Here is a 121,950-nt window from a genome sequence, read left to right as displayed (position 1 = left end):
CAATATTTTACTTTCGTACTCATAGATATCTTAATATTATTTTTAAAATATTAAAAATAAGATATTAAATATAATTAATTATAAGGGATAATATATAATTAGTATTTTGATCATATTTATTTTGTAAATTATTTTTAAAATATAGTTATTTAAAGGATAATTTTCAAAAAAATAATTTTATTTTTTACAAAAAATCTTAATTTTCAAAAAAATAAAATAATAAAAATAATCCTCAAGTAATCGCTCCGTGGTAAAATGACGATCTTGGCCCCCTTTTTTGGTATATGTTTCATTATAATTTTCTCTTTTGAATATAATAATTTAACCTATTTAATCCACAAAAAAATCATAATTTAAGTTTCAGCTTGAAAACCATTTGGTTCTTCTATTTTTAATTATTTTATAATATTTACTAAAATAACAAACATAACTAGAGGGCATAGAAGTCATTTCGCTTAATCTTTCATACCCATTAGGACACTTACCGCAGTCGTACTTCCACTGTCGCTAACTCAGGCAGCTGCTTCTTCCTCACCTTCTCCACAGTAAACAATGGAGCCAACCTGCCTCGAAAGAGTCGAAACAATAATGGTTGTCATTACCGAGCATCTAATATAAGATACGATCCGCCTCGACACACACCGCCACCCTCGTATCTCCAAGCTTCCTCCTTTAAAGCCCCGAACGATCGATGCGTACTGTTCTATCGATGACACGCTTCCTTCTCCCCCTCACTCTGGTCTTTCTTGATCTCGTGGCAGCACTAGCAGTGGCTCGCCCGACGCCGGCGGAGTCGAGAGTCGCCGCCCTGGAGCTCGGCGGGCCTCGCGAGGCCGACGCACCTTGCTATGGCGTGGCCAGGGCACCCGAGAGCACGTCGCGCCACTCGATGCATCGCCACCGGTCGTCGGACACGTCGGTGGCGGGGTGATCCTTGGAGGGCTCGCCGCCGCCATCTTCGCGCCCGTCTTCGCGTACATCCGGGTCACCAGGAAGAGGAGCTCCGAGAGCAAAGTGTGATCTTGTTCTGCTCTGCTCTTCGTTTTCCCTGGGATCTCAACGGAGGCATGCATGCTCATGTAATATTTTGATGTACAGAAAATAGCGTAGAGAGAGAGAGAGAGAGAGAGAGAGAGAGAGATAGATAGATCTTCCATTAAACTATATATTTCCTTCCTATTTGATCTGAATAGATCTGAAGATCTTCCTATTAGATCTTCCATTAAACTATAGATCTTCCATTAAACTATATATTTCCTTCCTGTTTCCTTCCATTAAACTATATATTTTGATCTGAATGCTTACAAGAACTTAGTGTTTACATCACTCTATTTAATGGGTAATGGATCTCCCTGTGTTTTCTTGTCATGGAATTCCTTTGGGGGCTTATTTAATTATCTTTTTTCAAAGAAAAATATTTCAGGGATATAATTTCTGTGATAACAAGAAATTCTCAAAGATTTCAAGATATCTTTTTACCAGTAATTTAAGATACCAATACACTAGACTGAAAATAAATCATGACAATTATGAGCAATATAAAATAGGGTTAGCTAGATATCTTGTTGAACACACACAACAACAACTATTATTCTCAGTATATATCTTCTACTGACCATAGACCTGAAAAATAAATATATTGCATTCTTTGAACTAAAGAAGTGTGCATTAATTGTGGTCACATGAGAGAGGCCACCAACAAGCAGAAACAAGTTGTTAATGCCAATAAGTGGAAGAAGATAAGAGTGGCTATCAATTGAGCCATGAAAAGTACAGAAACAGCAGAAAGGTTTGGATGTAAAATTATTTGGCAATCTTTTTACCTCTAACACAACAAAAACAATGGAATGAATGTACATGATGAACTAATCAAAGCATTGGGACCCATGCAGCACTGCTGCAGTAGTCACAAGAAGCATAAGAAAGTCAAGTGTCTCTTTCTTTTATGAGCAGTGCTTTTGAGACCCACAAACACAGAACAAAAAGAAAAAAAAGCCACCCAAGAAATATTGCTGTGGGATTGATGGGGAATTTAGAATTAGGGTCATCAGGATTCCTTTGGCACAAAGCATTTCCAACATTTTATTCAATGCTTTCATGCTAAGGCAAAAAGAGGAAGAGAAAGTAGACTGAAAGGAAGAAAAATGCAAAGCATCTTCAATTCTTTTTCCTTGATTTTGCTTTTGGAATCCTTTCTTTGTCTACCGTAAACCTGGTTCAGTTAGAACACTTTGAACAAGAAGCACTTGCAAAGTCAAAAGGTGAAATTAACACCAAAAAAATGTCTTGAGCTATGTTTTCTTTGTTTACCATCAAAATAAACATTTTTTTCAAAATTAACTTGAAGCAAGCATCATGGAGATACATTAGCAGGACACACAGATATACGTTAAAATACTAAGATTTGGTGAGGACTTTTCTACAGACTTAAATCACTAAAACCACCAAGAACAAGAAGAAAAATCTTTATTAAACTAATATTTGAGTACTTGAATCCTACTTTCATGGGGAAAAAAATAGATTGTATTAATTATTTTGATGTGAGGAGATGCAGGGGATCCATTTGAAGCCTATCTGAAAATATTCAACAGAAAACAAATTACAGTCATCTACAGAGTACAACAAAAAGCAATTCAAACTCAATACGACATCAGAATTCAAACACAGCCAAGTTTGGACAATTTAATTGCAGAAAATGTTTCACTTGGATGAAACCCACAGCCACAACTCATGTCACACAACTCAGATAAGTAAATAGCATCATATTATAGCACTCTTCAATTCACAAAGTCAGTATTTGCAATTGAATACAGTATATTTTGGAATCAACAAACAAATCAGAAAGAATTAAACTGAAATCTGTAGATCAAAGCAACAAACAAGAAGGAGATCCAACTATCGAAGAAGAGTCCAATCTTCTTGGTAAAGGAAATCAAGGACTGACATTGAGTTGCAGCAGAGGTACAGGATTTAACAGCAGAGTTATCATTAGACAATGAATCCCCAAATCAACTATATTCAAAACCAAAATTGGAAGACCAAATCAAGATGAAGACCTGTTTCATCTAGAAATGACTCTCTTCCACCATTTAGAATCCATGCAACCCAGCAGAGAAAAAAGAGACTATATTACTTCAGCACAAATTCAAAATCAAGATTGCATCTTTAAGACTTCTCCGATCTCCGTCCCAATTCTCTCTTTCCCTTCTATGGCCAAGTGGTAGCAACTACGACAGCTGCTATTGGCCTCTCATCTGATTTTAATTACTCAACAAGCAAGCTCTTTAAACAGAGAAGATGAAATCACTCAAACAATAAATAGGTTATGAGGCAAGAGAAAAAGCACTACTAGAACAGAAACAGCAATCCTGTTATCATTTACAATCGACCCGGAAGACAGGAACAGAGACTATATGTTCACCTCAAGACCTTCATCAAAAACCCATCTTTAGTGGTTGGTCACCACCTCTGGGGCCGGAAAGCCCTTCCCCTTCCTCGCCCGTGCTGCAGTCCGGTGGGGACTCGAAGAGGGAGAGGGAGAGCTGCTTGTGGGCGAGGCCGATGTCGAAGAGGATGACGCCCGAGGAGGGGTCGGAGACGAGGATCTCGCGAACGGGGAGCCAGAGGAAGAGCTCCTCCTGGGAGACGCCGACCAGGGCGCGGAGGCCGCCGTAGGTGAGATTGGCCCGGACCACGCTGTCGAAGAGGACCATTCCATCGAACCGGGCATAGCAGGGGCGGCCGAGCCGGACCTCGAGCTGGCCGGACGGCCGATCCAGGGTGTAGGAATCGACCTCCCGGGGGAGGAGCCCCCCGGGCAGGCCGTAAGCGCGGAGGAGGTCGTGGATGGAACTGGCGGCAGAAGACGACGTGAAGGAGGAGGCAGCGGCGACGGCCCCGAAGGGGAGGAGGAGCGCCGCAAGCCCTAGAAACCCTAGAAGAAGGGAATTGGCCATGGTAGAGAGAGGGGCGAATGATTTGTGTGCGCGCAAGGGCGAAGAAAAGAGCGACCTTTTTCACTGTTTCTACTACTTTCCACAGAAACCAAAGCTTTTATTCCCATTTCTAATTTCGTTTTTAAAGAAAAAAAGGAAATTATAAATTGGAGAAACCGAAACCCCTTTTATTTCTAACAAAAGGAAATTAGTAATTAGAAATTAGAAATCTTCATTAAAAAAAATACTCAGATTATAATACAAATAATTTTATGAAATCTCAAAATCTAAAATAAAATCGATAATTAAGATCAGAAGGAATTTAAACTAATTAGAATTAGGTTATTATAATTAAATATTTCACATGAATAATACGTGACTCTTTTTTAGAGACATTATGATGCATTCAAAGCGAAGCCCATGAAATTTCTAATTGAACTTAATTATGAATTAATGCTTGTTTAGTTAAACTTAACCAACTAATTTGGTCTTTCACATGAGGAATATATTGTTATGATGTTTCCCCTTTTACAATAATAAGCACGTATTTATGACATAAGATTTTATAATAACAATATTTTAATTAAGATTGGTGGGAATTTATACTAATTAAATTACTTATACGAATCAAAGGCTTAATTTAATATGGCTTAATAAAAGTAGAATTATAGCATCTCTCATGCAATAAATGAACACATACTGCATTAATTGTTCTGATGATTTGAACTCATGTGTTGGAATTGGACTTGGGAGCGTCGTCTGCAGAGTCACGATTTTGGAGTGGGGAAGGAACACAAAACGGATGTGGCAGCAGCCACGTCTGTGCTTGTTGTCATCAGTTTGTCTGCCTCGAAAGCTCGGAGCAAACGTAACCCTAAACTCAAGCCTAGTCATCCCCCTTCCATCTCACTCATCAGCCTTTGTCGTGCTCAAAAAATATCTTAGCTTTGAGAATTTCTCATAAAGTATCTAAATTTAAAAAAATATATTATAAAATATTATTTTTAAAATGATCATTTTATTCTTGACTCATCGTAATCTCTACCTTACATCATTGTCGTTGAAGAAGAGGCGAGAGTCGTTGTCATCGCTCATGGTCATGCATTAAGGACTTGCTGTACATAATTTTCATCATTATCACCTGAAGCTCTCGTGGGATGACTTATTGTTACTACTCGTAACCTTAAATATGAGCTTGGTCGTTGCTTTCCATCTCACTCATAGCTCTTATTTGCATGGGTAAGTCTGATGGGGTCGGTAGGGTTTGCAGACATGATGATTATCATATACCCTCCTTCCTTGCACTGAGTGTCACGAGTGAACACAATAATAATAATATAAAATTATTATTTATAAAAAAAAATTAAGTTTTTTTAAATTCAGTTCTATCCTAACATCAAAAACAACTTTTTTACCATCATAAATATTTTACTTCAAAAAACAAAAAGAGTTTATTTGAGAAAGAGAAGTGTTAAATGACCTCCACTCATTAAGCATTTTTCTACCATTAATATTGTTAAATGAAGGAAATATTCCATTACCCACACACTGCTCTTTGTTGCTACAAAATATATCTCATATAATTCACTCATGAAGAACAAATAATTCACTCACTCACCAAATTACTCCTTTAGATTCCCATATAAATGAATGCCACTATTTGTTGGTGTGATTTTCTTTTCTCGATAACATATTCAAAAGCGAAGCCAATAATTCCAATATCATAACATAAAGCTCTCATTAATTAGACTAAATTAATTACTGATTACACTATTTTCCATAATTTCCATTATTTTGATCATACAATCGAAACTTTGAGATTCGTGTAATCAAATGAACCCAACCGAACGGTGCATTCTTCATGTCCATCTAAAGGAATTTACATCCGCCGAATCTTCTCTTTCTACTTCTTGTTTTGCGATGGTTGAAACGGATGAGCTCTCTTCCAACGTTCTGCCGTTGGTGCGCACGGAGGATTGCGATGGCGGAGTAAGGAGGCCTTCGTCCTCCGGGCTTTGCACATGGCGCCGATGAGGGGCCTAAAGTTCAGAGTTTTGTTGGGTCCCAAATGTGGGATGGAATAAACTCCTCGGAGGTGATTCTGTCTCGCGACGTGCACTATTTGCTCTCCTCTGGGAAGCTGCAAGAGAAAACCGTCTTCCGGCTGCTGGAGTTCAAGTGGACGGTCCAGTGAGTCTTCAATTTTTCGATTGCAATCTATTAATTTCTCGAGTCTCCTTAATCCTCTAAAAAAGGATTGAGATGGGAGGTAGATTAGGTCATGAATTATCGATGGTTGATTCCCTTTGGTCATCTTTGATAGGGCCTACCGAATTAGGTTAGAACTATGCAATTTCATTGATGTAGGATCAAGACTAACATGTTCTTGAGATGAAACAATGTTGTAACTTTGATATGGTCACCAATGTGCCGCTGAGGAAGCAACACTGTCCAGTTATCTGTTCCTGTAAGGATGTGAAGTATTGTTTTCTAGTATTTTTGGTGTAGTAAAATGTGTGTAATCGATGACAAGTTTTTAATTTCTCTCAGAATTTTAGTTGCTTTTGATGTTGATGCTATCTATTGCCAATTACATGTATGGATTGCTTTACTTTGTGTAAATTTTCAATGATTGTTTGTTAAATCCTCTTCTTGCTGCAATTTTTACTTTTATTTGTTGCGGTATGCTCTAAACTTTTCTTCATCGGCAGTAGGGCTATAATCTCGCAAGATATTGAGATCCTAGATGAAATTTTTTATTTTTCCGACTTCACACTCCCGAGCACTTTGAGCTGTCATCTTGATGATTCTACACCCATAGAACCATCTCAAGAAACTTAAGATGAACGCACTGCAAATATCTATTCGTTCTCTTATACTACTGTTGTGGCTGAGTCATTTATCACAGGAGAGAAACATTCTCTAAATGCTAGTAATGTAGATGAACATGAACATGAAGAACTTGATAATGGATTTTTAGCTGGTTCAATAAGACCTGATGCAGAGAATTATGGCCTTTCCTCTGGAGTGCTATGGGACATACTAAATGGGAAGCATCATGCCTTGCCTGTTCTTCAAGTTTGTGATTGCTTCATAGATTATTAGGGAAACCAAATGCTGGTGCTCAGCGACGGAGATCATAAAGAGTTAGTACTGCTTGTTCCTCAGTCGAAGCATCTCATCCTGAAAAGGGTGACATTGTTCAGGTACTTGAATACTTCTGTTTGAATGTATGTTCCATCAGCAAGTTTCTGAACATCCTATGCTCTGCTTATTTTGGATTTCATATTATACACTGTATTTTTTGGTTTTGGAAATTTATATTGTTGATTTCATCAAATTAATTTTTGTCGGTAGGAAGGGATGACCTGAGGGTATAATCACTTTCAATGATTGCATTATCTACTTGAGGTTACTGATGAAGAATTAGAAAGACAAACTAGACAAGTGAACAGTTTAGGATACACTAACACCAGAGTTAACAAAAAAAGGAAAAAAAAAGGATAGAAGAGCATAAATCATAAAATTACTATCATTTTCTTGCATAAATAGTTGTTGCTTGAAAGTGTTTTTTTTTCCTACCTTGTTTCATCAATAAGTAATACAAATATATGCTTTGTAGACCTAAATAATTTGATAAAGAACTCTATGGTTAAGCAAGGGATGTTATATTCTTAGAAGAAAGATAAATCCATTAGTGAAATATGGAAGTTGTAATACAAACAACATAAAATTAGTACAGATTATGTATGAAAACAACTTGACTAGCAGAATTTTTTATGGCCATGTCATGATATATGGAAAAACTAAACTAGTCGTGGTAGAATTTATTTACCAGATGAGAATTTTATTGTGATACTTCTCAAAGTTGCAAATGACTAGTTGCTTGATAATTTTTGACAAACTCTACTTCTATTTTAAGGCCTTGCAGATCTGTTATCTGTATCACAGAAAATTCAAGAAAGACTTGGAAAACAGTACTTCATAAATTTAATTGATAATGTTTCAGAGTTCTGGAATGTAAATACAGAATTGATTTGGTTGATTATATTACAGAATTCTATCTAAAATTTATACCATTAATTTGATTGATTGTGACAGAGTCATTGAGTGCTCTAAATAAACCATTCAAGCAAGAGTCTTGGATCAATGTTCCTGTCTTCCATAGTTACTGTCACTTCTGCTTCTAGTTTGGTTTTCCTAATTATATTCACTTTCTTTGTTGCAGGTATACTATCATAATCGGAATGGATTTTATAGGTTACATTGCAGAAATCATGAACCTGAAACCCTTAATTGAGGATGCAATGGATAACCCAATTCCTTCAGAGGAGCTTCTCCATATGCACCCTTATTCTTCTTATCTTGGTGATCAACTCAATGTATCTTGTCCAATGCCCAGCACTGCCGACTACTTCTCGATAACACCATCTTATCCGCTTCAATCGAGCAATGCTTATGCAGATTTAACGTATCCCAATTATCCTTTATATGATAGCCATCAGCCACATCCATGGCATTTGTATCCACAGACGGAAGCAAACAGAGATTATGTCTTAGGGATGGCTCAACAGATAGAGCAGCTTCATTTTGAGCTGCAGAACTGAGGTCAGAGCTGCACTCGATCTGTGACAGCCATAAATTATAGATGGTACATGTTGATCGAAGATGAAAGAAGACATGACTAACCTTGAAGACCAGGTCTGATTCTTTTTTTTGTTCTTTTAGCTTAGCTGAAGTTTCAGAATTATGTTTCATCTTTTCCTCATTAGTTTCTTTTTCTTTTGATTTGCTCTCTTTCAGGTTTAGTTGTTACAGAAGGAAGTCGACGAAAAACTTACATCGGTCAAATAGGCCGTGAAGAATATATCAGAGAATTGAAAATAGAGAATTTTTTGAAAATTTGGCACCGAAAATGTACTCTCGCATCGCAAACTGTCTTATCACACTGATTTTTATTTTTTATTTTTTTAGGATATATTATCAGGCAATTGTTGTGAACTTGGATGTATCAAAACCGTTTCAGAATTTCATTTACCATGATCAAGGGTACTAAATTTACTTTGTAGAATATTTCATTTACATGAAAATTGAATTTTGAAGAACATGATAAAGAAAAAAGAAACACTTTGATCTCTGAATAATCAATGGAAAAGTATTTCGAAGAATATTTTCCATACTGAAATGATGGATCTGATTGACTGAGCTCTAATTTTGAGTCCCATTGGGGAGGAAATCATAGTAATAGTAGATTGGATTGCCATCAAAATGTTTGCATCAGTTGTTCACCTCTGCTGGTGATAAGATGACGTTTTGAATCGAAATCTCACAGATTGATCATCATATGCATTGAAAAAGTCAACAAAAATTGCTTTGACCGACCAAAAAACACGGCCTGGGAAAACAAGATTCTATCTCTCATCAACCTATCTGTGTCCGTGTCTCTGACATCTTCTTATTCAACTCCCACTTCATTCATTCTTTGACTTCGAACTAAGTTGACCGCCAAAGTCAACCCCGCTCCAAAACCAGCATTATTTTGGAGATCCGAATGACTGTTCTCTCCGGTGTGCATCAATTCCTCAGCATCTATCATGAAGCTTCATGCGGAAGTCTTATCGTCCCCATCGCGTTCCCTATGCCGGGGGCAGCTTTGAAGTTTCACGCTGGCTTTTGACTCTGTCACCACTGCTTACCTAGTCAAAAGCTTGTGCATTAAGGCATCGGTCCGAAACCTACTTACTTGGATCGGCTTAACCGAGAAGAAACTGTTGAAACAACAGTCTCATTTTATGTTCCTATTAAAACATCTAAAAACATAAAATAAAAGTAGCTCAGTGGAAAATAATATATTGTGTTTCCAGCAGAATCATCAGAGTATTTTCCTTTCGTCCTTTTTGACCGGAGTGGACATTTGTCAGGGTTGACGGTGACGTGTTCCATCCTTCGTTCTTCCCGCCAACGAAAGCGTATGGTTTCAGATACCACCAAAGCGTCAGTTCCACATCGACTCATGCGTCATGACTCACGTCACGGATAACTGGGACCCTTTGGTGGGCCCAACCAGATTCTTACAGTTGCTTGGCGCACAAGGTGGAGACACGCCCGGGTTGGTGGGTCGGTGCGATCGGAGGACGCGCGCCCAATTCCGCACCCGCACTTCTCTTTCTTTTTTGGGGAGATCGGACACGCGTCGTCATCTCACGAAATGGATTGGCCAATCCGACGGCATCGGCATCACGCCATCGTTCTCCTCCCCCGTCGCGCCCTGTCTTCGTCTATCTCTGTCTTATCCCAGCTCATTCCGTGTCTGAACTCGGCTGTCATCCGCTCTCGGTGGCCTCAGCTTCCTCGAAGGTATCCAATCCATAACTAAGCTCCTATATTTAATGCTCCCACCCCCACCAAATCTCCATACGCCATCGACCCCCACCTCGTCTTCCTCTTCTTCTCTGCCCTACGGTGTGCTTTCGATCGATCGATCGAATCCATCTCCCATGGCGGCGCGGCGGCAACCAGTGGAGTTCGAGGACTTCCTCCCCCTCATGGTGGAGAAGCTGGGCGAGGAAGGCCTCATGGAGGAGCTCTCCAACGGCTTTCGCCTACTCATGGACCCTCGCCGGGGGCTCATCACCTTCGACAGCCTCAAGCGCAACGCCGCGCTGCTGGGCCTGGGCGCCCTGGGGGACGACGACCTCCGCGCCATGCTGCGCGAGGGCGACTCCGACGGCGATGGCGCGCTCAGCCAGTGGGAGTTCTGCGTCCTCATGGTCCGCCTCAGCCCCGACCTGATGGACCACCATGCCTTCGCCGCTTGATTCATGAGCTAGTTCTCACTATTCGATTTGTCTCCCTCTTCCTCTTCCTCCTCATGTTGATGTTCATATGATAATGGAATCGGAAATTGACATTTATTTATACGGTAAAAGAAGCTCCTTAAGATCTCGGTGAATTATCCTGAGCCTTGAATCCTGGTGAAGGTAGAGAAGTGCTCGAGCAATCCCCTTGATTATGCTGAATCGCCTGCCCCAGTCAAGCTTTGTCTTCTGTGTTGGATCTGTCAAGAATGATCGACAGAGTGAGCCATCTTAAGGAACAGACCAAAGAGGAACAAGTCCAAGCTTTTGTTGGGCATGTACTCATAATAGACCAGGAGCTTCTCTTCGCCATGGATGCAGCAGCCAAGTTCCTGTGCTGTAGCTTGGTGATCAGAACGACCTGTCTTGAACTCCATTACTACACCTTGCCTGGATCTTCCACTAACAAGTCTTTTGACAGCAATTTCTTGTCCCCCAGGAAGCTTACCCTGAGAACATGATGCTGTCTTAGTAACAAGCAACACATCTGATGAACAGTTTCTTTCATTAACTGATCAGGGTGTTACATTAGATCATACAAAGGCGAGCACGAAATCTAATCAGAAACAGGACAATGAACAGACACAAATAATGATTAGATACCAATCATGATCTTCATGCATGTGTTTGTTTTAGATAGGGTGAAAACAACTGTTACCATTTGCGTGTGATTCATATTAAACAATCGAAACATGCAAATCAAGTTTGATGTTTAAGATATTTCTATGGATTCAGGTCTCATGCTTCACCTTGTAATCTATGCCAAGCCCTCCTTTTCCAAGCTTATTTGAATCAGAGAAGCTGTTGGTGGCAAACAGTATGTCCTCAGGCTTCATCAATGGAAGTTCCAAACCTTGATCAGACTCCCCAGCTTCCACAAATCCTTTCGAGCCAGCCATGTTCTTCTACTCACAGTCTCCACTCCGATGCTTAAATCTACCTAAGCAGGTAATCGAGATAGTTAGATTGTTCCTTCGTCGTATCTTTATAAATCAATCTTAATTTTATCCGTAGAACTAATCGAAATGTTACATCCCTTGGATCCTCAAAAACATAACTTATTATATCGATTGAATCTTCATCCATGTCAACAATCTTCGTAAGACAATAACTTGCTAGTATTTTCGGAAGAGGCAATTCTCCTTCATACGTCCTATTCGAATATTTGATGATTTGATCTAATCTTTTTCCTTCAAAAAAAAAAAAAACTACAGTAGAACAAGAAAACTCATGTATTAATCTTGAGGCTCAACATGTTTTTGGATTTTACACCCTCCACTTCATTCATCATATGGCAACACCTCTACTTCTATGTAACAGCAAACATCTTAACGGCGATATAATTGGATTACAATTCAAGCACTGAGCAGCTGCATCTTCCCAGCATCACAAGAACAGCTCACAACTGGAAGATCACCCTGAGAGGATATCCGCTTGCTGTCATCCATGGATGAAATGGATGTCGTGGGGCTTCTCCCTGCAAAGAATGCAACCTGCTTCGGCTCGGGAAGATTAATGTCACCATTGAGCACTGCGACAACGACTGACATGGTTGGCCTATCTACTGGTAGTTCTTGCACACATAGAAGTCCCAGTTTGATGCATCTCATCACTTCCTCTTGGCTCCATGAGTCTCCTAATGATGGATCTATCAACTCCACCACTCTGTTCTCCTTCCATAATGTCCAAGCCTGCACTCTCCAGTGCAGTTCGATCACATAAATTTCAATGATCAACAAGTAAAACTAGAAGAAGAGAAGAATTGCATATGTCCTTACATATCCTAGAAGGTTCAGAGCTAGATCTTCATCAAGGAAGTAGTTGTTCCTCTTGCCACTGACCACCTCCAAAAGCAGGACACCAAAACTGAAAACATCAGATTTCTCGGAAATTTGCCCTTCCATTGCGTACTCCGGGGACATGTAGCCACTGCATTCATGTAACACCCCTTTAGTCAAGAACTCAAGTCGGAGATGTGATAGATTGGAATTAAGAATTTTGGGCATATTAGAACCGACATAATATCGAGCCGGAATAGGAATCAATGGAACTAGAGTCACATAGAGACATACTAGGCTAATCTTACTTAAACTGATTTATAAAGGCTTGATCTAGGCATAAGTATTTTGGATCGTAACATCAGTTTCAATCATGACAATTAAACTGTTTTCGGCACACGATCAATTGGTGTTCTTTGCTTCACATGGTTGTAATCAAGAATGGTTTTGCAGACTTACATTGTTCCAACTACTCTATCAGTTCTTGCTAGAATCTGGTCATCATGGAGTATGCGTGCCATGCCGAAATCTGATATCTTGGGGTTAAAATTCTGGTCCAGCAGAACGTTGCTTGCTTTCAGGTCTCGATGCATAATCTTCAATCTACAATCTCGGTGCAGGTAGAGCAATCCTCGGGCAATCCCTTCGATGATATTGAAACGCTTGGTCCAGTCTAAAAGCCTGCTCTTGGATGCATCTACGTAACATGTCGATCAGTATCTAAAGATTAGTTTCCTACGGATGCAAATGCTCATCGATCAAGCATTTCTAGTCATCAAATTGAGGTAGTATTATGTGTTGCCCCTCGACAAATCAACTGACCGAAGAGGAAGGCATCCAAGCTTTTGTTGGGCATGAACTCGTAGATGAGAAGCTTTTCATCTCCATGAACGCAGCATCCCAAAAGCCTAACCAAGTTCCTGTGTTGGAGTTTTGATATCAGCTCCACCTCATTCTTGAACTCCCTCGAGCCCTGCCCAGACTTCTTGGACAGCCTCTTCACTGCTATCTCTTGGCCATCGTGGAGCTTCCCCTGGTCAGCCATGGCACCCCTTGTGTCATGATCAAGCTCAAATCGAGTTATCATCGAGAAAAGAGGAATTACCTTGTAGACTGGACCGTACCCTCCTTCTCCGAGTTTGTTTTCATTGCTGAAGATCCCTGTCGCTGCCAAAATTGTGTTCAGATCATATAAAGCGGAGACTAGTCCTTCTCCAGACACTATCTCGTTCTCAAGCGAAACCGAAGGTGAAGGAAGATCTAGTGGTGTTGGCACACCATCGATGCTTGCTTCTTCAGCTCTTCTTCTTGCTGTCACAGAACAAATCAGTCTGATATCAACAAGGAAAGGTCTCTTGCGTGACCTTGCAAAGTGGCAGTGTAGATGGAGTTACCTATTCGTTTCTTCAAGAACTTGATCAACAAGTATGTGCAGAGGGACATCTCGTTGAATTCCTAGCAGAGGCTGAAGAAGATATGCCTCTCACTCGATTTGTCCTCCTCCAACCAAGACGATCCTTATAAACACTCGAACAATTACAGTCTTTTTCTGTTTGCAGTCAATATGGATGGCTGTAAAATACTGCCATGAACGGAATGACTTTGGCATAAGAAAGGCATTTGATGACCCATCAGCAGCTTCAAACTTGTAGACTACGATATTGACAATGCTGCATCCATCACTGTCTCCCAATGAGATGAGATCTGTTTGTGAGTAACGAAGAAAGAGCCTGAATGAATGATAACGTCGAGAGGTAGAAGAGTAGAGACTTTGACCTCCGTGACATTAATTTGCGCGTGTCGTGGACGAAGAAAATTCAAGTCAACTTCATGGTTCTGGCAATTTCCATGCAACCAAGGAATCAAACAAAATCGTGTGGAACAACCCCGCACCAAACACTGCCCCGAATAGGATGTGTGCCAAAAGAAGAAGGAGATCTTTGGGTGTATGGCACTCTGCTAGGGATGTTGCAGCAACAGCCTGGTGTCTCTCCTACCTCGAGGAGGTAACATGAACCTGAAGCGTCTTCATCCTCCTCATCCACTTAGGAGTTGCAACAGACAAGTTCTCCACACTCCATCTGCACCAATCATACATGATAACAAGTTGTTTGTTTCTTGCTAGAATTACTCTGCAATCAATGCAATGTTGTTCGTCATACGAGCAAATGGATAGAACTAGATAGAGTCAGATCCTGCTTAGCCATTCGTGAAATGTTCAACTTGCTGCTATCGAGCATTCCCATCCATGTGGATCGATTCCGTGGGCTTTTCTCCTTGCCAATATATGTTCATGGCTCACATAGGAATCGATTCCATGCCACCGGATTCATTCACAGGTGAATCTCAACCAAGGTTTTGAAGAAGTCAACATAGACCTGTAATAATGCCTATCGAAGACCATCGCACAGTCACGGAGAGAAGTTCTCTGAAATCGCAGACAACCACACACAACACAAACTAAAAATGCTCCTTCTTTTCTCTTCCCTGATGAAGACCACGTGATTTATGATGAGATTAGGGTGAGGCAGGTACTGATGCAGATGGAACACCCCGGCGGAAGACATACCTCCTCAGCGCCGTCGCCGTCGCCGTCGCCGTCGCCGTCATCTTTATTCTGAGCCATCCACAGCCAGGTATTCTTCCCAGTCCAGGTTCAAAGCCGTGCCTTCACCCTCCTCCTCAGCCCTCCGTCCGTCCCATTCATCTCTTTGTACTCACTCCGGACGCCCATGCTTTCGTGTCACAACAAGAGCTCATCGCCATCGCCATCGTCGCCGTACTTCCGACGCCACATCTTTCCCCACGCGCCCTCCGATTACGATCGGACGGCGGAGGGAACCGAGGAGGGCGAACCGACACGTGTGACAGGATCGGATCTTCGGAGGATCGCATCTTCGATTCGTGGCTGGAGAAAGGCGTCCGTGCCTCGGCAAATATCCGCCGTCCGTTTCTGTGGGATACAAAAGGCAATTCTGTGGGCTGAAACAGGCGGCTTTGGAGATGGCCGGTAAGCGGTAAGCGCCCGCGTCGGCGGAGCGCACCTGATCCCCCAAGTCTGAACAGGAGCGGACCCCGCATGGTGACTCAGATGTCTCCACGTGGAGCAGCGAACAAAGGACCCAAGGGACGGTCAGGCATAGGAGGCGCGGTCCTGAATCACGTGGGCAGGGGCGAAGGCGGGCGCCACGCTGATGCGCCCTGATTCGTGCGTGAAGTAATAGCCGAAGGATGACGGCCGTGATCGGTTCCCGGTGGAGTTTAAATGACGAAGTTACCCCGGTGCGTGTTCCATTGTGAATCAGGTCACCACCGGCCATGGCGATGAATCGAGTTCCAAGATCTAATTTATAGTGGTAGGGGTGTCGAGAGCGGCCGCAAGTAAGTCTACGACGGTGAGCGGATCTCCAAGGCGATAAAATAAAGTGACACGTAAAGTATTTATCAGTAATTTCTGTTCTTTTTTGACTCACTGAAATAATAAGACCGGCAGAAGGAAGCGGAGGAGAAAGAACCGAGGAAGAGGAGAAACGAATTGAAGGCGCAGGTGGGACCGAGAGGAGATCTATCGAGAAGGGGAGGGATGGGGGTGAAGCAGTGCGAGCTGTGCGATCGGCCGGCGAGGATGCTGTGTGAGTCGGACCAGGCGAGCCTGTGCTGGGAGTGCGATGCCAGGGTCCACGGCGCCAATTTCCTGGTGGCACGCCACACCAGATGCCTCCTCTGCCGGAGCTGCCAGTCGCCCACGCCATGGCGGGCGGAAGGTGCCAGACTGGGCCCCACCGTCACCGTCTGCGAGCGGTGTGCCGCTGCCGATGGCGCGGAGGACGGCGACGGAGGCCAGGGGAAAGGATGCGGCGTTGACGACGAGGGGGGAGAGGGGAAAGAGGAAGAACGGGAGGTGGATGAGGACGATGACGAAGAGGACGATGGAGAGGAGGATACGGACGCGGACGCGGACGAGGACGAGGGGGACGACGACGACGACGAGGGGGAGAACCAGGTGGTGCCGTGGTCGATGACGCCGCCCCCTGTGGCCAGCTCGTCGAGCGGCGAGGAGTCGGGTCGGATGGGGAATGGCGGTGGCTTCTTGAAGCGGATGCGGGAGAATGTCGATCTCGGCGTCTCACAGGTAAATCAGTCGTCTTCCACCTCTCTCTACGATTTAGACAACATGATTCAAGAACATCCATTCCTCAATATCTAAATCTGTGATCTGCATCATGTCTAATTTCGTCCACTATTTGGCCTTCAATTCAGACAAAAGTTTGATCCTTTCCCCATCTTAATCGATAGCCTTGAAGAAAGATACTAAATTCTCTCGATTAAATTGTGTCTTCTAGCTTCAAACCTACGAAAAAAGAGCAAGTTTTTTGAATTTTGATTGGCAAAAACTGCAATCTTCCCATAAAATTTCCGCTTTTAAAGAGCAAATATGAATCTGAACCCTAAATCTGCTGCTGATATCGAGTCACCCATCCCGAATCTTCCATCATGTCACATCATTTGCACAAAAGGGAAGAATAATGCACGAATGGATGACAGGAGGCGACCTATCGCGCATTGACCCCCGCGGCGGCAAACGACGAGGCCACCTCCTTCGGTTCCGCCTCCCGGTCCTCCAATGACCGCAAGAGACCTGCCCTTCTCCGCCCCAGCACCGCCGAGCCATCGGTCTCATGAGTCCGCCTCCTGTCTTCCTCCGATCCAAGTGAGTTCAGCACCTTGTAGTGATCAAAGTCTCATCATTTACATCCTTGAATTCTGTTCTTAGGACTAATTATTCCCAAAATCCCATCATTTTGGAGACGCAAATCGACACGAGGATCGAGAAGATTAGACTGCAGTGTGCAGCTAGCTAACTACAGAGTGTTATGATGAGCTAACTCAAAAGACTAGTCATGGTAGACACCTTATAGATCGATCCTCTCTAGGTTTGAACTCGGCAGATCTCAGGGGGTTGCAGAACTTAATCACTGAAGTGCTATTTTTCTTCTGGTTCACTGGATTTCAGCAGTTATATCACAGATCATACATGTTGTTGGATTCATTTCTATCAAAACAGTATGATGCATCAGGAGTTCTTCCTTGATTTCTACCATAACAAGTATAACAAGTTTCAGTAAGATTTATCAGCTATGAACATCACCACAGTGAGCAGCTGCGTGCTATCAGGGAATACACATGCAGACGAGTACTGCGAAGGATGCTGCAGGTGCTGCTTCATCAGTGAAGAAACAGCTCTAATATGCTGGTCCTTGTTAGAATAACAAGCTACAGAAGTTGGCTTGGCCAGTGGTTACTGTCCCTCTTCATCTTGGAGAGGTTCCATGACTGAAACTTTGAGTTGTTTCAGGTATCTGACATGAGTAATTCAACCTAGGTAGAGGATCACTGCTACTTCTACTTCCAAAAAAGAGTCAGATAACCCAAATTTTGTGCCAACAATAAGATAGCAACCACAGCTCTGACAGTCTCACAAATTCAAAGGAGATAAACAATGCGTAGCCCATGATTCTCTCGACATTGGCCAGTGAGAAGAACTCTTGAAATCAGAGCTTAATTTCTCCTTCCTGCAATATCCTTTAAGTAGAGTCATGAATTTTCCATGTGTTTGTGTGTGAAGGGAGAGTGATGATATTATATAATCCAAGACAAGGGACATGAGCCTGCCTACACGCTGAGAAGAAAGAAATGCCTGTTACAAATAGAGATTTCTTGCAGATCTAGAAAACAATGTTCTTTTCTCTATTTGAAGAATGATTTTGTCCTTGAAGATATCAGATATGAACTCTGAGATCAACAAGCAAGTTTAGTTTGGTCATCAGTGACAAGTTGGAGCACTCTCTACATCCTTGAACAGTCCAGCACTAGACCAATTCCCCATAAGCTTATTGGTCAAACACTTTATGGGGGATATCTTCACAATAGTTGCTGAATGTCAATTTCCAGACACAGGAAGCTCTCTTTTCCTTGTATCTAATCTTTGAAGAAAAGGCCCATCTTATCTTCTCTACCAGCCTAAACTACTGATGATTGCAACTGCTCTATCAGATGCTTGTGTGATAAATCCAAACCGGCCAATTTGTCTTGAAGCAGCCATCGCTCTCTAAGAAAACCCTGTTTTCTTTGATTTCACTATCCGGCTTACAAATGAGAATGATATTGCTGACAGAAACTTGGACTTCTTTTCCATGAATGAATGAGTTGCTTCATTCCTTCTGCTGGAGAATGATCTGTGTATGGTTGGAAGACTCTCTCTTTTACCCATAAGGAAAATTCACATCTCACTTAGTTAAAAACCATGTCTCTTATTATCTTTCTTACTCTTAATCTGTCATGTTTTATTCTGATGTGAAGATTAATGAATTCAGAAGGGGAAGAAAAAAAGAACTGTCGCCTTGGATCATTTTCTTTTTGTGATATTTCAGATCATTTTCATTGATAAGCAGCAATTTTTTTAACCATTACTGGTGGAATGATGAACTCTAGAAGCTGAAAACTGTTCTCTCTATTCTCTAGTAAATGTCCAACTCTATAAATCTATATATAAATTCCATGTGAAAATGAAGTAAGGTTACTCAAATGTGACATCAATATGATGGGAATCTGACGTTATTGTACTTTGCATTGTTTGGCAGTGCTCACCTAACGTGGAAATGTTTGATTATGAATCTTAATCATCAGATGATATGATGAAATTGGAAACAAGATTAGAAATTGTTTCTTAATTTCTCACTTTTTATGCTTATATTATAAGAATTAATACTGACGTGCCAGTAAAATACAAGTAATACGAGTAATGCTTTTGGGCGGCAAACCCCATACCTCGTGGTTGGACCACTCAGGTTGACTTTTGTCGACGACAGGCGTTTTACCTCCACCATCTGGTAAACGCGATCTTATCACTTCCCAAAGTCAACGGTTTTATATTTATTATTATTATTATTATTCTTATTATTATTTAGGCCGATGACTATCCACTAGAGGTGGGATGCCTATCACTGGAGTCCGGTCACCGTCGGTGAAGGAACTCAAAACCAAACCCATCAATTCTTGAGCCAAATGTAATTGAAAATAATATATTTATCCCTACAAAATTTATTATAAATCTTATGTCCCTCCAAAAAGTAAATGAATGTCTTCAAAAATAAATTCCTCTCCTTCACATCCTTCATCAACCACCATTAATTATAATTATTTAGTATATCCTACAATCATAATATATTTACCGGGTACTAAAATAACTAGGACTTATATAAAAGGTGACATGGTGAACAAAGATTAATTATACATGAATTTCTTTAGGTTTTGCAAGGAAGATATATAAATATAGACTGAAAAATATGAAAAATATCAATTTTGAAGATATATATATATATATATTTGCCTAACTAAATAAATATTAAGAATAAAGAAAAAAGAAAAAAGAAAGATGAGTGGCAAACTTAATTGGGAGTGAACGGATGAGAGAGAGAGAGAGAGAGAGAGAGAGAGAATCCAAAACCATTCCAACGAAGCCACCATCCAACCCACTCTCCTTTCTTAAATGCACTTTAATTCCATCCTTCTTCCCTATCCCACCTTCTCTCTCTCTCTCTCTCTCTCTCTGGACGCCTACGGCTCACAGCTCAAAAGAAGCCCCACGCGGTTTGCAAAGCAGAGGCTTTAGCCTAGCCGGAGTGCTCGCTTGTTAAGCGTACCTCCCGGTGACGCCACACCTCTTCCCTCATCCGGGACCTTCGTCGTTGACCCAGGAGTCGCTGCTCCATGAAGTGAGGCCAGTTGCGTCGGCGCTTTGGGAAGAGCTCGCGATGGCGATCGCCGACGGCAAGGAGGATGGGAAGGGGTGGGGAATCTTCCGGCTGCGCTTCTTTGGCGGTGGGGGAGGAGGCGGAGGTGGTGCTGGCTCGTCCTCCTCGAACTCATCGTCGACGCTTAGCTTGACGCACCACCGCCACTCCCGCTCGTCGGGGCGGAGCCAGATGGGGCAGGTGTATCGAGGAGCCGCTGCGGCGCCGGCGGCAAGGCGCAACCCCGGTGCGAGCTCGATCTCCTCGGTGGCCTGGTCGTTGCTGCCAACCAGGCGCCGCTTACGGCTGGATCCGACCTCCAAGCTCTACTTCCCTTGTGAGTTCTTGTCCCGATGGTTCATTCCGAGTCCTTAAAGGTCAGATCTTTCGTTCTCCCGTTTGGATTTTGGTTGTACTTTGTGAAAGGAGTCATCTTTTTTCTCTTTAGCGGGACTCAAAAGCCTTTTGGGGGTGCGTAGGGGTTAAGTTTCTTCGTTTGATTCGTGCCCTACTTTCTCGTAAAAGGAACTTCGTTCGCTGACGACTGTTTGAATTGGGGCAAAAAGGGTGTTAAATTGGATGATTAACTTCAACTTCTAGTAGACTGTACTCGGTGCTGCTTGCCTTTACCTTTCCCATCCACCCTCCAAAAACAACTCTGAGGATGATTTGATGCGAGTTATTAGACGTAATTTAATCTACATTAATTTTGGGTGTCCTTCTGTGAATTTTAGTATGTTCTAGAAATATCTTTGCTATTGTTGATGGATTATTATCTTCAGTTCATGACATAGTTACCAGCAAATCTAGGGTATCAATTTTTTTATTTCAATACCATTTTGCTAGTTAAGAAATTTATGTCATGTTCTCGTCGTTTGCATCAATGAACTTCTCATATTCAGTAGGATACATAACAGCTTCTTGATATCAGGGTAACTGTTTTCAGATTAAATCTTCTTACCCTATTTTCTTTAGTTTTGGTTGTTTCTGTAATGATTCAGATTTTTAGGTCTAATTTCTGATGTTCAACTTTCTCTCTCCAGAAACTGTATGCTTGATAGAAGGTTCTTTAGTGTCTTCAATTAGAGGATTGCTAGTATAATTAACCACTATCAACATTTTCATCACTTTGGATTAGTCTATGCAGCTTTTTCTTCTTGTTTATGTCGTGTTTTTAAACAAGTGTTAATTGATTTTGAAATCTGTCCAATGGAGCAAACTCTTCTGAATGATCTATTAATCTGGCCACTAAATTTGCTAAAATCTTGTGAGATTCAAGTTAGTTTCTGCTACTACTTGGAGATTTTTCGAGAAGCAGTTTTTCTTTGTGACAAATATCGAGGTATTCTGGAATTAACCATATGATTTATATGGTTTTCTTTTTATTTTTGTTGAAGATGAACCTGGAAAACAGGTTCGAAGTGCAGTCAGGATAAAGAACACCAGCAAATCACATGTGGCATTTAAGGTGTGTTTTATGTTCCGTCTTATTATCTTTACTCATTTTCTGACTTCTTACTAATAATAGACAGCGATCAGCACAATGTCTTTTGATCATTTAGTATCATGTTTCTGTTCGAATTATCAGCTGAAGTTATAATGGTGTTGTTTTTTCTTTTTTCTGTATTCTTATTAACATTTTATTTTCGTGGGTAAATTTTGATTATCACGGTGGCTTTAGTTTCAAACAACTGCACCAAAGAGCTGTTTCATGCGTCCTCCTGGAGGGATTCTTTCCCCAGGGGAGAGTATCATTGCAACTGGTAAACCTTTTTTCCCTCATGCCGGATTTGACTGAATTTTGATAAGAGTATGAAATAATTGGCTCATGCTGCATAAAGTTATGACTCTCATAAACTTCCATATTTGGGTGGCAGTTTTCAAGTTTGTCGAGCAGCCAGAGAATAATGAGAGGCCACTGGATCAAAAGAGCAACGTTAAGTTTAAGATCGTTAGTCTGAAGGTGAATGGGCCTGTGGAATATGTACCAGAGCTAGTAAGTCTGTCCATTCCTTTCTTCCAACCTGATTGGAATTGTTTCTTCCTTTTTTCCAAAGCATGTTTGAAATACTTGATTTGAACCAACTTAAATTGAATAATTCAGCTAATTTCAACTGCATACAGCTCGATCCATTTAAAGTCTACAAACACAGATTGATTGGTATGGCCTCAAATTTGCAGTCATATTTGCATTTAAGTAAAAAGCAGTCCAGAAATTTTATAATAAGTATATGATTCTATGACATTGAGAGATCTAAGTTGCTATCTTTACAAATGTATTCACTATTTTAATTGTCTACTAATCTCCATTGGTGCGTGTCCTTTGTAGCCATCTACTTTGACATGCATTGTCACAACTTCAGCATTTGGAGTCTGGCAAGATTGACTTATTTAGAATTTGAAAAAAGAGGTAACTGGAAAAATAAATTAATGAAAATGCAGTGTAGAACAATTATTATAAGGTCATGTTTACTTACACATATATGATTAAAACACGGTACTAAATTACTCATCCGAAAGATCATGAATTGTTCAAGAATTTTCCAAAAAATTCAAACAATGTTGAGTATTCTAGAAGTATTATGCTCTAGGACATGTTTAATGGTGCCTTCTGCGATTGATAAACATGTAATAAGCATCTTTGCTTGCTTCTTTGTTTGTTTATTTAATATGAAACTACATCCACTTTAAGAGTACAACATTTTTTTGGTCAAAATGACATCTGAATTAATCACTGAGACATATTTATTGAACAGTTTGATGAACAGAAGGATCATGTTTCAGTAGAGCAAATTCTGCGGGTAGTTTTCTTGGACCCTGATCGACCTTGCTCTGTAAGTGGAAGTGACAGACATTTTTCATACCTCTCATTTACAATGATTACATTTACTCGTCGAGTAGTAAACTACATGTGCATCGTGATATTTTTTTTGAAGCAAATGGAGAAGTTGAAGAGGCAGCTCGCCGAAGCTGAGGCGGCAGTTGAGGCACGTAAGAAGCCTCCAGAAGACACGGGTCCTCGTATTGTTGGAGAAGGACTGGTTATAGATGAATGGGTATACTTAGTTTTCCCGGTATTTGGTTTCTGATGCATTTTTCTTCTCGTGTAAGAATGTTTTCCTTCTGACGTCCTTTTCTTTTAAATTTTCAGAAGGAAAGAAGGGAAAGGTATCTTGCACGGCAGCAGGTTGAAGGGGTGGATTCAGTGTAAAGTGTGGTTGCTTTTAGTATCTCCATAATTATGGTATCTTTTTCTATTCGAATTGTATGATATATTTGTGTAAGAAGAAATAGCATGTCATGGGGCTGCCTGTAATTTTCAGGACCATGAGGGAGTTTATCTAAAAGTTCAAGTGGCAGAGATTATGGTAGTATTGTGCTTGGATTAGGATTATGTCTTTGTATATAGTGGCGTTCTGTTTGTCGAGAAATAAAAATGTTTTCAGCGGAAAAGGCCCAAGAGCTTGCTGTTATCTGCATCTAGATTCCCGATATTGCCGTGACTTGAAATTATGTTTGGCATCATTAATGTGGATCTTGTCATGGCAAGGGACCAGTTCCTTCTAGTCAATGTTGCTGCTTGTTAACTTCCAAGTGTCGAAAGTAGTAGATGGAAAAAGTGGTGGTGATGTTTCAGTTGCTTGTCTGTCTTCATGTTGTTCCAGCATAAAACTGCTCCATGTTCTAGTTGTTCTCAGTCGCTTCATGTTGTGTATAGCACTAGTAGTATCAGCTACTTATGGTTGATGTATCGAGTCTGTGTTCCTGTGCTTCATTTATATATGTTTGTTCTTTGAACAAGTTTGTTTTAGTCGAAAGCTCATATTTGAAATGTCCAATATTTGCATGCAGTAAATAATTACTTTCTTGTATGGTTCTATATCAGTCTGTGCTCGGATCAGTTTACATATATCTCATTGCTCTTTTTTGTATAAATAATTTGGATTTTGTCCTTTTATTTTCATCCTATTCTTGTATAATTCATCTGTATGTATGATATTATTTTTCTATCTAATGAGGCCATCATCCATAAATAATCAGGAATCAAAATGTAGAACCCAATCAGTCTGCAATGAACACAGAGTCAATGTTTGATTCGGATCGATTTGTCGTCCGGTTTATAATTTTTCCGGTCCGATGATCCGATTCGATCTGGATCTGATGGTCGGTTCATATCGCTATGATTGCGCTCCATTTGGGTGACAGTTGGCTGTCGTGCGCTGCAAACAGTCTTAGTTTGGGCCCCGCTGGGAGCCATTCATCAGAGCTGGCAAATCTGTACGCACGTGCATGAGGACTCACGGGCACGTGCTCCAGACCTCCAACACAAGCCGTTTCATTAAACCGGACCAAATCGAACCGGTCGTAACACTTTGATTTCGGTTTACGTACGACGGCTTCCCATATTATTAATATTATGCGCATTATTATATCGTTAAATCACATCGGAGCGTCGTCAGTGGGGCCGTTCGTCATCCGATGGTCACCATTCCACCAACCCTCCCAACGTCTCTCTTGCCCTCTCCCCAACGGTCGAAAACCTCCCTCTCTTAAACCCCCAATTCCAATTCCCATCTCCAACCAACTCGCCATCTTTCTTCTCCTTCTCCTGTTCCCCCCTTTGGCTTCGCTTGATCGTGAACAGGGAAGAAGCGATCTCCTCTTCCTCTTCCTCAGTAAGATGGGTCTCCCCACGCTTTCAGACTCCATGGCCTCCCCGAACCTCCAGATCTGGAACAACGCCGCCTTCGACGATGGCTCTGCGTCGAAGGCGACGTCGTCCCATCCTCCTACTGCCCGATCGGTCTCCACCAATCCCTGCGGATCATCGCTCGACCTCGATCCCTCCAAGGAGAACCGGAGCCCGGACTCCGCCAAGCCTCTCGCGGCGCACAAGAAGCCGGCGGCGAGAGTGGCATTCAGGGAGGACGACAAGAGCATCGACGAAGAGATCGAGAAGATCGAGGGGGAGATCGCGGGGCTGCAGTCGAGGCTGGAGGCGCTTCGTGTCAAGAAGGCGGAGAATAGCTCGACGGCGGCCGAGGCCGTCGGGCGGATGCGCGGGAGGATCGTGCCCGCTAAGTTCATGGACCTGAAACAGGGAACTCCGCCCATGCCCGCGTCGAAGAGAATGGAGCCGTCTCCGGTGGCGAGCGCCGGGCTTCGTCGCAGAGGGTTGAGCCTGGGACCGTTGGAGATCCTGGCCACCCCCGCGAAGTCTCTCGACCCGAAACGGACCGCAGCGAAAAATCTCTGGCCCTCGGCCTTGAAGAATAAGACCCAAGAGTCTCCGGCGCCAAGTGCGAAGGTCGATCGTCGAGGCCTCAGTCTCGGACCATTGGAGATCCACGAGAGTTTCACACTGGATCAACCGCATAAGGCTAGTGGAACCCCTCTTAGATCGGTTCAGAGTTGCAAGAAACCGAGCTCTCAGAAGCTCCAAGACAGCAAAGAAGTGAAAGGGGCGACAAAAGAAAGGGGGAAGAGCTTGAGCCCTAAACCTCGGCCACCGGCCACAGCAGCCAAAAAGACGGCATCCGATGCGAAGAAGGCGGCAGGGACTCCAGCCACAGTCAGGCTCCGGCAGAGGAGTGTCAGTCTTGGGCCTGCCGAGATAGCCAGCAACGCCCGCTCTTGTAGGCCGAACAATCCCCACCAAGACGGGGAGAAAACCACGAAGACGGATAAGCTACCGAGACACGGTTCGAGCATGAGCCCTAAATCTCGACAGCCATCAACCACGGCAGCTAAGAAGCCAGCAAAGGAGGACCAGACTTTGGGCGGTGTGAGACCCAAAGCGCTCTTCCAGGAGAACAGCAGCACAAGTTCTTGTAAAAGGCCATCAAAGACTGCTAAAGTGAGAGTTGTCCCCAGCCGTTATAGTTTGGCGAGCACTCGGACCGTCGGTGATGAGCCCGGATGCAAGCGCCGCAAGTGGTCATTGCCTGAATTAGGCAAGGAGAAGACTAGAGGTCCGCGGAGAAGATCGTCTGGGCCTGCACTTGACTGTAAGAGAAGCCAAGGATCAGATCTATCAGAGGATCAAGTGATGATGGATTCAAAGATCCCGGATAATTTGGATGCAGAGGTGAGCTGCCCATCATTGGTTCAAGAATCCCCTCCATCCGTCATGAAGATCGCTGAGACACTACCAAAGATAAAAACTTTGAGATGCAACACCGAGAGCCCTCGTGATTCTGGATGCGTAAAGAGAGCCGTTGAACTGGTTGGGAGGAAGTCATATTTTGCTGTGGCAGAGGGCGAGGAACTGAGTTCGCCTTGCGAGGCACTGAACTTTCACGAGCATATGTAGTGCAGGTACGATCATCATCTTTCGGCTTGTAAAAGATATAATCGGTAAGTCCTTTCGGAATAAGTCTTAGTCTTCCTCTCTGCTGACGGTTTCAGCTTGTAAAAGATCATTTTCAAGCTGTCATTTGTCTGTTCACGCCCTAAGACACAAGTCATATATGAATTGTAGTGTCTGCCACTTCATGTATATCAAAGTATAGTTTCGGGAACTTGCATTTTGTGAATTCTGAACTTTCTTTCGTTCCACATTTGCATAGAAACTAGATATGAATTGAGACTTGTATGTTGCAATGGTGCAAAAGAATTAGAATGTTGATTTCTTGCATGAAGCAAGCAAATAATCTGTTAGTTATTGAAAACAAAGGACAAGTAACTTGTCCTTTTCCTTTTGTTTCCACTTGATGGTTTTAGTTGTTTTGCTTGTTTCAGTGACTGTGACTTGTATGTTGCAATGGAGCATAGAATTAGATTGTTGCTTTCTTGCATTAAGCAAACAGTTCCATTTAGAATAATCTGTTGGTTTATTGAAACAGAGGACAATCTACTTCTCCTTTTCCTTTGGTTTCCAGTTGATGGTTTCAGTTGTTTTGCTTTGTGAAGTAAATGCTCTGTGACTACTTACTAAAATTGGATTGGTAGTTGCTTGGTTACAGTTGATGTGTTAGCTAAGAAATACTTTGACAATATGATGTCAATAAGTAAAGTTGGAGGGAGAACAAACATTTGGCTTGCAAATGAACTGCATTTCTCTTCCACTCCAAAATAAGCAACTTGTTAGATGTCTTTGAATACATAGCAAATAGTGATGAGTTTTTTTGACTGATGAGAAGATCATCCATCTAGAGAACTAATAGGTCCAAGAGCCACCTTCTTGATCTAAATTAGATGGTCCTGAGACATTGTAGAGAGATCCTCCTATCCACCAAGAAAAGCATCACCACCACCTCATCCAACCATAACAACATATGACAGCCGTACAAAACAAATTCCTATCGGATCCTCTTGCCTGCAGCCACATCTTCCTTCTGTTCCTGTCAGCATCTTCAGAAAAGATAGCTATCATCGGACACCGGCCTCTTCTTCAAGCACCAAAAGCCTTTGTCCTTCGATGATTACGAGACTCGCACAACATATTTGTTTTGCTTGGCAGAGAGTGTTAGCCATCCATGATGGAGAGAGCAGGGCGGTGATCGGTGTGACAGACATGCTGCAGAGGCTGCAGCAGGATGCACTCCGCTTGGCTGGGAAGGCGCTCGACCTCTTCGATATCACTGAGGCTACCGAGATAGCTCGCTTTATCAAGAAGGTACATGTCATTTTACATTGGATGCAGATTCCAGATTGTAACAATAAAATCTCAATTATTTCAGCTTAGTTATATTTTTTTTTGTCGTTATTAAGATATATATAATTATATTCTTAGTTAAATTTAAATTAGTTTTTTTTTTATTTTTAATATATTTTTTTATTTTTTTATTACATTAATAGTAATTATCTCACTTTTTTAATGACAATATCTCTATATCTTCATAGCACATGTTTTAACCATAAAAATGATAATTATGTTATTGTCATATGAAAAACTTTAATTTCAGAAATTAAACTCAAATAATAATAAATTAAATTTATGATATGTATCTTATTCGGATAGCCTTTCTTTTATCTATAATATATCATCTTCGTCGATCTTAACGCTATAGTAATGTCAATTTATAAAAAGAATTAAATTTATTTTTTCTCACTTTATATTCTTTATATGATTACTATCGATGACGAATTAGAAACAAATGAAATATGAATTCTACTATAATTGAAATTTCTTTCATAACCATAATCAAAATTCAATTATATCTATAATATATCTTATTTAATTAGATAAGATCATATATTATAATATTCTCTCACTTGCTCATTAATTGGTAAGATATAAAAAAAATAAAAGTAAAAAAATAAATTAAAATTTTATTTAAAGATAATTTTATTTAATTAGATTCTAAAATTTAAAAATATTTTAAACATACATATAAATTTTACAAAATAAACCAATAAATTTAATAAACCTAATATCATATTTAGTTTGACTAACAATATAAGTCATAATAGTTATATATCATTAATATCATATTTCTTTTTATGTATTATAACATTATTAACCCTTCCTAATATAGTCCAAAATTACTAAGACAAATCGAGGTAATTTATAAAATCAATATATGAAAATAGCATCATTTTACACTGATATATTTTCATATATGTGAGTATATAATCCTTCCTCCCTTCTAGATATTTTATTATTTTATTTATAATATTTTAATATTTCATTCTTAGATATGTCTAATATATACTTAATATCTACTCTAGTATAGGCTTGAGCATATAATAAACTTCTAATTATGCATATATAATAAATATTTTTTTTATTTATTTTTTTCAAGTTATTTTAAAAATATTTATTTTGACTTAATTTTTCTTTACTTTTCTCATTTACTAAATAAAGTTATATACTAAATTTATTTAAGACTCGATCAATATATTTTTTTTTGAGATAATCTTAACAATCTTTAAGATCTATCCCTAAAATCTCAATATTAATAACATAACATGCTTCACTCATATCAATCTTTGAGAAATTTCTTTGTCTCATATAATAAACTAATATTACTACTAATAAATAAAATATTACCTATACATAGACCAATATAATAACATTACTCTTACTTATCTTCATATATAAATACCAATCAATAGTATTTATTTTTAATATAAAGGAAGTAATGATATTATAAAACTTTATATACTAGAAGCTTGTTTAAGTTCATAAATTGATTTTCTAAATTTATATATAAAATTTTTTTATTTCTTTTATTTCTTTATGAATTGTTTAGGTTAAACTATATATATTAGATTGCCATTCAAAATATCATTTTCACATCCATATAACGTAATTCAAAATCATAATGAGCTACTAATATTATGATAGATTTTTAACAAGTTCATTTAAAAAATTTAAAAATATATCTCATATGCATTCTTTATAAGTAAAATCTTTGACCATAAGTCACTATTATATTATTTCATATTATTTTTTAAGTCATGTTTATATAATAGACCCTTTTATATTAATTGGATAATTTGATGAGTTGTAAGATACTGTTTTAGTTTATTGATTTCAACTATTCTTTTATTGTATTGTACCATTTTTTAAAATTACTACCTTTTATAACTTATAAAATAATGAGAGATCCTTTTGATTTCTATATCATAATATAATTGTTGTAGATATATCATATAAAAATTAGAAACAATAGATCTTTTTTTTTTAAAAAAAAATTCTCAAAACTATTGGTTATGATTATTCTACAAGATTATTAGCAATGACACTAATATTCTTGTGAAATAGTATTGCTATCCTTAGATATACAATCTTAAACTATAAAAATTATTTGAAATAAATTCTCTTTTGGGTTTATCTAAATCTCTTAATTATATGAGCCATTGTAAATATTATTTTTCTTGATATCATTCAAGACTAATTCCTTAGTATAATTTTATAAGTTATTAGTCTAAGTTATTTTGATTGCTATAAGACCAATACAATAATAAAAAATATAATTTAAAATATATTATTAATAATAAAATATTTATTGAAATTCACATCTCATAAACCTACCATCCTAAGCCATTTTAGTAGCTATAAGTTAGATAAAACTTAGGGATATCAGTTGTAAATAATATTTACCAAAATTTTTAATTTAATATATGTCGAAACAATTCAATAATAACCACCATAATAATTATTGAATATTAATCATAGAAAGAAAAACTTATATGATAACTATAATCATGATGATAAACTTCATATGAAAAATAAATATTATTCTATAATTTCAAACATAAGCATGTGAATAACTAAACAAATATCAAAGAATAATAATTAAAATTTTATTTATCACATGTAAAATTTTAAAAATATATAATACAAAAATAAAAAATATATATATTTTTTATACTTTTTTTAATAATTCTTATGAAACTCTTAAATCAGTCAACCCTATTTAATTGAGTAAGCATAAAATTAGGCTATCCAAATTGGGCTTATAGATTTGGATCAACCATTCGCCTAATTAAACTTGTCAAAATTAAAATTGATTAAAATCAAATTTTGATTTTCCTTGAATTTGATCAAACTTGATTGATTAAATCTAAATCTAGTTAAGTAATCAAAATACATTCATGATCAAGTTTGATTAATATATTTGATTAAAATAAATTACATTAGTTAATTTTATAATTGAGGATATAAATTAGAAAATTTTAATTATTAGAGAGTAAAAATTGTAATTTTGTTTAGGATCTATAATGCAAATATCAGATTGTAGAAGGGTATAAATGAAAAACTGAATTAAAGGATACATATTGGAATTATCTAATGTCTTAGAGATAAAAATGTCCTTTAAAGAAAAACCCTAATTCGTTGTTGTAGTCGTCACTCTAATGTCTTGTCGACGGTGAATGGGCCATCTATCGTCTACACGTCACTTGTGATGGTGACTGTTTGCATGCAGTTGACTGGCAATGTCATTGTCTCCGCGTCATGTTATCGCACTCCCCCATGATTGTGTATCGACTAATGACCACATTATCACTGCGACACCTAACGATGCTTACAAGTCTGCTATGCATGTAGGGTACCATTGCCTTTAGTATCCAATCGATGCCAACCATAACCAACAAACGTGATAGCGGCCCTACTGTAGTTGTTGCACGCAAGTGGCAATCGCTATAGTCGTCTCACGATTGGATTAGCGACTACCGGAGGCCATTACCCTCAATAATACTATTATTGATAGGAAACTGTCAATAACAGTCCATTGATCAAACACGAGGAATCTCATATCGCCCATAAGTATGCGATAGTACATACTAGATAGAAAGTAGATTGATAACATAAATAAATCATACTAGTATCATAAATCAAAATCGGATAATACCTTTTCGCAAGCAAAAGATGATAATAAATAGATCTAAATAAAAAATAGATCTAAAATACTTTTATGATATAAAATATTTGATTTCAAAACATCGTTTTGATACCAATTATAAGCATAAAAATATAATATGCTACTGTTATTAAAAAACTGTAATATCAAAAATTAAAATCAAATGACGATATATCATGTTTAGATATGTACCTTTCGATACTATATAAAAAGTCTTTATTTGATCTGTAGGTGTATCGACATCAGATCCGAAAGCTATAACAATGTTGATCTATAAAGAGAACGAGACTTGCTTTCTTTCTCTTTCTATCCTTCACAGGACCATTATGAGAAATGATCTATAATCTTTCTGGTTTTGTTGATTTAACCCTAGGAGGTACTGTCGTTTTATAGGCGAGAACAGAGGATATAAAATGAATTATTAGGAAAGTCTCTCATATCAAAATCATCTCTTAATGAATTCTACTATAATTTGACTTCTTTATGGTGATCAATAATTGTAACATATCTATAATATATCTTAACTAATTAAATAAAATCAATTATCGAACACATGTTTCTATCATCCTAAATTATTCTTTCTTATTTTATGTTCTATCAAAACTATCCCTAATTGCAACTCAATACATCCATTTGAACATAGTAATCTTAGCGATATAAATATATATATATATATATATATATATATATATATATATATAATTTTTAAATTATTTAATATTTAAATCCATAAAATATTACTAGACAACCGTCTTATAAAATTAATAAGGACATTTTTTTTTTCTTCCAATCGAGATAATGTAACCTCTTTAATCTTGCAGGAGTTTGATGGGTCATATAGAGCAAGGTGGCAATATATGGTGGGAACTCACTTTGGTTCTTTTGCGACATGCCACAATGGCTACTTCATCTACTTAAGCATAGGAAGCCTGGCCATAGTTCTCCTCAGGGGTGCACCAGATGCTGAGGTTGACAAAAGCCATTTCATTTCCTTGGAGTCGGTCAGGGCTTCATGTACTTGTCTCTGTATACATAGTGCAGGTGGTAGATGATCTTATTCAGAACTATCATGAACAAAGTCTGAGTAATGGAACCTTTCCTAGTCTCATCTTGTTGTGGCTTGTGAAAGAGAAGTGTTAGGCCATTTATCTAATTGCATAGAGACTCCTGTTGTATAGTAATAGTGTTCTTTGAAAGCAGCAATGATGTTTGGCAAGAATACAGCAAAATTATCCTCAGCAGCATCTCTCCAACACACAACACTAAATGTACTCAAATCTTAAAAGAGCTTTATTGATTATGATTCAGTGAAAAGGAGGTGATCAATGTGTAAGTAACAATAAGGTAAAATAGCTCATGGAATGATGAAGCATGAGTTACCAAAAATCCAACACAAACTTTGTTTACAACAAGCAGTGTGCAAGGTTTGTTGCTGAGCTCTATATGCGGCTCGAGTCCCTCCCAAATATGAATCGCCTCGTCCAGTCGGATATTACCAGTGCCCTTGTGCGCCAGCTGACTTGCTTGCTGTACATGGATTCAAATAAATAAGCGAACAAGGTTGTACCAAGATTTATGTGGCATTTGATCTTGTACTAATGTAAGATGAAGACTCGACTACAAGAGGAAAATTAGTAGATCATGGACAGATTTCGAGGAGAGGTAAAAGAAAAAAAATGTTACCTTGCATATATTGAGTACCATAGCCATTGGGTACTATGTCCAATAGAGATCCAATCTCCTGGGAGTTGTGCGGCTGTTTGTTCTCCGCCCAAAGGAGCAAATTGCCCAAAATGCTTATATCTTCAAGAAAAGGATAAGTTTGATCAAAAGAGCCGCAGAGCAGATGAGAGTTCCACATGTACATTAAAACTAACAGGTTTCTGTATTCCCAAGTCCTTTTTTATAAATAATTTCCTGTGTTAACTACCAGCTGCTAAACTCGTTGCACCCTATATTCTGCAGTTACCTAAAGGGAAGAAAGCGATGACGGCCCATTTTTGTTATCCGCTGTGGACCTTCTGGTTTCTCTTCAGAATCCTTCATTCTGTTAAAACATCTAGCAAGATAGTGCCCTTGTTGTGCAGCAACCTGGTTTGGCAATGTACCATAACAAGCAGAACTGTATACGCCAATCTGATGATAGATAGTCGGCACCATGTAATTAAGTTTTTGTATAAAGAACTACCTGAGCTGTTGCAGGAAGATTTTTGACCAGCGAATCCACATTAGCAAGAGCATTTTTGAACTCTTCTATGTTAAGTTCTAAAGCTTCCTTCTTAACATCACCTTTTGAAGCCTTTATCAAATCAACTATGTCGCTCATTTGCTTGTTTTTCAGATAGAGTTCAACTTGAGGATACCTTATGCAAATATCTTCTAGAACATCTTGGATCTCTTTCACAGTTAAAGTTCCTGAATTATCCTTGTCCGCAAATCTAAAGATTTCCATGATATCTTCCTGTAAGAATATTAAGATGAAGTATGTTAGCAGACTACACATGACCTTCAGGTCCTTACATGACATAACCACTGATTAGTTATTCTCTATTCAACATATTATACATGACCTGCAGGTCCTTACATTTCTTCTTGATGAACACCTATGACCACTTAATTGCAAAGGTTGTTTTGAAGTTCAAATAAGCTACCAAATAAGAACTGCTGGAAAAACTTCTGTAAGCCACAAAGGGGAATCTCTAGGAATCAAAATCTAAAATCATCAGTTAAACTTCTCTTTTAAGATAATCATCAGTTGTAGACTATTATAACTGATGGTCAAAATGGTCACCAAAAGTAAAAGATAGCTGCTTTTTTATGGCAACATGTATATAGAGTTATGGATCACACATGTTGTTCAGCTGCATGTAACATGTCCCTTTAATAAGGTGTATAACAGTCAAGAGACTCTTACCTTTTATTCTTAGAATTCAATTTGCAGTAGATGAACCAATCAATATTACTGTCAGTACGACCAAACAAATAGAATTAAGCTTGTTATAATGTGGACATTTCATAAGCATGTGTTCAATTGGATAAAAATGATTTATCAAAATCACAATTATTCAGACATATCAAGACTTGAATCTACCGGGTGAAAGAAGCGCAGCACGAAAACCTGAAGGGAGTTGGCAAACATTAAATGAGAAAAGAAGAGTGTGCCTGATAAAGTTAGCTTCTGGAAAACAGAAAATAATATGACTTTCACCAGGTATGATGGTATACATTTTAAAATGAAGAGTAAAAAGAGCACATATAAGGGAAGCAGAAGCTGCTAATCCATAATGCATGTACACAAGTGTATGAGCACCTGTGGGTGTTCATGCGTATCATGTAATTCAAAAATACATCCAAAAGTGCTGCTTCTCTAAGGAGAAACTAGTAAGACCAATAACAAAAGAGCACATACCATGACTTTTCTTTGGCTCATTGTAGCACAGTCACCGATAGCACAAACATTTTCACACTCACGGACTCTCAGCCATTCATCAGTAGCTAATGCACGCCTATTACCCTGTGGACATCAACAAAGAATTTACAGAAATATCAAGACTGGACAACAGTATTCTATATCTCTGAATGAGACATTCTAAAACAATTTTGATCACAAGAAGCAACTAACCTGACCAATTTGTTTCATGAAATCCAATATGACAGGACGAGTTCCAATACCAGTTGACCAAACAGCCATTCCATATGGTACAGAACTCTCTCCATGCAATGCGTTCTCCATAGTAATTGTTTTATCAGACACCTTCACAACCTTAAATCCTGTTTTTAGTTCAATTCCATCTCTTTGAAACTTCTCTTCAGCAAATTTACTGATCCTTTTGTCAAACCTGTGCATGATGTGACAATGCAAATCATAATCACAGAGGCAGTACAAGTAGGAAATTGGAAAGTACGTAACATGCCTTATGCTTAACTTGGAAATATATGAAATTAGCCCAACTAGAAGTCTAGAACTACAGTTAAAAGACATAATGTATTCGATATCAAGAGGTGTCTAGTTACTAAAATTTCCTGGCACCAAAGAAGTCAAGGATTTATTTACAAACAGATGTAAGATTAATGATTTACAACTCTGCGGGACCTTAGTGCTTCTGAACTTAGATTAATGTATAATTTACTGAGATGAAATATCACTATCTAATGACCGTTAAGCTCTCCTTACATGGTCAAGATGTGCTCTCCATGTTCAACGACTGTTATCTTCACTAGGTCCTGAATGGTCGGGTATAACTTAGCCAAATCTTCAGAGACAAAGTCATGCAACTCTGCTGCAAATTCAACACCAGTTGGACCACCACCAACAACAACAAAATGAAGAGTTCTCTTCTTCTCTTCTTCATCGAGGTCTGGAAGAGTGGCCCTTTCAAAACAGTCCATCACACTTCTACGAATCTTTTGAGCATCCTCAACTTCCTGCAAAATGTAGAACTCCAACATGACTCACATCTTTGTATGGAACCTCAATGATTGCAAAAACCTACCTTCAAGAAATGACAATGTTCCACCACACCAGGGGTGTTGAATGTATTTGCCCTTGCTCCAACCGCTATCACCAAGTAGTCGTAATCAACAAGAAATTCACCATTTCCCTCCAAATTTGTTCCGATATCGCTCCTGCAGTATACCTTCTTGTTCTCTGGATCGATCTTGAAGCACTCAGCTTCCCAGAATTTAATTTCTCCACCTTTCTGCAAAATCATCATCCAAAAAAAAATCTGAGAGTGATTATGTTGATTATTACATATAGAACATATCCAGTAATATGAAATGAAAGCAAGCAAATTAATGTTCAGTGCAATAAAGAAAAAAAAAAAACTATAATTCCACTCCCATATTTGATTCAATTGTATCATAATTCATACCATATTTACCAGAATTTTATGAGATTATGAAGTTCAAGCATGGAAAATTGTAGTGCATCAAAACCTGTTCTGCTTTATCCTTTCCAAAAAGGATCAAGCAATTTTTCCCTAGATCTTTCTACGGTATATGACATTTTAATATCCACATTCCTCCCCTACAAATTATAAGATTTGAGTATCAACATCCACTTAATTATTCCTTTTTTTGGAAGACGAGCCCTTTTAGACAACAGGGAAAACAAGTACTAGAAGAGCCACGCATATATCACCGGATACCTAAGAAAAGGAGAAACTTCTTGAAACGAATGCTTCGGAGATCATTCATCAAGGCAGTGTGTCACCACAGCTTCAGAATAAAGAAGACGAACAATTGGTTCCACCGAAAGGTTGTCTACCTTTGTTATGATCTTGCGTATCGGTTCGACGATGCTGCGGGGTTCCACCGTTCCGCATGTCACGCTCGGCAGCAAAGGCGTGAATGCAAAGTAGTTCCGAGGCGATATCACTTGCACATCGTACGAGGAGCTATCAATATTCTTCACGAAAGTAGTGCCAGCCCAGCCAGTTCCAAGCACCACCACCTTCTTCTTGGGAGCAACGCCCGGCGACTCGGCAGCAGCTTCTGCTCTTGCGTCAGCATACGCTACGAGACCCCCACCACTGCAAATTACCGAGCTTAAGCGCACAAAAGGAGGGCTAAATCAAGCTGCAGTATCTCTATGTACTCGATCGAACTATGTGGGGAGCTTCCATCAGACCAAGAAAGAAGCAGATCGGAAGCCAAGATCTGAAAGACCCCCGTTTCCGGGATCGGGGAGGAAGAAGGGACCTGGCGGCGAAGACGAGGACGAGCTTGGAGAAGGTGGGGCGGTGGCGGTAGGCGCGGGCGGCGCCGTCGAGGAAGAAGGCGGCGAATCGCATCCTCCAGCGAGGCGAGAAAGAGTTAGGGAAGGAGATCCCAAGAGGAGGGGAAACGTTGAGAGCAGAGAAGGCGGTCTTCGGTCGTGCTTTCCTGTCTTTAACCATCCCGTTTCTGGCACAAGCGACATGCCATTGTCGGTACATGTCGCCTTTTGATGCAATAACAATTAATTACAGGGGCTTTCTTGCATATATTCCATGAGTGCGGTACCACTCGTGGCACAAATCGGGATACGAAAACAGTGGCATCGCAATCTATGCTTCACTCCAATGCTCTTTGTTCTTGCGTGCAACTTCTTTGAGATGAAGAGTATAGGTTGATTGTGATGGCAGGTAGCTCGTGACGTATGTGACTGAGGGTGAAGACAGATTCATTGGGTAGTCGAATTAGTATATAATTATCTTTCACAAGATTTGATGTTTATTATGAGATAAGATGATTTAACCATAACTATCAAGTTAATTAACCTTCCATCATGTTGTTCCTCTTTATGGTTCTCATTATTGTCCTTTCCTTGACTTTAGTCGCTCGCTACATTTTCGTTTTCATTATTATTCTCGCAAGTCACTCGCTACCCACCTCCTCATCTCTGGTCTGCTCTCTTCGTCCAGGTAGAAAGGGAACCGACACCGAAGGAGAGGGAGACATCAAAGAACGTCCAATAAAATAAGAGATAAATAGGAGATCCATTACGGTTTTTACAGAGAGATCGCCCACAGACCTGGGAATTTTGATCAGGTCCCTCACAACATTCCTATTTAGACGATTCCCAAGTATACTTCTAATACAGAAATATGAAGCTTCTCAAAAGGGTATTGCCCAAAACAGCCCCTCGGCTGATGACAGAGATCTCATCATACAACTTGTAGTCAATATGATACTACCAATATTTAATGCACTGTATTAAATTAACAATATTAGGTTATTCACCTAATAGAAGAAGCATCTGTGCACTCGAAACTCTTAAAGAAGGCAACGTTAAATCAATCGTGAGCTTGATTTAATCGCCTTGGAGCATTCACAATTCCACCTACAGAGGAAGAAGACTATGGCATGCTGTTTGGATGTCGCTATCACCTATCCGCTTCGATTTAGTCACAAGTATAAGAGGTAGAAATATGATCGAACTGGATAAAGTTCGAGGGAATCTGAACCACCAAAACTTGTACATGTCCCTGAGAGAAAAAATTGCATTTCAGCTTCTGAGATTATAATTTAAGTTGTAAAAAAGTAAATTAATTCAGATGGCAATTATTAGTGTAAAAATGTCATTACTCCAATGGGGAAAATAACAACAAATAAAAAAGTATCAAGCAAACCAAAAGTCATGTTTTCATAGAACATAAATATTTGATGAAACATAAAGAACAATGGACAACTTGCTAAATAACTAAATGGGAAACCCCAGCAAAACAATGGACTGGAAATTTAAGATATGGTACTCAAAATTTGAATTTTACCTTTACCAACATAACACTGGCACAGGACGAGCACAGAATAGTTGTTGCCTAATTCATCGATGGATATTGACAGATCGGTCTCCATGTTGCAGAATACCAGAAGGTCATTAACAGCCATACCCTGAATGCCAATTTAGGGCTCACATAAAACAACATCAAAGAGAAGGTCAGCACTGGCAACTCATATAGGTAATTGTTAAGTAAATGAATACGTATGACAAACTCCAAGAATGCATATCTACAAATATAAAATTTTGTGTTGTTATTTAACTCCGAACTCATAGGACAGGAGATGAAGATGATGGCAACACAATATTTCTGAGTTCTTCAGCCTCCAGGCCTATCATTAACGAGCAGCTGGAGGATAGTTAAACTCAGGTAATGTCAACAATCACTGCAATACTAGATAGGCAAAACAAACTAGTTCTCAAAGGATAATTGTTTGAAGGAACAAAAAGGAAAATATTTAACATATATCACAAAATATTATATAAAAAATTACAAATGATACTGTAAGCAATGGACTTCAGAAGATGTCATGCTAAAAACCTTATAAAGAAAGATACTGAAAGATATATCATGAGAGTAATTGGTCCCGGTACTACGATGTGACAGGTCACAAAGTTAGTAACACACAAGCCCTATCTACAAAACTGATCTGCAACATCCTTCCTAGAGAAGGATAAATTATTGTATGTAGGAAAAGATAGACAATAATTGCTTTTACCCAACTATACATACGCATCAAAGACAACTTCCAGAAGATATGAGTGCAAATGGATATATAATGTTTTGAGAAAACCATAAAATCATGCAACTAAATGACAGTAAATACCGCATAACAGTGTTTTGAGAAAACCATAAAATCATGCAACTAAATGACAGTAAATACCGCATAACAGGCACCAACGAGGCTAGAATGACTTTAAGTAGTAAAAGATTGGAGCCTCAGAAGTATTAGTTGATGTCATATGGGTTGCTGCTTTCCCACGTAGATTCTCCCTGCATGCAGATAAATCATCTTCCGCAATCTAAAACATTTCTCAAGATAAACTTACACGAGAGTTGCTAAAGAATGCTCAACTAACAAGTTGCAGGAATCATCCAAACTTCACATTCTTTTTTTAGTACTAACTCGTTCCAAGTTACATGATTAACAATGAAAGACCCAATTAAGACACTAAGAAAAAAATCACAAAATTCGGATAATAAAGTTCCAATAAATAGACCAACAAGTAGATGAAACATCATGCATTATATAAAGTCATGTATAATTAATTATATCCAACCATACAACTTAAATATTGGTTTAGTGATGGTGCATTACCAAAGGTTGAGGGTTTGAAACCTCAAATTAAGGGTTCAAAACCTCATCCGATATATTCCCTTTGCACAAAAAAAAAAAAAATCAACCATATAAAAGCCAGGAAAAATACGAAATCTAAAAACAAAAAGGAAAAATCTGGAAAGGTTTTGATCAAACGTACAACAAACTCAACTAAGTCATACGCTCGAATTGGCTAAGCAACTTATTCATTATACTTAGTATACATTCACCACTAAATCACAATAAAAAACAGTGAACAACAGATAACTGACTAAAATTGTTTCGCTCAATGGAAAAGCTCCAAATTTTAATTGGTACTTTGACAACGAACAACTTAAAGAATCCTGCTGCTAATTACAAAGTCATAAAGGCTGGATTTTGGTACAATGCCTCAGACAAATCCAGAAATGTCAACTGAATGCAGCAGCTCCAAGTAGGTTCTCCCTGCAAAACAGGGACCTGGACCTATCTACACCTCCAAGTCGTGGATATGTCATCACAGGTGACCCAACAACAACAAAAGCCAAAAGACGAAGAAATCAAAGTAAAAGGAGGCTAAACAAAAACGTCGTAACAGCTTTCCGAACACATTCTCTAAAGCGGATCAACCTACAAGATACAAAAAATCAACTGGATCGAAACGATTTCAAAGAAAATGTTCTGAAATTTGGCCGTCACTTTGACACAGACCAGTGGTGGGATTTCATCAACAGACCTGCAACACGGAACGGAAGCTTAATCCCGCACAAGCATTGGGGCTTCGATCGTCACAGGTCTCTTCAGAGAAAACCGGGGTGCACCGTGCATCACAGTATCTCAACATCAACATACCCCATGGCGAAGCAGAATCTGTCAAAATCCAAACGTCCGCTTCACAGCGAACCTACAACCTTTTCCTATTGCTACATGCAACAAACATTTGTACTCAAATAGACCTTAACAAGGCTTTGCGGAGGATAAATGAACAAAAACCAAAGGAAAAGAAAAAATAACCGAATTGATACTGCAACTGCGAACGCTGCATCGTGCATCGCGAATCAACACACAAAGATCCCTCAACTTACTCTCTCTGTAGCCCTACAAAACCCACACAAGAACCCAATGTGAGACGTAGGAAAAGGTCCGAAGTCCCAATTTATAGAGACGCAAGGAAACCCTAACGCTAGCGTATGACCACGAACGGCGGCTGGCATCAATAAATCGGCTGTTCTAAGTGCATCCGGTCAGACCGGGGCTACATTTCCGGTCCAATCGCATCGATCAGGTCAGGCGAACCATAACTGTGTGAACGAACCAATCCGAACCGGACCGCGTCGACTTAGGTCTGCAATCGATCAGGTTAACTCGAGTTCACGTAATGTTAGGAACACAGAGTTCTATTTGCTAGAATGGGGTCGGACTGGGAGATCAGGCAAGTGGAGGAACCTGGTTTGACTCGATCAAGTGAAATAAAATCCATTAATTGTTTAGAGTTATTAGTATTTCATAGATATCATCTGAAATTTCTAACGATACATTGTTTTTGGTTTATGCTGCATAATAATTTGACTTCGATGCTCCCATAGTTGGAAATATTATATGGAAAAAAATCAGCAAAATCAAATTAAGGATTCCAAATTAGTACTTTGGGTTGCCCTATCCCATGTATGAACGGAAGAACCCTAACAGATCCCCTTCCATCGATAAAGGATGTCGCTTATTTGAATCAATTTATTTATATAAATATAAAAATCGTGGATTTTTTTATATTAGAATTTTGAATTAGTAATGCCTACCATATTATGTTCCAAGTTTGGTGACATGGTTATGTCACTGACTTGATCGGACACGTGTCAAACAAAATCATGCAGGATTTCTTGCCTGTTACGTCGGCGTTAAATCTCCGTCGACCACGAGCGAGACCACGAGCGAGACCACCTCTGCCCCGAGCGCCCCCTTCTTCCTCACCGGCGACGCCCCCTCTGGCCCCGCCCGTGGAAGAGCGCCGGCCACGTCTGCCTCGATCGCCCCGTTCCTCCTGACCGGCGTAGCGCCCTCTGCCCCCGCCCCGAGCACCCCACCTGTGGAAGAACGCGGCCACCTCTGCCCCGAGCGCCCCCTTCTTCCTCACCGCGACGCCCCCTCTGGCACTTCCCGTGGAAGAGCGTGGGCCACGTCTGCCTCAATCGCCCCGTTCTTCCTGACCGGCGAAGCGCCCTCTGCCCCGAGCGCCCCCTTCTTCCTCACCGGCGACGCCCCCTCTGGCCCCGCCCGTGAAAGAGCGCGGGCCACGTCTGCCTCGATCGCCCCGTTCTTCCTGACCGTCGAAGCGCCCTCTGCCCCGCCCCAAGCACCCCACCTGTGGAAGAACGCGGCCACCTCTGCCCCGAGCGCCCCCTTCTTCCTCACCGCGACGCCCCCTCTGGCACTTCCCGTGGAAGAGCGCGGGCTACGTCTGCCTCAGCCCCAGCCCGGAGCGCGCCCAGACCACGTCGCAAGTCTCCGACGTCTTGATCCTCCAGGTTTTGGGTTTTTGGATTTCCTTCTCGTTACAGACGTTTTAATTTACCGTAATGCCCCTACAAAACAACCAGTATTTTGACAGCTGACGTGAACCCGGTCGATCCCTCGTCGGCTCTTCTCCATCCTTCGACCTACTCATCGCCGCCGCCAAGCTTTGCGGGCCTGTTTGTGCGGTGCCCTCCACTGTGCTGCTGCCTTCTCTCCTCGGCAGGTGTCTCATCGCATCTCTGCTGACTGTGGGTAAGCCGCCTACAAAACATAATAACATGCAAAACGAGATTTTTCTTCGATGAGATAGCAAACTTGCCTGACAAAGGGCGCTAAAACCAGTCACTTTCGATCCACCATTGTTCTTAAATATATCGGATATCATATCTTTTGTGTCTAGCAACAGGAGAACATGAACACGTATAGGGTTGTTCGTCAAAGTTGGATTCTTTATCCTCTGGTAAGCGTTTCTAATTTTTTGAATGATATCTTATGATGACACCCAGCAGTACTCAATTCTTTGGCCTATTCTTGGAGCAGTTGTTGTTGATGATGGGCATTAGCGTGCTCGTCTTGGTGATTCTCACGAGTCAGATAGTTGAGCACACGATGGAAGATGCCAATGAAGAAACACTCGAAGCATTAGTCTCGCAAATCAAAGATCACTCCAACTTCTTGCTCCAGGCAAACACATTCACGTACGAAGCAGCCAAGGCTCTTAGCTGGGAGGAGAACTTGTCTTCCTTCTTCACTTCAGGGAGCAAGGTAAAGAACCGACCACTGTTATGCACAATGTGAGGAGCTCTTGCTAATGAACCTCTTGTGTTTGCAGATAGTTCCACAACTGTACGTGCCATTTCTGATGGAGCAATGGGTCGCACAGATATCTTATATCGAGCCACGGGGAATTCTTTTCTCTTATTATCGTGATGGAAATCAAAGTTACAATTTGTTCACTAACGTATCAAATACTTCTGATGATTTCTTTGCCTATTCGTGGTGCACTCAAGCATTAGATGGAGAAACTGGTAAACCATATGGGAAGATTGTCTGTTTTCAACCAGGTCAGTCGAATGACTCCAAAGATGCATCGAATGGTAGGAAAGGAGAGGCTTCATGGGGAGTTGGGTGGGGAAATGCCAAGGAGCAAATGCTACTTTTTACAGCTCCAGTTGCTAAGAGTGGGATTCTGTCACTGGGAGTTCCTCTAAGAAGTTTGAGAGATTCTATTTCAAGGATCAATCTTCAAGGTGGATGCTTTCACTTGGCTGTAGAAGGGCATATCATTGCACAAAACGGGCCTCCTCATACTCATTTTGTTTACAATAATAGCATGATGTCAGTTCTTGTGATGGATGAGAACGATACCAATGTATTAAAAGAGTACGATAGCTTTGCATGTCATGATAATACTTCCATCCGGCCATCAAACACAAATTACTTGTGGATTTCGGGTAAGAGATATCAGCTTGATTGCTTTCTGCTAAATGTTTCTGGAGTCCAACTGGTAAGACACTTTGATACTTCAACATTTTATTGAAACTAATCTTATTTAGTTACAAAATAATCATCATTGCCTCAAATTAACTGTGAAAATTCTTATTTGTTTAAAAGGTATATACAGTAACTCTTCCTGACAAAGAAGTTGTACCATTATTCCAGAAAACAAAGATTGCTATCGTTTTATTGGTGTTGTTTATGATTCTTGGGACAATTCTTGGGAGCTACGTGATGCTACAATTGCTTCAAAGAGCACAATTACATGAGACTTTTTTGCGAGCTGATCTCATCAAGCAAAAAGGGATCATACAGCAAGCAGAAAGAAAAAGTATGAACAAGAGTTTAGCATTTGCTAGTGCTAGCCACGATATACGTACGTCTCTTGCGGGAATCACTGGTCTGATAGAAATATGCCGTAGTGATACTCCTCAAAATTCTGAATTATCTCGAAATTTGGAGCAAATGAATGGCTGTGTATCAAAACTTCTCGGTAAGTTCATTAGAAAATGTTAATTACTTATTTTATCATGGGTTATTTCATCATAGATGAATGTGTTATTAATGTTTTCAAAGTACAATATTATCATATCCTTTTAGCTTTTTTCATCAAACAAAGTGTCTTATCTTTTTCCAATTTTTTTCTTTTGCAGGTATTCTAAATTCTGTACTTGATATAAGTAAAATCGAAGCAGGAAAAATGCAACTAGAAGAAATTGAATTTGATATTGCACAAGTTCTTGAAGAATCGGTCGATATTTTTCATGTTGTAGCCCTTAAAAAGGGTTTGGAGGTTATTTGGGATCCTTGTGATTGCTCTATTCTTTTATCTAGCAACATCAAAGGGGATTGCAGACGACTTAAGCAAATCATCGATAATTTATTGGGCAATGCTGTGAAGTTTACATCCGATGGACATGTTGTCTTGCGTGCATGGGCTAAAAAGCCAAGCTTAGAAAATCTCATATGTTCTTCTCAGAATTTTTGCAACTCAAGGAATGCATTTAATCCTCTATTAAGATGGATATCTAAAGATAAAAGAGATCAAAGTCTCATTCAAAATGATAATAGCCTCATCGAAATTGTCATTGAGGTAGATGATACAGGTATGGGGATCCCTAAGGAGAAAAGAGCTTCTGTGTTTGAGAATTATGTGCAAGTTAAAGAATCATCTAACAGAGATTACGAAGGCACTGGTTTGGGACTTGGGATAGTTCAATCTTATGTGAGTATTGTTGATAATTTCATTCTTATTTTCTATGTTCTTTTATATTTTTGATATTATAATTTAATTAATATCTTTATTTCTAGAGTGATACTAACTTTTTTTTCTTTCTTTCTTTTAGGTGCGTCTTATGGGTGGCGAAATCAAAATTCAAGATAAAGATCCAAGTGAAAGGGGAACTTGTTTTAGATTTAATATATTTCTAAAATCAAGTGACTTAGAAGACCAAGAAAAAGATGAAAAATCTAGTATATTGTGCATCGAGTCAAGTACTCAGATTATACAATCAAATGCTCGAACTTTGGCATTCAGAAGAGGTCTATCAATAGAAGGGATTCATTCGCTACTTATGGTCGAAGGTGATGAAACAAAAAGAATAATGCAAAGATGGATGCAAAACTTAAGAGTAAAAGTATGGACAATTAATCATCCGGAGCTTCTTTATCCTACACTTGAGAAGATCAAGGATAATTTTAATATTTCAGGTAAATTTGATACAAAGTCACTTGTCAATTTCTTGAATACGACGACATCTTATGAGTCAAGCAAGGAGAAAGAAGATATTGAGATGGATAATGTTCTACCTTCAACCAATAAGGAATTTAAGAATGACTCTGGAGGTCTCGGTATTTATTGGTTAATTGTCGTTGAATTAATTCATGCAAATTTTTCGGAGATAGTATCGGCCTTAAAGAATTTCACGGACAAGGTTCCTAGAAGTCATTATAAAATTGTTTGGTTGCTTAATTCGAATGCTCCCGGTGAAGATTTGAGAAGATCTAAAGAAGTACCATGTGATCTTATACTACAAAAGCCAATTCATGGATCTCGTTTATACTTGCTTTTGAGATTTCTGCAAAACTTTGGAAGAGAAAATGAAGATCTTATTCTCGATGAAAGGCAGCAATATGGTGAATCAAATTCTTTTATGGAAAGTGATAAATTTGTAGTGAATTCTTCGATTCTTCGATCCAATCAACATGCTAATCAAATATTTGGATCCAAGGACAGTTTGAAAGATGAAAAACCACTAAAAGGTATGAATATTTTGCTTGTTGAGGATGTATCTACCTTACGTCATGTGGCTACAACCATGCTTGCTCGTCTCGGTGCAACCATCAAGTCTTCTGAGAATGGATTGGATGCCTTAAACTTGATTCGTGATGCTTTAAAGGAATTGAGTCATGCACATGAAAGGGATACTGAAATGGGAGAGTCAAAGCGCTTTTATTATGATATCATTATTATGGATTGCGAGGTAAAAATAAATCAATATATTTTACATACGCATGATTAATTAATTATAAATTTTTTATTATTCAACTTATAGTACAAGTTTGAATCATATCTTTGCTATCATATCTATGTAAAAAAAATACTAAATAATTACTTGAGTATAAATCAACTTTATCATGTCATTACAAGAATATTTGAGTTTAGTAATTATCTGTAACATAAATTTTTTGTTATAAAATTTTTTACATTAAATTTTTATTTTTATTTTTTTAAATACCTAAACATTTTAACAAGGTTTTAGATCCAATCTTCTTGATGTGTTCTTTCATATAATTTATGCATTTAATCTTATTAACGTAATTTATTCATTTCAATCTCTAGTTATAAGTTTATGCATTTCATTTGATTAATATAGTTCAAATTCATCAACATAGTTATGAATTGCTTGATATCATCTTGAAATGTATGTCAAATTTTCATGTAAGTTACATTTTAAGATTTGATGAGAACTTCTTAGTGTAGATTGTTATTTTGTTTTATCAAATTTATAATAATGTTTTATTATGTGTTTTGTATATGCATCACAGATGCCAATTATGAACGGTTATGAGGCAACAAGACAAATACGTCAAGAGGAAAGAAATTATGATCTTCATATCCCAATCATCGCACTTACCGCTCATGCTACATCTGAGGAGGAAAATAAGTCAATATTGTCGGGGATGGACTTTCATTTGACGAAACCAATACAAGCTAGAGAGTTAATACATGCTATCACCACAATTTGTCAGTGAAGATAGAAGTACAATACTGTTTTATCAAATGATTTATTTGAGTAAAAATGTTATCGAGCTTCATTAATTTTATAACGTTTATTTTATAGTTCATATCTTGATAATCGTTTATATATATTCTATTGATTATTCTCACTCTAAGTTTTGTTAACATTAATGGTTTATTAAAATTTGAATCATATTTTTGTTAGTATTACTATATGTAAGATATATGTAAGATAAACAATCAATTTAATTATTTGAATCTATTTGTATGAGTTACTTGTATGTTAATATGTTAATCCCGTAATGTTATCATATGAACATTTGAGGGTGTTATATATATATATATATATATATATATATATATATATATATATATATAGTAGATCATGCATTTATAGTGTTAATTTTATACTATTGATTATTAACTCTAAGTTTTATTGATATTAATGTTTTATTAAGGTTTGAATCAATGGTATAACTATATGTAAGATATTAAAAAAATTAATGTAAAATTATTTGATTTTCTTTGTATAATAATTATAAGTTAATCATATAATGTTATCGAACGAACATTTGAGAGTCTTGTGATATATAAAAAAATAAATGATTATAACCTTAAAGAAGATATACAAGTTTTAATTAATTTATTTTAAAATTTAATTGTATAAAATCATTATTAATGTATATTTAGATACATCATTTCATGTTTAGCAAGCAATCATAAGATTGTAAAAATAATTTTGATAATTAATTTTAGTAAATAATTATAGAATTAGTATATATATATATATATATATATTACATTTTGATTTTGAGATATAATAAAAGCATTACTATATTAATATAATTTGGTTTTTATTAATTTTATTTTTATTTTTTTGAATACCTAAACATTTTAAGTTTTAGATCCAATCTTCTTGATATGTTCTTTCATATAATTTATGCATTTAATTTTATTAACGTAATTTATTCATTTAAATCTCTAGTTATAAGTTTATGCATTTCATTTGATTAATATAGTTCAAATTCATCAACATAGTTATGAGTTGTTTGATATCATCTTGAAATGTATGTCAAATTTTCATGCTAAGTTACGTTTTAAGATTTGATGAAAACTTTTTAGTGTAGATTGTTATTTTGTTTTGTCAAATTTATAATAATGTTTTATTATGTGTTTTGTATATGCATCACAGATGCCAATTATGAATGGTTATGAGGCAATAAGACAAATACGTTAAGAGGAAAGAAATTATAATATTTATATCCCAATCATCGCACTTACCGCTCATGCTACATTTGAGGAAAATAAGTCAATATTGTCGGGGATGGACTTTCATTTTACAAAACTACAGAGATTTAATACATACTATCACCACAATTTGTAAGTGAAGATAGGAGTACAATAATATTTTATCAAATGATTTATTTGAATAAAAATGTTATCAAGCTTCATTAATTTTATAACGTTTATTTTATAGTTCATATCTTGATAATCGTTTATATATATTCCATTGATTATTCTCACTTTAAGTTTTGTTAACATTAATGGTTTATTAAAATTTGAATCATATCTTTGTTGGTATGACTATATGTAAGATAGACAATCAATTTAATTATTTATCCTATGTGTATGATAGTTACTTGTATGTTTATATGTTAATCCTGCAATGTTATCATATGAACATTTGAGGGTGTTATATATATATATATATATATATATATATATATATATATATATATATATATATATATATATATATATAGTAGATCATGCATTTATAGTGTTAATTTTATACTATTGATTATTAACTCTAAGTTTTATTGATATTAATGTTTTATTGAGGTTTAAATCAATAGTATAACTATTTGTAAGATATTAAAAAAATTAATGTAAAATTATTTGATTTTCTTTGTATAATAATTATAAGTTAATCATATAATGTTATCGAACGAACATTTGAGAGTCTTGTGATATGTAAAAAAATAAATGATTATAACCTTAAAGAAGATATACAAGCTTTAATTAATTTATTTTAAAATTTAATTGTATAAGATCATTATTAATGTATATTTCGATGCATCATTTCATGTTTAGCAAGTGATCATAAGATTGTAAAAATAATTTTGATAATTAATTTTAGTAAATAATTATAGTATTAGTATATATATATATATATATATATATATTACATTTTGATTTTGAGATATAATAAAAGCATTACTATATTAATATAATTTGGTTTTTATTAATTTTTATTTTTATTTTTTTAAATAACTAAACATTTTAAGTTTTAGATCCAATCTTCTTGATATGTTCTTTCATATAATTTATGCATTTAATCTTATTAACGTAATTTATTAATTTCAATCTCTAGTTTTAAGTTTATCCATTCCATTTGATTAATATAGTTCAAATTCATCAACATAGTTATGAGTTGCTTGATATCATCTTGAAATGTATGTCAAATTTTCATGTTAAGTTACGTTTTAAGATTTGATGAAAACTTCTCAGTGTAGATTGTTATTTTGTTTTGTCAAATTTATAATAATGTTTTATTATGTGTTTTGTATATGTACACAGATGCCAATTATGAACGGTTATGGGGTAACAAGACAAATACGTCAAGAGGAAAGAAATTATGATCTTCATATCCCAATCATCGCACTTACCGCTCATGCTACATCTGAGGAGGAAAATAAGTCGATATTATCGGGGATGGACTTTCATTTGACAAAACCAATACAAGATAGAGATTTAATACATACTATCACCACAATTTGTCAGTGAAGATAGGAGTACAATAATGTTTTATCAAATGATTTATTTGAATAAAAATGTTATCGAGCTTCATTAATTTTATAACGTTTATTTTATAGTTCATATCTTGATAATCGTTTATATATATTCCATTGATTATTCTCACTCTAAGTTTTGTTAACATTAATGGTTTATTAAAATTTGAATTATATCTTTGTTGGTATGGCTATACGTAGGATACATGTAAGATAGACAATCAATTTAATTATTTGATCCTATTTGTATGATAGTTACTTGTATGTTTATATGTTAATCCTGCAATGTTATCATATGAACATTTGAGGGTGTTATATATATATATATATATATATATATATATATATATATATATATATATATATATATATATATATATATATATATATATATATATATATATATATATATATATATAGTATAGTATTAATTTTATACTATTGATTATTAACTCTAAGTTTTATTGAGGTTTGAATCAATAGTATAACTATATGTAAGATATTAAAAATTTTGATGTAAAATTATTTGATTTTCTTTGTATAATAATTATAAGTTAATCATATAATATTATCGAATGAACATTTGAGAGTCTTGTGATATGTAAAAAAATAAATGATTATAACCTTGAAGAAGATATACCAGCTTTAATTAATTAATTTTAAAATTTAATTGTATAAGATCATTATTAATGTATATTTCGATGCATCATTTCATTTTAGCAAGAGATCATAAGATTGTAAAAATAATTTTGATAATTAATTTTTGTAAATAATTATAGTATTAGTATATATATATATATATATATATTACATTTTGATTTTGAGATATAATAAAAGCATTACTATATTAATATCATTTGGTTTTTATTCATTTTCATAAGTATCAAAATTTAAGAAAGTATTTGATCAATAAGGCTGCCTAAAGTATTTATTGTGCTATCGAGATATCATAAATGTATTGGATCATCATTTAATTCTCTGCATTAGTTTGTTTCCCTGTGTTTAGCAACAGGAGAAGATGAAGATGAGCATGTACAAACTTGTTTGTCAAAGTTATTTTATTTATCCTTTAGTAAGCTATATTTCTTCATATTCTCAAAGTTGTATTACACAAGTTCTCTAAAATTTAAATAATAATAATTCTCTAAATTTATAATATGTATCTTTCTCGTAAAGCCTTTAAGCATATCATCGTCGGTTACAAGATCTTTAATAATATCAATAGAACTAGACATGTCTTCTCTTCTTTTATATCATTGATTCGATGATTAATGGATTTAGAGATAAAGAAAATATAAAAGAAGATATATAATTTTTGCTAGTCACTTGTGTCCTACAAGCCAATCAAGTGAGTGATATGTGACATGACACACATTTTTTGCTTATTATATTTTTGATATTTTATATTATTTTTTTTATATATGCATATATATTGTGATTTTCATGGATCTGAAAATCGGATCGTAATGAGATCATGATAATGAGACCAATTTATTTTTAAACATAGATCCAAAATAATCCTGGTCATAAGTTACTCGAGATGGATATCGAGGTAACTGGATAGATTGGTATATTGTATACCCGTCCATATGATGGAGGTAGTTGATCTCATAGTTGCTCATGTGGAGATACTATAACTAAAGTACATATGCTCATTGGATAATGAGTTCACTAATTGATCCGCTCACGGAATATTGGATAGTTAATGATAACTTATTGTCAGACAACGATTCCTTTATCCTAGTGGTGTACTTGGTCCTTAGACTTAAGACACCAAGAATGTCATATATGAGTACTTCATTCTTTGATACCGGACTTATATGCCTAAAAGTTTTCATAAAACCTTACAGGATTATTAAGTGTCGATAGAGGATCATCCATTCTCGGTGTCATGAGAGGAATATCTCATGTGTTCTTGCTCAGACAAATCCCTAACCAGGGTCATTCGGATTGAGAGAGAAAGAGTTCTACGAGAGAATCTGATTAGAGCAAGACTCGAGTAGAAATCATATGGGTCTGATAGCACAATGTCTGGTATACGGTTTCTGAGATATTAGATGAATGAGTGATTATAGGTACACGGTAACTGAGGATGGATATGCCCAAATAATTAGATTCTTATGTATCGTCTAGGGACTACGGCGTAGTGGCATAGTACATCTATAGTCGATGAGTTGAGTGAATTATTATGGATATAATAATTTACTGAGTCAAAAGAAGTTCTGACAGTTATGACTCACGACTAGTTCGATAGTGGCCATAGATGATCATACACATATGGTAGGCGTTGCGACTAGTAGAGGTTCAGATATGAGATATCTGTTGGAACTCATATCTTATTATATATCCAATAAGCCCTTGAATTATTGGATCTTATGAATGAAATCCAATAAGAGCTAATAAGATATTATTGGGTAAAGACCACTAATCTAATATGCTTTGGTAGTTATATGGAGATACAATACCTTATATGGTAAGATCCATTAAAGTTAAGTTGATAGGGGGCCTCTATAAATAGAAGGAAATTAAAGACCCATAGACTAGAGATTCTTTTTGGTTGCCTCCTATACCCCTCTCTCCCTCTTCTCCTTGTACTGTAGCCCCTATTTGGGGCATGTGGATAGCAAGAAGAGGCAGCCTTTTTTTATTGTGTGGTGCGCGCGAGGAAGAGTTTTGGACAGTTATTTGAGGAGCATCTTAGAAGCCCCTACTGTGTGGATCGCTACTAGAGAGGAGGACAATTGACCTCCTTCATCCTCTCCCACAGATCTACAGGTTTTCAGGGATATACGATCTCCTTAGGTAATTCTTTTACGTATAATTTTTTAGTTTTACGAGTTTTTATGTACCAACTTTTGCACAACAATTAAACCTTCTTTTCTATAGTAATTCTAGGATTTTATTTTTCTATTCTTCCATTGTGCATGTGATATCACCATAGATTTCCCAACAGATCTGTCAAACCAGATCGACTCAGCCCATGTGTTTATGTATGACCTAGCCAATGTGGCCAAGCACAACCTAGCCTATGTGACTCGGTATGACCCAACCTATGTGGTCAAGTAAGAGCCAACTTATGTGACAAGGTACGACGTAACCCATGTGGCCAAGCATGACCCAACCCATCTGGCTAAGTACGATTTAGTCCATATGGCTATGTATGACCCAGCCCATGTGGCCAAGCATGGGTCAGCTCATATGGCTAGGTATAACCCAATCTATGTGGTCAGGTATAACTCTAACTCATGTATTTAGGTACGACCAACTTGCGAGCCAAGCATGACCTAGTTCAGTGGTAAGACTTAGTCCAACTTATAAGTGAGGCTTAGCCTAGTCAACGAAGTTAAGTCTACCCAGCTATGCGATTCGCATTAGACACATCATCGCTCCTCTATCTGGCCCGTTGTACCTCAACTCAACCTATTACTTGGAACAAGCATGTGCAACATATGTGACTCATCCAAGACTCAGGTGGGTTAGTTCGGTTTGGACTAGTATTATATGACATAGTCTAATTTCCTCTTCCTTTATTGGTTTGAACTTGTTAATTGACTAAATAAAATAGGTTTAATCAGTTAAAATTGGTTTAGGATGATTCCAAACTAACTTAACTAATTCAAACCTACTTGATCTAATCGATATCAATCAAATCTAAATTAGACCATCGGTTCTATAAAGATTTGAGATTGGTTCTCTTACGTCATAATCGAATCGAGTTTGGTTTAAGTCAATTGAGCTATTCCAATTAGGGTTTTGGTTTATCGAGGATTATCTTTTATGCATTTATGAGATGAACTTAAAGGGTTTATTCGAAGATATCATTTAAAAATAATTATTAATTTTTTACTTTTCTTAAGTTTATGATATTGATATAATTGTTATATATATATGTAACTAGGCTAGAAGTTTATATCGGAAGAGCAACATGTGAAAGGAGCTGTGAGCCCATTACAGTACGATGTTATTAATGAACATAGTCTAACAGATTTACATTAAGTATGATCTTTCATAATATTTAATCATATTAATTTTTTGATAAATGTGTAAGTTAATGGATGAGTGTAATTGAATGATCATAAATGTTTATGTATCCCTACCGAGAGCAAGTATGGCGATTCCCTTCGGGGATTAAAATATGCCTCTCCATCTACTATTGGGAGAGTGCACCATCGGGTGTGGTGTGCGTCTTTGTTATCTAGTTATTATATATGTGTTGCATGTGGCCGATGCATGATTTTATTTATTACATAAGAAATTATTATCATTTTTCTGATGCATAAGTTTTATGATGATTCAATATATTATCATTTCTTATTAAATTATTGATATTTGTTTATATTACATAAATATTAAAAATTATTTTTATGATTTTTTTGAGGTTCCTATCAACGTGTGGTTACTGATATGTTTTTATTTTATATTTATTTTCGAGTAATTTACTACTTTGTAATAGATCTGAAGCTTAGGTGGAAGAACTTGTGACCCTATATGTCATCGTTTTTCTAGTTAATAGAATATTTATTATTATAAAGATAAGAATTTAAATTCGATGATTAAAGAAAAAAATAAAAAAAAAATATTATGTAATTTATGGATAATATAATACTGATTTATTATTCTTTTTATAAATTAGAATGTGACATAGACTATAAAATTAGAGTTATAGATCTATTATGTATGGAATTCATTTTATAAGCAATTTAAATCTTTCATCACAGTTACTATCTAGCAATAAGTCTCATATATGTGGTAAAAAGAAAAATATTATCGTGTTTCTCTTACTACTCATGAATTTACTTTAATAAAATAATTTAAAAAAGCCAAGGATTTAATATATGTCATATATGTAATATAAAATATACATATATGCTTTGTTAAACTTATAATGTTTTTTATAATACTTTGATAAAAATATATTAATAAATTAATTTTAATTGTGATGTCATATTTTTAAAAAATAGGTGGATGAAGAATTAAAATTTTGTTTATAAAATGTAATATGAATAAAAAAATTACATCCACCTGATGATTTAATAAAAAATGATTATAGCAAGATATAAAAGCATATAATAGAAATATATGACCAATAAGGAAAGTAATAAAAGTATTTGATCAAAAAAGATGTCTATAGGAAAAAAGAGAATTGGCTTTGTATAAATTGAATCATCACTATAGATAACAATATTCTATAATGAATTTAATTATTATTTTTGCTACAAAATATTGACATAATAACAATTCAAAGTGCCAATTTCTTATTGATATGATATAGAAATTAAGGAATATCAATATATCATTGCCATCAAAAGGAAAAATTCAGGTAAATAGAATCCTAACTTGTGAATATTATTATTTTCTTCATGTTCTCGGTCGATTCAACACTTATGTCTTATGTAACTATAGAATCTAGATTTATTTTACATGCTCTAATTTATTTATTTATTTATTGATAATCATAATACTAATGCCCATATGATATATAATTTTATTTATCTTTATTACATTTTTAAGAAATAATAAAAGCATATTACAATGTGGGATGGTGGCAGAGACGTAATTCCATACAAATGCGGTCCTATTTCCTCATCATTAATTGCAGGCCATCAGGGATCCGAAGTCTCCAGTCTTCCCAGAAACCGAACCGCCGTGAATCGACCGCCCACTCTCGACGGTGGATTCCCGTCTCGACCGCCATTAGACCGTCGTCGCCGTCTTCCCTCCCCATTTCCCCGTCGATCCACCATCTTCTTCCCTCCCCTTTATCCCTCCTGGGCGGCCACATGGACATGGATATCGACTCCGCACCCAACGGCGACGCCTCCTCCTCCCCCGCCGTCCCTCCCGCCACCGCCGCCGCCGCCGCTCCCACTGCACCCACCACCCGGCTGGCCCAGCTCACCGAGTCCCTCAAATTGGAGCACCAGTTCGTTAGGGTTCCCTTGGAGCACCTCAAGAGGACGATGCGGACTAACTACCGCCTCGCCGAGAAGGAGGTAGCGGCCGTGCTCTCCAGCGTCGCCGAGGCCGTTGACCGCTCGGACGCCATGTCGAGGGATGATGCCCTCACTCACTTCAGCTCCCTCGTCTCCCGCCTGCAGGGCCTTAAGCGAAAGGTGCGGATTTCTTGGCAGGCGCTGCGGTTGATATTTAAAGATTGTTGTTTGATGATGCGTTCGTTGAAGTTGGAGCAGTTGGAAGAGGGGAGCAGGGTGGAGAATCTGCAGGCCCAGAGGTGCCGTGCTCGGCTGGAGCACTTGGATTCGGTGGCTGATGCCGATAAATTCGCTGAGTGGAAGGACGTTAGATTGACCCGAATTCTAGTTGATTATATGCTGCGAATGTCATACTACGATACTGCAAAGAAGCTTGCAGAGACCAGCAAGATACAGGTATCCTTTTATGTTCAAGAAAAATCTTTTTTCTTGGTATTTTCGTCCACTCTGCTAATCATTGGAATTATTTGGCCATACTCTGGTCCTTATGTATCTTGTACATAATAACCTGCAACTATTTGATGCAGCAGTACCATGCTCCTCTAAGTTTGTTCTTGCCAATGATTCTCCTCTTATCATATGTTATGTATGTGTTGCTGACCGAAGCTTGCATGAAACCCTTGTTATGAAATAATTCAGGCATTATTCTGACCATTATAGTTACTAAGGCATTGTACTGATAGTTACAATGTTAAGTGAATTCCTACTGATACCTCTTTCAGCTCTGTTCATTTATTGGCACACCTAGTCTGACCGGATTGTCAGTATATCCATATTTGGATTTGTGAAGCAAGTTTATTGTCCAAAGTCAATTGAGGGAGCAATTGGAGATCTTGGGTCAGTCTACTCATGATGTAAACAAGAAAGCCAAATAAATAAAGGCAATTCATACATAATGTATACATGTTGTGTTAAATACTGCTCCTATTACAGATGACCAAAAGTTTAAAATGTTAGACGATGAAAGCTTCTTATATTGGGTCCTTTTCACCTTTATCACAGAGACTTGTAGCATAAATATGGTCTGTGAATTGTCAAGTTCTGTATGCACAGATTTCTTAAGTTTCATGGATCATGGTACCTGTAGTGGGGAGAAGTTTAGCATGGGATGCCTTTCAGTTTTCCATCGTTTTATGGTCATTTTCCTTTGACTTTCTTCTAGAATTTCTTTCTTTTGCCATACGTTAATAGGATATAAATTGTTGAGAGGTGTAGGTATCTCTGTTGATAACTAGTTTGTTATATTCATGCAATTTTTCTTGAAATTATAATGATAATTATGAATGGATGATCATTTTCCTCTTTACTTGTCATCTCTTAAACATGAATTCCATTTTCTAAACAGTATTTTTTTTTTCCATCTTTGAATTATAATAATGTTGTAGTTCGTTGGCCACCTTTTATTTTCCTATTAGAACCGGGTGTCAATCTAATGTAAAAGACAAGTTATCTTGTTGATTTTTCTGCTGTTTCTTCTAGTTGGATGTGGAAGAAAAATCATGGAGCTATCATATATCTAGTCGTTGACAAGTTAGCTCGTTGACAAGTTAGCCGCCTCAAAGTCCAAGATTCGTTGGCATGAAATAAACCACTTGGCCAGTCATGCGTGAGCACATCAAGAAGGCTAATCTATGGTCAACCTGATTTGATAAAGGAAGATCAAGAGACTATGGTAAGATTAAAGGGAGGGTATTGAGCATGTTCAAGCTTGAGTTAAATATGTATAAATGAAGGCAAAAGAAATCATAATGATAAATAAGAAGATAATGCGTTTTTTTCTTAAAAAAAGAGAAATTGTATTGTTTTTGGTTAGATGTATGCATAATCTCCTATTTTTCAATCACAGTAAAAAAAATGAAATAAAAATAAAATTCATGGTGCCAATGCCCTCATAGATATGATGATCCTAGGAAAAATCGCAACACAGATATATATATATATATCTGTGTGTGTGTGTGTGTGAGCCAACCATGATGCACCCGATGATTAAAATGTTGAAACTTAATCAGAAAACACTGTTGGCATAGCTGCCATATATATGTGTGTGTGAAAGAAGTAGGGATTCACTTGTCCAACATGTTGCTTAATCTTCGATATTGTTATACAAACCATATATACAATTAAAATATGATTCATTAACTTTTCAAAATAGAATCAAGAATTTAGTTGAGATCAAATATAAGCCAAGCAATGACAAGATTCAAACAAACTTTAGCATCCATGCATCATTGCTTGATTTCAAAACATTTTTATCTATGATCTTTCTTCCCTCACCAGCCGACACTTGTGCTGTTTTAGAAGGCAATAAGACATGAACCAGATGCCCCATTCCTTGAACATTCTGTGCCTACAAAAAGAAAAGAAAAAGCTACATGCATGCTCTTGTTGATGTATAAATTATGATGAAATTTTTGGTTGTGAGTGGGACAGCTTGACTGTAACTAGTTGTGGAATATTATGAAGGATGACTTGAACCTCAGTTATGAAACTAAGTATCCAAATAGTTTGATAAACCACCAAAATGACATACAACAACATTGAGGGCCCGAGAACCAACAACAAAAGAAGACACGATTAAAATATCCTCTGATACTTATGGTCAAACCACTTAATCTTCATCTTCAATGGCATAAAGGAGAGGATGGAGGATGATGAAGATGTGTACAGTAGAAGGGTAGAATGCTGGGATGCAGTGATAAACGGATTGTGTTTAGAGCAAATAACAAGACAAGCGGGAGAGGGAGAGTGGTGAGGAAAGAGCTTATCCTCTTCCTTTGTTCAATTACTCTTTCTTTTGTTTAAGCTTCTCTCTTTTTTGTTTTTTACAATGAATGGAACCTTTGTTTTCTCAAATTCTTTTGTAACTTTTCAGTTAATAAGATTGTATATTTATCCAAGTTATTTTGTTATTATGCCCATCTTATTGGGTTCCATTGTGTGGTAGGATTCCTATGAATAAACTAAAACAATAATTAGAATTTGTTTAGTCTAACATTGGTAGAGAAACTACTAGTAAAGGATTTAGTTCATCTTAAATAATAACACCAGGTAAGAGGTAAGAACTCTTTTACCACTCACGCAAGGTGTACACAGCAGGTAGTTGTAAAAGAGTGTCAAGCTGCAGAAATCATTGTCAGAGATTCTCCAATTATTGAGAGCATCAGGTTTATCCTCAAACCTCTTATCGATTCTTATTTTTTTTATCTGAAAAAATAAAAACTTAGGGAGGTTAGTTTCCAGAAAATGGTGACCACTCCTGCAGTCCTGCAGGAGTGTGCATAACAAAGGGAGGTTATGTTTTTGTGCGTGCACTCCTGCAGTCAGAGTCTAGGATGCCTGTTGAACTCTTGTAATAGGGTGTGTAATAGTTCTACTGTCCTACCCTAAACTTATTAAAAATTGCATGGTCTTGTAATAGGGTGTGTGATAGTTCTACTGTTCCATTGACCTTTCCCTTTAAAACATTGCTCCATGCTTGTTATATAAGCTGTGAACATGTTCTTTTGTGCTTCATGAGTTTCATTATTGACTCAGTAGGTTGTTTATGACAGGAACTTGTTGATATTGACGTCTTTCTCGAGGCAAAAAAGGTTATTGATTCACTTCAGAATAAAGAGGTAGCTCTTGCTTTAGCATGGTGTGCAGAGAACAAATCCCGGTTGAAAAAATCCAAGGTATGTTTTATAAAAACAATAGTTAAAGAATTGTTGATGTACACCATTCCGTACCTTCTATTGAAAAAAGGGAGGAGGTATTCCTTTTCTACGGAGATCTCAAGTCCATATTAAACATTTAAGTTGTCATATATATTTACTATTCTCAATAAAATTAAAGCCTTTTCCTAGTAAGGTACTGATAGAGTTTTTCAACAATATCAGTTTTTATGATTGATGGGATTTTAATGTTTTCTTGTTGGTGTGGTAAGGATTACCTATTCAGATATGTTGTCTTTTAAGCTCGGAATATCTGAGGGCTTGCCTTTTGTGACTGTTAGTTTGAGTCTGGTTTGTACAATCTTACCCTTCTTTGTATTTTCTTAATCATTCAATAAAATGATCATTTGATGCATTATATGTTATTACTATGGTTATTTCAGTGGATAAACCACACTGTTCAAGGTCCATTTCTTATTTCTGTCCTCGAACTCTTCCAGGAAGGGGTCTATGTCCTCATTTCTTTTAATCTCAGTAGTGACAGTCCACTAGGTTTTTATGTAGAATGCTTGTATACTAGGCATCCATGAAAGGAATCCAGACAGTCACTTATATCTTGTCTTTTGAATTGCAGAGTAAGCTTGAGTTTCAATTGAGGCTTCAGGAGTTCATAGAGCTAGTAAGAGCTGATGAAAACTTGCGGGCCGTTTCATATGCCCGAAAATATCTTGCACCCTGGGGAGCTAGTTATATGAAGGAACTGCAGCATGTTGTGGCAACCTTGGCTTTTAGGCACGATACTGAATGTTCAACTTACAAGGTAAGTCGAATCTGTCGTGTTTGCATTTGCAAGACCTGATTTACCTTGGCTGTTTGGTCCTATAAGATAAGTTTCTGTTTATTTAGAATGTTGTTTTTGTCTAAATCCATGTTGGACAAGTTAGTCTTCTTCTAGTTATGGTTGTTTTCACGGCTGTTGCCATATACAAGTTGATTCCTACTTTAATAGTTATCTCATTTCATTGTATATCTAATATCAATTATCTCCACTATCCTTGATCCATTTATTTGTCCAATAAAAGGAGAGTCTAGTCGCAGTTGATTTATAGAATGCCGAAATACTTGTTGATTTATAGAATTTGGAGGCACATATCATCAGTTTTAACGCCAGATTAGTAAGGTTGGACTTGTTTTTCTGGTAGTTTTTTAGTGAAGGAAAATTTGAAGAATATGCCTTTGTGAAGGAAAGGGTTCATAAACCTTTAGTGCCAACAATTAATATAATCAGAGAACTGCTGTGAATGTGATAATAAGGGTTATGTAATTTTGCAAAGAGTTTAGGTTTTTGAAACATCTTTTAGTAAGACTTTCTGGTTATGAGATTCTTTTAAATCATTTCTGAATTGTATAGCTGGAGGCAAAATTTGGAAGTAAGCATGAGCCAAATCTGTTTAGGTAGTGCAGAAATTGATGTATAAATTAAAGGTGTCATCATAACAAAACCCATGAACATTTTGGTCCTTTTACAAGCCCTTTTTTCAGTTAATTATAAATTTGGTATGTGATGTAATGAGCATATATGGAAAGAAGATATCCGGCCCTATATTCCGGAGCCTACTTATGATAGTCTCGTCGGAAATTCCCATCTTCACTTGATGCTATTTTGTGTATCTTTGTAGGTCTTATTTGAGCCAACCCAATGGGATTGTCTGGTTGAGCAATTCAAGCAGGAATTCTGCCGATTGTTTGGCATGACTAATGAACCTTTACTGAATATCTATCTCCAAGCAGGCTTGACGGCCCTCAAGACTCCGTATCCTTAATTTATCGCACGATGAATTGTCACAAAGTCTTACTAAATCAATTTTCTTACATGTACTGAATTTATTGCATGATGAATTATTTAAATCTATTTAATGCGGTTTGTTTCTTAACCTTGCTAAGACTTTGTTACAAAGAGGCTTGCAGCAAAGAAGATCCACTATCACAAGAAGGTTTTCGCAAATTAGCAGAACCCCTACCCTTTTCAAAGCTGCACCATTCCAAGCTGGTTTGCTACATAACAAAAGAGTTGATGGACCATGAGAATCCACCGCTTGTGCTACCCAATGGGTACGTGTACAGCACTAAGGTACGATACCCTTTGTCCCATGGCTGGTAGAAGATAGAAATCGATGCATCGGTTGTTAGACTGACTGACTGACTCTCTCTTCATTTGACCCTCTGGAAGGCTCTGGAAGAAATGGCCAGCAAGAACGAAGGCAAAATAACTTGTCCCAGGACTGGTGAGGTTTGCAACTTCACTGACCTCATGAAGGCCTATATTTCATGAACTCATTGCTACGTTGCCCATTGTAAACATCGTCCCAAGTTGGTTCGCACGCACCCGCCAACTAGCAACGTAGCGAAACAAAGGTTCCAACAAAACTGTGATTTTACATGCACAATGTGTGCAATCAATCTTACATTTGTGTAATGTTTACTCTAATGCTTCAGTTTCTCAAGTACAGATGGTTTTTTATATGACAGACAAGCAATCTACCCGATGCATAATTCTCTTTGAGACTATTGACTGGGGGACACAAATTGAGGTAACTCATCGCATACTTCATCTGGTAGCAGAAAGTGAGAGTGGGAGCAGAGCTCAGAGCAATCCAAATCCCATGTGAAAGGCAAGACAAAAAAAGGTGTGTACTTCTTCCCTTCTGCCAATAGCAAGAAAAGGGATCACAACAATACTCACTCACTCTCTCTCTCCGGTACATGATGGTCAGCTTATCCATCCGTGATCAGGCGTGACACTGTAAAGGTGGGTGCTCTATCATGCTGCTCCCACCCATCCAAACTCCAATCCCTAACATGATGCATTCCGTCATCATCATCATCATCATTATTCTCTTCCCCTTTGGTGTTTCCTCTAAAGCCCACCCACCCTCTCCGTTCCTCCAATGTCTCGCTTCCATGCATGCAACTGGACCACCTCCGACTGTGGCCTCACTTCCCCCGCGCCGTGAACGTTTGGTACGTGACGATGCCTGCGCCTGGCAACCCCTCCGCCGCTTGGCTTCGGCAGCTCAGCCCGAGCGGCTCCAGGGCCGCCGACGTGGCTGACCACACTTGCTTCTCGTCGCCGCCCTCGGCCATGCAGAACGACACTGACACCTCGCCCGGCCGGAACACCCCGATCGCCCTTCTCAACCACTCGATCACTTCGCCCCCGCCGGTGCACTCGAAGCTGGCGTAGCTGTGGCCGTCCTCCGGCGTGACGTGTATCGTTGAGTAGCGGTCGCGGTCGAGGCCGTTCATCGAGTAGCCGCACGGGTCGAACGCGAAGCCGCAGAGCAGCGCGCGCGGGCTGATGCCGCCGATCCCGGTCAGGTCCGTCATGTCAACGCCGGCGGCGTCGCCTGACCTCTCGTCGCCTTTCCTCCGGAAGAAGCCCCTTGCCAGCGACCGGTCCAGCTCCGTCATGCACACCTCGACCGTGAAAGTGCTCGGCGAAGCAGCCGCCACGTACTCATCATCATCGGCGGCGGCGTAGACGTGCCAGGAGTGCGAGGAGGCCGAAGGCAGGACGCAACCTCTTCTGAAGCAAAGGCTCGGAGGGAGGCGCTCCTCCAAGTAGAGGGCCTCCTCGGCGAAGCTGGTGTGGGGGAACGGCTGCGCCCGGGGGAAGATGAAGCTACCGCGGGAGAATCGGCAGGCGCGGAGACGAAGGCCGAGGTCGGCCGTGTGGCGGAGGAGACAGGGGACGGAGCGCAGCAGCTGGGTAGTCCCACAGGTCTTCAGCACCATCTTTTGCGGGTAGACAAAGAGACTGGACTCGGAGAGGATGTACGCGTCGAAGTAGCGGTTGCCGACAGCGGAGACGACGGTGCACTGCACGGCGTCGAGGACCTGCGCGAGGGCGTCGCACCGGAGCCTTCGGAGGCCGAGCGGGTCATTGCCGGAGAAGTGCAGCTCCAGGCGCTTCTCAAAGCCTTCGAAGCCGGAGACGGCCATTCTGTAGAAGCTAGTAGCAGCGAAGCGGATGTGTGTAGATGGGAATGTATGAAGTGGATCGAGGAAGGACGAGGAGGAGCATGCACGTGAGAGGAGAAGGCAGAAGGTGGAGGTGGATTTATAGAGGCGTTTGGGTGGGGTGGGGAAGAGAGGAAAGAGGGAGAGGAGAAGGGGGTGGCAATGGCATGCGTGTGAGGCAACCAAGGATGATGATTACAGGCGTAATGAAGCAAAATGGAGGAGGAGGAGGAGGCGGAGGCGACAGCCAACCGGGAACGGGGATGCATCCCACGCGCAGGGCGTAGTGGAGAGAGCTCAAACTCAACTCGCGCAATATATATATATATATATATATATATATATATATATATATATATATATATATCCATCTTAAAACTGAAAATTCTAATTATTTCCCAAATTTAAATATCTAGAAAATTAGGAAAGAATAATACTTCATACGCTCATTTTATCAAACATAATATCTCTGGAAGTCCTAACACCAAATTATATTACTGGTATTTAATTATTATAACAAGCCTGAAGCTAATTGAATTGACATATGGCAGTGGATAAAGATTTTTGTGCAATTTGGTTCCATATGAACTATATATATATATATATATATATATGACAAGTAGATGAAGATGATGCCACAGCTTAAACTTTGACAGGACATCCAACAAGATCTTAATCATCACATGAACCTAAAGATCTGCATGAAAAGAAGCAGAATAGGACAATTGCAGACCTGCACATTAACCTATGAAACCCAGCTTGGGTCAGATTTGACCAAATCAAAAACCCCATGGAGTGTACCCACAATGGGTAGGTAGGTAGGTGAGTAACACATGATTTTTAAGATGGGATCCCAAGTTGAGACAATTAACTCTACTCTTATCCATTTTTTTTCCCTCTTTTTCTTTGTTATTTTTTAAAATTAAAATATATTTTTATTACATTAAATAACATACATAACACAAACAGAGAAGAGATTTTGTTTCCTTTTTCCTTAATCACGTCTTTGACAAGCTCAAATAGTATCAAATATTTTACAAATATTACTAAGGTTTGTATATTTATGAAATATTGATGACCAACATTTTATTTAAAAATGTCTTTTATCCTTAAATCACATTGAATCATAATCGAATCGAATTAAAATCGATGTATATTTTATGTGTGGAATGAACCTCAAAGAATTTCTTCACCCTCTCTATATCTTACTAAGGAGAGACCTCAAAATATTTTCTCAAATCTTTCTCCCATTAAAATATATAAATATCTGAGGTATAAGCATACTATATTTTTCATATATGAGTTCCTTCTTATACTCTCTTATTAAGGCTTGGATATTATTACCTCATATTTATGAAATAATTGATGACCAACATTACATATTGAAAAACCTTCTAAGAATAATTCAAAAACATACGAGTTATTTATTAAACAAGCATACTATAATTTTTTATATTATTATTTTTCCTTCTCTCTCAAATAATTTGGTCTCGAATCATCGAATCGTATTTGATTCAAAGTCCAACTAATTTATAAGTGATGAAAGAATGTAAATTTTCATGCCTAGAACCCAAGAGATCTCCCATGCCATTGGCTTCTTTTCATCATTGGGGAAACCTTTTTCTTGTTCCAAAGCAAAGATCAACATACCTCAAATACTTGGACCAGAATGGAACCCAAACTGGACCCACATTTTAGACATGAGTATGATTTGGGAGGGGCCCATGCATCCTTGTACATCCCGACAAGCCCTTTCCCTACATTTTAGCTCACATGCCATTCTTTCTGTCCCCTAAATCCTTGACACCTGGCCCGACATGTGGGGCCCTTATCTATTTGGTCTCATAATTCCCTCCCCAAACTTGAAGGAGAGACTACAAAACAGCTTCGAGTACACAAAATTCGAAGATGAAATCCATCGACGACGGTGCCAAACAGTGCTAATAACCATCGGGATGGGATGTCTGAAAGATTCGTGCAGGTATACTGATGAGACAGTGGTCCACGAGGCGTCGCACCGCGCACGCGCGCATCGATCAGCCTCGGCCAGCACTGTAGGAAATGCTGTCCCTCCCTCCCTCCCTCCCTCTTTAATCCGCCGATCCAATGGCTCCTCTCGAGTACTACTCCATGCAGTCCTTCCTGTTTTCTTTCTCGTGTTGGAGGCAAATCTATCAGATACAAGGATGTCAGCTTCTGTCGTTGTCGTTAGTTCATGTAAGATCTCAGTCACAGGCATGAAACGACGTTGGGCACAGCATCTTACGAGATGAAATCAAGATGCAACAGCACAGCATCATGATTCGATGGGGGACCAGATCACACATACACACACACACGCATATGTATGTTTAGCTTGTATGTGCAGGCGCAGCATCCATCACTGGCCTATTTCTTCCTGTTCTTGCTTTACGTCCCCCCTTCAACCCCAAAAAAAATGGCAGCATAATCACGATGCTTCATGCGCGATGGAGGCACACCACATGTCATGATTCGAGGGGACCTGCTAACATATCCCGTGTTCTTCTTTCTCTTTGGAGTGTGATGTTGCTGAGGCACAGTGCACTGGCCTAGGAATAGCTCTAACATCTCAGCCATCCCCATTGATATGAGCTACGGAAGAGCTCATTTTGTGTGTGTATATATACTGACACCTGATTGAGTGAAGCTTTCAGAGAACATTGCACTTAAGTAAAGATATTATGGTTTAGAATGACTTGAGTTTAGTTTTCGAGATAGAGGTGGAAACTTTTTAGTCATATATATATATATATATATACATACATATATATATATATATACATATATATATATATATACATACATATATATATATATATACATACATATATATATATATATATACATACATATATATATATATATACATATATATATATATATATATATATAGAGAGAGAGAGAGAGAGAGAGGAGTCCTCCATGAAGTGGGGAGTGAAGTGAGTGTGGTGCAGGTGGGGGCGGGGGAAGGGAGGTGGGGATGGGGAGGGATGATGGCCTCGATGCCTGCAATTCCATGCCCTGACACGATCAAAGCAGCTTACGATGGTGCCGAAAAGACGGGATGGATCTCTTGGAACTCACACACTACTTTCCTCCACCTTTTTCTATGCCACCTGCTTCCGCTGCACACTTGTACTACGTTATCTCACATGTACTTTGGAGGTGACCATGTGTGCAGAGGCCATCATGTTCGCTTACGGACACAAGATGTAAATAAATGATGCACATCATCCAGATGATGCATTGCATGCATTCCTTCTGATGATGGTTGTCAATGCAGACTTGTAAGTCTGCATGGCACATGTGAAGCAGATTTGTTCATGTCGACCACCCTCTGGATTAAGCCGATGTGCAGCCTAGTCAACAGTATTTGACACAATTTTATTTCATGTCATGAATGAACCATGTTGAAAGTGCATGCTGACGCTTCATATTTCTTTCCTGTTGAAACATGAACATGTCCCAACGAGTATCTTTGAGGTGTATAACCATAGATGCAAACATGCACGCAGGTAGTTTCCACGGATGCAGAACACATGTAGTAGATATGGCAAGGTGTACCTGTATATATACCCCCACATGATACAGAACTAGTCGGATTTGTGTTGAACACAAATTCAAGTTGGAGCAGCTACTACTACAAGTCATAATGAAATAAAACTGCATGATCCAGGAAACACCCTCGTTTACCTGAATGAATTTGAATATTTTTTTCTCTCAATCAAATATCATTTTATTCATATAATCCAGCATTTATTACATACTCAAATCTACAGCACAAACGATGACCAATAAAAATCAGCAGGTTGTACTTTGAAAATGGCTTTCTGAGCTAAACGAAGTTAGCTAATCTGGTATACTTCACTTACTTTATGATGCACGCTGAGCAGCTAGAGTTCCACACAGAGGAAAGACAAGACCGAGTATGCTCTTCGCAGAGTTCGCTGGCTCACCTTCCACCTCTCTACCAGGACCTTCTTTATGTTGGCACAGCTCGAGACAACAGTTGCCACTCCGGCACCAGTCACGAGAGGGCAGTAAACCATATGGCATGTCTCAAGGCGGCTGCATCCTGTAACAAGATGGGCTAAGCCAACATCTGTTATTTGCCGACAGTGGGACAACACTATTTCCTTTAAAAGAGGGCACCCATGGCCTAACTCGGCCAGTGCCATATCACCTATGCTCTGCAAAAGACGTAGCTGATCGACTCAAACATTTATTGAAAGAGTTAATGGACAATGAATGCCAGTCATATGATATTTGCAGTAAATGCTGTCAAGCGAAATTTGCAACATGCACTACCAGGGTAATAATAGTTCAGTGAGGAAGTATGCTACTCAGACATCGATCCATTCAATTGGTAAATAAATGAGATTATGGTTTTTGAGTTGAATGCATAAAACTAAAGAGATGAGACTAGGAAACATAATAAGGTTACCCCTTTATGATGTGGGTGCCAAAGGTTTCAGTTGGAAATGATCTCTTTGCTTACAGGGGTAAGGATGCATGGATCAACCCTCCCCAACACAATAGGAAGAGCCTCATGAACTGGACTGTACATTTTTCACATGAATGGATAAAAACTAATATCCTATAGCATAACGTATGAGAATGCAATCTAAGAGAGAGCAAAGGTGGCTGATTGTTATGTAACATTTAGTGTTTGTAAGGATCACAATGTTATGATATATTTGGGAGAAAACACATTTTATTTTATTTTTCCATTTCAGACATCTTGTGGTGGACATGCAACTACGTATTGAAGATAGAGCAAACACCCCATAAAACTGAAGTGTTATCATTCCCATCTATGTTCATAAAGAAACTGAAGGGGCAGGCCTTGGTGCAAAAACAAGGATGCTATAATATGCTGAGGCATAATGCATTGAAAATGTCAAAACAACCGCGCCACATACAAGGACAAGGCTGCCAAATATCGAATTCTCCCTAGATCTTGTGATGAACAAAGCTACATGTAACAGGTTGCCCTTTTTAACTAATCTCTACCTTGTGATGCAGCACAAATTGCTCTGATACCAATCTAATTTAAATGAGCTGCACTGATACCAACATGAAGCAGGACAAGTACATTGAGGACACTACAATTTAAAATTTGCATCGGCACAAATGCATCCACTCTTCGGATCCCTTCTCAAATATGTCTGGTTGATTAAAATTAACATCCATCAAAAACTTTCAGGCCGAAAAGCAGGAACTCAAAAAATGATTTAGCAATTTATCTATTCATTGAAGTATACAAGGAAGTGTAATAGGGATATGATGACCTTAATAATTTCCAATTTCCTAGTTCTTCAATTTGATTTATCACTGTACTTAGAAGTTAAGGATCTATTCAATTTACCAAGGCACCATAATGATTTAGTCTTCAATTGAATTTGTCTCCAATCACAATAACTGAATAAGTCATTTAAAAGTTCTAAGTTCACATAAACCACTAGAGACTTTCTTTCTGAAATGTATTATGTTTTTTATTTGTTATTAATGTTGTTTGAAAAACCTGTTGTTTCAGATGTTCACATGAATATGGTTGAATGTTTAATGCCGAATGTGACAACTTTTGGTTACATTTTTCCAGGTGCACGTGTGGATATATATATATATATATATATATAGAGAGAGAGAGAGAGAGAGAGAGAGAGAGAGACCTGAAGAACACTGATATCCAAGTTGACAAGATCAGGGCAACCTCTTGCAATTGCTGTCAATCCAGTGTCGGTAATTAGGTGGCATCCACTAACATTCAGATGTTTGAGGGAACAACCTTGGGCAACAGCAACAAGTGCCGCATCACCAACCCTACGGATTAAGAAAAACAAAATTAAATTGATCACAACAATGATATCGTTCGTGAATGGTGATGCAATCCTCAAGTATTTATACTCATATAAAAGCTTGAAAGAATCAGTAAACCAAATAAATCTGAAAAACAGAATAAAAACAGTTGCTAAATTAGTAAATTAATATTAGCATTAGAGTTTCAACTTTGACTTGTGGAGGAAACCAAAAGAAAAGATAAGCACAAGAAAAAAAAAGTTCATGGAATAAGATGAAGCAGAAAGGAATCTAAAAGGAAGTTAACATGTAGGTTAAAAAGCGAAAAAGATATTAGCTTTCCTTCTGTGACTGATAATGTTAACTTTCCTCCTTCCTGAAAGTAGAGCCACTCCTGTTATATGTATAACCTAAAAAGAAAACAACTCCTTTTTCTCTCTGGAGTGCCCCTCCTATATGCATGAAAAAAAAAATGGAGTGCTCTCATGCTCCTGGAACTAATTAGTCCGCTGGGATAGGAAACATCAACTAATATAAATGATTGAAAAGAAAAGGTTTCACATATGTATCAACTGCCTATGGTACAAGTGTTGTCACAAGGTTTAAATCATAAAATTCTTACCTGTCACAGAACCGGAGGCTCAAGTCAGCAAGTAATTTGCAGTTCTCACCCACAGAGATAATACCTTTATCTCCAACCTGGTAACAGAAAGGATTGAAAAAAATCAGATAATTCAAGCGGTATTTAGGAAATCCAAGGCACATGTGGTAAAATCTGACATGAATACTCATTGTCTGAAGATTTTGATAATAGATTCTGAACAGCCTAGATATGTGTTGTTACAATGCAAGAACAACCAGAAAGAAGGGTAGAAACTAACCCAGTAAATAAAACATTTACCAATTTATCATTAATTTTCTGATACCAAGCTTGCCCACCATGCTTAGCACAAATGAAGCACTAACTAATTCAAGCACTTGCAGTAAGTCCAAAAGCCATGTGACCAGAAGCTAGTATGAATAAAAACCATCTGGATGACGTTTTTCATCATAAATTCTGAACAACTAGAGGTCTTATTGAATGCAGGAACAGACTAAAGCAACAGTAGGACATAACCAGGAATATATTACTTTGCCAATTTAACCATTGCACTTACTCCATTTTAGCACAAATGATTAATACATATCACTATTAAGAGAAATTATACTTCAGGAGTAATCAGGACAAATATGATTAACTTGATTTCAGGTTAAAATATTTGCCGAATTGGGACATAAAATTTAAACTATCAAATAAGTAATGCAAAAATCAAAACTTGAGAATAATATATCACTAATTATACCTCATAACAACGACGGACATGCAGTTTCCTTAAGCTTCTGCAACCTTGAGCTATAGCACTTATTCCATCATCATTAATGCTTGAACAATCCACCAGGTGAAGAGCTTTCAGAAGTGAGCAGCCTTTGCCAACTTCACGAAGAGCACTATTACCCATTCTTGGGCAATACAACAAAGACAGCTCCACGAGGCCTCTGTATCATTAGCATGGTACAAGTTGAAAGCAAAGGAATATAAATACAATAATTTTAGTTACATATTTTAAATATAATGATTGGCAAAGCAATGTATGCAAGTAATGTTTAGACTAGAGATAACCACTCCATATTTATGCCTGCTTTTTGCACATCTCATAATTTTTGACATATTGCCAAAGAAATAGGTTTCAACAGCTTAAGTTTTAGACAGCTTGAAACACAACATAAATGCCAAAGAAATAGGTTTCAATAGAATATTTTGCAATACCACAATATGATCATTCAAAGTATTTCAGAATTTAGATATAAGAATTGAAGAAGGTCACAAAATACCTAAGATCAATTTTGTTTTTAATTAAGAGTTAGCCATGCTCTAAATCTGACTTTAAGTAAGCAGTTTTACTGGATGTCCCCAATTCTATCACACACGGAAAACACCTTTTAATGTTCAAGCTACAGAAGAGGAAACTCCAGTACCAGTAATAAATGTACATAACTAAACTAAGATCAGCTTGGTTCTGCTCTTTTTATTTTCCCTAAAACATCACTGTGAGGACATGTTGAAATCACATTGAGTTCAGATCCTCATTCTGTATGGGTCTTTCTTCCACAGAAGCATCCTAGAAACAGTTTGCTCTACAAAAAACTGTTTGTCGATGGGAAATGTTTATCTCAATGGAAGAGACATTAGTGATTCAGAAAAGATGATAGAACTCATCAATGATGCACATCATAAGCATTTTATGACCTGAATGAGTAGGCATATGAATGAAGAATATCATGAGATTTAACATGCACATATCAACCAGATGAATCAGATCTGAGTCACATGCACAATTGTTTCAACCATTCACAACTGCACGTGGTACTTCACATCTCAGCAACAAGAAAATAATCAAAATTAACTATTAGCCCCACTTTTTATACAAATCTACACATGATCTCCTAGCAAATTATGACATTAAATTTAAAAGAAAAAACATGCATAAGCATGTGAACCTTAAGAAGGGCTTTGAAAAACGACCAAAATCCTCACATTAAAATCATGCAACAGCTTTTCTCTTTCTTGTTTCCCCAACTGATAATCATTTATTTATGTCAGCATATGTTAACAGCATGATGTACATACCTATCACCAGGGTTTGTCATGCCACGATGTACCGCCCGGTATGAGCGGCACAATACTGATCCGAAAGGGGATTGATACGCAGACCACCCTGTACCGAGTGGTCTGTGTTAAACGGTCATGTATCACTCGATATAGGAGCTATACCAGTCGATAATGGTCGGATTTCGATCGATATTAATCAAGGGACATGATTAATTTGATTCAAACGATCAACGACCGATACCAATCAATTGATTTGATTTTATTCAAAAGGTTACAATTGATTTGATACCAATCAAGGCCCACAATCATATTTGTCTCAGGAGGCGCCTCGAACACATGTGGTTCATGATAATTGGACTACAACCATCACCACATTGATGCACCAATGTCATACACTGTATCAGTATACTGTATTATGCGATCAATTTTAGGATTGAGTTCAACAAACATATCAAATTGATATACAGATACATATAATCGAGGACTCCGATCCATTGCCCATGGAGTCACATCGTTCTTTTTAGTGGTAGAACCCGATATATCCATCGATCGATTACTTGATTCATTTGAATCTTAAATTTAAATTATTTAAACCATAATCTAATAATTCAAATCATTTCTATGAAGATATTCAATATCAATGAAAGGACAATCCGAAACATACCATAAAACTACTCGTTAAAGCTTGAAAAATATATCTGCCACTATTCTTTCCTAATTTAAATTATTTTTACTAATATTAAACTAAATTTATATTTATTTCTAACTTAAACATCATAATCTAACTTTTTTTATTTTTCAAGAATTTTCGAAGCTTTTTTTTTGTCATTTTTCTGTGCTATCGGCACACCAGCTCAGATCAATAAGGCGAACCTGCCTATCACTTAAAGACAATTGAATTTCGAATCAAGAACATACTACCTAACAAAATCCTTATAGAAATACGCCACATGTCAATGAAAAAACACTTCAAAACATCACATTCAGTTGGCACCTAAGGTCAAATTTTGTTTCTCTTTTTGATCAGCTTATTAATACTTTGTTTTGCTTGGTGCAAGAAACATATGTGAATCTTTACATGATAGGTCTATGATTACCAAATGAAATATAAACCATAATTCCCAATCAAAATGGGGTATGTATACATAAATATGCATATATGTATGTATATACATACATATATGTATATGCATATACATATACATATATATATACATATACATATACATATACATATATATATATACATATATATATATACATATATATATATACATATACATATACATATACATATACATATATATATACATATATATATATACATATATATGATCAGATACTGTGATTATGAATACTTAATATTACAGAATAAACTTCAACAATAATACAATATCTAATAGCATCACCTAAGTACTTCAAAGAGAATTGTAAAGACCTGGAGATAATGCAGTACAACAAGATGGAAGGACATACAGGCATAATCGTCCAATATATTCTAGTCCAGATGTTCCAATGTTGTGGCACCCATTAATTTCCAGATTTGTCAATTTGATGCAGCCGCGAGCAATAGCTTCAAGACTTTGATCGCTTAAGAGATAACAGTCACTGAGAGTCAGATCTCTTAGCTTTTTGCACCCATTCCCAATAGCATAAAGGCTCCTACATGATTTTGACAAAAAAAACACATGCACACGCATGATGCAGACAATTCAGCTGTGATATATGAATATTGCATTTTGCATATCATGACAATGGCCTTGATACATCACGTAGCAAAAATAATAACTTGATTATACTATAGTCAATAACCCCTATCTACCTTTCCTCTATGTGCTCTTTTACTGGGATAAGAAGCAGGTAGGATATATGAAAGGCATCATATAACCAATAAAAGGTTCTCAACCTTAGCACCACATTTGAGCACATACATCAGAAATTAAATTAGGAGATAATGTTATGGTGGAAAGTGTCATCCGTCATTTAAAGGATATCCAATCCCTTGAGACTTCTTATGCAGTGATAATCTTTCATCTATGTATGTGCTTTTGATTTCACTACATAGACGTCCTTTACTATAAAGTAGATAGAACAGGTAGAACACCAAATTCTAATGTTATTTATCCATATAAAAAAAATTAACACGTTGTGTAAGTGTAGCTATGCTATATCATATATTATAAATTGGTTATTTATGAAAAAACCATCAAAATTGCTTGTATGGAGCTTCAGAAATTGAAAGTGGTCAAACAATTTAGGCAGTTATATCGTCAAAGAAAGAGAAAGCAGCAAATTTGTAACAGGGAGGCTATGTCCTCAAGAGAATGCATAAGCAAGAATCTATTATGCAGATGAGATTGGCAATCATCTGCAGAAGCATCTGCTTGTTCGAAAGGTTTTATCCTAAAAGTTCATAGAAGCAAATCAAACTAGTAACATTATTTAGTTCCTTATATTGTCTTAGAAGCCAATTTGAAGCAGCAAATAGTCCCAGTTGTCCATTGTTCAAACTTTTATGGTATACTAGGATGGACTAGGTGGGGAGGTGGGGAAGTAGAGATAATTGCCTGTCAGTAAATCTCTGGAAGCTGTACAAAGCCAATTGTTCCAGTAAAGAACAATACGAACCCACAGCTTGTAGAGATTCATCTGAAATATTAACACACTGCAGTTTCAAAGCCTTCAAGGATCGACAACCTTGAGCTACTGAAATTACTCCTGTATTTCTCATCAACTCCGAGTCCAGCGATAAGTTCTCCAGAAACTTGCAGTGAGATGCAACAGCTTGCAAGGAAACATCAGAAATCCAAGCACATGCTGCAATGCCAAGAGATTTCAGTGAACTGCCATGGCTTTGCGCAAATCCAACCAAACCTGTATCCGTCAAGCCTTCGCAAAAGCGTAGATTCAAATCTTCAAGTTGCTTACAATTCTGACCAAGTGCAATAAGACCTTTATCTCCAACATAGCAACCCTAATCATAAAATTAATCTAAGCTTGTTAAGTCAAATACTTTCAACATAAACAATAAATATACCAATCTAAAAAAATAATAATGTAAACAAACAAAAGAACAAATTCCAATGAAGAAATCTTATCCATTTTTGTAATCATCATGAGATCATGTATATAGAAGCTATTGCATCTTCTGCACAAAGACTACATAATATGTCTAGAAGGTATGACATCAGATGCTGCCTAAAGCTATCTGTGAAGCACGATAACTAAAATATGTAAATGCAAAGAGAACAATATACTCAGAACTATGCAGTGATTGATGCTCGTTGCATTTGTCAACAAAGAGTTAAAACCAAATCTCTTTTCTCTTTCAATAAAAAGTTTCAATGCATAGTCAGACTATTCTCCTAATAACCTATAGGACAATAATCAATTAGCAAACATCTGGTTAGTTAACAATTGCTATCATGAATCAAACATCTTTTATATAATTCTACAAGATATTTAAAGGTTAAGGTCATAACATTTTGCTTTACTAAAATTCACTCACAAGATGGCAAGTCCACCAACCATAGCAAAGTGATAATACAAAAATATATGACATCATCTGTAAATAGTGTGACAAGCTTTTTGTTGTACAGTTCAAAATATTAACTTAAACATGATCCTAGATAAACTTTGCTTAAAGTAAATTGAGATCCAAACAACCACAGAAGCCATAATCATTACAACTGCTTTCATAACATCACAAAGCTTTGATATAGTTTATCATCTGATGCTTTCCATGTTGAGCAAGAACTGTGTGTGTGTATATATATATATCTCAAAGATTTAAAGCATTATGACTTAAGTTATAAGTTTCATAGTCGGCAAGACAAAACTGCACCTGCAGGTCCACAGATTTTAGAAATTTGCAGTTCTCCGCAACTGTTGTCAATCCCAAAGATGTGATGCTGGAGCACCAAATAAAACTTAGCTTCTCAAGTCCTTTGCAACTCTTGGCAAGCAATGCAAGACCAGCATCAGATAAACAAAACCGCTCCAGCTCATTTTCCACATATATTTCCTCAGTTGCATGTTTAGGTTTTGGGAGGGTATGTCTCTTCCTCTGCATTATTAATGCCAACAATAAATATCAGCAGTCTGAACCAAGAAGTAGCAACAGTGTAGATATGCAAACTTTCATGCTCAGTTCAAACAGCCTAGTGTATGTATGGGCACCAATTTGAACAGTTTTATAATATTCTAGATTTAACTTATATCTAGTCTGATTATACATACTTAACAGTTTCAGAAAAATTTCTTCTTACTTTGTCTTAACTTGGGTAATTGATTTAGTCTCGAGGAATTTTAGATAAGGAAAGCAATATCCCAGACCCTCCAGCCCATTTGTTGTTGTTAGTTCTTTCTAACACGCATGCATATGCATACACGCACACACACACACACACCAAAAAGCAAAATAACAAGAACTTTATTCACTTGTCCTAGCTGAATATTCTTTCTAATACTCTCAGTGACAATGAAAAAAACAAAATTATTTTGTCCTTGCTGTTTGTTCTTTCTAATACTCTCAGTTACTACTTAAGGTTCATAATTTGTCTCGCAAATAATAATAAGAGAAAGAAATAGATTTTCATAAATGTTTTTTCTTAACCATTCACCAGCAGAGTCTCAGATGGCAAATACAGAAGATTTATTCTATCTCATAACCTAAATTTTACACACACATGCAAATGTACGTCATTTAATCATGCTATAAATGATTAGTTTAAAAAATATAAACATTCAGCATTCAAAATGACATAGATTTCGCATATCATATTGCCAAGACTAGAAAATCTGCAGCGATCAATTGCTATGGAAGAATGAGCCTCCTCTCGACGCCTCAAGAAACAAATTTCTTCACAACAATTAAACAAAATGTCACACTCAACAACAATGGGAAGGAGAGGACCATGGTGGCTAAAGGGCGGCTCGTCCATGGTATCGTCTAGAATGTTATATACAAACCAGGATCAGATCTTAATATCAAAATCTAAGATATATAAGCTTGATATCAATTACCTTGGAAGGCGGTGATCTTTGCGGCTGGACCGTAGTCACCGGGAGGCGCTCATCTATATAAACATTCCGGAGCCCCGTGAACCGGCGGACGACGAGATCCACCAGTTGATCGGCAGTCCCGGACGCTCCGATCCTTATCGTGCGGCGGCAGGCCCGCTCGAGCCTGCGCCACTTCCGGCAGACCAGGGAGCAAGCGTCCCGGTCCGATTTGGCCTCGACGTGACGAAAGATCTCCATGATGAGCTCGTCGGGTAGGAATGTGTTAACGAGATCGCAGCCCTTCATCGCGGAGGTGAGTTTGGGATCGAATTCGGTCACCGGTAATGGAGAATTGGGGGAACGCAGACAACCCTAGGCGAAGACTGGACGCAACGCTTCCTGCCGTGCGACCGAATTGGGAAGGGGGGAGACGGCAGGTAGCCTTTATACTTTATAGGAGGCATTTGTTTCCCGGAATTTTTGGACACTGATGATCCCTGACAAGAAAAATACACATTGGCGTATACGTACACGCGACGAAATATTTATGCTCCAAAATAGAATATTAAACGCTCTCAAAAAAGAAAAAAGAAATAGTATATTTAAATGTTTAATTGATGTATCAAATTAAGTACATTGGAATTTTAGGTCCTTTAAGTTTAATTTAGACATTGCACCAATCTTGATGTTACTATCCCGAATGAATCACTGATGGATGAATGATCAGCTTATTATCGTACGACGTGATATTACAAGTTGTAGTATTAATATACTAATGTAATGGGTGAGGGATCAAAAGCTTAAAGAGAATTATGTAGATGATTTCCACTTTCAAATTCAATAATTGACATTGAGTGACCACGTTTCCGTTTAGACCTTCGTGTTATATAATATATTATTATATAAATAATAAATTTTGATATGAGCGTCATCTATATTATTTGATATATATATATATACACATATATATATGGCGTATGTAACATCTGTATTGATCTTATGTATTGTATGTGTGATGTCAACATGGATCTGAATTTTCTATTATCCCATATTTTTTCACCGATTTGATAATTTCAATCCAACAAAGAAATTATCCTAATTTTTAATTCAGCCGACATTATTTGTCCTTTTGGTGATTTAAGAGTAATATAAAAATGTCTGAAAATTAATATTTTCTAAAATAAAAATTGAAACAAAACAATGCCTTGAAGTGTTTCTTAAATGGATGACGTTGCAGCGTTTCTGAAACGAAGAAATCAAAACACTTGGCACCGCGAACCGGACCCGATCCGGCGGTTGGTGAAGCGGGTGCGTCCGGAAGAGGCTGAAGGTAGCGCCGACGACATGGATGCGGCTACCAGCTTGCTATGTTTGAACTCGGCTTCTTCGGCCTTGGAGCCCGGCCACTGCTTGATCAATTCCTCAGCTAGGGCCCTCTGACTCCCTCCTCTTCTCTGCTCGGCTCATTCAATTTGAATCTGTTCGTCGTTGCTCACCAGATGTTTGAAGAAAAGACGCAACAAGCCTTACACCTGGTTGGTGTCTGGTTTCAAGCAACTGAAGCTGAGTGCTGTGGGTTTATTCAGGATACTGAAGTTGCTGGGAGTGGACTTCTATAGAATCAGGCAAAGGGAGCTCTGATTTCATATCTGCGGCCATCGTCAGGTACCTTCTTCCTGTATGTTCAAAACTGAGGTGAAATGAAGTTGATTGTCTTAATTTTCAGTCATATAAGTTTTAGTTTTCGGTCGATGAAACCAATAATAAAATTCTCAGGCCCCTCGCAATGTCCAAAATGCTTAAGGTAACAGTAGTACACCCATCAAGCCTTTGTAATCCAATTCAATTATTCTCCTACGTCTGATATAGGATTAAACAAGGGGTATTACAGATGCAGCACCCAGTGAGCTGCTTATAGATATTATGAACCACAATGCAAGCGAAGAAGGATGCACTACTCTAAAAACACCACAACCAGAACAACTAGCAAAAACTTTCCATTCAGCCATTTAAAAGTGAATGTCAACTGCAATATCAGTGACTTATGCACTTCAAATTACCTAGACGCAAAATTGTTCCTCGTGCTAATATTCCTATGATAAAAGGGAGGCCTCTATAACTTTTTATGATACCAACAGGGTCACAGTGTCATCATAATGGTGTAACTATGACTTCAATATGCAGTCCCAAGTTGAAACATTTTCTTTTAAGATTACGAAGAATTATGCACAGATAATATTCACTGTAGCGAAAACAAAATGCAGCCCAAGAACTTTTGAGGACTTTTTTCAATTAATCATACATTTTAATATATGTACAACATCATTGGCCTCATTTATCAATGAATAAATACAACTCTTATGAAAAAGAATGTGATTATTCAAATGTGAACATTCTTGCTTATTCAGCTTGTATTCAGCAACTCTAATGCAATGTCCACAAGGGCGCAAAGTGGTGCGTTGTGCCGGCTCAGTCCCACACTGCCAGAAAATACATCGAAGCATTCGAGCTCTGATGTGGTTTCTGAGACACATTCAAGCTCCTTCTCCATACCTAGTTCAGTGAAGAATCTGATATATTTTCTATCAGAGTTCATCATCCAGATTGTGATTTCTATTACAAATCTCCTTATTCTGGGCACCTTGGGACATGGGTAGTTATACTTCTGAAGTATTTTCACCAGTCTCTCTGCAAAATCCACATCCTTAATGCTGTGTTGTTCTAGTTTCTGGGCATATTCTTGAGCATCCATGAATCTGTAAACTTGTATGGCAAGACCAAGAGATACCTCCAGCTGTTTCATCTCTGCTGTCATGATTGCATTCAGAACCTATAGGAACGCAGCAAGGGTGTCAAGCATTTGCTTGTTTCACAAGTTAAACCTCACTAGGAAACTAATATCAATCACCATGTATTAGTCTAATTCTAAGCATAGAACTAAGAAGCAAAAACAACAAAAACAAAAGTGGAAAATAGATGAAACATGAGCATGTTAGATAGAACTTATATAGTTACTTTGATAAGAATATATATGATAATGTCTAGCATTAGCTGATCTTTTTGTTCCAGAACCTGTAACTTATAGTCAAACATAAGAAATGAAGATTATAAAAAACAGAACATATTCAACAATATTAAAGGATCAGACAGAAAAAAAGACATTATCTGACTAATAGAAAAGAAATTACACAACTTTTTCCTTCCTTTCTTTAAGAACAGTTGCAGTGAAGTTTGGTTTTCAGGCAACAAGTGAACATAGAGAAACAGTAAAAACTTATTGTTTGACCAATGATTTTTCAGTTTGCAGGTAGAATTAATCTAAATAATTATGTATGTTCTAGTTAATATGAGTAATAAGTTAGTAAATTCTAACTTGATCCATCTTATATTTTCGATTTCGAAGTAAGATCATATATTTGCTACTTATTCAAAAATCATGACAGTCTTACCGTGCTAATGCCTGCAGTGACTCCTCTCAGACAGAAGAAGGACTCATTGCCAACATACTTGCACAGGTTGCAAAGGATCCTCGCCGAATTTATCCAAAGCACCGGATCATCCAGTGCTTCAACGAGCTTTTCGACGATGTTCCTCTCTTTCAGAATCCTGTAACAGTTGTTCTTGCTCTCCAATGCCATCATCGCAAGCGCCTCCCCTGCTTCTACCTTCAATGCCTTCTGCTGCTGGCTGTATCCATCCTTGAAGAAGATCCACAGCAGCTCCTTAATCATCCCCCCTGTGTTGCCAATCCTCTCCCTTGCCTCCTCGTTCATTGCAAGGCTCGTTAGGATCTCAATTCCTAGCTTCTGAAGCATTATGTGGCTCTCCCCGTACTGCAAGATTTCCCTGATGTTGCTGCTAGTGAATACGATCTCCGATATCTCCTGCCGGAGCACCTTCCCGGTTTGCCCTGTCGTGCTTGCAAGCATCTTCACTACCTGCAGTGACCTCTTCATTGCCTTGACATGCGACTCAGTTGTGCTCTCTCTCATCTTCAGCTTCTCCCCGCCACTGGTGAAGTCTATGATCTTAGCTAGTAGTCCTCTGGTATGGCCAATCTTTGCACAGTTGTCATGATCCTTGGTGAGCTTCTTCAGAATCAGCAGGCCTAACAGATTGAACACCGAGAACTCGTGGTTGGTATTGTCCGCGGCGGCACACAGGCGGCATACCTCATCAGGCCTTGAATTCGAGCTGCTTCCACCTGTGTACAGCAATGAAGAGGTTGATTCCATGGCTCCAGGAATGCCGGCCACTCGGAGAGCATTCTGCTTCTTTCCGGCGAGCTTGGAGATGATGACCGCAGCTGACCTCCTGATCTCCTCCTCGGCTGGGTTCTTCCAATTCAGCATCTCGATGAGCCTCTCGATGACCGGAGTCGACGTGCCAATCTTGCGCAGGGTGCCGTCGGCAAAGCGGTGGCTGGTGGAGAATTTGAGCAGGATGCGGGCTCCGATAAGCTGCTCGTCGCGGGAACTCGACCCGAGGAGCTCCTCCGCGAAGGTGACGAGGTCCATTTTAAGCCCGTCGAAGATGCTCCCCTCGATGCACTTGGAGTAGGCGTCGTAGAAGAACCTCTTGATGGACACCATGCCGGTGGCGCCGAGGTGGCACTCCCTGTTCACCTCCTCAAGCAGCAGGCGGTAGCTCACCTTCCACTCCCAGTAGGCCTTCTCGGCCAGGAACAGGAGCGCCTCCGCGAGCGCCAGGCTGTAGAAGATGTTGAGCGCCGCCTTGCGGTTCTTCTTGTCGGGGTCGCCCGGAGGCAGCTCGCCGAAGTCCTGCTTCACCAGCCGCATGAGCGAGAGGGAGATGCATGAAGAGGCCGCGAGCAACTGCAGCCAGTAGAGCAGTCGGCTGACGTTCCGGGGGAGGAAAACCCATCCGGAGAATGGGAGGATGGGGACGTCACGGGTGTGCCATGTCCGTAGCGGCGGCGAAGGAGCGACTTGCGATCTCAGGTCGTTGATCATGTGGACGTTGCTCGGCATTCTCGTGGTGTGAATCGAGAATGGCCGGAAAACGAGCTTCAGTGATTGGAGGAGGACGCGGGAGCTGGACTTGAGAGCTCGGAAGCTCGACCGGCCGGCCTCGGTGAGGGACCAGGTGGCCTGGTGCTGCCACTCAAGCTCATGACTCCGGCTGAAGATGCGGGCGCCTTCAATGAGGAGGATGATGGTGATGAACCAGAAGTCTTTCCTCTCGAGCGCGATGGCGAAGCCTCCCAGGAGAACCACGGTGGCCCATATGAAGCCTAGCGTTCCGAGGCCACTGGCGGCCTTCTCGATGACAGCAAGCCGGAGCGCGAAGAGCGTCAGCTTCTTCTCGGGAGCTTCGACAACGCCATGGATTCTGCACGGCCCAGCTGAATCGTCGTCCTGGTCCACGCTCTTCGAAGGGTCATTCATCTCTCTCTGGGGTTCGAAGAACGTCGAGCCATAATTGTCCACAAGCTTGACGCTCACACTGCCAATTTGCTCGACGATCCGCAGTCGAATACTTGGCTCGCCATCTCTTGCTGTCTCCATAGGACGATGAAGAAGAGCACACTACGATGCGATTGTGATGCTACGGCAGGAGCTGCAATTGAAGAACAATTGTCCAGATGAAAATTAGTAGGCTTTTATAGGAATGAGTCCGTCAGCATGCTTGGGGGAATGCTAAGGAGGGCGAAGGGCTGCCAACTTTGCGTGGAATGTGGCTGGAAATTGTGCAACTGTTTCTCCATAAGGCAAGGAGACAAATGAAAAGATTGTGTTGTAAGGATTCTTCGGTTGGGAAGGATGAGGAAACACCAACAAGTTCAAGGAAGATCGAGAGAGAACAGGGGAGGAGGAGGAGATGAACCGCTAAATGAACTTTGGGGGCAAGTTTTTTTGGCTTACACTGAAAGAGGAAGAGTGAAGCCTGTGGCATCTATTCTGCTTCCCTCACCCTCCAAACCTTTATTTGGAGACTTCACATTATTTTTGGATGATTGCGAATCCTTGCAAGTCCTGTTTAACTGTTTACTTTGGATCTCCTCCTTATCAGACTTTCCTCAGCTTTATGTAATATTTAGCTTGGCAACAAAATTTGGACAAGAAGTTTCTATTCCATGGATTTTATCTTTCTGTATGATAATTTATCCTGTCATTGGATTCCTTATTTGATCTTACTTCTGGGTTTATATATATATATAAAAGAGATGAAATGTGTCTCAAGCATAGGATCAATGTCTCTTGACAAATAAATGTGGCTTGCTGTTTATATATATATATAAAAGAGACATTCTCCTATGGCTTCACGTCCCTGTATGTGGAAGAATCGAAACATATGTTTGAGGGCAATGAATGATGAAGTCAATCATTCATCATGGGGAAGGAAGAATCCAATGACAAAGAAAGAGAACACCATCCCATCTGGATCGGATGTTTACTTGCTTGCATGCATGCTATGCTTCCAAGCAACCACCATCTTCATCTTCTGCCAACTGTCTGTGGTGGTAACAATGCATGCTGCCTTTGCTAGCATTCTCCATCTGCCTTGGAAAGGAGATTTCCAATCTGAACTGCAATGGGCACTTGAGATGGTATAGACAAATGGCCCTGCACTGGTGCTCTGTTACTCGGGTTAAGGTCTGAGGAAAACTCTGTTCCTTGCAGGATGAGCCATCTTTGGGGATGATGAGTTGTTAAAGAACCAGCAAGGGAAGCTTTAAAGAAATCAGTGGTCTTGTTTCTTTGGAGTGTGGCAATGCTCAACCTTTCAAGCTTGTGGTGCTAAATCTCCAGTGAAGTGATCTACTTAAGAAAGAAAGATAGAGAGAGATAGAGAGAGAGAGAGAGAGAGAGAGAAAAGAAAAGGCTGTTTCTTGTCACAGAAAGCAAGCACACATGTACTGCAAGGATGATAATGATGCAGGTCATGAACAAGTTGATTAAATGGAAACAAACTCATAGAAGCCTTTTCTATCAGATTAGCTGATGTTATCAGAGAAGATTTTTCCCAAAATTGGTGTGGAAAAAGTTAATTCTTGACTGCTATCATTTCATACAAAACGTTGACTATCACAATCCAATTTTGCAAGTAACAATCACCTCATGAATGCGTTGACCAAATCACTGATGTTGTTGTGAATTTTGATCGTTGTGATTCGTATAAATGAGTAAACCGAGAATATATTAGATTTTAATTATTTAATAGTGTATCAAGTTTTTTTTTTATCATATGTTTATGTATACAAGTCGAATATATCTTTTTCTGGTAGTTAATATAAAATAGATTATATCTTTTTCATGATATAATCGTTATTGATCTAAAATACTTAAGCTCAAGTATAAATGGTTAACCCGATAATGAGATAGGATAGCTAATTCAATTAACTCAGAGGCATATAAATAATCAACCTAAAATGTTTATGCTTAAGTAAATAATAGTAAACTTATCTAACTTTTATCGACCATTAAGCTCAAGTTAATAGTTGCCTACTGTTTAACACTATGTATCAAATCATAATATGCTAAATATGTCCATGTTACAGTCCATACGTGCTATGAAAAAAAAAAAACATAAATGTTAAACCATTAATAAAATTAACTTAGGTAACTGTCTCAATAGGAAACATCATCTTGCTTTGTAAATCAATTTGAGTAATTTATAAAAAAAAACCTCCTCAATAGTCAAATTTTATCATGTGACACTCTAATATTTATTTTTTAATTAAGAGATACTCTTTTTTTACGTTGAATTTCGTATTTTGATAATGAAACCACTTGATATATGCTTATAATTTAATCTCTGTGTTAAGTGACGCAGGATGCTTCGATCAGGATGAGACAATTAAAGCAAGAAAATTCAATGTTGTGCCGGAGGAAACATGCCAGAAGATTGAACGTCGAACCAGTGGATCGGTCGACGTATCAACAGAAGGCTTCGAGCCGTGGACTCCGACATCGGGCCAAGAAGAGCGAGTATCGTAACAAGGATATCGGAGTTGCGGAGTCAACTAGCCAATTGGACAATATGCTACAGGAGAGGACGATGCGCCGAAGAATCGGACGAAGCGTTGAAGGACCAATGACATAAATTTTTTTTTTTATTAACATTTTATATATTATGATTGATCCTTAGTTTACTCCCAAGTTATTTGAGTTAAATTGATTTATTGGACATGAATCAAACTAGATAGGTTCAATAAAAATCTTAGTATTTGATTTATTCTTTTTAAATCTTATATTATAAATTTCCCTAAATTATTCTGCTATCCTTTCCAAATTACCCTCGCCACCTCTCATTTCGCCACCTCCTCTCCCTCTCTATTAGCTTCTTTCTTCTCACCCTCTTCATCGATTTCCTCCTCCCCATCCCCCTTCCCCTACCTTACCTCCACCTCCCTCTCCCCCTTTCTCTCTCTCTCTCTCTCTCTTATCCTTCTACTCTTCTCTTTCCTCTTTCCTCTCCCTCTTTTTCCTTCTTATCCTCATAGTTTATCTATATTAGTCATTGTAATCGAATTACACTCGAATAAATTTAAAAACATATTAATTTTTATATAAACATATTTTAAAAAATAATAAAAAAATATCCTTAAAATATATTAATTTTTATTTAATATTATCCTTACACTCATTCATAAAATATATTAAAAAATATTTTTTTTATAAAATTATCCTTAATCCTTCATGAATAAAAATTTTATATTAAAATCTTATAATAATTTGTTAGTAGTTTTGGAAAAGTTTGAACTTGTTTGTTAGAAATTAACTTGAGTTATATTTGAATACATGTTCAACAAAAAAACATCCTAAACTCATAAGAAATTTAAAAATAATATTATATATCTTAAAATCAAGTGTTAATAGTTTTTAAAATGTTTGGATTGGTTTGATTTGAATTAACTTGAATTATACTTAAGTTATTCTTAATCATAGATTCAATATAAAAATATCATATATTAAAAAATTAATCATCCTAAATTTTATAAAAAATAATAAACATATCAACGTTACACCCCAATAGTTTCGAAGAGGTATGGATATGTTTAATGAAAATTCAAAAAGTTATTCTCGACTACATATTCAACATAAAAATACTCTACTTTAAAATTAATCACCCCTATATTCAAAATAAAATAAAATAAAATAATAATACATATATTAGCATCCCACATTATTAGTTTAGGAGAAATTTGGATAAGTTGGGTGAAAATTTACGTATCACAAATTGAATCAAAAAATATCTTATTTAAAAAATTAATTACTCTGAATTCATAAAAGTAAAAAAAAAAAATTGATACTAAGCATATTATCATCTCATCTAGTAGTTTTAGAGAAATTTATATAAATTCGATAACAATTTAACAGGTTATATTCTATCACTAATTCAACCTAAAAATAATCCTCTTTTAAAATTTTATTCATCCTAAAATAATAAAAATAATATTAAATATCTTTATATGATGTATTAGTAGTTTTAGTGAACAAAATTATACTTGAGTTATAGTAACTTACAAATTGAACAAAATTCGATTCGATCCACTGTGATCGAACTCGACTCGAAGCAATTCAACTTCAATTCTTTAGATCGGACGAAATCAACTCATGAATTTATAACTTGTTATTGCTCGATTCAAGGAAATTATTATATATTTTTGTTAAAAACCAAATATAAGGTTGTTTTTTTCGATTTAGATAATCCTTTTTTTTTTTTTAAAGGGATATTTATCAAGAACTGTTTTTTTGATAAATAACCTAATCAACCTAATTCTTCCTATCACAACTAAATCATTTGATAAAACAACGCTTATACTCCCAATTTGAGATGTTCGGGTTGATTTAACATATTATTACACAAGTAATAGTTCTGTTGTTCGAGTTGATGTATCAACGGACATGAAGTGTGAGGCTTAGACTAAACATTAGGATTTGGTTGATTCAATTGACCAGTTCTTAAAGTTGGTTTGGGGCAGCAACTCCTCGGCGAAACGAATGAGATCGCGTACCATGAATTCCTTCTGAGCTAAAATACTCGTGATTTTAGGTTTTGGAGGGAGGGATGGCCGCGGCGGCGCACACGGCGATGGCGTTGCGAGGCAAGATGGTGTACGAGCTCTACAGGGCGATCACCCACGTGGCGGGGCCGATCATATTCGCCCACATACAGTGGCGGAGGCTGCGCGGCCTTGAGCACCCTACCCGGTGGCCGGAACGCTTCGGTCGCTCTTCATCGCCTCGCCCTCCCGGCCCTCTCCTCTGGTTTCACGCTGTCTCTCTAGGTACTGCATTCCTTCCTTCCGCCATGGCTACGCCTGTATTCCGGCATTTGCACCTAACGATGACTTCGATTCCTCTCAGGCGAAGGATTGGCCGCGATCCCCATGATCAAGCACTGTGTTCGTGTGCAACCCAATTTCGTCGTCTTGATGACGAGCACAACGACATCGGCTTTGTAAGGACTGATATTAATTTCCTTGTTCTTTTTGATTGATTGTTTGAGAGAATTATGAAAGGATGGATTATGCATGTCAATTGTTCGACCTTAGGCTTGTTGAACATGTTGTCAGTCTTGCTGGATCTATGATTAGTAACTTTTAATGCTATAAGTGTAGATGTTAGTGATTTAGAAATGCACTGGTATCATAAGTGTTAGCACTGGTTATTGCAGTGAAGTCATCAAGGACCAGCTACCAGATGGTGTCATATATCAGGTTTGCTAATGATTCACACCATTGTTCATTCTCAATATCAAGAGACATCATGGGTTTATTGTATCCCAGTCGGTTGGGACTATCTTTCTTTCGTGTTGGTTGCATTTCAGTGATGTTTCAATTTTTTGTTTCCTAAAATAGTTGCATATTGCAGTGACGTGCATATTTTTTACAGCTTGCCCCTCTTGATTCTCCTACCGCAGTGGGTAAGTTTCTGGGATACTGGGACCCTGTTGCTGTCTTTCTTATGGAAAGTGAACTATGGCCCAACCTCATCATATCTGCTGCAGAGAAAGGAGTGAGTAATCTCTTTGTAACTCTTCTTGTTTCTACATATAATTGAAGCAGTTCTTCTAGAAGTGCTTGGTTTATGGTATTTGTGCTGGTGTCAAAAGAACCAACAAATTGATTTTTAGATGGGAATACAGTATACAAGTGAAAGATGAGACAGCAAAGGTTATGTCTTGTGAGGTAATTAGGAGATCGTTTTATCATAGCAAAAAAGGCTCATATGAGTCATACAAATATAGTGTAGTCACTGGGTAGTCATTAAGAAAAAATCTTAAGATACCCTCTCGTGACTGTGATGTGCCCTAATCAACAAGATTTCCTTTCTACATCTAAGTGAGGTCCGGATAGAATTTTAGTCTTGGTTTTTCTTGACAGGGATTTCTAATGATCTTTTGCTTTGTTCTTCTTTTGCTCATCTTCAATACACGTCTTCACGGTCCGTAACAGTAATGGGAAAGTTTTTCCTTATAAGTACAACATTTTGGATATCTTTTCTGTTTCAGACTGTTATTGTAGTACATGTGCTTTGGTTATTCATCTAGCCCTTTATTAGTTTGACAAATTGTCCCTATATTCTCATGCTTTGTGTGTATTATTTTTATTTTATACTTGTTATCTCAAAATGAGTCACCATCTATGTTCTTTTCAGATTCCAGTGGCGTTATTAAATGCTAGGATGTCGTGCAAGTCTTTTAAGCGTTGGTCAAGAACATTAGCACTGCCTCTAATTTCCTTGATGCTGTCAAAAATATCTTTGATTGCCCCACTGGTATGAACCTCTCTTCGCCTTTTTTATGCCTCGATCTGTTTTCTTTAACAATATTTACTTATTGAATATGGCAGAGCACACTTCAGGCCATCCATTTTCAATTGCTGCATGCATCACCACATATCATCCATTTTGCTGGTGATTTGAAATATGGTATTCTTCCATATCTGACCTTATTTCTTTATTAAATTATTTATTCTTCATCGTAGTGACACTAATCTACTCCACAAATACATGGATGCAGATTATTGTGAGAAAGAGATAAGATACTATACAATTTTTGTCTTGTATGTCAAACTTCCTTTGACACACCTTTTTCCTTTAAAATTTAGCTGTAGGAGATCTCAATGTCCTCGAGGAAGACATTAGGAAAATAAAGGATCTTCAACTACAACTCGCCAGTAGGCCTGTTTGGATGGCAGCATCTATACACGAGGGTGAAGAAGAAGGTCAGCATCTCATTACTTTTTTGGTGCTTCCTTCGGCAGCTGTTGGATTATTATTCATCATTTATTGTGTTGTAGACTTCTAGTATTTTGGATTTCCTTAGTTGTTTGCTTTTTTCTATTTTCATTTTACTTAATCATTCATGAGTGTGAATATATAGTAGGTTACGATTTTATCATATAATCTATAGTTGCTTCTCTATGAAGCATGAAGAATTAAAAAAAAAATGCTTGCTGTGTCTGTCTCTTGTTGATGTTAGTCACCATAACTTGTAAGATAATTACATGTTGCATGTTCAAACATAATTAGAATATGCATCATGCATACGCCTTTATTATAATGCATGATATATATGTAGAACGCACATATCATCCACATTAGGCTCCTTTGCATATAAAAAACCAGTAACATGTCCTTTCGTGCTTTTGACTTGCTATGGATATGAATAACATCATTAATGCGATTGTAGTTGAAGCTTTTTTTTTGTAATGTGCATAAAGGGCTATCACATGTTGTGCTAATTGTACATAATATTTCATATGTAAAATTGTAGAAATTTATTTGTTGTCATCACCTGAAGAGGGATTACCCATTTTTCCCATTGCTCTTTTGTTTGTTCGCCTGCTTGAGTATTGTTGCTATCATAATATTTAATTATTAATTCACCTTTTCATTTTAATCAACTTTATTTTTTTTTCCTTGATGCAAGGGTTATTTTGTGATACATGGTCTATATCATTGTTGATGCTTTAATCACTGTTCGTATTTAGGGCAAACACTTCATAAGTCATTCTAATTTCTTTTGATATTTTAATCATTATTAATGCAAATGCTTCTTGAATCACAGTCATGCTTTGGGTTCACAAAGAATTAATCAAGATGCACACCGACCTGGTTATGATTCTGGTTACAAGGCATCCACGACATGGACAACAACTTGCACTAGTATGCATCTGATGCTTTATGGGTAAATTATACATATTGTGCTATTTCCGTTAAGTCTGTATGTGAGAATCCCAAAATCCATGAAATAGGTAGTTATGTTGAAACATCATCTTCTTCTCTCAACCTGATTTTCCAAAAATCTTTAGCAGAACAGTTAGATGCCTTTTGATATGTTGGATGTTTTAAATACTGTAAATTGGTTCTGGTTCTAGAACCACTTATAGAGCCATGAACCTATAGCTGCAGTAGCCTATAAAAGCAATCTACTGTCCAATGAAAGAGCCAAATTGTTTTGTAGCAGCAGAGGAGTAACAAGTTGAGGTGTAATTACCAATGTTGCTGAATTTCATAAGACATATGCTATTTGAGCATAAATGCATGCTCGTCTATATTTTAAACTTTATTCTCTATTTTGTAAATTGTTTAAAAAAACTTTGTGAATTATTTGGTGAGAAATTTTCAAGGTTTTCTTTCTTTGCTTATGTTAGCTGAATTTTATAACCAATTAGGTCCATTCTTACTTGGCTTTTTAAGTACTGTGAATTATGAGATGCCCTTCTTCTTTGCCTGCGTGATTACTGCAGATCCAACTTGCATATTAGCTGTCATGACCAATCAACTTTTTTTAATATGTTGTCATGTATTATGTCATACAGTGCACTTTATATATATGGGATGAGTAGAGTTGTAAATGTTCTTTCTTTCTGTTAAGGAGCTTGTGGCCATAAATTAGTTGATTTATTAATTACAATACTCACTGAAATTTGCCTATATACAGACCATAATTTTCATAAGGGAAAGTTGGTAAATTCATTGAACTTTTAGATTTTCAATCAGAAAATTTCTCTGGATATACTGGATTTGTCTAATATTCATGATTTAGCTTATTCAAATTGGTTAACTTAAAAAAATCATATGAAATCATGTTGCATTAGTGGAGAAAGGGTTTCAGGATTTTAATCAGAAGAATAATCTTACGAGGAGTGGACTTTAAGTATCTTTACTCTGCATAGATCTTTACGGTAATTTATTATTTTATGGATTATAAATATTTACTAGCAAATCTCAACTCTAATTGATTAGTTTTCACGGAAAATCATCCTTTATAAATTGATTATAAAGTTCTTTTTATCTTATTTTTATGGAAAAGCTTTAATTCTTGGGCATTAACCTGATTTCTGCTATATTTCCCTCTATGAGAAATAAATTCCAGAAATTTTAGTCATATCTAGCTTTTATCTATCTCCTTGCCAATTGCTTGGGTTGTTATATATATATATATATATATATATATATGAGCATTTACAATCTTTGTACAACGCATTTACTTGGTTCTATTATCTGTGCAGGCATTAAAGAAACAAGGGATGAATGTTTCATTGAGGTCTAGAAGTGAAACAATTTCTTGTAGCACTAGTATATATGTGGTGGACACTTTGGGTTGGTATTTCATATTACTGTTTAGTGCTTGCATGATGCTAGAATCTATGTTGGTTGCTCATGTATTGCTTTTGGGTTATTCTTTTCTATTTCAAATTCATCCAACCCAGCTTCCATCATTCATATCTTTTATTCATGTATATTTATATCATGTCTACATTTTTCATTGTTCCATACGTAATAGACCATATTTTGATTGGATATGGAGTGATTTCAATAGGCGCTTGGGCGCTCGCCTAGGCGCTCAGGCGAGACGAGGCCCGAGCGCCTCGCTTCATGTCCGGGCGCCTCGCTTCAAAGAGGTGCCGCCTGGGCGCTCGCTCGAGCCCAGGCGCTGGGCGCTTCGGGCGAGCGCCTGTGTTAAACCAGGCGACCGAACCAGATTTTTAGGTCTGGTTGGTCTCCGGTGCTTTAGTTGGTTCAATCGAACCAACTAAATCACCGATATCGAGCTCCCTCTTCCGATTTCCCCAACCCTAACACACGATTTTGCCGCCGAGATTTCTTCTCCGCTGTCGCTGCTCTCTGCTGTCACTACTCGCCGCTGCCACAATCGCTGCTTGTCGACTGCTCGCCGTTGCCAATCGCTGCTTGTCGTCACTGTCGTCGCTCGCCGCTCCCGTTGCCGCCGCTCCCATTTGCCGCTCGCAGCTCTCACTCTCGCTATCGCCGTCGCTCGCCACTCTCGCTCCAGCTACAGTTGTTGCCTGCTATCGCTGTCGTTGCCTCAATAGCCTCAGTCTTCTCACACTCTTCTCACTATACTGTTAATAGTATATTAACAGTATACTGTTAACTATATACTAATAATAGTATTTTTATTTATTAGATTAATAACATATTATTTTGATTTTAATACTATTAATTTTTATTTATTTAATACTATATTTTTTATTTAAAAAATAAAAATATACTATTATGATTTATTTATTTATTATGATTTTGTACCTAATTTTCTTAATTTAATAGCATATTTTTTATTTAAATAATTATATTTATTAATTATATTATATATTTTTTATATTTTAGCGTCTCGCTTCGCTCGGGCGAACGCCTAGCGCCTCGGGCGTTTTTGGACCTTGGCACCTTTTGGCGCCTAGCGTTTTTTAAATCACTGTGGAGTACTGTGCTTTAAACTTTAAACTTGCGAAGTGTAAATAGGCATCAGTGTTTTGGATCCAAAAACTGAGATTGGTGCAATTGTTTGAGCTTGTTGATGATTGGTCTACTGTAGATTGGTAATATATTTATAATAACTGGTTTATGTTACCTAAACTAATTCTAGCTTGATAAACAAAACATAAAAGGGATTAGGATGTGTATGGCAAATAAGTATGTGAGCATTTTTTTAAGGTAATCCAAAAGTAATGGGATCAATGGCCTTTTGTAGAGAAACAATTATGTGACTAGGATGTGGTGTATAAAATCTCTAGATATTCAAGTTGCGAAAAACAGGGCTACAGTTGCTGCATATCCCATGGACATTTTTAGATGAGAAATGAAAAATAACATGAATAGATCTGACTCTCCAGTTAAGTAAGCCTATCTTTGCACCAGAAAACTAGTTCATAAAAGCAAGTTAGTGATCCGCCAACTGTCAGGGGGTTCTGTCACAGAACCTCAGACTATATGATAGTAAGAAGTTGATGTGGGGTGACACTAACATTTGACCTGGAATTGATATGTTATGCTTGCACAGTTATCAAGAATCTTGTCATCGACATATTTTTGACACAAAATAAGATCCTTTTGAATGAGATGCATAGGAGTATTGAAGTCTTAAACTGCATAATTCAATTCCTAACATGCGGATTGGCAATTATATGGTTAAATGAAGGTTTTTTTGTGATCATTTTCTTTCTCTGGGCACTATATTTGTCATAAAATACAGCATGATGCTTTACTATGCCTGTTGTATGGGAAGATGCCAGAGAATGGTACAGAAAGTCATGATGTATAGCCATCATCTTCTGTAGTAATCTGACATCGATAGGTCTTCATGTCTTGCTTCCATTGATCAAGAATGGCTGTTCTATTTGTCCACACTAAATTGTAGCAGTTATTTATGTTATTTGACAAAGGTCCTAAAGTCGTAAACATTATTCCTTCCAGAATATATTATGCATTTAATTATCTGCCTAATTATGCAAAGCATTGGACGGTGGATGATCTAAAAGATATCTGAGGATTATGCAAACCAAGATCTTTTTGTTCACATTATTTTTTAAGCTAAGAAAAATATTATTTGATTTTCTAATTTAAGGATGCCTGTCACTGACAAATTTTTCATACTGAACTATTCATGATATTCTAGGATGTATATTCCTACTGGAAATGGAAGATGAATTTTAGATATTTGATGGTTTGAGTCCTTATGTGCTTGCAGTTGATTCAAGAAGCAAGAGAAAAGATCAGTCTTGTTGGACAAATAAGTTTGACGTGGTTACTTTTGCGACAAATACTTTGTGAAGAGTGCTTTTCTGTTTGATATGATTCAAAGGATGCTACTGTATGTCATTTTGATCCCATGGAGAAACTTCGCTTGGAATAAGTTTGTAACTGAGAATCCCGGTGACACTAGTTTGTCTAATAATTAAGTGGAAACATACGACTTCAAGTTGTGGTCTATATTCTATTAATTATTTTATACTACAGCCATGCCATGGTTACCTTTATCTTCTAGCTGTTGATGTACATCTGCCATTTTGACTGATTTAGCATATTTTGTTCCTAAAGATGATTTACTTTATTCATCACAGGAGTGAGAGTAGGTAGCTGTCAATATTAAGGATAGCGTGGGCTATAATTAAGCAGCATACAATAGCTAGGATATTCTGTCTTAAACAACTAGGTAGAATGGAGCGAAAATAAGGCTTCCTGTTATTAGGCTATCGATAATCGCTGGAGTAGTTAATGTATATGTAGGTTGTTGTCTCATTCAGGATGCTGATATTTTAGAACTATGGTGTTGAACATACGTAAGCTATGCATTTTCATTAGGTAGGTAGTCAGCTGAAATTTGTCTATAAATGCACCTCATCTTTGCATAAGAGCCATCATTTTTCTTTTTTATTACTATATTTGTTTCATGTCTATTGTTATTCAGTTTGTTTAGCACATTTCTCTCAATAGGGACTGCAAACATAAGTTCCATCTATCTGATCCCAATTAGTTAGGATTTATGCATTATTTCTCTATAGCAAGTGAATAGATTTAAAGAGTCTTTTGGTTAGCTATGTAATCATGTGTGGGTCTTTGCTAGAGTTAAATTTGTTGTTATGACATTTTTTTATGATACACAGAAGTTAAAAAATCTGCTTATATGTTCTCATTACTTATTATTTTAATGTTTGGGTGCTGTTTGGTGGGGGATTTCTAATTTTTGATAACTTTATGATACAGGTGAACTTAGGACACTTTATAGGATAACTCCAATTGCTGTGATTGGAGGTTCTTTTTTGCCTTGTTTAGCTGGTCATAATGTTGCTGAGGCTGCTGCAGCTGGTTGTGCTGTTTTAACAGGTAATAAGCTAAGCTTACATTAGTACTTACTAAACATCTTTCCAGAAAGCGTGTGTTGCTTCAATGTTTGAAAAACTTTCAGGTCCTTATGTTGGACATTTCTCGCATATGTTAGCTGGAATGATACAAGCAGCTAGTTCATCAGTCCAGCAGGTCAGAGGTGTCAGTTGTTTCTTTGTCTGCCTACTCCTGAAAGGCCACTATTATCTAAATGCTGTGTATTTAGTTTAATTTTTATAGAACTTTTGCATAATAAATCATGCATTGTTGTGATGAAACAGAAATTTTATGGTTTTGGTAAAGGGTAAATCTGGAATTATTTTAATTGATAGATGTTGATAAAATTTTAAAGCTACCCGAAACTCAGGTACTCCAGATATACTAATAATATGAATTTTTTAATAAAGAAATTTTGTCTAGGATACAAGTTATCAGATGCTGATTATGTTTTTGCCTGACCTTGTTGGTCACCGTAGTTCCCTTGATTTCTGTATTTGTTGTCAACCCATAGAAAAATCAGCTTTTATCTTGCAATTGAGTAGGAAGAGCTGAACTTGTCCATGTTATGTTGGTCATTTATTTTGGAGAGTACACATTGTAGTTATGATAGTAAATTCCATAGCAATGGTATAATGAAACTCAACATCTTGTTTTTAAGTGTTTGCACTATGGGACATTCACCCTTCTCATCATCATTAATTTTTCTAGTACATTTTTAGTATTTTTATCTGCAAATTTCAGCACATATGTACATTATTCTGTTCCCCTGTAGCATTGACACCAGACACTGTCCTTGCAGGTTGCAGATAAAGCTGAACTATTAGAAGCACTGAAAAAGCTGCTTACCGATAAAAAGTCTTTGGAAGCACACTGCAGGGCTGCAAAATATGCATTTTCAACTGTTTCAAAGGGAGTTGTGGAAAATGTCTGGAAACTTGTATGTACATTTGTTCTTAAACAGTCCATAGGAAAATCAGATGAAGGTTGATCAATGGTGAGAGTCTCGTGATATGTTGTGTCCTTTTCTTTATCGTTATTTTATTTACTGAAGATAATTACTGATCCTTGAAATCTATATTTGATCATTTAAACACTAATTTGTGATCATGGCTTTGTTTAAATGGCTAGTGCCTGATTCTATATTTTTATGCTAGTCAGTCATTTTTTTAAAACTTAGGTTCATAGTTTTGGCATTCTTTGTCTGCACAAAATGGAGATTTCTTTGTCATCTTTGCATTTTTTTTCTTGAACAATATGCATGTTCAGATTTTTCAGTTAGTTTGTATCCTCTGTAGGAATGGAAATGGGTTAAAGTTTCAGTTATTAGAAAAAATGTCAACTCGTTCTCTATTCTACTTTGCAGGGGTCTGTTTTATTTGCTCACTTCTGCTTTTGGTATGCAGGCTTGTTCTTTGTTGAACTTGACTCTCACGATTCGATTGTACAGAACAATTTTGTGGAATAGGTGGAAGACGATCAATATCTTCTCCAAGTGGTTTATTGTGATTGTTCCTTTTGCTTTCTGCTAGTGTCAGCAACCAATCAGGGCTTCCTGTACTTCTGATCCGCAGAGAAGAAGCTGCTATTCGTGTACTGCTTTCACAATGTACAAGTTGGTGTATTTGTTTGGCCCAGAGTAGATGTTGGTCTCGTCGCTGAACAATGGAGATTTTACCTCTTACAAAATCTCAACTATTACAAGAATGATGATGTGCGACAGCGTTTTTTACTATGACAGGTTCATGGGTTTCAAACATTAGCAAAAAGTTTATAGGTCTTGGCATCCAGAACGATCTGCCGCACTGCAGAAATGGAACCCAGCACTGACAGTATCGAGAATACTATGGCTATGGTGGTGTTCAACCAAAAAAGCAGGCCTCTCTTTGAAGGTTTGAAGGTGATGTTGTACATAACTGATGGCACTGCAAAATCAAGGGGCAGGAACCCAAAAGCACCAATGGCTGCATTGAAGGCACCAAAGAAAGGGAGCATCGCTGCTATGAGAGTTGCTATGGCGATGGATAGTGACCGGAAGATGAGCCTTGGCACAATGTTCCGAGCAGAGTATTGATCCTTGGTTGGGTCAGCAAACAACCCCTCAAGTATCTCATTTGATGGCTGCAAGTATACCTGTGTGAATCAATAGGAGCTTTGGATCAGCTAGATGATTGGCAGGCATACTTCAATATGTTCTTTAGTTTACTGAACATTCCAAGTTTCAGAACAAATTTATAAAGGGAAGCTCATAGAAGTTTCTGTTCTTACCACTCCTACAGCGGCTAGTTGGAGAAGAATAAACAAATTGGTCATCACGAGGAACCACTTTGGAACTAAAGTTGAGCTGTTCTTCAGAATGAAGTTGGCAAGGATGGAGCCTTCAGCTTGGTTGCCGAATGCCCAGTACCCCGATATCGCCACGCTGAAGAATGTCATTATCACGATCGCGTAGCTGAGACAAAGGCCTTTGAACATCTTTCCTGTTACAGGTCGAGCTGCTGTTGCCTGGCAAGATTGTGCAAGAAAAACAACAGATGAAGGTTCTACCGAATAGTTGTCACTCTCATCTCGTTCACCAGTGTCTACAGTGCAAAAGGAAGAACAGACCTGTATCTCTGGAATGATACCATTGCCGTAGGTGGTTGCGATGATTGCAATGCCACTGAATATGCCGAAGATACGGTCTTGGCTATCACTTGAAAGAGAGTAGTCTCTCGGTGGTGCGCCAGCCGAGTGTCCTGTCATCAATTCAAGGTATGTGTTATGTTTTGTTTATCTAAAATAAATTGTCCAATAGAATCCTAGTAATCTATGGTGTATTAAGCGTAGAGAGGGAAAGGAATAATACCTGCATATATGGAACCTGCAGTGGCACATGCACTGTACGCCAAGCAGAGCATTAGAGAGATGAGGTTGACATGCCTGAGGGAGTGGAAGGAGGGGATCTGCGCCAGGACCATCATGAATACCCCGAAGATGGCCACGAACTCATAAAATTTCATCGTGCCTTCCGGCCTTGCAATCAGGTATATGGACTGTAAAAGCTTAGTTTAATTTAGTTCTTCTAGTCAACGAATAATTAGTTTGATAGGCTGCAGGAGGTGAATTGAGCCAATAAAAATTTTGATTTAATTCGTCGCAACAAATGACTAGTTTGATAGGTTGTGCAAGGGTGTAGGAGGTGAATTGAGCCAATAAATGTACCTTCAAGCTTTGTCCTCCCAGTAGGCCTACACCAAAAACTGTAGAAAAGCATATTGTGAACTGAATTGGGGCAACATAGTAACGACCCCATTTTGGCCCTGTTTCATACGAACCCAAACGTTTGATTAGTTCAAGATTAGCATTGGTGTAGGTTCCGTTTGAACCGGAACTGAACTGATCCGAAATTGGTATCGAACCATGATTGAGATGATTAGTTTCAATTAGAACCGGCGGTTATAGTTCAGTTCTGAATTGACCAAAAATAAACAAAAAAAATTGTAAATGACATCCACCTTTCAAATAATTTAATAAATAGCTGATTAGAGAAGTATTTTAAAAACTAAAATAACAAATAAAAAATAAAGATAGATGCCTGCAATCATAATTGAAATCGGAATCAGAATCGTTAGTTCCTGCCTGGAATTGGTTCGTTGGCTAAACCGGGTTTCAGAACCAAGGTTAGTGTTAGATGATATTGATAACAAGTCAATATTCTTCCTGTCATTTATCATGTCATATATTCTCAAATTTTGGTTGGCTTTGGATTGCAAACCAATTGGTTGTTGACTTATTTAACGTATGATGCTAGTGTGGAAGATAATTCTGGCTAAACTATGGCCCTTTAGTCAAAGCTGCATGTAGATAGATATATGTTCACGTTGACCATGGTTACGCAAGTAGGCAAAGAGCAGGTGAAATGATTTCCCTCTCTAGCCGAAGCCCACCCAACCTCCATAGTGATCCTTTTTCTTGACTGCAGCGTTCGTTCACATATCAGTTTGATGTCTCTTAGCGAGAAAATATTGGCCGGTCTCTTTTTGTTCCTTCGTATCCATTTTGGACCAAGTCAAAACTCCTGATCCCAAATTATGACCATGCTTATAACAAAACTAGTATCGTTTGATATCTACGTAAAATAAATATTCTACAACAAGAACAACAACGCGGTACAAAAGCCGCAAAAGGAATAGAGGTCATTTGGTGGTGAAGTACAAGAAACATTACCGAGGATGTCGCGGGCCATGTCCCTGAATCGCAGTTGGCGGCGGCCGAGCTGATCGTGGTGCTCGAGAACGAGGGAGAGGAGGTTGTAGGAGTAGAATGTGACGGCGGCGCCCATGACGAGGCACGCCACGGCCGACGCCCACCCGAGCGACGCGAACGCCAAGGGGAGGCTGAGCAGCGCCGGGGAGACGATGGAGGTGGTGAGATGGTAGGCGCAGTGTAGCCATGAGCCTGCAGTAGTAGATGACAAACGATTAAGTGTCCTTTGTGCGTGCCCATATCAAGAATAATGTGGTGATGGGAAAGCACATGCTACGCCGTACATTTTGTGGTAGATTCAACACTTGCAGGATCAAGCGGTCATCAAAGAAAAAGAGCAAAATGGGATATATATATATATCATTCAATTCATTAACATCAAAGCATTCCGAAACTTGATTTATTTCCCATCGTGCGGGTTTAAAAAGTTGGATCCATACCTTAGAAAAGTTTTGAGAAACGAACAAGTGTATGAGAACTGAGGACATGAGTTGACAAAAGACGATGGCTTTCTTCGTCATTCCGGCCGAAGAAAGAGAGAGAGAGAGAGGGGTGTGTGGTAATTGTAGTCACCTTTGGACTGGAGAACAAAAAGAGCTCCGGCATCCAGCTTCTTCTGGGCACCTGCAGGTGCCGCAGAAGCAGCATCAACGGCATGGCTGTCGGTGCCACCGCTGGCCACCATCTCCTCTGCTTCTATGGAATCGTGGGAACAGCTTCTCATCGCCCCTCGCAGGGAGAGGATTTCCATTGATGTAGGAAGATATGTGTCCATATCAATTCTTTATAAAAAAAATAAAATGTATTATTTCGTATTAAGATGTTTAGAAATAGGAAACATTTGGTGACTCGTAAAATATAGTATAATAATTAACAAGATGTGCACTATATTTTATTTTTCTAAGATAGAAATATAATAAATATGTTTCCATTTTCATACTTCCTTTAACAAATATGGTTCCCAAATTCAATGAATTATTTTAAAAAATGATGTTACTTTATCCATGTATATATTCAATAATTATCAATGTAATCATATGATTTAGCCATGTGCTTATATATATATATATATATATATATATATATATATATATATATATATATATATATATATATACATATACATATACATATATATATATATATACATATACATATACATATACATATATATATACATATACATATACATATACATATACATATACATATACATATACATATACATATACATATACATATACATATACATACATATACATATATACATATATATATACATATATATATATATATATATACATACATACATACATGTATGTATGCATATGTATATATATAATTTCCTATTAAGGTATATGTATATATATTCTTCATATCAATCTCATCTTTTTCTACAAGAAAAAAATAAGCCAGGAGAAGGAAGAACAATTCAGTGGGAGGCAATGGTAATCAGCAGCAAAGGAGGTGTGTCGGCGCAAGTTGCGCAGCACATTCACCGCAAACCACGAAGCATACAGCACAGCGACAAGGCTTGGTGGCGACGTAGCACCACCCCTCGCCATTGCAGCTGCGACCTTTTCTTTTTTATTTTTCATGTGAAACATCTTCAAGTGCTCTCCACTTCTGCCAGTGGTATCTAAATGTATGCTGCAGTTGCTTTAACTTTGTAGGCTTGGCATTTTGGGTACCAAATCTGTTTCTATCGGTACACCATGTGTAAACACACCAATGTGTATCAATGTTTCGGAAAGTGGAAAAAAAAAAAGAAAAAAAAAACGATGATGATAGAAGAGGAGAAAGGAGAAAGAGAAAAGATTAATAACCAAGGAAGAGGGAAAAAGAAGAGAGAGTATATCAGAGAGATAAACGAAGACAAACGAATGATGACTATCTCGTGTCTGAAAGTTTTAATTAAGCCACTTCTTCTGCCAATAATCCTTCATTTTCATTAAAGTGCAAATAAGCTTTTTATTTTCATTTTCAAGAAGTGAAATGAAGAATATCAAACATTACTCCCATGTTCTGTGAACCAAAATAATGATTGGAGAAAGACAAGCGGTATGTCTTCTCCGGTGAAGGGTGGACGCAGGAGTGTAAAGAGTTTACCACATCAACAAGTTTGAAAATATCATTAAAAATATTAAACAGATGCCAAATCAAGAAAATAGAAGCTTGATGAACATTACCCAAGATATTGCTTTAATAGTTATTACTTGCGTCTGGTAGTCCATCAGATTTCTCAAGATAACACTACTAATACAAAGGTCAGTTTCATCATCATACTAATTACCTTGAGTGCAGCTTAAAACCAATAAACATAAGATTTTAGGTATCATCCAAGCAAGCTTAGCAGCAAACAAGGAAAACCTGAGGAGAATATCAAGTCTTTCTAATTGGGGATGCTCCTATCCTAAGACTCGAACCAAGAAAAATTGCAAGATCCAAAAATGGACATGACAATGAAGCCACTGACTATGTGGTACTTGCCGCAATCTACTCATTTGCTGCCACTATGCTTCGCTTTGGTGTGTGCTTGAAGAGCATTATCCGAGTTAAAAGTTCTGAGAACAAAACAAATGTCACAATAATATCATTGCAGTAGCAATCTTTGGGAAATAAAAAGGGTCGGAAATGATGAGAATTTGAAACATACCTGCTGCATGAATTGCAGGAGATTGAGCCAGCAGATTTAGGAGTTTGCTGCTTAGACTTGTCACTGTTTGCTGGAGTTTTCCCTTGTTTTGCAGGATAAGGAGTTGCAACATAGCTGCCTTTCTTACCATCAGCACCTACAGGTAATTTTTTTTGGTAATTGTAAATCCAGATGAAATGGTGAAGTTGATCGACCCTTTATTTTTCATTCATTGCCAAACACTGCACAGAGATAGATTCTACCTGTTTTTTGATTCCCAGCTGGAGAAATCACCTTTGCCTTCTTTTCTGGAGCAGGAGTCTTTAATGCAGAACCAGCTGGCCTCTTGTTACCAGTTTCAACCTGCAAAAGATACACTTCATCTTTTACATGCCATCTTAAGTTCAAAGAACAAATAATAGGGTAAATAATGAACTTAAGCTTACCTTCTTAGGTGTAGCCTCTTCCTCTTCATCAGAACTTTCATCCGCATCTTCATCATCGCTATCGTCATCCTCGTCAAGCATGTCCTGAAAGAATGTCATAAAGTAAAAAAGGTCAATCACATATCATAAGGCATTAGATAACTGCTAAGAAATAACTCAGAAAACCAATAACAAATTACTGTGGATAAATTAGAACATAAACCAGCATACCAACTACAAAATTACAAACATAACTAACTATAGTACTTGCACTAACCTCATCACCATCAGAATCATCTTCTTCAGACTCATCATCATCATCATCGTCATCATTCTCATCAGCTTTCCGCTTCTCATCTTTAACTACCTCTATCTTAGGTTTTGACTTCGCAACTGAAGCATCAGCCTTTAGAGCATTTGGTTTTCCAGCTGAGGGCTTGGGCTTTTCTTCCTTTACCTCAGATTTGCCTGGAGTTGAAATAAAAGATCAAATCAAAAGTATAAGAAACATCTTCATCATTTGGGAAAGAAATAAATGATATCAGTGGACAGGCAGATTGTAGAAAACACAAAGGAAATAGATATAACGTTAAAAAACCATGACCAGATAGTTCACACTAGAATCACAAGAAAATTAAACTCAAATGCTTCTGATCAACAAATCAGATTTCTGAAGAAACATAAATTTAAATGCACATATAACACCAGATTTTTTTCTGCAGAAACATACCATTGATATTCTGGGCCAGTGGAATATCCTCATCAGATTCAGATTCGGTATCTAGAGGTTAATCAGAACATCCAAACAATTCATTAAGAAGAGGGGACTAGATAGAAAACAAATTAAAAGGAGGACAATAAACTTTAAAACAAATGAAACTTACCCATTTCATCAGACAACGTAGAGACAAAAGAAAAAGGCTAAGTCAAGGAAATCAAAATTTTAAAATAATTATGAGAAAAAACAAATAGTAACATATTGACTTGTTAACAAAAAAGTCTAATACAAATATCAAAAGGATATTCGCCTTCCTCCTGAATTACAGTCTTATAGCCCAAGAAGTAGATGCTCGTGTTCTTCGATCCATGAGATAGTTCAAATTCTTTCTCAAACACCAAATCATACTGAATTTGTGCACACTTGTCAGCGGAGAGAGTTCCAATAACTAGCTTTTTATTGTCAAACTTCACAAATACTGGCACGCCTTCATTTCCTTTATCTTTCACCTCCCCTAGTGATGCCTGCACACATAATGATGATTTTAAACATAAATTCATTTTCAACTACCACCTAATACATAAATATCAAAATGGGATGAGTAAAACCTGTGAAAGATGTAATAATTTATTTTCCCCAGGATCGACCTTAACAGTTTTGCCAGGCTGAACTTCGAGCCCTAAAAATTTGCAGTAAAATTAAGAACATTCAGAAACCTACAATAACAAAACTAAAATACAAGTCTTAACTCCTGTCCTAATTCCCACCAACATTTACTCATACCAACTAACAAATTACTGCGAAGAGTGCTTCCTAGTATTAGAAAAAAAAATGAAGTAGGGCTTTATAAATGAAACACCAGAAAAGAAATGAGTCCATATAAAAGAGATCAGCCATTTGTATTAGCAACAGAAAAATATTGTTATCCTATCATAATTGGTTCAAAGAGACTAAAAGAAAAACCTCAAGACCCAACCAACAATTGCTCAGGCTATGACCCAATAAGAAACAACTGTTTTTCCTAAAACAAACTTGCAAAACTTTGTTTGTATCACAATTAAAATCATGTATTCATGTATCCCATTAGTAGGAATAGATTAATATTAGCATGTGGTACACTATCATAACACACCAAAGAAACTGTGGACACAAGAAATATTTAAAATGACTTAAAATGTAAACCACATATCTCAACCAACATTTATAGTCATAATACCATGTTGCAACATGTGCATTAAGTAAAATACCTATTTTATCATCAACTGATGAACAACAACCTCTCCGATAGATTTTTATCAAATATATAGTATTTTTATTTTCCCAAATTTATTGGCTTTGTTTTGCTTTTTAGTTCTTATCTCATTGTAAATTTGATGTAGTAACTGAATCCACTGACTTTGCCCATCCCATTAGATTCCCAATGCAACTTCCATACAAAAGGATGTATATAATATATATATATATAACAGTCTATGCAAGCTTTTATACAAAAAGAAGCAATTCTAGCTTGTAAATACCAATACCACCGCGCCCCCCCCCCCCCCCCCACCCAAACCAAAAAAAAAAAAAAACACTACCCCACTCTTTTGAAAAACAAAATGCACTAACGCAAAAGATGATGATAGATGTTCAAACAAACTTTGCATTTGCACTCAAAAACCCACGAAATTTACATGTCTTGGATACAAAGCACAGACTTTTAACTTTCAACTGGATAAGTACTTTGTTGATTGGATTTCATGACTGTCAAAACATGAATATTTACAGATTCCATACAGAGGAAGGCTTATCAACAAAATAACAAAGAAATTAGCAAAATAACTTTGGATAGATTTAGCGAAATCTAAAGAGTTACACTTGAGTTACGCTTGATCACAGATTTAACCCAAAACTATCGTATTTAAAAAATTAATTACTCTAAATTCATACTAAATAGAAAAAGTGATACTAAACCTATTAATCTCACCCTAGTAATTCTAGAGAAGTTTAGAAAGATTTGATAAAAATTCAATGAGTTACACTTGATCATTGATTTAACCCAAAAATACCCTATTTAAAATTTTATTCATCATAAAATCATAAAAGATTAGAAAGAAAAAAAAATAAATATCTTAGAATCATGTGCTAATAGTTTTGAAGAAATTTGGATTGGTTTGATGAAAATATCTTGATTATACTCTAAGTTACACTCACATTACACTCGAGTTACACTCATTCACAGGTTTAACAAAGTTAGACCCAATCCAATCCAAATCGATCATGATCCAATCTGAATCGACCTAACCCGAACCGTGATGGCCAAACCAAACGAAACAGGCCCGTAGATCTGTGACTTGAAACAGCCCGATTCCCGAGCATTATCAAAATAAAAAAAAGGCCCCCTTGATAAAAACCAATTATGGGGGTGCCATCCGATAAAAGCCCAATGCCAGGGGCATTTTTGGATAAATTCCAGATTTTTTTTTGTTCTACACGTATTAGTGAAAAGAGATCCACGAAGGGGTGATCTCATACACCTTTCGTGAATTGGGCATATCAAAATATATACTCATTGAAGCTTAAAAATTTTCTTTGACCAGCTAAAAACCCATTACAGCTTACTGGTGAGCTCAAGAAGAAAAAAGTATATAAGCTCGTAGAATTATCCAATCCTAGGATTACATAGCCCCTCTGACACGAAAAAACACCACTAATTCCATCACCCAGCAACTGAAACATTAATACACCTGAGAGATTGCCTAGAAGGATGATGCAACATTGCGAAATGTAATGATTATAATGCGAGAAAATGTATGTCTATCAAAATCGTCAGTCAACACGACCAAATAACATAATCCGAATAATCCGACTAGATTCTGTACGGAGGGAATGCTACCTAATAGAAGATTCATGTAGCCAAAGAAAACTTAAACTAATCGATCAAATCGAGCGTCGAACGAAAGATGGCAACCCCTAACAGACTTCAAGCAATCGCGTGAACGAGATGGAAGAGAGGACAGAGACGTAGAAAGAGAGGAGGATTTACCCCAAAACTCCATGGCGGTCGGCGAGGAGGAAGAGGAGGATTAGGGTTTTGAGGAGGGCGAAGAAGAAGGCGAGATCAAGAACAAGGCGGTGAGGCTTTAGGGTTTGGTTTGGGCTCCAAAGGAGGAGGCGCTTTTAAAGGCGAACGGTAGCCAGTTGAGGGTTCGGATCGTCCATCGCGGCCGTGGATGATGTGTAACTTGTGTTAAGATTCGTGCTGGCCGTCGGTCTCGTGATCCGCCCGGGAGATGCTGATTTGGTTAATTGGATCGATCACATGGAGGAGTTCCACATCCGGGTTGAGGCAGGCGTCATTCCGCTTCATGTGTCCGGGTTCGGGTTTTATCTTGGGCAACGAATGGATCCGATCCGAATGGATTAACATGGGTTGGCCCTACTAACGTGGACTCGGATCATACTTGGAATAAGATCCGTTAATCTAATTAGTCAAAATAAATTTAAAAATAAATAATTTAGATAGGATAATTTATCGAAAAAACTCCTGCTTTTTATAATATGATACCCCTTATCTGATTTTTATCAAGTTTTTTTAATTTTGATCAAAATACTCTTAATAAAATCATAACAAAATGATGCTTATCATTTGACTAAATCTAACTCTCTTTTTTTTAATTGAACCATTTTTTGGATGAATTAAATCAAACCGATTTAATTAAATCTTAAATTGATCCATTTTTCCTAAATTATCCCTTGATTCTTTTTTTTCAAAATTGATCTTGATCTCCTCCACCTCCACTCTGCCACCCGCTATCTCTCCCTTCATTCCCTTGTTCTACTCCTTTTCTTCCGTTTCTTCCACCTCATAGTTTATGTAAAATAATTATTTTATTCGAGTTATACTCATTAATAGAATATATTAATTTTTATATAAAATATCTTAAAACTAAAAACTTGAGTTATTATAAAAATATATCAATTTTCATATAAAATTATTCTAAATTACATTTACAAATATAATTGAGTTATACTTGAATTACACTTGAGTTACACTCATCAACAAAATATATTAAAAATATATATTAGTTCTATATAAAATTTTCCTAAATTCATCCTTGAACTAATTATAAAATTCTACATTTTTTTTTCTCAATTTCTCGTGTCAACATAGTAACACTTGAAATGTGATTAAGTTAAACTTGATCACCTAACATGTTTTAAATTTAATATTTTTATTTTTATGATTTTATAATAATTAATTATACCGAGTATAATTTGAGTGTAAAAGGAATTTATTAAGAGGAAGAGTATAAATTTATTATAATTATATTTTAATATAATTTTTTAAATTTTGTATATAATATAACTTTTTTTAAGTTAATAAAATAAGACGAATGAGACAAGATAAAATATAATATAATGGTAGAATACATGAGGGAAAAGAGGACTAGAGAGAGGGGATGAGGAAGAGAAAGTCAAAGGGAGACTGATAAAGATGAAGAAGAGGAGGAAAGGTGAGAATAATGACTTAGAGAAAGTCATGGAGTAAAAGGAACGAATCAACGAGAGAAAAGATGTGGCATAACAGGTGGAGGTGGTAGTGATGATGATGGAGGTGAAGTGGGAAGACGAGGAGATGGAAACGATTGATTTGATTTTTGGAAGGCTTTCGACCCAATCTGATCCAAAGGGATTCGACCCGAATCAATTTGACTCAGATCGAATCATACCGATTGGATCAAATCAGTTTATGATTCATTATTAAAATTTTAAATAAAAAAAGTGTTAAGAATTAAATATAAAGCATCATATGATAAAATTTTATTATTTTATTTATTTATTAAATTACTCATTTAGACTTTTCTTTTTACGCTTATATATATATCTTTTCTTTTCTAATGGAGAAATAGTGAATACAAAATTTAATTTGAGAACTTTATAATAATTTTTATCACTTAAGTTGACTGATATCTATAAACAAAATCGTCGAATAATAATAAAAATTATCAAATAATATTTTGAACCATAAATTCTTAGTAAGTGAATGTGACACATTAGGGAAAAAATTAATATGATATATTAGCATTAGATTAATATTAATAATATCTTATTCGCCAGATTCCGTAGGTCACGTGCTTCACATCTCTCTCGCTACCTACCCCCGCTTCATCCTCCTTTTAGTTCTCCCTCCTTCCCCTCCTCACTCTGTGACAGCGACAGCGACAGCAGCAGAGGCGACGACTGAGGCGAACGAACGTTGCGCCATGGAAGTGGAAGCCATTCTCGCCGGTCTGATCCCTTCTTGGAGCTCCGTAAGTGCATGAAGCGACGCCCAAGGCCTGCTGGTCTTGCTGCCATCTTTATGTAGAGTTGTGATTGAGCATATCATCTCTTTCTTCTTTTTAGGTCGTTCTTCTTTCGTGCTATTTGGGGTATTTGGCTGTCGCCGGATCCGTGCTTCCGGGAAAGATCGTCCCCGGCGCCCTTCTATCAGACGGCTCACGTCTCCATTACCGATGCAACGGTCCGCCGATCCTCCACCCATCCTCCGCTTACTGTATACCCGAGAGCGTTCTCTTGATAGAACACTTGATTATGTTGTCTTCTTGATTGTCTTGTTGCATCGCTTCTGTTTAAAGAATGGCTTTTTTGCAATAAATGAATGCATAATGCACCTGGGATCTCTTCCGAGGAACGCAAGGCCTACAAGTGTTTGTGGAAATGTCGTATCGCATCTGCTGGGTTTGTGAGTGCTGAAAATGTGACATGAGTTTAAAATGATGCAGTAATTATAAAGACTTGTATCTAAGACTGTTTGCAAGTTCAGCACGAACTGAGCTTGGTCAGATGACTTAGATGTAATATCGAGGGAGTGTTTCCTGGAGAAATATTGATGTTTTTTTCCTTTGAACAATCAAAAGCTTGGTTTGTGGCTGAAGGTGACCTAAGTTAAAATACTTTGATGTCATGTTTGATAACAAGAACCACGTTTGTCCAGAGTGTACCTGTAAGTTTGTTTAACGATAATGAATTGCTCCATTTATTACTGCATAATAGATATAATCTTTAACCAAAATTTAGGTTCCTTATCTCCAATTGTTTTAACAAACTGTTTTTCCTTTGGATCACTGTGTCAAATGTATACACCATTCTGGAGCGGATGATTGAGAAAGTGTGGAAGATTTCAACATAGGACAATGGTGGATCCCAACAGATCTATCAAAATTTGGCAAGTTGTTGGTTGGGAAGTTATACACATATTAAAATGCACGGAAGATAAAAGAGTGAGACCCATGGAGTTAGTATAGATAGCACCTTAATTGTGCCTATAAAACATATGTAGGAATTGAAATATCTGGACCATTCATGTCTTCTATGCTTTATTGATTCTTTTCCTTATGTTTATATATCTTGCAATGTACCATTTTTCAACATTGTGACAATGGTTCTGAGATTTTTTTTTTCCTTGCTCTTTCTTCCCTTTCAGGTTTGGCATCACTTTTGCTGTTAGTGGCACTTCTAGAGATTGGTATTTACATGAAGTTGATGTCTGCCGTGGTATGCATTTTTTAACTGTATTTATCTATACTCTTATACACACAATGGTTTACATGCTCAATCACGTACAACTTATATAAACATGGATGATCTTGTTTTTCTGCTTATTTTTGTCAGGGCATTTCTCAACTCTCTTGCTTTTAGCTCCTTGTGAATTGTATCGGCACAAATACTATTTGTTTATTATCAGATTTTTTTGGGACATTCTTATAAGTTAGAAGGAAGTCCAAGCTTACACATGCTTTGATCTGCAAGTATATTATTAAATTCTGGAAATATTTTATAGACAAACAGAAAATATAACATCTATTTTATCAATATATTTAATAATTGAATACTTAGTTCAGTGCTTCCTAGTAGTCAATTGCCTACTTTTGCCAGAAGAAGCAATTGATTTGTTAAAGTAGCTTGGAGTTCTTTGTCGTTAGTTGACTTTGTCAGTTTTGAACTCCAATTTCTTCTGATACAAATAAAAAATTCTAGCAAAGGAATAGGATGGAATGTGAAAATATCACCTTTGTTTGGGTAAAACTGACCTTTCAGCTGAGGTTCATCCCAAATTTTGTCATGGAATCACACTGTGGTGAAATTTTGGCTTCCATGTCTGGTAAGTGTAAGTTACATGGATGAACTAATTGTAAATACAATCTTAGTCTGTTGATAAATTTTCTGGTTCTGCTTTTTTCTGACCCTCCTTGTTTTAGATATTCATGCTTATTGTTTCTAAGCATTCCACCATTTATGAACCACAGCCTTTCTTTTGACTTCCAAAAATTTGTTCATTTGGTTTATGTTCAGGAGCAGAGATGGACTTGTCATTTTTTTTTGCTAACAGCTTTTTCTCATCATGTCATTTTTTCTATTACATTATGATTTATTTTGTGCTGAGTGAATTTTTCATTTGTTATAGCTGATCACCTAAACTGCCTTGTGATGGGTTAGTTCTCCATGACACTGGTTATCTATGTTTGTAGTATTTTGGCCAATTAACTTGTTTCCAAGCAAAGTCCAATTATATCAAATTCTTTGAAGTACAATTAAGAAAAACTTGTAGCCTATCATATTTATTTTATTTTTAGATAATTTTTACAACATGTATCATCTCTGTGTTCCTTAGAGACAATGCCATATTATAAATATTGATCATATAATTGTCAGTAATCTTCAATTTTAGATACTGTAAAAATATCAATTTGCAAGCATCTAATAGTCAACATTTTAGTGCTCTTATAATGCTGTTGTAATTTATTAATTTATATTGCATAATGCATAATTAGTGAAAATATTGATCCAATTTTTCATATATGTTTGTAGGTCATAGCAGACAAAGGACTTGAGTTGCTATCAGCAACTTTTATATTCAGCCTCTTTGTAAGTTCATTTTCATAGGAATGTTTGTTGTACTTTAGAACTTATTGGTTTGGGTACTTGACATTGACACTCTGATGATCATTAATTGTCAGTATTTGCACAACTCTCATCAATTTTCTGTCATGTCTTTCTTTCTAGCATATGTATTATTCTTATGCATTTATTAGTTATACTGAAAACTAAGCTTGTATATTGATTCTTACATTACTGGGGGTGCAACACATACATGTGTGGTTTCATCTTTCTCAATATCAGATTCCTTCATATGCAAGTATGTAAACAGCAGTCAGGATTTGTTTGGATGGTGGTTGTCTAACTCTAACCACCTCTAGTCAGATCTGTTCTTGTATGCAAGGTGATATGTTTTTGTGGCAGGATCATATATTCTGGCAGATGTGTCATCACACGTTTGTTGGTTTCCTTTGGTTTTTCGACAGTCTTTTTGTTAGGAGTAAATTCAATGGTCGGGGTGCATATTGTAGAAAGATTGTTATGCTTTTATATCCAAGCGTGTAATATGAGTTTGATGCTTGTTTCTGTTGTAGCAAGTCTAAAGTTCTTTCTAGACATTTGTGAAACTCAAATTCAGTTTCTTTTAAAAGTTTGTGGACAAACTAGGTGCATTATTCTATAAATTATCTCTTTTGTTGCTAAAATATTCTTTATTTATATTTAATTCGAGAGACTTTTTGATTCATCTAACATATATTGGAGTCTGTATCTTCTGAATGATGCTTGGTGGTGCTGCTTTAGGTTGTACAACCATTTGTATTAATTCAGTTCACATGCAATCCATTTAGCTTATGGGCAAATTCAGTTCACTCCACTAGGAAGAGTAGACTATTATAAGCTTGAAGTAGATTCATATCTTTAGATAGTTTTGATGCTTGTTAATCTCATAGCAGGAGGCTATGAAGCATATTTCCTAGGCACTTAAGATCTTCCATCTTTCCGAACTGGTATGTAAATTATGGCACAGAAAATGAATACATATTAGGAATACCTAACAATCTTACTGCCATTGTTTAGGTTACAATTTAAGGAACATTCAGAATGCAGAAAAGACATACTTCTGTGCGATTCTATGGAGTTCTTTTCCTATTATTGTATTTATCTGGAGAAAGCCCAACAAGGATCCAATTTCTTGAACTCAAACTGTAGAAAGCTGAAAATGATATCATTATTGATGTGCAAGACATCATTTTCAAAACTGAAAGCAAAAGATGATTGCTCATTGTTATATGTATCTTTATTCAAATTGTATATGGTTCTTATTATCCATGCACCTGCTTATAATGTCTGTTTTTTATCTTCTTTTCAGGTTTCCTTGGTACTATATGCTGCTGGCCTTAAGTCACGTAGCCAGAGCTCTTCTTTAAAACCTCACGTCACAGGAGACTTTATTCATGACTGGTACCGTAACACCATTTCTCATGTGTTATCTAGTCATTTCACTATTTACTCGTGTCTATTTTTGCTCTGAAAAGCTAATATATTCATTGAATTTTACAAATTGTTCCTCGGTCAATTTTGCTTTGAAGAGAGTGGCACTCTTATGCAATTGAGCTTTTTTTATTTTCTTTTATATAGATATCAGGCTATGTTTGATGCACATAGACAGGACAATAACTACATGCTGTTTTTAGATATCTCAACTAAAAATTAGTAAGAACAAAAGCTTGGCTGAAAGCTTGCAGAAACTTAGATAATTACAGGAGCTACTAAGGTCACATACTACTGTGATCTGGACATTTTGTGTACTCAGAACGGACACCTTTGAACAGACCAATATATATTGCACACCTTGTAACAACATGTCCATTATGACACCAGTTTTACCAAGGAAGATGAAAGCCTTACTTGGAAGGTTTTCACATGGTAGTGCTGTGTCATTTAATTGCTATCATCTATGTGAGCTATAATTAATCACTTAGGAAAAAAATGTAGTTTAAAGGACATATGGGAAGTTATTGCTTCTCATTCCTTTTGGTGCTTGTGCTCACCTTTTTTCCCTGGAGATGCATAACTAGTTCCTTTAAACTTAAGATTGAATTAGCCTGTGTCGCACATTATTCTTACCCTTAACCTTTCCCAAGTGCATATCCCTGTGCCTGATAAGGTTATAAGCTTTCAGAAGTTAAATATTTTGAGGACATTGGCTGATACATTGTTCTTCATGACACTGTACATTACTGTTATTACTTCTCTTTCTTGATCTGCTGAAATAGTGTTGTTTCACAATGCCTTTTCTGATTATTGATGCCTTTGATGTTCATGGTTCCTAACAGGTGGTTTGGAGTACAACTTAATCCTCATTTCTTGGGAATTGACCTCAAGTATGCATTTTTGTTCGTTGTTTTACTGGACTCTTTTTCCCAATTATTAAATAGATTATTATAACCATTTTATCAAGTTATATGATGATTACTATTATCTGCAGTTTCTCTGTGTCCATTTCTTATGAATTGCAATAAGAATCTTGTTTATTGGGTTGCATGTGATGGTTCATTAATGGTGGGATTCAAACACTTCAAGTAAGAACACTTAGGAGCTTATCATAGACCTATAGTGGTTAAAGGTGCTCACTAATTGACAAATACCATCAGATCTACACCTGTGAGTGCGAGTTTTAATGTTAAGTGCACATTGTTAGATATTCTTGCAGATGCATACCACCTTGGTTCCTGTTGAGTTGTGTGATCCATCCCACTGCATGATTAAAAATTGGTGCCAGGCCACCGAGACAAGCTAGGCAGAGATATTCATATTCTTTGTCTTGGTCAATGCAGACAAAAGATACTATGCTTCAATTGTCGTTGGTTCAAATAAATAAGATCAGAAATTACAAATAATATGACTTGTTTTTATCTTATCCTACCAGCCATCAGATAATTGATCTGAATAAAGACAAAGCCCGCACTTATTTCTCCTTATCTCAACATAATTAGTTATAAAACCAGACTGCCACCATGCCACCAATTGCACATGACCTAAAATAAGCTTGTCACAGGCCTATTTTGGTCTCATCGCATGATTCAAGTTTTAACCAAATAAAAAGAAGAATAAGTTGGGTTGGGTTTATTGCTTAGTTAAGACTTGAACATGTCTATAGCCATTTGCGAATATGTGACAATGTTGAAGTCCCATTTTGATCCATGTAAATGCTGTTGTTTCTTTTGAGAACTTCTCTTTTTCTGTTATTGAAGCCTTCAAGCTTTTAAAGCCAAAACAAAAATATTTTCCTACTTATTGACACTCTAATATTGCAATGAATTGGCTAATGCGGTTTTTTAAGATGGAAAAATAGTAACTAATGGCATGGTTCTATCTTTAACAAATTTATCCTCATTCCATTTTGCAGATTCTTCTTTGTTAGAGCTGGAATGATGGGTTGGTTGCTAATCAATCTCTCTCTGTTGGCAAAGAACTATGAAGCTGGCACTGCAAACCTTTCAGTTATTCTTTACCAGCTATTTTGCACGGTACCATGAAATAAAATTTTCTATGTTGGAGTTTGCATCATCTATAATTGCTAATTTATGTTCTTTTCTCTTTTGTAGTTATATGTTTTAGATTATTTCTTCTATGAGGAATTCATGACCTCCACGTAAGTCTTTATTATCCCAGAAAAATGTGGTTAATTTTGTGTGTTTAAGTTTGCTAATAATTCCTGTTCTCTTTTTTCCTGCACATGCAGTGCATCCCGCCACCACCTATGAGTTTGATCTTTTGAATGTCAAATAGACTGGATTACCACTGGATAGCCTAATGTTTTTTGGGATGAGAATATGCTCCTTTTTATTTGTGATGATTTCAAGAAAGAAATTAATTGATTTATTAATTTAAAATGACCACTTTCTATTTAGCACAGCTGGTGAAAAGTTTAAAATAATGCAACATGTTTGTGCTTGTTAATCTTTAAATTCCATGCTGTAGGCTAAGTTTTTCTCATTCTCATGAAGATTGCAAAGGATAGGGATGTGTGGCCCCATATTGGATTCTAATTTGATGATTTGGAGTGCTCACTATTCACTAATGTTCTGAAACCTTGTCATATTTGGCTTTCATTCTTTCAGATGATAATTGTCTTCTTGGCTTCTTCATAATGATATTTGAATCATTGTATCAAATTTCTTATTTTTGTTCTATTTTTCACTTTATAGGTGGGATATTATAGCTGAAAAGTTGGGCTTTATGCTGGTATTTGGAGATCTAGTCTTCATTCCTTTCACTTTCAGTATCCAGGCATGTTAGATCTCAGCTCTGTTATAATTTTTTATTCACCAAGGTTGAGTAGGAAAGAAATCATCAGCTGCACTTAAATTTTGGAGCGGGATCAAACCAGAATGGCAGAATTGGTCTGCTCAGATAATCAGATTCGAGTAATTCGTAAAGGGCTTGGTATAAATTAAAATTTGAATTAATTAGGAATAGACACCAAAATCAGCTGCATCACATATGGCTTATCCTAGACTTTGATGATTTAATAAAACTAAGCTGCTTGATCAGTCTTTTCTAATAATTTACCTTGTGATGCTATTGCCCCTTAAAGATGCTGATGAAAGACTCTGTTCTAATAGTCTCACCAGTGAATGAATCGAGTTTACTTGTACATTAATATACATGCAATTCTCTGATAGTGCCTTTGTTCACCGAACCTTTTCAGGGATGGTGGCTTTTGAAAAACAAAGTTGAGCTAATGAAAGTTGCTGCTGTTGCCAATTGCTTGGTTTTCCTTGTTGGGTATGACATTTTTGTTTGTGTAATTTTAAACAATTTTCAGTAAAATCATACCTTAGATATGCTGCCTATAAGATCTGAATGATCCTCAAGTTTGTTGAAACATCCTGCTGAATTCTGCAGTTATCGAGTATTTAGAGGAGCTAACAAGCAAAAGCATATATTTAAGAAGGATCCTAAAGCTCCCATATGGGGTAAAGCTCCAAAAGTTATTGGAGGAAAGCTGCTTGCCTCTGGTTACTGGTAATGTTGCTGAACTTGTATCACACTGAATTTGTTATTAGTACCTGTGGACCTATTTTCTTTTATATTAGCTATATATGTTTTAATTCATTTGAATTTTTAAACCAGTAAATGAAACAAGTGTAGCATTTTGGTACATTACATACTATCTCTCAAATAACTTCCTATGGAACTCCACTATGAGATTAATATTTCTCGGGGTGTCATCTAAGGAATTCAGAAATTTTGCGGAGTTTCATTTTGAAGTTGTAAACTAAAAAACAATTTCCACTGGTGTTTTCAAAATTTTGAGGTATCTTATTGAGATCAACTAAGATCTGGAAAAGTACGTCAGTGGATTTATGTTCTTGGCATCAGACTGCTAAGCTAGTTCATTGCATAAATAATGTGGTCAGTTACTTTATTCTACTACTGGTCTGTTTGTAAAGAAAATTAGTTAGTTTACTGCAACAGGTATGCATTTAGTTGCATGATCAAAAGCAGAATCCAGTTTCCATAATTTCTTTACTAACCAAAATTAACAACAACAGGCCTTTGTTGGATTTGGATACCCTAATTGTTCATAAGAAGTCCATCAATGATGTTCCTTTTTACGTAGTGAGCATATTTGCTTTCCTTGTATTCAACTATCATGCATGGTGATCTTAGTCTTTTAGGGGCACTGATTGTACTAGATCCTTTATCTTGCTTCCCCATCTAAAATGACCCTGTGAAAGTTCCTGTTTATAGAACTCATATGTGAATCATCTCCATTGTTTCAGGGGTATTGCAAGACACTGCAATTACCTTGGTGACTTACTGCTAGCACTTTCATTCAGCTTGCCGTGCGGAATAAGGTGATGCCTATTCACCATCTGTTTATTGTTAATTAGTGGGTGTAAACACTGATGTTTGATCTCTCGCCCTCTTTGCAGCTCTGCCATTCCATACTTTTATCCTACATACCTCCTTATTCTACTTATTTGGAGGGAGAGACGAGATGAAGCAAGGTGTTCGCAGAAGTACAAGGAAATCTGGGCAGAATACTGCCAGCTAGTTCCATGGAGGATACTGCCATATGTGTACTAAAATCACTAAAGTGAGCTCGATAGAGGCAACTCATTTGTTATTTCCCCAGAATAGTGGTCATGGAATGGGTGCCTCATCTCCGAATTCTGTTTCTTGACCGAATCATGTTACTCACCAACTGTTTGCAAACAGGTCTTCATGCAAAGTGTCCTTGTATGTAAGCTCGTGATGCTCGACATTATTGTTTGCAGAACTCATGTTAATTAGGTAGATCATCTTGTAACGGAAATATCGCTGACTGTTTAATCACTAGCTAATTTGAACTTGGAGTTGTGCCGAAGAGATCCCATTTCCACTCAGTAGTAGAGTAGCTTAGTGTAGTTCTGCATTTGATTTATTGTAGCAATATTTCTTAATATGTTGAACTGTCGAACCTGTTATATTCTTGTGATCTTAGTTGAAGTTGCATTAGCCTGCTTATGTTTCATTTCACTGGTAGTTGGGCCAAACCCAGGTAACAAAAACCTGTCTCTTTCTCCTCTTGTGGGTTAATCTCCTTTTGTTTTCACATGAAAAAAGAGCTGGATGCCACATTATTGCTACTGATCTAGTGAACATGTGCAGTCCAAGATGTTCGAATCTCAGCACACAAACAAACAAGGGGGAAGTGACACTGACGGTGACAACTCGATGGTACGCTGCTGTTGCCACCGGGAAGATGCTTGCCGGGGACAGTAGTGAATGATGGCTCCTCCATTGATCTACAGGAGTACAAATCAATAACCAGGTAACAACTGATGCTATTATGATCTGTTTCCTGTGTTGCGTTAGACAACTCGATGGTACGCTGCTGTTGCCACCGGGAAGATGCTTGCCGGGGACAGTAGTGAATGATGGCTCCTCCATTGATCTACAGGAGTACAAATCAATAACCAGGTAACAACTGATGCTATTATGATCTGTTTCTTGTGTTGCGTTAGTATGAACTGGTCCATTCTGGATCTGCCATCCAACCTAATGGTACTCAATATGATTGACATTAGGTATCACTGAAAAAGAAGAGGGACAAAGAAGTTGCTGTTTGTTTGTGTTAGAACAAGCTTGTTTAATATGGTGGAAAAAGAGCCAAACTAAGAAAGAGACGGAGAAATTTGGTTTAGGTTTCACACGGTATAATTGATCTGAATCTAATCCATACACAAATTGGTGGGGGAAATGGGTATAGATTTGGGCATAGGAGTGGTTGATTACACCATCACTGTTCTCCTTTGCCGGAAGAACATATTTGAGTCTCCAAAGGGTTGAAGTTGCATCTCATGATTCCAGTAGATGATGAAGGTCTGCATGTTTCCATGGAGGAGAAACAACTGTGAAGTATGCATTGCATTACAGAGAAAACCACATCACAAGTATGTATTCATCTGCATTCAACACTGAAGAAGCCATCATCTCAGTATTACCTACTGAGAAGTACCATACGCTCATTATCTTCCGTCACGAATTCACCATTGATGAAGGGAATATTTTGAAGCGACAGCATCTGAGTACTAAATGTCCTTATCACATTGTAGGCTGCGGTGATCTAATTTACCGATTGCAATGACTGTCAAATAGGCTTGTTCTATCCTATTGTACAAACAGCCAATGCAAGTAGATTGATCATGAGACAAACTATAATGAATTTGTCGATAACTCGAAGCCGTCCGAACTCATTCATCATACGTCAGGAAATGAAAAAAATTATTACTTGATAAATGATATAAAAGGTCATGTCATTATCGTGGAATGACGTAAAAGCTTTTTCGAATTTATTGAAGTTCAATGTGCACTACATTGTTAGCATGATTTGTCGCATCTTCGCTTGTGTGATTGATCATTTTAGAAATCGCAGTCCGCAACATTAATAATTTAATTATGACGGTTGTCAGGTATCAAGTCAACAAGATAATTCCTTGACTACGAAACATATTTGATTATGATTTCTTTTCATAATAAATTATTAAAATTTTTATCTTTTATTCGTCCCTTGTGGATAGTTTTAGTTTTTTCAGAAAAAAATAATTCAATAATATCTTCCTTCGCATGATCGTTTTAGAAATCTGAGTTCTCAACATTGACAAATTAAATTTACAAATGTTGTCATATATCAAATTATTCATCCCCTATGGATCGATTTAGTTTTCTCAAAAAAACAATTTAACAATATCTTTCTTTGCATGATTGTTTTAGAAATCCGAGTTCTCATCATTGATAAATTAAATTTATAAAGGTTGTCATATATCAAACTAACAAGATGATTCCTTGACTATGAAGCATCATTTGTTTATGACATCTTTCACAATAAAGTTTTAAGATTTTTATCTTTTATTCATCCCCTTGGAACCAATTTAGTTGTCTAAAAAACTAATACAGTGACATCTCCCTTCGCGTGAGATATGAACTTTCATTATTATAAATTAAATTTACAAAAATGATTACTTAACTAGGAAGCATCATTTATTACTTGTGACATCTTTTCACGATATATTATCATAAATTTTATCTTTTATTCATCTCTTATGGATCGATTTAGTTGTCTCAAAAAATAATTCAACATGATCATTTAAGAAATTTAAAAATTTACAAAGATTATTAAGTATCGAGTCGACATTCGAAACATCATTTGCATGTGTCATTTTTTCAAGATAAGATATTAAAATTTCATTTTTTATTGGTCGCATGGGGACAGATCTCGCTGTCTCAAAAAATAATTTATTTTTTTACCTACAAATAGCTTGTTGAACAAACCCTTTAATTTGCTTGTGTTTTGTATTCATTCTTTATGGAGGCGCTTTCGTTCTCCCTAAGAGACAAGGTGGTAAGGTTTGCCAAAACCGAGACCCCATTCCACTGGCACAAAAACCAAGTGGCTGATGGCCTCGTTGAATAAAGCAGCAGCACCCACTCAGCTTTCGTTCTTATCACATAGATTCTCTCGTTCTCGGTGGGAGGACAAAGGCGAGGACAGAGATGGGTTCTCATGGCGCTGAAGCCAAAGTCACTCCTGGAAACCAAGTGGGTCGTATGCCCTGCCTGCCGGCCTCTGCTGCACTTCATTTACCTGTCTCTCTCTCTCTCTCTCTCCTCTCTCTCTGAAGCCATAAATGAACGACGCTGCAGTGTTGTTTGGTGTCAGTTGCCGATTAAGAACATAAATAAACAAATATCATATTTCATCTACGTGAGCAAGTCTTTAGACATATTGATGTTAGGGCCCAAAAGTAACAAAAACAATGTATTTGCAAGATTGGATGAAAAACTCAAAAGCTTTACCCTTCCTCTATGTTTGTCTATCCGAGAGATATAAGGGATGGAAGAACATTTGATGTTCATTCCGGTCAAGAATTGAGATTTCAGTCATCTATCATCCACATATGAAAAAGAATTTAAACAAAAACAAATTAAGATCATATCTTATTTAAGAAGATTTCTTTCAACTCTGGACTGACTGCCTTACTGATTACTGATGTTTGCCTTTGAGCCGCGAAGTTGATCTGTACTAACTTTTATGATTCATCGAGGTTTGTATTAACCCTTTCTTTTATCGTCAATCAACTCTTTCAGCCCGTATGGCTTCAACGCTATCTTTGCTAAGCCCTTCACCACCAAAAGAGGTTGGTGTGGACGCAAATATGAAGCTCAACCATGGTGTTCTCATTCTGGTGAGATTGTGTTGCAGAAAAACACGGTGGTTCACAGAGACGTCCCGATGATCCGATACGATTAGAGGTACTGAGCATTTGTTCTGATCCCTACTGCTGACCTTGTAAACCGTGGCAGAACGAGTCAAGGCACTCGTGATCATTTGCAGTCTTCTTATGTGGATGATGATGCCATTTGTTCTCTCTCTCTCTCTCTCTCGTCTACAGTAGTATATATAGTGCGGAAGATTCAAAATGAGCTTAATTTGGACGGAGGAAATGTCTTGAACCAATATATATTTGAGTATACGATGAAAAAGGAAAAGTTCGAATGACTTGATAGGAGATGAAACTGACTTGTGACCTCAGAGAGAAACATTCACCGTCGATGTCTCATCCGACCTTGGTTAAACTGGAACCGTTGAGTGAGAGAGAGAGAGAGAACAGGAGTTGAGTTGGATGAACGAAGGGGAGGGCGATGAGTTCGACCACCTCCCAAGGCTGTGAATCGGAGGGGAGGCACAAAGCAGCACACAGCCTCTACATGCGTCACGCGGCGCTCCGACTCAACGCAACAACAGTAGAAGAGGCATCACACAGACGAACCTCCACCTGCACGTGAAGAAAATCGATGAAAATAATAGAAGATAAGAATAATTATTGAAGAAGCTTTATCGAAGAAGTGAAAAAGCTTGAATTCATTAACATATCCCTCTCATATAATTGTTCTTATCTTCTATCATGCCCGAGAGTCGTGAGTAGAGGAAGCTTGAATACATTAACATATCCCTCTTCTATAATTGTTCTTATTTTCTATCATGCCCCT

The 121,950-nt window shown here is 37.3% G+C and overlaps 17 protein-coding genes, 2 long non-coding RNA genes and 3 other non-coding genes across 29 annotated transcripts; 9 read left to right on the top strand and 13 right to left on the bottom strand.

The window, feature by feature from the left end:
• Positions 1-3,323: 3,323 nt before the first annotated feature.
• Positions 3,324-4,041, bottom strand: LOC135608102 (uncharacterized). The gene has a single exon (XM_065100571.1). It carries the CDS (start codon positions 3,954-3,956, stop codon positions 3,435-3,437), a length of 522 nt encoding a protein of 173 aa, XP_064956643.1. The 5' UTR covers positions 3,957-4,041; the 3' UTR covers positions 3,324-3,434.
• Positions 4,042-10,338: 6,297 nt separating this feature from the next.
• LOC103979054 (calcium-binding protein KRP1) lies at positions 10,339-10,853 on the top strand. Its single transcript, XM_009395072.3, has one exon. It carries the CDS (start codon positions 10,433-10,435, stop codon positions 10,751-10,753), a length of 321 nt encoding a protein of 106 aa, XP_009393347.1. The 5' UTR covers positions 10,339-10,432; the 3' UTR covers positions 10,754-10,853.
• A 142-nt stretch (positions 10,854-10,995) lies between these two features.
• On the bottom strand, positions 10,996-11,691 carry LOC103979567 (G-type lectin S-receptor-like serine/threonine-protein kinase At4g03230). The gene is made up of 2 exons (XM_009395741.2): positions 11,542-11,691; positions 10,996-11,241 (listed from the first exon to the last, which is right to left on the bottom strand). Exons 1-2 carry the CDS (start codon positions 11,689-11,691, stop codon positions 10,996-10,998), a joined length of 396 nt encoding a protein of 131 aa, XP_009394016.2.
• Positions 11,692-12,006: 315 nt separating this feature from the next.
• LOC135608101 (G-type lectin S-receptor-like serine/threonine-protein kinase At1g11330) lies at positions 12,007-15,350 on the bottom strand. 3 transcript variants are annotated; one of them, XM_065100570.1, is made up of 8 exons: positions 15,140-15,350; positions 14,347-15,057; positions 13,965-14,252; positions 13,676-13,881; positions 13,393-13,603; positions 13,030-13,267; positions 12,571-12,721; positions 12,007-12,483 (listed from the first exon to the last, which is right to left on the bottom strand). In XM_065100570.1, exons 3-8 carry the CDS (start codon positions 14,011-14,013, stop codon positions 12,148-12,150), a joined length of 1,191 nt encoding a protein of 396 aa, XP_064956642.1. In that variant the 5' UTR covers positions 14,014-14,252; positions 14,347-15,057; positions 15,140-15,350; the 3' UTR covers positions 12,007-12,147. The 3 variants fall into 3 exon arrangements, with proteins under 3 accessions (XP_064956642.1, XP_064956639.1, XP_064956640.1); XM_065100567.1 differs by having other exon boundaries at positions 13,965-15,057; XM_065100568.1 differs by having other exon boundaries at positions 13,965-15,350.
• Positions 15,351-15,919: 569 nt separating this feature from the next.
• Positions 15,920-18,979, top strand: LOC103979056 (uncharacterized). 2 transcript variants are annotated; one of them, XM_009395077.3, is made up of 3 exons: positions 15,920-16,702; positions 17,116-17,281; positions 17,345-18,979. In XM_009395077.3, exons 1-2 carry the CDS (start codon positions 16,154-16,156, stop codon positions 17,251-17,253), a joined length of 687 nt encoding a protein of 228 aa, XP_009393352.2. In that variant the 5' UTR covers positions 15,920-16,153; the 3' UTR covers positions 17,254-17,281; positions 17,345-18,979. The 2 variants fall into 2 exon arrangements, with proteins under 2 accessions (XP_009393352.2, XP_009393351.2); XM_009395076.3 differs by having other exon boundaries at positions 15,923-16,702; positions 17,379-18,979.
• A 1,161-nt stretch (positions 18,980-20,140) lies between these two features.
• On the top strand, positions 20,141-23,816 carry LOC135608099 (vesicle-associated protein 4-2-like). 2 transcript variants are annotated; one of them, XM_065100563.1, is made up of 8 exons: positions 20,141-20,700; positions 21,761-21,831; positions 22,045-22,126; positions 22,241-22,359; positions 23,120-23,197; positions 23,300-23,419; positions 23,515-23,607; positions 23,687-23,816. In XM_065100563.1, the coding sequence occupies exons 1-7, from the start codon at positions 20,385-20,387 to the stop codon at positions 23,572-23,574; spliced, it is 846 nt and encodes a 281-aa protein (XP_064956635.1). In that variant the 5' UTR covers positions 20,141-20,384; the 3' UTR covers positions 23,575-23,607; positions 23,687-23,816. The 2 variants fall into 2 exon arrangements, with proteins under 2 accessions (XP_064956635.1, XP_064956634.1); XM_065100562.1 differs by having other exon boundaries at positions 23,515-23,816.
• Positions 23,817-24,948: 1,132 nt separating this feature from the next.
• Positions 24,949-26,921, top strand: LOC103979058 (uncharacterized). The gene has a single exon (XM_009395080.3). It carries the CDS (start codon positions 25,045-25,047, stop codon positions 26,674-26,676), a length of 1,632 nt encoding a protein of 543 aa, XP_009393355.2. The 5' UTR covers positions 24,949-25,044; the 3' UTR covers positions 26,677-26,921.
• Positions 26,922-32,944: 6,023 nt separating this feature from the next.
• LOC103979059 (external alternative NAD(P)H-ubiquinone oxidoreductase B2, mitochondrial) lies at positions 32,945-37,590 on the bottom strand. The gene is made up of 10 exons (XM_009395081.3): positions 37,379-37,590; positions 36,945-37,209; positions 36,169-36,375; positions 35,850-36,100; positions 35,298-35,514; positions 35,085-35,189; positions 33,864-34,136; positions 33,645-33,766; positions 33,359-33,478; positions 32,945-33,202 (listed from the first exon to the last, which is right to left on the bottom strand). Exons 1-10 carry the CDS (start codon positions 37,573-37,575, stop codon positions 33,115-33,117), a joined length of 1,845 nt encoding a protein of 614 aa, XP_009393356.2. The 5' UTR covers positions 37,576-37,590; the 3' UTR covers positions 32,945-33,114.
• Positions 37,591-38,133: 543 nt separating this feature from the next.
• On the bottom strand, positions 38,134-41,408 carry LOC108952430 (uncharacterized). The gene is made up of 3 exons (XR_001977403.2): positions 40,974-41,408; positions 38,932-39,933; positions 38,134-38,646 (listed from the first exon to the last, which is right to left on the bottom strand). It is a non-coding gene; the product is annotated as an uncharacterized LOC108952430 (long non-coding RNA).
• Positions 39,181-39,283, bottom strand: LOC135608614 (small nucleolar RNA snoR97). Its single transcript, XR_010485592.1, has one exon. It is a non-coding gene; the product is annotated as a small nucleolar RNA snoR97 (small nucleolar RNA).
• LOC135608603 (small nucleolar RNA Z278) lies at positions 40,647-40,762 on the bottom strand. Its single transcript, XR_010485582.1, has one exon. It is a non-coding gene; the product is annotated as a small nucleolar RNA Z278 (small nucleolar RNA).
• LOC135608615 (small nucleolar RNA snoR134) lies at positions 40,922-41,065 on the bottom strand. Its single transcript, XR_010485593.1, has one exon. It is a non-coding gene; the product is annotated as a small nucleolar RNA snoR134 (small nucleolar RNA).
• Positions 41,409-41,646: 238 nt separating the features above from the next.
• LOC135607598 (probable histidine kinase 2) lies at positions 41,647-47,500 on the top strand. Its single transcript, XM_065099550.1, has 9 exons — positions 41,647-41,686; positions 42,109-42,794; positions 43,149-43,208; positions 43,289-43,513; positions 43,581-44,255; positions 44,363-44,738; positions 44,899-45,470; positions 45,592-46,728; positions 47,294-47,500. The coding sequence occupies exons 1-9, from the start codon at positions 41,647-41,649 to the stop codon at positions 47,498-47,500; spliced, it is 3,978 nt and encodes a 1,325-aa protein (XP_064955622.1).
• Positions 47,501-55,842: 8,342 nt separating this feature from the next.
• LOC135608097 (protein MAEA homolog) lies at positions 55,843-62,811 on the top strand. 2 transcript variants are annotated; one of them, XR_010485413.1, is made up of 8 exons: positions 55,843-56,391; positions 56,470-56,667; positions 59,823-59,945; positions 60,559-60,744; positions 61,604-61,737; positions 61,869-62,055; positions 62,155-62,339; positions 62,454-62,811. XR_010485413.1 is itself a non-coding variant. In XM_065100560.1 (7 exons), exons 1-7 carry the CDS (start codon positions 55,846-55,848, stop codon positions 62,254-62,256), a joined length of 1,476 nt encoding a protein of 491 aa, XP_064956632.1. In that variant the 5' UTR covers positions 55,843-55,845; the 3' UTR covers positions 62,257-62,445. The 2 variants fall into 2 exon arrangements, 1 of the variants encoding a protein (XP_064956632.1); XM_065100560.1 differs by lacking the exon at positions 62,454-62,811 and having other exon boundaries at positions 62,155-62,445.
• A 53-nt stretch (positions 62,812-62,864) lies between these two features.
• Positions 62,865-64,251, bottom strand: LOC135608098 (S-adenosylmethionine decarboxylase proenzyme 4-like). The gene has a single exon (XM_065100561.1). The coding sequence runs from the start codon at positions 63,924-63,926 to the stop codon at positions 62,919-62,921; it is 1,008 nt and encodes a 335-aa protein (XP_064956633.1). The 5' UTR covers positions 63,927-64,251; the 3' UTR covers positions 62,865-62,918.
• A 3,367-nt stretch (positions 64,252-67,618) lies between these two features.
• LOC135608096 (F-box/LRR-repeat protein 4-like) lies at positions 67,619-77,854 on the bottom strand. Of its 2 annotated transcripts, none has more exons than XM_065100557.1 (8): positions 77,440-77,854; positions 76,259-76,480; positions 74,982-75,388; positions 73,891-74,076; positions 71,108-71,300; positions 70,387-70,463; positions 69,638-69,788; positions 67,619-68,155 (listed from the first exon to the last, which is right to left on the bottom strand). In XM_065100557.1, exons 1-8 carry the CDS (start codon positions 77,722-77,724, stop codon positions 67,859-67,861), a joined length of 1,818 nt encoding a protein of 605 aa, XP_064956629.1. In that variant the 5' UTR covers positions 77,725-77,854; the 3' UTR covers positions 67,619-67,858. The 2 variants fall into 2 exon arrangements, with proteins under 2 accessions (XP_064956629.1, XP_064956630.1); XM_065100558.1 differs by having other exon boundaries at positions 73,891-74,004.
• Positions 77,855-78,667: 813 nt separating this feature from the next.
• On the top strand, positions 78,668-83,575 carry LOC135608095 (uncharacterized). The gene is made up of 2 exons (XR_010485412.1): positions 78,668-79,083; positions 80,885-83,575. It is a non-coding gene; the product is annotated as an uncharacterized LOC135608095 (long non-coding RNA).
• Positions 79,330-82,946, bottom strand: LOC135608093 (uncharacterized). The gene is made up of 2 exons (XM_065100556.1): positions 80,868-82,946; positions 79,330-80,248 (listed from the first exon to the last, which is right to left on the bottom strand). The coding sequence occupies exons 1-2, from the start codon at positions 82,944-82,946 to the stop codon at positions 79,823-79,825; spliced, it is 2,505 nt and encodes an 834-aa protein (XP_064956628.1). The 3' UTR covers positions 79,330-79,822.
• A 3,700-nt stretch (positions 83,576-87,275) lies between the features above and the next one.
• On the top strand, positions 87,276-98,662 carry LOC103979064 (probable 3-deoxy-D-manno-octulosonic acid transferase, mitochondrial). Of its 2 annotated transcripts, XM_009395087.3 has the most exons (14): positions 87,276-87,673; positions 87,753-87,846; positions 88,063-88,105; positions 88,281-88,403; positions 89,046-89,165; positions 89,240-89,318; positions 89,498-89,614; positions 90,460-90,557; positions 91,907-91,997; positions 95,400-95,519; positions 95,602-95,672; positions 96,319-96,513; positions 96,923-98,270; positions 98,386-98,662. In XM_009395087.3, exons 1-12 carry the CDS (start codon positions 87,454-87,456, stop codon positions 96,505-96,507), a joined length of 1,365 nt encoding a protein of 454 aa, XP_009393362.2. In that variant the 5' UTR covers positions 87,276-87,453; the 3' UTR covers positions 96,508-96,513; positions 96,923-98,270; positions 98,386-98,662. The 2 variants fall into 2 exon arrangements, with proteins under 2 accessions (XP_009393362.2, XP_064956627.1); XM_065100555.1 differs by lacking the exons at positions 95,400-95,519; positions 95,602-95,672; positions 96,319-96,513; positions 96,923-98,270; positions 98,386-98,662 and adding an exon at positions 94,384-95,393 and having other exon boundaries at positions 87,277-87,673.
• On the bottom strand, positions 97,172-100,525 carry LOC103979570 (GABA transporter 1-like). The gene is made up of 7 exons (XM_009395744.3): positions 100,338-100,525; positions 99,726-99,956; positions 98,721-98,818; positions 98,365-98,551; positions 98,124-98,254; positions 97,785-98,021; positions 97,172-97,649 (listed from the first exon to the last, which is right to left on the bottom strand). The coding sequence occupies exons 1-7, from the start codon at positions 100,513-100,515 to the stop codon at positions 97,269-97,271; spliced, it is 1,443 nt and encodes a 480-aa protein (XP_009394019.3). The 5' UTR covers positions 100,516-100,525; the 3' UTR covers positions 97,172-97,268.
• Positions 100,526-101,923: 1,398 nt separating this feature from the next.
• Positions 101,924-106,682, bottom strand: LOC103979066 (histone deacetylase HDT2). The gene is made up of 10 exons (XM_009395089.3): positions 106,568-106,682; positions 104,151-104,221; positions 103,849-104,066; positions 103,709-103,725; positions 103,555-103,605; positions 103,102-103,292; positions 102,846-102,929; positions 102,663-102,762; positions 102,421-102,556; positions 101,924-102,328 (listed from the first exon to the last, which is right to left on the bottom strand). Exons 1-10 carry the CDS (start codon positions 106,578-106,580, stop codon positions 102,265-102,267), a joined length of 945 nt encoding a protein of 314 aa, XP_009393364.2. The 5' UTR covers positions 106,581-106,682; the 3' UTR covers positions 101,924-102,264.
• A 2,008-nt stretch (positions 106,683-108,690) lies between these two features.
• Positions 108,691-117,786, top strand: LOC135608092 (delta(14)-sterol reductase-like). Its single transcript, XM_065100554.1, has 13 exons — positions 108,691-108,836; positions 108,931-109,048; positions 110,012-110,082; positions 111,397-111,453; positions 112,775-112,866; positions 113,742-113,789; positions 114,815-114,935; positions 115,014-115,060; positions 115,617-115,698; positions 116,120-116,196; positions 116,317-116,436; positions 117,198-117,272; positions 117,351-117,786. Exons 1-13 carry the CDS (start codon positions 108,789-108,791, stop codon positions 117,502-117,504), a joined length of 1,110 nt encoding a protein of 369 aa, XP_064956626.1. The 5' UTR covers positions 108,691-108,788; the 3' UTR covers positions 117,505-117,786.
• The last annotated feature ends 4,164 nt before the right edge of the window (positions 117,787-121,950 follow it).

This window comes from Musa acuminata, chromosome BXJ2-3 (genome assembly GCF_036884655.1).
Source record: "Musa acuminata AAA Group cultivar baxijiao chromosome BXJ2-3, Cavendish_Baxijiao_AAA, whole genome shotgun sequence".
NCBI lineage: Eukaryota > Viridiplantae > Streptophyta > Magnoliopsida > Zingiberales > Musaceae > Musa > Musa acuminata.
Note: the sequence above shows the minus strand (reverse complement) of the source record. Positions and strands in the feature narration are given on the sequence as shown.

Coding starts and splice junctions, on each gene's coding strand:
- LOC135607598 (XM_065099550.1), top strand. CDS start 41,647: ATGGGGTCGGACTGGGAGATCAGGCAAGTGGAGGAACCTG. Junction 41,687..42,108: donor CAGGCAAGTGGAGGAACCTG/GTTTGACTCGAT, acceptor AAAATCATGCAG/GATTTCTTGCCTGTTACGTC. Junction 46,729..47,293: donor TCATTATTATGGATTGCGAG/GTAAAAATAAAT, acceptor TATGCATCACAG/ATGCCAATTATGAACGGTTA.
- LOC103979056 (XM_009395077.3), top strand. CDS start 16,154: ATGGGGGTGAAGCAGTGCGAGCTGTGCGATCGGCCGGCGAGGATGCTG. Junction 16,703..17,115: donor TCGATCTCGGCGTCTCACAG/GTAAATCAGTCG, acceptor AATGGATGACAG/GAGGCGACCTATCGCGCATT.
- LOC135608099 (XM_065100563.1), top strand. CDS start 20,385: ATGGCGATCGCCGACGGCAAGGAGGATGGGAAGGGGTGGGGAATCTTC. Junction 21,832..22,044: donor AATCACATGTGGCATTTAAG/GTGTGTTTTATG, acceptor CGGTGGCTTTAG/TTTCAAACAACTGCACCAAA. Junction 23,198..23,299: donor ACCCTGATCGACCTTGCTCT/GTAAGTGGAAGT, acceptor TTTTTTTTGAAG/CAAATGGAGAAGTTGAAGAG.
- LOC135608098 (XM_065100561.1), bottom strand. CDS start 63,926: ATGGCCGTCTCCGGCTTCGAAGGCTTTGAGAAGCGCCTGGAGCTGCAC.
- LOC135608101 (XM_065100568.1), bottom strand. CDS start 14,013: ATGTCCCTCTGCACATACTTGTTGATCAAGTTCTTGAAGAAACGAATA. Junction 13,882..13,964: donor GTTCTTGAAGAAACGAATAG/GTAACTCCATCT, acceptor GTTCTGTGACAG/CAAGAAGAAGAGCTGAAGAA. Junction 13,268..13,392: donor CTTGGATGCCTTCCTCTTCG/GTCAGTTGATTT, acceptor CATGTTACGTAG/ATGCATCCAAGAGCAGGCTT.
- LOC135608093 (XM_065100556.1), bottom strand. CDS start 82,946: ATGGAGACAGCAAGAGATGGCGAGCCAAGTATTCGACTGCGGATCGTC. Junction 80,249..80,867: donor TCACTGCAGGCATTAGCACG/GTAAGACTGTCA, acceptor GCGTTCCTATAG/GTTCTGAATGCAATCATGAC.
- LOC103979567 (XM_009395741.2), bottom strand. CDS start 11,691: ATGGCTGGCTCGAAAGGATTTGTGGAAGCTGGGGAGTCTGATCAAGGT. Junction 11,242..11,541: donor GGCTTGGCATAGATTACAAG/GTGAAGCATGAG, acceptor TCATGTTCTCAG/GGTAAGCTTCCTGGGGGACA.
- LOC103979058 (XM_009395080.3), top strand. CDS start 25,045: ATGGGTCTCCCCACGCTTTCAGACTCCATGGCCTCCCCGAACCTCCAG.
- LOC103979064 (XM_009395087.3), top strand. CDS start 87,454: ATGGCCGCGGCGGCGCACACGGCGATGGCGTTGCGAGGCAAGATGGTG. Junction 88,106..88,280: donor CAGATGGTGTCATATATCAG/GTTTGCTAATGA, acceptor TATTTTTTACAG/CTTGCCCCTCTTGATTCTCC. Junction 89,166..89,239: donor TATCTTTGATTGCCCCACTG/GTATGAACCTCT, acceptor TGAATATGGCAG/AGCACACTTCAGGCCATCCA.
- LOC135608102 (XM_065100571.1), bottom strand. CDS start 3,956: ATGGCCAATTCCCTTCTTCTAGGGTTTCTAGGGCTTGCGGCGCTCCTC.
- LOC103979054 (XM_009395072.3), top strand. CDS start 10,433: ATGGCGGCGCGGCGGCAACCAGTGGAGTTCGAGGACTTCCTCCCCCTC.
- LOC103979570 (XM_009395744.3), bottom strand. CDS start 100,515: ATGGAAATCCTCTCCCTGCGAGGGGCGATGAGAAGCTGTTCCCACGAT. Junction 98,022..98,123: donor GTATCATTCCAGAGATACAG/GTCTGTTCTTCC, acceptor CAATCTTGCCAG/GCAACAGCAGCTCGACCTGT. Junction 97,650..97,784: donor AACTAGCCGCTGTAGGAGTG/GTAAGAACAGAA, acceptor TGATTCACACAG/GTATACTTGCAGCCATCAAA.
- LOC135608092 (XM_065100554.1), top strand. CDS start 108,789: ATGGAAGTGGAAGCCATTCTCGCCGGTCTGATCCCTTCTTGGAGCTCC. Junction 111,454..112,774: donor CTTTTATATTCAGCCTCTTT/GTAAGTTCATTT, acceptor TCTTCTTTTCAG/GTTTCCTTGGTACTATATGC. Junction 117,273..117,350: donor AGCTTGCCGTGCGGAATAAG/GTGATGCCTATT, acceptor CCCTCTTTGCAG/CTCTGCCATTCCATACTTTT.
- LOC135608096 (XM_065100557.1), bottom strand. CDS start 77,724: ATGAAGGGCTGCGATCTCGTTAACACATTCCTACCCGACGAGCTCATC. Junction 71,301..73,890: donor TATATTGGACGATTATGCCT/GTATGTCCTTCC, acceptor CTAATGATACAG/AGGCCTCGTGGAGCTGTCTT. Junction 68,156..69,637: donor TGGATATCAGTGTTCTTCAG/GTCTCTCTCTCT, acceptor CGTCTTTTGCAG/AGCATAGGTGATATGGCACT.
- LOC103979059 (XM_009395081.3), bottom strand. CDS start 37,575: ATGGTTAAAGACAGGAAAGCACGACCGAAGACCGCCTTCTCTGCTCTC. Junction 35,190..35,297: donor TCATGAAACAAATTGGTCAG/GTTAGTTGCTTC, acceptor TGATGTCCACAG/GGTAATAGGCGTGCATTAGC. Junction 33,203..33,358: donor TGGTACTCAATATATGCAAG/GTAACATTTTTT, acceptor ATCCATGTACAG/CAAGCAAGTCAGCTGGCGCA.
- LOC135608097 (XM_065100560.1), top strand. CDS start 55,846: ATGCGGTCCTATTTCCTCATCATTAATTGCAGGCCATCAGGGATCCGA. Junction 56,668..59,822: donor CAGAGACCAGCAAGATACAG/GTATCCTTTTAT, acceptor TGTTTATGACAG/GAACTTGTTGATATTGACGT. Junction 61,738..61,868: donor TTGACGGCCCTCAAGACTCC/GTATCCTTAATT, acceptor AACCTTGCTAAG/ACTTTGTTACAAAGAGGCTT.
- LOC103979066 (XM_009395089.3), bottom strand. Junction 102,930..103,101: donor ATGATTCTGATGGTGATGAG/GTTAGTGCAAGT, acceptor ACATTCTTTCAG/GACATGCTTGACGAGGATGA. Junction 102,557..102,662: donor AGCTGGGAATCAAAAAACAG/GTAGAATCTATC, acceptor AATTACCTGTAG/GTGCTGATGGTAAGAAAGGC.